At 50.6% G+C, this 139,655-nt stretch overlaps 5 protein-coding genes and 1 non-coding gene across 11 annotated transcripts; 4 read left to right on the forward strand and 2 right to left on the reverse strand.

The window, feature by feature from the left end:
- Positions 1-227: 227 nt before the first annotated feature.
- On the forward strand, positions 228-33,626 carry Dgcr8 (DGCR8 microprocessor complex subunit). The gene is made up of 14 exons (XM_057765083.1): positions 228-354; positions 5,118-6,117; positions 6,549-6,708; positions 9,184-9,326; positions 9,453-9,735; positions 11,058-11,255; positions 11,425-11,526; positions 12,348-12,446; positions 16,756-16,838; positions 27,389-27,489; positions 27,804-27,910; positions 29,207-29,334; positions 30,929-31,042; positions 32,087-33,626. Exons 2-14 carry the CDS (start codon positions 5,398-5,400, stop codon positions 32,168-32,170), a joined length of 2,322 nt encoding a protein of 773 aa, XP_057621066.1. The 5' UTR covers positions 228-354; positions 5,118-5,397; the 3' UTR covers positions 32,171-33,626.
- Positions 33,627-33,880: 254 nt separating this feature from the next.
- Positions 33,881-38,511, reverse strand: Trmt2a (tRNA methyltransferase 2 homolog A). 2 transcript variants are annotated; one of them, XM_057764979.1, is made up of 12 exons: positions 38,210-38,232; positions 37,459-38,006; positions 36,975-37,083; positions 36,457-36,638; positions 36,199-36,313; positions 36,003-36,118; positions 35,815-35,926; positions 35,192-35,314; positions 34,976-35,051; positions 34,622-34,738; positions 34,433-34,529; positions 33,881-34,339 (listed from the first exon to the last, which is right to left on the reverse strand). In XM_057764979.1, the coding sequence occupies exons 2-12, from the start codon at positions 37,992-37,994 to the stop codon at positions 34,111-34,113; spliced, it is 1,812 nt and encodes a 603-aa protein (XP_057620962.1). In that variant the 5' UTR covers positions 37,995-38,006; positions 38,210-38,232; the 3' UTR covers positions 33,881-34,110. The 2 variants fall into 2 exon arrangements, with proteins under 2 accessions (XP_057620962.1, XP_057620961.1); XM_057764978.1 differs by lacking the exon at positions 38,210-38,232 and adding an exon at positions 38,247-38,511 and having other exon boundaries at positions 33,882-34,339.
- A 310-nt stretch (positions 38,512-38,821) lies between these two features.
- On the forward strand, positions 38,822-47,857 carry Ranbp1 (RAN binding protein 1). The gene is made up of 6 exons (XM_057764980.1): positions 38,822-38,986; positions 40,168-40,304; positions 42,906-43,063; positions 45,740-45,868; positions 46,830-46,895; positions 47,452-47,857. Exons 1-6 carry the CDS (start codon positions 38,972-38,974, stop codon positions 47,556-47,558), a joined length of 612 nt encoding a protein of 203 aa, XP_057620963.1. The 5' UTR covers positions 38,822-38,971; the 3' UTR covers positions 47,559-47,857.
- LOC130872319 (small nucleolar RNA SNORA77) lies at positions 46,943-47,068 on the forward strand. Its single transcript, XR_009056926.1, has one exon. It is a non-coding gene; the product is annotated as a small nucleolar RNA SNORA77 (small nucleolar RNA).
- Positions 47,858-55,610: 7,753 nt separating the features above from the next.
- Zdhhc8 (zinc finger DHHC-type palmitoyltransferase 8) lies at positions 55,611-70,298 on the forward strand. 5 transcript variants are annotated; one of them, XR_009056837.1, is made up of 12 exons: positions 55,611-55,842; positions 62,405-62,526; positions 62,692-62,849; positions 62,932-63,104; positions 63,284-63,386; positions 63,698-63,789; positions 63,956-64,091; positions 64,388-64,508; positions 64,589-64,698; positions 65,862-66,859; positions 67,766-68,798; positions 69,372-69,417. XR_009056837.1 is itself a non-coding variant. In XM_057764562.1 (11 exons), the coding sequence occupies exons 1-11, from the start codon at positions 55,739-55,741 to the stop codon at positions 69,577-69,579; spliced, it is 2,325 nt and encodes a 774-aa protein (XP_057620545.1). In that variant the 5' UTR covers positions 55,611-55,738; the 3' UTR covers positions 69,580-70,297. The 5 variants fall into 5 exon arrangements, 4 of the variants coding, with proteins under 4 accessions (XP_057620545.1, XP_057620546.1, XP_057620547.1 ...); XM_057764562.1 differs by lacking the exon at positions 67,766-68,798 and having other exon boundaries at positions 69,372-70,297; XM_057764563.1 differs by lacking the exon at positions 69,372-69,417 and having other exon boundaries at positions 67,766-69,364.
- Positions 70,299-70,476: 178 nt separating this feature from the next.
- On the reverse strand, positions 70,477-73,098 carry Ccdc188 (coiled-coil domain containing 188). Its single transcript, XM_057764566.1, has 9 exons — positions 72,568-73,098; positions 72,337-72,444; positions 72,142-72,249; positions 72,008-72,064; positions 71,868-71,927; positions 71,701-71,765; positions 71,515-71,572; positions 71,192-71,241; positions 70,477-71,108 (listed from the first exon to the last, which is right to left on the reverse strand). The coding sequence occupies exons 1-9, from the start codon at positions 73,096-73,098 to the stop codon at positions 70,922-70,924; spliced, it is 1,224 nt and encodes a 407-aa protein (XP_057620549.1). The 3' UTR covers positions 70,477-70,921.
- Positions 73,099-139,655: the final 66,557 nt, after the last annotated feature.

A 139,655-nucleotide genomic window follows, 5' to 3' on the forward strand; every position in this document is an offset into this window, starting at 1 on the left:
ACCTCTCTCCCGGCACTCCCCGCGGCCCAGCCCTCCGCGCGCCCAGCTTCTCAAGGCAGGCGCCTGGTCCCGCCCACGCGTCCGCCATCGCGCCTCGCAATTGGGCTGCGCGCGTCTCGCGCCGCCGATTGGCGGCCTCCTCAGCCCGCTCCCGGCTCCCCCAATGCGCGGCGGCCGTGCGCTGGGATTGGTCGCGCGCCGATAAGGCCCGCCCTCCGCTCGTCCGCGCGGCAGCTGGTCTCAAGAGCCGAGAGCTTGCGAGGGCCTTGGCGGGTTGCGGCGGCGCCGGGGCGGTGAGGGTCGGCCGTCTGTGGTCGGGCTGCGGGCGGCTCGGGCAGGTCGCGGGCGCCACAGGTAGGTGCGGGGCGCAAGGGGCGCCCCGCGAGTAGCGGGCGCTGCGGCCTGGAGAGGCTGCGCCCTTCCCTTCCTCCTCCCCTCCCGGGCGAGGCCGCAGGCCGGGGCTCGGGGCGGGGCGCAGCGCGCTAGGCGGGCTGGGCCATGCGGAGTCGCGGCCTTTGTGCAGCGGCGGCCGGGCCCGGAGCCCAGGCGTCGTGGACGTAGGGTGCTGTCGTCCTGGTAACGAAGCCCCTCGGCTGGTGGGCCCGAAGCCATCGCCTCGCCTTGCCTTCTGGCGGGAGACGTGTGGGCAGGGACACCTCTCGTCCTGAACTCTTGCCTGTTTTGGCTGCTTGGAAAAGCCGACAAACCGCCCAAGTCTCTTCCAAATTGACAGTGGATGAAGTGGTCGTGTAGTTTTTCAGGATGTGGTTTTTACAGTAACAATGAGCGTGGTAGAATAAATGGGAAGTGGCAACCTGTTGACAGCGTTACCTGTCAAGTAATATCATGCAATGGACTTGGGTTGCTACGTGATAGGAATTTGGTTTGCCATCTTGCATGCTTGCATGTACCCCGTTGCCGGATGCAGAGATGTCCTATGTAGGGTTGTTGACTTGTGGCAGCCAATCACTAGGAGGGGCCCACTGTCCTGGCTTAAACAGGACTCCCAGTCTTGAAAGTGGCTCAGTCCCCAATGTAAGCCACCACTAACCAAAAGGAGTAAGCAAATGGCTGTTCTAATAAGTGTGGCCTGTAATTTCAAATAAGAGGATTTGCAGGGTGACAAAGGAATTGATGAGGTCATACTGCCTTTGGATTGGTCAGGAGGCTGCAGCTGTAGCATTGGTCACCACCGCTATATCCATGCCAGTCCAGCAAGTAGGAGTTGTCCAGGTGTGTTGGGTAAGCTGCTTGCTCCCAGTCCAGTTGACAAAGCAAGAACTGCATCCACAGGTTCAATCAGCTGAAGAACAGTGAGGCTGGAGGGCAGGAAGGGCAACCCTTCGAACTCTGCATGGCCAGGGGAGCAGGCACTTGACAGTGGTTGTTGCGATTTTACCTTGTAGGAAGGATGATTTTGACAGGTTTGTCCAGCTTTGGCCTTCTGTTGTCATCATTTCGCTCCCATGTGATCTCTTCTAGTTTTCACATCAACTTTCCTTGACGTCTTCCAAATCTCCATCTCCAACGCAGATCTCCTTTCTGATCACTAACCTCCTGCCGCTAGTTGTTCTTTTCACTTTGTCATGGATTGCTTTGACACCAAGTAGTTTGATCCAAGCCAAGCTCTAGTCACAGGCCATGCCAGAACAATCCTTCTGGGCTGTCTAAAGTCACCTTGGTGCTTCTCTTAGGCCTTCATGCATTTCTCAGCAAGCCTTGCCACCTGTTTCCAACAGCAGACTGTTGTTTCTCAGAAACTGCAACTTAAAGTCCTGGTTCACGCTACCTGGTGAGCCTTTTAATTCTTTCCCCTTTTCTAATTTGATTCCCATTATCACCCTCTTAGTACTTTTTCTGGACACAGAGGAACCCCCCCTCCCCCGCCAGGGTTTCTCTCTGTAGCCCTGACTGTCCAGGAACTCCAGACCAGGCTGAGGCTGTCCTTGAACTTACGGAGATCTGTTCCCCCCCCACACCCGTGAAGAATTCTTTGAATTGCAAGATGTTGTAGACTCAGGCGTGCTTGTTTGGGTGGCAAAGCAGCTCTACCATTTCTAGCTCTGTGACCTTGAGCACTTGTTTAACCTTTCTGTCACAGTGCTGGATGTGTTGCATGAAGTCCTTAGAACAGGGCCTGTGTGAGGGTTGGCTGCCATTTCTACCCATGGATCAGTGATAACCACTGTTTTGTGATACCCTTCTGTGCAGTATCCTGTTTCTCAAGATAAAAAAGATAAAAATTGAAGACGTGCTGGCCTGGCTTGCTCACTTCCCCTCACATACTATCCTAGCTTGGTCATACCATGTCTTTGTCCCTGGGTCTTTGCTTTTCCCCTAGGTGTCTTCTACAATGGCCTCCTTTCGCCCTTGGTACCACCTGGCTCTATCTGTTTCATCTTTAAGTGGATACTGGCTGTAGAGCCTGTGTAGTCTTTTAGAAACTGCTTCCTGCTCCCCAGCTTTCCCCCCTTGCTTTGTTTTAGCTAGAATGTTTGTCAGCAGGTGACATCGTAGATACTTTTCTTGTTATTATCTATCTCCCCCACTGATATGTAAGCTTTGTGAGACAAGTGTTTTGTCTGCCTTGTGCTTAACACATAAATGATGTGTGCCTTATGGAAGGCATTCAGCAAATAGTTGATTAATGAATTGAGTAAGCTTACAGAAGGAAAAGTCAGAAATTTATCTAGGATTGTCCACTGCTGAGCCCAAGAGCTAAACAATTTTCTTGCTCCTGCAAGATGTGTACTTAGCCTTTCCAGGGCCTCAGGGTCCCACCTGTGCTGTGTATCTCTTTAAAACTCCCATCCCCCTTAACACTTACTAATGTTTTCATTTATTGTTTTTATTTTGTAGTTTTACACTGACTCCTTTAGCTTTTAACATGTAGCATACTTGCCCATCTTGTACCGCTCTTTGTCTCCAACCCCTGCCTACTTGAGTCTTCTTCCATTAGCATATTCTATCTGAGAAAGCACAGATTTGATTTCTTGTGGTCTCTGCACACCTACCAGGCTCTGTCCTGGTCTTATTCAAGGTCAAGTGTGCTGACCTGTCTGTCCTCTGCAGTGGTCCTTGGTTGCCAGGAAACTGACTTTGCCCCTTTGGTTTCCCTTCTGGCTCCTTAGTGGTTCCTAAGCTCCTTTGATGGTAACACCTTTAAGAGAGGTAGTTTGTTCAGTTCCCATTGAATTAAAAACTGTTAGGCTGCCGGGCGTGGTGGTGCACGCCTTTAATCCCAGCACTCGGGAGGCAGAGGCAGCCGGATCTCTGTGAGTTCAAGACCAGCCTGGTCTGTAAGAGCTAGTTTCAGGACAGGCTCCAAAACCACAGTGAAACCTTGTCTCGAAAAGCCAAAAAAAAAGTTAGGCTATCAGAGGTTGTAAGAAATAAAGTGATAGTAGTTGACCTACCAGCTATGTCCAGTCCATAGGGTCCTTGTGTCTTCTAGTGTTAACACCTCTCGAGTAGACCGGAAGTGACTATTTAATTTTTTTTTTTTTTTTTTTAATACCTCCATCAGATTGGAAGGAAGTGACTATTTAAATGGATTAATTTAACCTAAATAAGCCTCTGGTTATACCTTTACCTTTAGTAAGGCATAACCACCCCACTTAATCCCTTCACTGTAAGCTGCTTATATAGATGTTGTCTTCTGACTCTGTCTTCTCTAGGATTTTAAGAATATGAGTTATGTAGATGCAACCAAGCTATCACCCATGGGCGTGGTCGTGTGTGTATAGCTGTACCTGCACCAGTGTGCATGGCATGTGCATGTTTCTGTGCATGATGTAGGAGTGTGCATGTGTGTGTGCGCGCGCACGTACTTGTGCGCTCTTGAGTGTTTGTGTGTGTGTGTGCATGTGTTTTTGCCCATAGCCTTTCTGTGGACCTGGGTTTTGTGGCTAGCCTCCGACCTGCCTTTTCTGTTGTGTCGTCCCTCTTTTTACACATTCTCTGTAGCAGAGCTTCCTAGGATTATGTCCTTCCCTCTGCTAGTTCCCTCTTGTGGTTTTGGTGCTTTACTCCCAGTTTGTGTGGTTGTCTCCACCAGACCTCTTCAGGGCTCCAGAGTTGTGTGGCCTGAGTACTGAGACAGGACTGCCTGCAGCATCCTCTATTCTTCTCTCTAAGCTTCTTCCTAGGTACCAGTGTGTGTCTGCAGAGGCTTAAGCCTTTTTCTTCACCTCCTTTTTTCTCCTTTCCACCCTATAGGGTCTGCAAGCATAGACAATTCCTGTGATACTTTCTTATTGTTTCCAGAGCTGCTTCTACATCTTTGTTTTGGAGAACTGTCCCAACACCTGGTGCAGACACCTATACCTGGTATAGCTGTGAGTCTTCTCTATAAGGAGAGTTGCTTCCCTCTTGGTAGCTCACTATCCTCAGCTTGCAGCTAGACTCCCGGTGGCACTCAGGACCCTTTCTGCATTGACTCTAGCTTTCTCCTGTGTTATCCTGCCTATTCCCAATATTAGTAGGCTCCCTTCCCAACAGACTCCCTTCCTCTACTGGGAATGAATCTATGCTGCCACTCCTGGTGACCTCAGCACGCTGCATCACTGTCCTGTCCACGTGCCTCGTTGTGGGCCCAGGAGAGGGGGTCCCTGGGTAGCAGAGTGCCTGGCTATATCTCTGAGGTCCCTAGTGCCACAGAGTTGAGCTGAGGGTCTCGCTCACCCTCTGACTGACCCAGCCCTTGAAGGTGAGTGGATTAATAGCGTGATGGAGGCCATGCACTCTGTGTGTGTTCCTGAAATGGTGACCTCCTGCTGCATGCTTGCTTATCCACTAGACTGAGTTATAGGAGTGCTGTAGGAAAGTTTAGCTTTTTATTTTAGTCTTCATCCTTTTTGAGATATGAGACTATATTTTTGTGTCTCTGAAATAGGGATTAAAGTGACTAATTGGTAAAATACTTAATTTAGGGCTTAAAATTTAGGTTCTAAAGAAAACTAGTAAGTTTTTTTTTTCCCTGATGTCTAAAAGGCTTTCTTAAAGGCAATTATCTTGGCCCTTTACTTCATCATAGATAACATTTGACTTTTAACTTGGTACCAGAGAAGTGGAAGGGTTCTGTCATTTTGTGACGATATTTTTAAATTTCTTTGCAGGTGGAAGAAGAAAGGTGCCACTTTGGCATGAAGATAGACTCACTTAGACGTCAATCTTTTAAGCTGAGTGCATTGTGATTTCCAATAATTGAGGCAGTGGTTCTAAAAGCTGTCTACATTAATGAAAAGAGCAATGTGGCCAGCTTGACTAAGCCGCCAGTGTGTGCAGCGCGGGCAGGACGCCACCGGGTCTCGACGGACTTGTGCATGTTAGCAGTATAGATTTATGTAAGGTGGTTTAAAACTCTGGTGTTTTAAAATAGTCTTAACTGCTCATAATATGGAGACATATGAGAGTCCCTCTCCTCTCCCGCGTGAGCCCGCAGGAGAAGCGATGATGGAGAACCGAGCTTGCCCCTTCCAAGTGCTGCCCCATGAACAGTCTCCACCACCTCCCCTGCAAACGTCCAGTGATGCAGAGGTAATGGACGTTGGCTCTGGTGGTGATGGACAGTCCGAACCTCCTGCCGAGGACCCTTTCAACTTCTACGGAGCTTCTCTTCTCTCCAAAGGATCCTTCTCTAAGGGCCGCCTCCTCATAGACCCGAACTGTAGTGGCCACAGCCCGCGCACTGCCCGGCACGCACCCGCAGTCCGGAAGTTCTCCCCTGACCTTAAGTTGCTTAAGGATGTAAAGATTAGTGTGAGCTTTACTGAGAGCTGTAGGAGTAAGGACAGGAAGGTGCTGTACACAGGAGTAGAACGCAGCACTCGGGCTGAATGTAGCCTGCTCCTTAGTCCTGTCAGTGGGGACGTGCATGCTTGTCCCTTTGGCGGGAGTGTTGGTAATGGGGTAGGCCTAGGGGGTGAGAGTGCAGATAAGAAGGATGAGGAAAATGAGCTGGATCAGGAAAAGAGAGTGGAGTACGCAGTGCTCGATGAGTTAGAAGATTTTACTGACAATTTGGAGCTAGATGAAGAAGGAACAGGCGGGTTCACGGCTAAAGCAATCGTTCAAAGAGACAGAGTGGATGAAGAGGCCTTGAATTTCTCCTATGAGGTATGTTGGTGACCCGTTCTCTGGAGGGCTCTGAGCAAAACCCAAAGAGGTTTGGAAGTGGCTTTATCTTTTGAAAGCAGGGAACTCAAAACTCCATGCGAGCATTAATGTGGAAAAGAAAAGGATGTAAGGAGTTAATATATCTAAAGTTTCTTAGTGTAAAGTTTGCCTAACATTGGGCCATGTCTTTTTCCAAACTGAGCCAGCAGGTGCTGCTGAAAAGCCTCTTTGGCTGGGTGTGCTCTTGGACCAGGCGTCTTGGTTTCACTTTGTCATTTCATCCTGTTTGTTTTTCAGATGATCAAATGCCATCAGGGCATACCCAGTCCCCGTTGAGGGTCTCTCTGAGTATTACCTTACTCATGCGAACAAAACTTGTCCTTGGTACAGAAGCATGGAGGCCTGTAGTATCTGAAAACATTGTTTTGCAGGATGAATTTGACAATGATGTGGATGCTTTGCTAGAAGAAGGTCTTTGTGCTCCCAAAAAGAGGCGGATGGAGGAAAAATATGGCGGAGACAGTGATCATCCATCTGATGGAGAGACAAGTGTGCAGCCAATGATGACCAAGATTAAAACAGTGCTCAAGAGTGAGTGAGCTAATCACAAATCCTGATGCTTCAAGGCCCCAGAAAGGTTTTCTTCCCAAGAATATTTTGGGAGTTCTCCTGTGCCAGGCATCAGTCTGGGTAGAGACACAGATTTAAGTATAGAATAGTCATGGGAAGTGAAAAGAAAACAAATTGGACACAAATATTCATTCAGACCCACAACCCAGACTCAGATCTTGATAAATTTCATGGAAGCCACAGAGAGGATCCTTGAATGGGGTGCATTAATGTATGCTAGGATAAAAGACTGGTAGTCTACAAATATGGAGACCAAGGTCAGAGGTAGGTTTTTGGTGAGTTGGGAGGTTATAGTTGCCATCCAAGTTTTGGTTCTGTTGCTGAAGAGTCAGGAAAGCACCAGAATCAGGCGTTGGCATTGGTTCTGTGCTGCAGCATGGCGCAGGGCAAGAGCTCTGTGAATAGAAGTAAAAGTGTTTGGGAGATGTACAGAGTGACACTTATCCCTGCATCTGGTGACAGTGGGAGAACAGTGGCTGAATGCCCACGGTTGTGCATCAGGCTCTGTCTGTTGCCAGTACAGGGAGCGTGTAGGACAAGTTATATGAGCTTCTGTGTGGACTTGGCTTGGTGGCACTTATTCTGTTAAGGATGTCAGGATCAGTTGGGGGCATTAAAAGGCTCATGGGACTCAGGCACAATAATTGAAACCCCTGGAGAGGTTTCCCTTGAGCTGCTGAGGAGATGAGAGGGTCTGCAAAGTTAGGTACCAAATATTGCTGTACATGATGGTAGTAGCTGAACAGTGGATGACAGGCAGTTTCTGACCAGCTTTGGCTGTAGCTCTGGGAAGGGTGGGTCAGGTGATCCTCACCTTGGTGTTTGTTGCTAGAAGGTTGGCCTGTGCTCTTCCCATGGTTTCAGGACTCTCACTTTAAACTTCCCACAAGGGAGCAGTAACCCTGGCTTGTTTATCTGCCTAGGAAAGGTTGAGTCAGGAGCATAATACAAAGCTCTTCAGACAGTTGGTGGGCTATGACAGCCTGCTGTCACAGATATATGGATGGGATGAACCTGCCTTATATTTTGCTTGGGTCCATGTTCTGTTTGCTTCTTCTCCTGAATTAGCCCAAGGTTTGTGTGCAGTAGCTCCTTTGAAGAAGTACCCATGGGTGCACTTCTGACCTGCAAGTTTCCCTCCGGGTCCATACTCTGATGATGACTGGTGTCGAGCTTTGGGGTCGGAGCGTAGCCCAGTGGTGCTCCTGCCCTTCTCAAGAGCCAGTGGCACCTTTTAAAAATCACATCTGTTATTCAGGCTTCATTTATATGTATTTTCTTTTTTTTTTTTTTTTTTTTTTTGGTTTTTCGAGACAGGGTTTCTCTGTGGTTTTGGAGCCTGTCCTGGAACTAGCTCTTGTAGACCAGGCTGGTCTCGAACTCACAGAGATCCACCAGCCTCTGCCTCCCAAGTGCTGGGATTAAAGGCGTGCGCCACCACCGCCCGGCCTATATGTATTTTCTTTAGTTTCTAGATATCAAATTGCTCCCGATACCTTAAGAACACTTGTTTTAGTTAAGTCCTTATTATATTTGTATTATTTTGTTTTAGTTTTGTTGTTGAAGAGAGCTAAGTTGAAAACAAGTCTAGTACTTCTCTTAAAACTGTCAGTAGAGCAAAGAAGGGGTTGGAAGCAGTGCCTTAAAAGCAACGTAGAAATGGTTTTGTGGGGGGCTCTCTCTCTCTACAATCTCTATTGTAATCATAGCTGTCTTGGAACTAAGTAGGCTGGTTTCAAGGCTGGTCTCTAACATTCAGGGATCTACCTGCCTTTGCCTCCCAAATACTGGGTTTAGAGGCATATACTACCATATCCAGTTGTTTTTTTTTTATGTTAATGACTTATTTAATCTTGTGTATTTGCCTGCCTGTATATATGTGGCACCATGGAAGCAAGAATAGGGCATCAAATCCCTTGGAACTGTGAGTTGCAGATGGTGTAAGCCACCATGTGAGTGCTGGGCACCAAACTTGGATCCTTTGCAAAAGCAGCAAGCTTGTATTTTTTTTAAGATAGTGCTGTGGAATCAAACCCAGGGCTTAGCATATGGTAGTAAGGCAGTGTTATTTAATAACATATGCCTGGTCACCAGGAAGAGTGACTGACTGACACATTTACAGATTATTATTAAAGATTACTCCATTCCTCAGGTACCTGTTTACCATGGCTCAGCAAGTAGGAGAAATCTAGTATCCAGTGTTCTCGAGGTGTGGAGGCAAAAGCTAGGCTGGGGACTATTTAGAGCTTCTTGTTCATTGCTTATCCATGTAGAACTTCTCACCTTGCTCCACATACTATCCTAGGGGTGAAATTGGGCCCATCAAGCAGATAGAAACTTGGCAAGACCCATACAAAAACATGTTTAAGAGGCATTGTGTAACAGTTTTGTGTTTATAAAGGGATTGTAGGATTTTTTTGTGTGTGTGTTGTGCAGGTCGTGGCCGTCCACCTACAGAACCATTGCCTGATGGATGGATCATGACTTTTCATAACTCTGGAGTTCCTGTATACCTGCATAGAGAGTCTCGAGTGGTCACCTGGTCCAGACCCTACTTCTTGGGAACGGGAAGCATACGGGTAGGGAAATCCCCTGTCATGTATTTAGGCTTGTCAGTTCTCAGTGCTTAGCTGCATGTGTTGTAGTATAGTCAAACAGACTCAAAGTTGTCCTGATAAGCCCTGTTTCAATTTCACTATCGGCAGAAACATGATCCTCCTCTAAGCAGTATCCCCTGTCTGCATTACAAGAAAATGAAGGATAATGAGGAACGGGAGCAAAACTGTGATCTCACACCCAGTGGGGAGGTGTCACCTGCCAAGCCCCTGGGTCGATCTGCAGAGTTGGATTTCCCTTTGGAAGAGCCTGACTCCATGGGTGGAGACTTGGGGTCCTTGGATGAGAAGGACCCACTGGGGGCTGAGGCAGCCCCTGGAGCCTTGGGACAAGTGAAAGCTAAAGTTGAGGTTTGCAAAGATGAATCAGTTGGTAAGTGTTCTGAAGATCTTTCTTGCTCGCTGCTACCTGTATTTTCACTCTTACTGTGTGTTGTGCTAATTCTAGTCCCTGGTTATATCTGAGAAGGGACCTCTGCATGTAGTACTTACATGTCAGACAGGCCCTCGCCCTTGCTTTCAAGAGCAGGCCTGAGCTCTGCAGGGCCTGACTGCCAAAAGCTTCAATAGAGACGATTATGGCAATGCCAACTAGTCTTTCAATATGACCTCCTGAAGAAGTCTTGCTCTTTTAGTACAGTGTGCTCCTGTGACGTTGTTTAAGTTTGTCTGATGGATATAGAATGAGCCCACAGTCATAAATTCAGCACCATGGAACTACCATTCTTCTATGGCTAGTTCCCTCACTTTTTTGTTTGTTTTGTTTTTAATGAAGGGTTCTGCTTTTTGCGTTTCAAGAACTGGGCGGTGCTCTAGAGTTTTACATTTGTCTTTGGTTATATGCTTGTATTTCTTAATCTGTCTTGTGTCTATAGCTTAGTTCTGTCTCTTAGATCCCTGGTGGTGTCAGAGCTCTTTCAGTCCACCCACTAAGAGTCACTTCCAAAGAGGACTTGGCAGCTTTCAGGGTTAGCTATGTGTGTATGCTGCACAGCTGGGTGTGAGGTACTGGGAGAGGAACCTGCTGTTGGGTAGTGGTAACATGGTCAGGAAAGAGGTGCATCTCTATAGAAGCCCTGGGGAGGTAGATAGCCACCTGGATACAGTTTGTTACTGAGTTGATAGACCCTTGCTATTGGCAAGTACTTGCTGGTTTTTTGTATGTGTACATGTAGTGTCTCCCAGACCAATACTCATTTTGGCTTAAGGAGAAAAGCCTGAAGACCTAGAGCGAGCTTGCTTGCTTGCTTGCTTGCTTGCTTGCTTGCTTGCTTGCTTGCTTGCTTGCTTGATTGTGTTTGTTTGCTTGCCATCCTAGTTTCTTTCTCACTCTTTTTGGAGACAGGGTTTCTTTGTGTAGCCCTGGCTGTCGTGGACCTAGATTCACAGAGATTGGCCTGCCTCTTCCTCCCAAGTGCTGGTATTAAAGGCGTGTGCCACCACCGCCCAGCCCCAGTATTATTTTTGTATTGTTTTTCTTAAGTCTAGATAAAGTAATGGTATGCCCAGGATTCTGTCCATAAGGGATTTCCCAGAATGATTTGAAGTAGGTGTGAAAGGACTTAAGTTTTCTTTTTTTCTTTTCTTGCTGTTGAAAGCGATGGGGAAAGGGAAATGGGTATCCTGTGTCCTGAACTTGTTTATTTAGGGGTTGTCATTATGATAATGTAGTTCACTGGTATGTATCTTGGACAGATCTAGAAGAATTTCGTACCTACCTGGAGAAGCGTTTTGACTTTGAGCAAGTAACTGTGAAAAAATTTAGGACTTGGGCTGAGCGCCGCCAGTTCAACCGTGAGATGAAGCGGAAGCAGGCAGAGTCAGAGAGGCCCATTCTGCCAGCCAACCAGAAGCTCATCACTTTATCTGTGCAAGATGCACCTACAAAGAAAGGTGAGCTGTGCTTGGACTATCAGCATCAGCAGATGGGACATGTTATTGCCATTTTAACATGATTTATCTTTATTATGAGTTGCACTTATCCCAAAGCTGTCTGCTTTCTGTAATGCAGAGGCTGCCATGTTCATAGTGGTAAACCCCTAAGGAGTTCTTTTTGTCACAGAGTTTGTCATCAATCCTAATGGGAAATCCGAGGTCTGCATCCTGCACGAATACATGCAGCGTGTCCTCAAGGTCCGCCCTGTTTATAATTTCTTTGAATGTGGTAAGTTCAAACCCATTTTAGTCCTAAAGAGTCGTATATATCATTTTGCTTGTGACTGTAGGTGGGAATGAGCACATTGGCCCTGCTGGGTTGGATAGGTGTACAAGGCAAGGACAAAGAGAAGTGTGATGCAGATAGGTATCTTATTTTCATAGCAGTGACCGTTGTCTGAGAGAGGGGATGGCTCAGCTTTTCCTTTTGCGTTTGTTCTATTTTTCCCCTTTCTCTATTTTTCTTGTTCTGCCTTAGTAGTTCCTGACTTGTCAAGAATAGTCTGTAATAAAGGCCTTTCTGTTGTGCATTGAATTCTTTACTGCTTTCTGTTCTGTGTCCATCACTCCCACCCCCTAATAATGAAAGAGCCTTGATCTCACCACACTTCCTGACAGCTCTGTTATCTATGGTTTCCTCTGTGTAGTTTTGTGAATGTCAGTGTGATTGCCCTTTGGTTTTGAGACCTGGGATCACTTGTATTTGGGGTGGGGGGTACTGTTTCTCAGATGTCCTTTATCCTGTGCTTTGCCATTCTTGTCAGTTCTATTTGTCTTTCAGAGACCTCATCCCTACCTTGTCCATGCACTAGGCAGCTCTGTTTCCCTTTGGATCATTTCCCATAGTCCCCCATACTCTTCAGTCTTTCCATCTGTGCCCTTTGCTGCCTGTCTCCACATCTCCCAGCCTTGTCTACACATCTCAAACAAACACAGATATGCTTTATTCAGGGGTGTCTTGTTAGGGCTGACAGGCTGTGTGCACATGTTTTTTTTTTTTTTTTTATGTCTTGACAAGTGTGTTTTAAAACCAGTAATTTTAATTTTAAGAGAATCCAAGTGAGCCTTTTGGTGCCTCCGTGACCATTGATGGTGTGACTTACGGATCTGGAACTGCAAGCAGCAAAAAACTTGCGAAGAATAAAGCTGGTAATGTGGTTTGCTTGGTATATCAGTTACTTTTCCTGTTGCTGTGATGAGACACCCTTACAAAAGCAACTTAAGAAAGGAAGGGTGTGTTTTGGTTCCTGAAGGGGTACAGTTTATCATTGTGGGAAAGGCATTGTGCAGGAATTTGAGGGTATTGCCGACGTGGCATCTATGGTCAGGAGCTGATAGTGATGAGTGCCAGTGCTTAGCTTCCTTCCCCCTTTTGGTACAACTCAGAACCTCAGCTTGCTAATCAGAGTGAGGCAAACCCAGCAGGCAGCATGTCGCTGGGATACTGAGTGTGATATTAATACTAATTACCAACTTCTGGACATGCCTGTGATCATTATCTAAATTAAGTTAGCCTCTAGGGCATACTTGTGGACGAATATCTAGACAAGGTTAAATGTGGTGGGAAAGCCCACCTTAATGGTAAGTGGTACCATGCTTCACTCTAATTAGCAAGGAGCTGAGTAATGAGTAGATTTTTAGGGATATGGGTAAGATATTTATTCATATAATCTATTTTTTAATGTGCTTTTTAAAAAGATTCATTTTTGGCGCCTGTGTGTGTGCGTGTCTGTGTGTTTGCCTGCCTGCATGTGAACTTGTGTGCTGGTGCCCTCAGAGGCCAGAAGAGGGCATTGGACCTCTGGAACTGGAATTAAAGGAGTTGTGAATCACCCACCTAATACCAGTGCTGAGAACCAAACCCAGAGTAGCAAGTAACCTTAACCCTTACTGAGCTATTTATGCCACCCTCTACTTTGATTTTTAAAATATAATAGTGGTACATGACTGTAATTCTAGTACTTGAGAAGCTGCAACAGGATCTTTGTGAGTTTCAGGTTAGCCTTGGCTGTAGAGCAAGACTGTCTAAAAACTAAGGGCTAGAGATGTAACTCAGCTTTAGAGTGGGTCTAATCCCTTGCACCACCAAAGATAAAATATAACAATTATGTGCTCATTGTAAATGATTTAAACTAAGAAAGTAAAAAAGTTAGAAAGGTGGCTCAGTAGTTTAGAGTATGAACTGTTCTTTTAGTGACACTAAGTTTGGTTCCTGTCTTAGTTACTTTTCTGCTGCTGACAAAGCACCATGATCAAGGCAAATTTAGAATAAAGCATTTAATTGAAGGTTGTGGTTTCAGAAGGTGACTGAGTTCTTGACCATTGTGGTTTGGAACATGGAGGTAGGCAGCCATAGTCCTGGATCAGTAGCTTGGACTTTATATCTGGTTTGCAAATATGAGGCAGAGAGAACTAACTAGGAATAGTGTAGGTTTTTGAAGCCTCAAACCCTACTCACTGCCCCGATCCTTTAACAAGGCCATGCCTCCTAATCCTTTCCAAATAGGTCTACCATCTAGGGACTAAGCACTCAAAATCAGGAGACAGTTGCCTCAATTCAGATCACCACAATTACCAGAACCCACATGGGGCAGCTTACAAATACCTGTAACTCCAAGGGACTCTAATGCCTTTGGTTTCTGCACGCGCGCGCACACACACACACACACATATACACATACACACGCATGTAATTAAGATTCTAGCTAATACCTTTCATCCTAGCATTCGGGATACAGAGGCAGGCAGATCTCTTTGAGTTTGAGATTTGTGGCTATCTTGGTTTACAGAGTAAGTTCCAGAATAGCCAAACTATTTCTTTTTTCTTTCTTTCTTTCTTTCTTTCTTTCTTTCTTTCTTTCTTTCTTTCTTTCTTTCTTTCTTTCTTTCTTTTGTATGATGTTCAAGACAGGGTTTCTCTGTGTAGTCCTGGCTGTCCTGGAACTTTCTGTGTAGACTAGCCTGGCCTTGACCTCACAGAGATCCGACTACCTCTATAATCCAAGCATTGGGATTAAAGGTGTGAGCCACCCTGCAGTCCCCCACCCCGGCTCAGATTCTTTTTTTAATTTTTTTTTTTTAAGATTTATTATGCATACAATATTCTACCGGCATGTATGCCTACATACCAGAAGAGGGCACCAGATCTCATGGTTCAGAACCATGTGGTTGCTGGGAATTAAACTCAGGACCTCTGGAAGAGCAGCCAGTACTCTCAACCTTTGAGCCATCTCTCCAGCCCCCAGATTTTTGTTGGTGGTGGTGGTGGTGGCTTTTCAAGACAGGATTTCTCTGTGTAACAGCCTTAGCTGTCCTGGAACTAGCTCTGTAGACCAGGCTCGAACTCAAAAAGATCAGCCTGTATCTGCCTCCTAAATGCTGGGATTAAAGGCATGTGCCACCACCTTTCGACTCAGCCCCCAGATTTTATTTTTTTATTTATTTATTTTTTTAAATATTTATTTATACAATATTCTGTCTGTGTTATGCCTGCAGGCCAGAAGAGGGCACCAGACCCCATTACAGATGGTTGTGAGCCACCATGTGGTTGCTGGGAATTGAACTCAGGACCTTTGGAAGAGCAGGCAATGCTCTTAACCTCTGAGCCATCTCTCCAGCCCCCCAGATTTTATTTTTTAAAGTGAGACTTTACAGTAGTAGAAAACCAACTTTCTGCCAAGTGACAGCAGGGTCAATGTTTTTTGTTCATGTTCCAGCCATATACAGATTTGGCTATGCTTAGGGCCATGTGGGGTGTGTGAAAGTTTGTTTTGTTTTTTGTTTTTGTGTTTTTTTTTGAGACCGGGTTTCTCTGTGTGATAGTCCTGGCTGTCCTGAAACTCTGTAGACCAGAATGGCCTTGAACTCACTGAGATTCACCAGCCTTTGCCTCCTAAATGCTGGGATTAAAGGCATGCACCACCATCGCCTGGTTTGTTTTGTTATTTTTTATTTTTGGTTTTTCGAGACTGGGTTTCTCTTGAGTGTAAGGATTAAAACATGCACCCCACACTTGGCATGCAAGTTTGTTTTTAAACAACACAATGTGGACATGTTAAGAAGAAAAAAAGGCAGATTGTCATGTTATCGCCATCTCAAGGAGTTTTGATATTTTATATAATTTCTTGAGTCCTTCAGATTTCAAATTGGGGATTAGACAGTTGTTCCACAGCTTGTTCATCTCAAGGAAATTGGTGTTTTCCTTTAAAAGATCCACTGTACCATTTCTTTGCTTCTGCCTCATTCAGGAATAGACAGCATTTTTGAACCAAGCCATTTTTCCCAGCATTGGAGCTTTTGGGCTTTTCTGAGTAGTGGATACATTGCAGATTAGTGTTAGGTATACTTCTGGCCCTGGCACATACAGGGCCATTCTTGAACTTTATCCTATCGACATGTTGTCTTCCCCAACTGGTATCTATAAGGACAGGAGGCATACCAGTTTTCTCAGTCTTACTGTGTCTTGGGGGCAGTGGGAGGATTTTCTACTTCTAAGAATCAGAGAGTGTTCCTCTGTGGTACTTTGTTTTGTGACCAATACTGAGGACAATAAGTCTTTCTGTATCACGTATTACCTGTCCTCTGTTCAGCTACCCTTAGCTTGCATATTCTGCCTCCATCTCCAGGAATGCCTGATTCTATTTTGTTAACTTATTATGCAGAGATAGGGACTGAGCCAGGTCTTGACATGCTAGGCAAAATGCTCTACTACTGAGCTAGGCCCTAGCTCTTGCTATCCCTTTTAGAAAAATTCAGCCTAGAAATACTTTTCAAATTTAAAATTGTTGAGACTTTGAGCAGATAACTTTTGAGATAGGGCCTGGCAAAGGAGTGGAAACATCCTCAGACTTGTCCTAAGTTATTCTTTATTAGGTCACCTGTCTGTTCCTCCACCTATTCCAGCTGCTCTCTCTAGAAATCTGCACTGCTTGCTCTTTATTATGTACTTATTTTTCTGGAATGTCTTACCAGTAGTGCTGTGTTGGACCAGACTGAGTCATTGTAGCACATTGTGGCCTGTTCATGTGGGTGCCAGCCTCTTATTTTGCCTTATACATGCTTCTTCCAGAGTTCCTCAGATATGCCCATCTATCTGTTCATAGTAGCTGCTATTCATGTGTTGTGGTCTGGATGTCTGTAGCTGTCTGCTGTCAGGCCTCCCTGGATTCAGGTTTTGCCAAGCCTATTTTTTTTTTTTTAAATATAAATGCTACAATTTGATTAAAACATAGATGTGAGTTCTTCCCTTGGTAAAATTGGTATCCAAAATTCTACCATCTCACTGTTCCTTCTTCAGGATGTGCTGTTCTTTAGTCCCTCCCAAGTCTACCTTTTAAAGTGCTGTTGCTGCTTCTCGTTACGAGTTTGGGAGCCAACATGTAGCTCACTGCTGTCTGGGGCAGCATGCCTGATTTTCCTTTGGGCTCAAGCCCTCACCTCAGACTTTTTCTTTTTGTAGCCCGAGCCACACTGGAAATTCTCATCCCAGACTTTGTTAAACAGACCTCTGAGGAGAAGCCCAAAGACAGTGAGGAACTGGAGGTGAGTGTGGTGATTTTGTTCTGTTGAGAGCGCAACTGCCATACAGTCACTGACCCCATTGCCTCCACCGGGACTGTGCTCCATGTCAAGGGTGTAGTCTGTAAGAGGATCTTGCTTGTCTTTGTGAAGGCAGAGGGAAAAGTCTTTTAAGAATTTTATCCTTTAGCTGAGTGTGTATTATACATGTAGATCTTTGATGGAAGCAAACCTAGCAAAGCATATAATATTGAGATTGTTGTTTATGTTAGAACTGTCTGAAATCCTGTGCTGTGCAAACCCGTTAGGGTAAATAAGGTTCTATGACTAGTCACAGCAAAGGAGTTTCATCTTGGTTTTAAATTGATTACTTACTTGTCTGTTTTAATTTTCTTGAGATCACTGGTCATTTTTAAAACCAGACATTCAGGAATTGTGTTGCCTTGATTTTTCAGAGTTTTTGTGTTTCTACATTGTGTCTTGCATATCTGTCATGCATGATAGGTATCTCTTTTCGGGCTTTTAAACTTTTATTTAAATGGGAGGCAGAGGCAGGTAAACTCTGTGAGCTTGAGGCCAGCCTATTGTACAAAATTAGTTCCAGGCTAGACAGTGACTGCATAGTGAGACCCTGTATCAAAAAACAACAAAACAAAACAAAATGAAATGGATTTTAAAATTTTATGGGTGTCATTAGTGGCTCTTATTAGGTTTCTTGGAGTCACATTCCTGTTTGCACTAAGAAAGAAAGCAGACAACAATAATTAAAAATGATTGCATTTTTGTATTACGCTTATTTTTTTATTATTTATTTTGTGTGGTTGTGTATGTGTGGGAGTACATGCAAGCTCTAGTGCAAATGTGGAGGTAGAAGAAATACTCTAGGAAGTGGATTCTTTCTACCATATTCATTCTAAGACTGAAACTCAGGCCCTTAAGTTTGTGTGGCAAATGCTTTTCCATTGAGCAATCTTGTAGCCCTTAACTATATTTAACTATGCGGAATGTAAGAAAAAGAGAAAAGATGTGGGATTAAGGTATAAGAAAAGGTCAGGCTGGGCAGTGGTGGCTCACAACTTTAACCCCAGCACTCGGAAGGCAGAGGCAGGTGAGTTTGAGGACAGCCTGGTCTTTAGAGTGAGTGCCAGGACAGGCTCCAAAGCTAGAAAAAGCCATGGCTTGGTTGTAGTAGTGCATGCCTGTAGTCCTCACACTTGGGAAGTAGAGGCTGGAAGATCAGAAAAAGGACAACCTCAGATATGTAGGTATTCAAAGTCAACTTAAGCTTCATGAGACTCTGTTACCCCACCCCAAAATAAATAGAAAAAGAAGTGATCACAAAGGAGCACATAGAAAAGTAAGACAATATAGTCAGAAGGAAAGAAAAGGAAGGTAGCTAACAAAACAGGACAAGAGAGGATGGATCATTTTTCTCCAGGCTTGTTTTTTGTAAGTGAATGAAGTCTAAAGCAAATCAGAGAAGAAGGCCTTTTCTCAGGCTGCATTGTTGGGTTGAAGTCCTGTATGAAGGCCTGTTAATAGCTGGAAGTGCAAGACGCTCTCTCAGACTGCTTCTGTTAGCCTAGCTAAAGGACATTTTCTCCCTCTGCACCAAAGGCCTTTTGCCTGGTGGGTTTGTGGCAGACAGTTCTTTTGTGTATTTGTGTGCACGTGCTGGGAGGGGGTGTGTGTGCGTGTATGTACTGTGTATGTGTACATGCATGCAGAGAATAACCTTAGATGTTGTGCCTCAGGTACCACATTTTTTTAAATGTGTTTTGCTGTATTTTTTGAAAGTGTTTTGCTGGATTGGAATACTCAGTAGATTAGGCTGCCTGGTAGGCTTTAGGGATATGACTGTCTTTTCCTGCTGAGTTCACCACCAAGCTTGGAATTTTTTTAACGTTGGTTCTCGGGATTGAACCCAGGTCTTCATACTTACGTAGAAAGCACTTTGCCAACTACTGTCTTCCCAGCCCCTAAACTGGGAAATTCTGCCCAGCAGCAGTTGATTTTTCTCTACCCTCAGAGTGTATAATATAATCAGGCCAGACAGTTTACTCTGACTGGCTAATGGGTTCTTCTTTTCTGTTGTGACCTCAGTTCTGTCCGGCACCCCACTTGTGTTCACACACAGCTAGCTCTCTGTTTCAACAAAACAAAACACCAAAGACTGGGTATAGCTTGATATACTTATTGGTAATTTTAATTTGCCCTAGAGGTTTCTGAAACTCTGTCTTACTTATTTTTGTTCTCCACACTAGATGATCATGATAACCTATCTTTATTTTTTTACTGGTATTTCTTCTGCCTGTTTGAATATACTAGGAAATGCCTCTAGTGAGCAATTCATAATCCACACTCTCCCCTTCCTCTTGTGTTAGGAGTGGGATGATCTAGGGCCTTAGACATCTCATCCCTGACAAGAACTCTGTCTCTGAGCCATATGTCCAGCCCCCCCCCCCAACTCCTGTATGTTTTTCTGTTTGTTTGTTTATTTTGAGACTTAATGTATAAACCTGGTTGACCTGGAACTCTTCATGTATAGGTCAGGCTGACCTCAGACTTCCAGAGATCCACCTTCCTCTGCCTTTCAGTGCTGGGATTAAAGGCCTATGCCATCAGCAGTTAAGAACACATACTGGTTTTGCAAAGGGCCCAAGTTTGGTTCCTAGCACTCATGTTGAGTGGGTCTTAAACACTAGTAATTCCAGTTCCAGGAGATTCAATACTTCTGACCTTATTGGGTACATTGACTCTCGAGCACATATATATGCAGACATAATTTAAAATGGTAAAAGTAAATAATAAAATTTTATTAAAAATAAAAATAGAGCTGGAGAGATGTTTGAACACTTGCTGCCCTAGCAGAGAACCTAAATTCAGTTCTGTCGTTGTGTGTGTCCCCCCCTTCTGCCCCCAGTTTCAGATGTGATGCTCTTTTCTAGCCTCCATGGTCATTGTACATATGTGGTACATATATATACATACAGTCAAAACATCCATACATGTAAATAAAAAGTGTTTGAAAAAGTATTTAAAATCAACTCAGAAGGGAATTCAAGGAACTTAATTGACATTACAGAGAGAAGAACGGGGCAGACAAGCAAGAGATCTCATCAGCTTCCAGTAGGAGGGAAATGGATAAAGAACAGAGAGAATGAGAACAAGTGAAGACAAGGCGTACCAGGACAAAGGGATTAGGTGCCATGGCCTTTGTTCTGTGTAGAGTTTTGTGTTTGTATGCGTGTGTGCGCGCACACACACATGCACACATTCTCCTGTTTATAGGCCAGAAGGTGATGTCTAGCATCTCCTCAACTGCCTCTCTACCCTTTTTTGGAGAAAAGCTCTCACTATGTAGCTGTTTTGGTTGTTCACTACGTATCAATTCAATATGTATCAAAGACAGGATAGTGAGTTACTAATTGTATCTGTTACTGTCCAGTTTACTTTGTGGTTCTTTTATTGTTTTTTTTTTGTGTGCATCTTTGTGTATACAGGAGTATGTGGGCTTATGCTAATGTGTGTGGATGCACATAGGGAAGCTAGGGAACAATTTCATGGAGGTGGTTCTCTCCTAACTTTACTTCGGTTCCAGGGATCAAACCCAGATCACTAGGTTTATATGATAAGCACTTTTACTACTGAGCCATCTTGCTGGTCCTTCCTTTTGGCCAGTTTAAAATCCTGTTATTAGAGTTGGAGTTGTTATGAACAGTAGACGGAAGCTTCTGTCCCACCAGGTCCTGCAGTCATTCAGTCTCAAACATACAGAGGCTTATAAACTGTTTCACCTTATTGTTCAGGCTTATTGCTAACTAGCTCTTACAATTTAAATTAACCCATAATTCTTATCTTTGTTTAGTCTTTTGGCTTGGTATCTTTTCTTGGTGAGCCATTCTCATCTGGCTTCCTCTGGCTGGCTGGTGACTGACTTCCCTTCCGGAATTCTCTTAGTCCAGTTGACCCACCTATATACTTCCTGCCTGGCTACTGGCCAATCAGCATTTGATTAAACTAATATGAGTGACAAATCTTTCAGTGTACAGGAGCATTATCCCCTTTTTTTTTTTCCTTTCAAAACAAGAACTCTGTATCTTAACTCTTTTGTTTAGCTTTTTTCCATAACAAACTGTAACTAACATGCTAAACAAAGACAAACATCCATAATCCGTTTTTTGGGAATGTGGTTGTAGTTTTCTAGGCCACTTCTACTGATCGGGGGGGGGGGGGGGGGGCACCGATAACCTTATGGGGACACAAAGAAAATTTAGGATTATGGTCAAATCCTGACTGGAGTATTCTGTGAGGCTGGATCGATTGATCATCCAGTCAGCAGTCTTGGGACTGTTCTGAATATAGAACTCAGAGGAAACGGCAACAGAGGTGCTCTGAAGTATTGGGTCATCTGGGCCATCTTTTCCAATTGGAAATTTTTCAGGGGGGGGTCTTCCTTGATCACACTTTATTTTTCTTAATCCAGAATAAATCTACAACTTTTTATTTTCTGTGGAAACAAAAGCAAAACCTCTTCTCCAAAGTAACATATCTTTTGTAGTCAAGGCATTTTTAAAATATAAAGGTTGGATTAATCCAATAACATTTATAATCAAATGTCTTTTAGCAGCTGTTGCTTCTTCAGTAGTCAAAGAATTCAAAGACAGCACAATTACATACACTATCCGGATTCTCTGTGTATTTTCCATCATGTGCCTTTAAAAAAAAACTACTTTTACTTTTTTTGAGACAGGGTTTCTCTGTGTATCTCTGACTGTCTGGGAGCTCACTCTAGATCAAGATGACCTTGAACTCACAGAGGTCTGCCAGTCTGCCACCCAAGTGCTGGAATTACAGGCATGTGCCACCACACCCAACCATTTTTTTTTAAAGGACTTTATTTTTCTTTTCTCTCCCAAGCCTACGTATATTTTTAAATGAATTTATCTTTATATCTTTATCTTTTTCTGGCACGTGAGTCTTTAATCTGCTAAGTGATATAGCTGGGGTTAAAGCTGTGGCTTTGGCAGCTGTCTCTACCCCATTCCTTAGCTTTTTAAAAGTCTAGCTTCATGTTGGAGGTACTGGCGGGAGCTATGTTTACTGCCACAACACTGGAGTTTCAAGGTCATGCTACCACCAAGAAGCCTGATGCCAGCTGCTTATAACCACCATTTAAGTTTTTGTTGGCAGAGCCTCTTAAAAGAATTGCGAGGCTCTTGCTGCTAACGTTGAGTCAGGAAGATTCTCTTAAAGGAGCCCCGTCTCTGCTTGCCACCAGCAAACAGAGTCTACTGGAAAAAAGACAAGTTACCAAGAAGCTATGCTTGACTCTGTTCTTGTCTTTCTAGAACGCCCCCCCCCCCATTTTTATTTTTTAGAGCTTTCCCAGGATTTATGTGGAAATTCTTGCCAAATATTTGGGTGCCCACAGCCATTTAGTCCCAAAGAAACACACAGAGGTTTATGTTAATTACAAACTGTTTGGCGTATTATTCAGGCTTATTACTAACTAAATCTTACAACTTAAATCAACATTTAATTCTTCTCTTTGTTTAGCCATGTGGCTTGGTACCTTTTCTCAGTGAGGCGTTCTTTGTCACTGAAACACCTGTGCTGGCTAATTTATAATAATATAATTTATAACAACAGAGGGTCAGATCTTAGAAATGAAAAATGATTTATAGGCAGCTCAGAGATTTTTTTCACCAGCATCATAATCCTTAAAACTGATCTCATTTCAAATAAAAAACAACACATTGTTTACAATCTTTTATTTAAGTTACTTTAAGTTGTATTTTTGCTTTTTGTTTTGTGTTTTCAAGACAGGGTTTCTCTGTATAACAGCTCTGGCTGTCCTGTACCTCACTCTGTAGACCAGGGTGGCCTCGAACTCATAGAGATTCGCCTGCCTCTGCCTCCTGAGTGCTGGGATTAAAGGCATGCATTATCACTACCTTGCATTTTTTTTTTAAGATGGGTTTTATTTGTATGCATGTTTGCCATGTGAGTGCAGGTGCCCAGGGAGGCCAGAGGAGAGCATCAAATCCCCTGGAGCTGAACTCACACAGCTCTCAGCTGCCTAACATGAATGCTGGGAAATAAATTCGGGTCCTCTGGAAGAGCTGTAAGCACTTTTAATTGTTGAATCATCTCTGCAGCCCCTTATTTATTTGTTTGTTTGTTCATTCATTTATTATGTGGGTTTGTGTGTGCAACTGCACACGTGTAGAGTTCTAAGGACCACCATATGGATCCCAAGGAATGAACTCAGGCTGCTAGACTTCCAGTAAGTACTGTTACCCACTGAGGTTTTTTAAACCATCCCCTTTATTATTATTATTTTTATTTATTTTTTTTTTTTGGTTTTTTTGAGACAGGGTTTCTTTGTAGGAGCCTGTCCTGGAACTAGCTCTTGTAGACCAGGCTGGCCTCGAACTCCCAGAGATCCGCCTGCCTCTGCCTCCCGAGTGCTGGGATTAAAGGCATGCGCCACCACCGCCCAGCTCCATCCCCTTTATTATTGACCATTGATCATTGCCATATTTGCCTCAAAGGAAGCTGATATGGTAGGAAGGAGATGGTTGCAGAATGACTTTTCATTCCCTTTTTTTCTATTTAGTAATCCATGTTATAGTTATCTCATTGACTGATTGATTAGGTTTATTTTGTGATGCTAGGGATTGAACACATGGCTGCATATGCTAGGGATATACTTTGCTACTGCCCTCTTAATTGCTAAGCACTCTCCTTTCATTCCCTATTTTCATTATATTATGCATATGTGTTTGAGTGTCTACTCTGTGTGTATGTGCGTGTGCCTGTGACCACAGAGGCCAGAAGAGGGTGTTAGAGCTCCTTGGAGCTTTAGTTACAGGCAGTTATGAGCTGCCCGACATGGTTTCTGGGAGCTGCATTTGGGTCCCCTACATAAGAACAGTTAGTGCTCTTAATTGCTAAGCTATTTCTCCAGCCTCTAGGCATGATTTCTTTAATTTTGTACTGTGTGTTTTTGTATGTCTGTATGTGTAGATCATAGGTCATCCTTGAATGTCATTCCTCAGGTACTAATCATCTTGTTATTTGAGGTAGGCTCTCTCGCCTGGTCTAGAATTTACCAATTAGACTAGGATAGTCAGTCAGTAAACCCTAGAGACTTGCTTGTCTTCTCCCTGGTGCTTAGATTGCAGGCATATGCCAGAGTGCCTAGTTTTTTGTTTGTTTGTTTGTTTTTAATAAGAATTGTGAGGTTCAAATTTAGGTCTTCATGCTTGCATGGCTAGTATTTTACCCACTGAGCTATCTCCAACAGACCAAGTTTGTGTTTTTGAGTAATTTGAAGTGTTTGGTAAGTCCACCTCCTTCAGGAACAGTTGTTTTCTGCTTTCCCCCATATAGGACTATCTATACTTAATTTGTATGTCTTACTTTTTGTTGAGAAGTAGACAATTAAAACTTTTGGCAATTATGGAACTGTACCACACACATACCATACCATATACATAGAGCACCACAAACAAGGTTAATCATTGCTGTTACTATTTGTTTACTGATGTTATTATAACAGAAATCAAAGGCTGGCAGATTAAACCACAGAAATTTAGTTGCCTTAGTTCTGTAGATCAGAAGTCCAAAATAGTGTCAAGCCTGTTAGTTTCTTATAAACACTGAGCAGAGGCCTTCTGGGTTCTCGAATGGCTATCTTCATGTTTATGTTTTTCCTTGAAAGTATGTTTCTTTCTGAAATTCTTCTGTTTATAAGGAATTAGTCCTGGGGATAGTACTATGTCCTAATGTAGGGCCCATTTTACCCATGTAGTTACATTCTGAGGTGATAAGGGTTAGGACTTCAACTTGTAGATTTTGGAGCAGAAGACACAGTTTATAGTTTAACTTATAGTAATATCTTTCCCAGATAGTAATTGCAAAGAATTATCTGTATTCTTGAGTATTATCTATCTGTGTTTTTTGTAACGTGTCTACTAAGTTCATTTAGATTAGCTGATCACTGAACAGAGATTTTTCTTTACCAGTAGTACTTCTCTTAGCCTTTGCCTTCGTTAGTAATTGCAAGTTTTTATCATACAGATTCTGCTCACATTTTATGATTCTTAGATTGTCCTACGTAGTGGGTAAACGTTTAATTTTAGATGATTGCTGGCATGTAAATACAACTTACTGTTTGTGTATTGACTATATCTTGCCACTTTGGTGACAGGGTCTTGGTACATAGCCCAGTCTGGCAAGGAACTAAGGATTCTCCTGTCTTATCTTAATAAGTGTTGGGCATGTAGACATATACCACCGTGAATACTAGCTGATATTCTCCGAATTTTCCATCTGTGTTTTTGACAGTTGCTATTGTGTAGGTTTCATCTCATTTGGTTTCTTTCTTCTGATGTTTTAATATGGTACTGGTAGCATCATAAACTACGCTGTGAAGTATCATCCTTGAGTTTGTGTAGATAGAGCTGGTATTATTTCTTAAATGTGGAGTGGTCATCATTGCCAGTGAAGTCATTTAGACCTGAAGTTTTCTAAGTGGGATGGTTTATAATCACACATTTGATTGTCTTGAGTGGATGTTGCTGAAGGCTGCTGTATAAGTCCGATTATCAAGATGCTGTTTCTTAGAATCTAGAGTGTAGATTTTCATGGGCTGGAGTAGCTTGTGCTTCTTTGTCATCTATGGGCACTGAGCAGTTGAGTCTCCCAGAAATAGCAGTGATTATCTGTAGGTAACTTTGCCATTTCATTACACTGCAGAAACACTCCACAGAGATGCTTGCTGTGGGCTTTATGTTCAGAGTCTTGCACCAAACACAGACATCTTTGTGTTTCTGAGTGTGTGTTCTTCAATGGGTATGCTAGTCAGGATTTTTCAGGGACGAGATTGGGGTTGGAGATAATTCGCTGTCTCCCTGTTGAGGCCTGATGTCCAGGTGTCAGCTGCTGGTTAGAGCAGGCTCAGATAGGCTGATGTTGGTAATCAGGTCCTTGTGGTTAGTTCCAGGGCCTAACTCCTAGTAAGGGTGAATGGCTTATATGTTTGAGGGCAGAGACATCTTATGATGCCTGTTTGAAGACAATAGCCAAGCCACGACAGTTGGAATTCATGCTTACCAGTCTTGGCTGGGCTCTTCATCTACTAATTTCCTCCACATTGTTGTTACCTGAGCAGTGCAGACACAGGAGAGCCGTTCATGTGTTATTCTAGAGAGGATTTGATGTAGCTTTTTCATGTCATCCAAGGTCTGGGCTCTGGGGCTACCTAGCAGGCTAGTGAGAGACCTTCTGCTCCCAGCAGAGATCCTCTGGCTGGTGGAGTCTATTGTTTAATGTTTGTTTTAAGCTCTTTGTTCCTATTTGCTTGTCAACTGAAAAGTTAAGCTTTGTTCTGAGTCCCTGGGGATTCTGGTCTGGGTTGTATTATGTTTCTGAAAAGGAAGGGCTAATCTCTGGTACCTCAGAATGGGGCCTTACTTTGGAGACTACGATGCTACAGGTATAATTTAATTGCTTTGTGGTGGAAAAATTGTGACTGGTTTTCCAGAAGTGAGAAAAAAAGAGACCTAGTAAAGATTGTCTTGGCGCTGCCGTAAGCCATAGGACCTGAAAAGGATTTTCTCATGTAGTCTCTGCAGAGGGAGCACAGCTTTGCTGGTTACCCTGAATTTTACTTCTCACCTTTAGAATTGTGAGAGAACCCACTATTATTGCTTAAAGTCACCCAGTTTGCGGTACAGATATGTGTTACTTAGATGATTTACTTATGTAAACTCTATAAAGGGTACCTATACGAACTAGGGTGACTCTAATGTTGCTAGGTGATAAAATCCTATGGGACTATTCTTGTGTATATGATTCATCATCAGCAGGTAGATTTATCCGTGCATGACTGTATTCTGTTTCTGCAGTCTGTCCCACAGGTATACAGTGATGGTCTGTGCTATGGAGTGAGCTGAGCTATCTGGCATCTCCTGTTCACTGAGTATAGGGTCAGTCTGAGATCAAGTCAGGGGAGGTTCTGTTAGCTACTAATTTCTGAGCCTCTATCCTTTGTCCCATGCATTTTATAGCTGCTTCTCCCACCCCTAGCCTACCTGAGTCTTGCTGTGCAAAATTTCTCTCCTTACATGTTTTAGTTACTTTTCTATTACTCTGACAAAACGCTATGACCGAGGCAACTTATAGAAGGGTTTATTGGGGTTTACAGTTTCAGAGGGTTTGTTTATGACCATCTTGGTGAGAGGCTTGGTGGCTGGCATGCAGGCAGGCATAGTGCTCAAGCAGTAGTTGAGAGCTCACATCTCATCCACAAGGAGGCGGGATTGGGTGGTAAATCTAACTAGGAATGGTATGGGCTTTTGAAACCTTAAAGCCCACCCATAGTGACACACCTTGTCCTAATCTCTCCCAAACAGTTCTACCAACTAAAAGGGATATCAGGTATGACATGATCTAGTGAGGTGACAGGAAAAGATATTCTGCATGTGAGGGAAGCACACAGTGTGGCACGACTCTTAAGAAGTCTGGGTTTGCTCAGGATTCACAAGCATGTGCTTTTGTTTTAGTATTTTAACCACATCAGTATTGAGGATTCACGAGTCTACGAACTGACCAGCAAGGCCGGACTGTTGTCTCCGTATCAGATCCTCCATGAGTGCCTTAAAAGGTAGGGTAGACAGCGCCTTCCTCAAAAATGTCAAGTCATGACATCTCCTCTGGGCATCTCAAATTTTTACTTGGATTTTGTCCCAAGGCATTATCTGTTTGCCTGGATATACAGGAGCCCCTTGGCTCTGACTGATAGGCCAGTCCTGGGTAACTGAAATGAGTGGGGAATCTTCCTTAGTCATCTAGGGAGATGTTTGGTTTTCTCTGAAGAGTTGCTAATGGACTTTGTCATTTGGTGGCCCTCCTCAGAAGTCACCATGTACAAGTACCAGCCACTGATGTTTCCTTGTCATCTTTGTTTTCTCCTGAAAGAAACCATGGAATGGGTGACACATCCATCAAGTTTGAAGTGGTTCCTGGGAAAAACCAGAAGAGCGAATATGTCATGGCGTGTGGCAAACACACAGTGCGCGGGTGGTGTAAGGACCTGTCTCCTTCTCTGCTTCCCTCATAGCCTGGCATGTTTTCAGAGGACTGCTGGGGTATAGCCAGCAGTTTCTGACATGAGGGTGTGTGGCCTACCTAATCTACTACTGCTTTGGCAGTCATCCCAAGTAAGCCCCAACTTTGTATGGGCCACCTTCATCTGAAGCTAGAGTTGTGGTGACCCTGCCTGCATTCTTCCTTCTGTTCCACTGTTGCTTCTCTTACCTCTAACCAGCCAGTCTCTGGTAGGATGAGGGATTGGCTTTCTGAGGAGCAGGCTGAGGTGCCTTCTGGTGGCTATCTATCCATCTGTACGCCTGTATTCTGGTTTCTAGGCACCACCTTACTCTGCTTTCACATCGACAATAGGTACTTAGTAAAGGCCAACATAAAGCCAGTAGTTCCAGCTTAGGAGGAGGCTGGGCAGGAGAATCAATCATGAGGATATGAGTTCAGAATTAGCTTGAACAACATAGTAAGACCTTGTTCTTTAAAAAAAAAAAAAAAAAAGGCCAGGCATGGTGGCACATGTCTTTATTCCTAGCACTCAAGAGGCAGAAGCAGGCAGATCTTAGTGAGTTCAAGGCCAGCCTGGTCTACAAAGCAAGTTCTAGGACCAGCCAGAGCTGTTACACAGAGAAGCCCTATTTTGAAAAACCAAAAAAAAAAAAAAAGTGTGTTTACCATAAAGTAAAACACTAAGTAATCACTATAAGGAAAACTTAGTTTTATATATATTAGGGGATGATCCCTAGAGGACCCTGGGAAATTACAGACCCACATCTAGACCTGGATGTTCCCAGTTACCTATGCTGCACACTACATACTCTAGTCCCCACAGGGGTAGGCTGCTGAGAACGTTGAGAGAGTGAGCAGTCCAACGATCTTTTAGCCTGAAGAGCTCTCCTGGCTCAGGGCATCCTTCATATGGAGGCTCCACCAAGGCACCTACCCTCAGGAGCCATAGACGTTATAGGAATCCTTGCTGCTGCTGGTCTGTGTGTTGCAGGAAAGTGGGGTGGAGTGGGACACTGGAGAGAAGGAACCTTCATTGTCTTGGCTAATTAATAGCTTTTCCACTTGTCCTCGTCTGGATCTCCTGAAAGCTGCTCGGCAGAGTGGTACCTGGGTCCAGGTCTCAGGACTGTGAGTCATGGTGTCTAGCACAGTGGGAAAGCACTGTCTACCCTCCTGTGAAATACCCTGCATGGCTCCCTAGATACCAAGGAAAAGTTCTTCTGTTTGGATATTTGTGACTCCTCTCCACCTTTGCTTTTTTCCTCTCACAGGTAAGAATAAACGAGTTGGGAAACAATTAGCCTCTCAGAAAATCCTTCAGCTGCTGCACCCACATGTCAAGAATTGGGGGTCCTTACTGCGCATGTATGGCCGTGAGAGCAGCAAAATGGTGAAGCAGGTAACCAGACTGTCAGGACATCGGCAGCTGCTCTGCTTCCCTGTTTCTTGCTTTGGAGCTCATTTCTAAGTTTGCTGTCAAGGTCAGGCCTAGCACTGCTTTTATCTCTCCTTTGTTATGCCAGTGATTGTACAGGCTGAGGGTAGGGACACCCAAGCTACATCTTACTCTTGAACCTGCCAAGCATTTAAGTACAAGCCATGCCTAGAGCACCAGGCCCACGACATACCATTAGTAGGTACAGGAAGTGAACACTACCTGGTGCTGAGTTGTGTGAAGGATTGGGAGCTGTCCTTTAGCAGTTCCCAAGACAGTATATCCTTGTTTAGTTGAAAATCTCAGTGGCTTACAGAATATAAATACTGCCTGTTTTGTTTCTGTGGCTTTTATCTAGTTCTCAGAATTTAAACCAGTCTTGAAACCTAATGGGTTCAGGGAAGTACTGGGAAGTGGGTGTTGGCAATTTCTTTTTTTGGGTGGTTTTTTGGGTTTTTGTTTTGTTTTTGTTTTTTGAGACAAGGTAGCTTTGGAGCCTGTCCTGGAACTAGCTCTCATAGACTAGGCTGGCCTCAAACGTACTGAGATCCGCCTACTTCTGCCTCCCAAGTGCTGGAATTAAAGGCATGCGCCACCACCACACGATTGGCTATTTCCTTTTTGGGGTGCTAGGGATGGAACCCAGAGCCTTGTACATGTTAAACAAATGCTCCAGTACTGAGCTAGATCACTAGCATTTTGTAACATTTTCCCTTAATATATGTAGAAACTACCTGGATCATCAGGATCCCATCATTTAGACGAGTATAGGTGGTGACCCTGAAGACTGCTGTGAACCCTTGAGCCAGTTGTCTGGAGCTGTGCAGCATCCCTCAGGTTCTCTAAAACTGAGGCCTGCTCCTGTCCTTGCTCTGGACTGGCAAAGCAGGGGTCCAGGAGCTACATGGAGAATATAAACAATAAAGGCTCCTTCTCTTTTTACTGATTCCTTGCCCTCCCTGCTGTTGGCTCATACTGGGGCTTTGGGCAAGCTAAGTGAGGACTGCTTTCACTGAGCTGCATCCCTAGCCTGAATAGAAGCATTTCCTATGAGTTGAAATGTAGGTGCAATGTTTGCCATATATAGTCCTGGGCTGAAACAGATAGAGAACATTACTGCAACCATAGGCAGGGGCTTTCTTCACCTGGAGGGTGAATGGCCCCTGTCTGGCACAGGACCTCTGGCATGCCAAGACACTGAGCATCCTTGGCTATGGACTCTAAGGCAAGAAGGGACCAGAGAAAATGGCTGGGCAGACTGGCTGTGTTATGTCTCAGTTGGCTTCAGCTACTCTCTGAGGGTTTCTAGCATAGTGAGTGCTTGACTTTCGTACTTAGCCAGTAAACAGAGGTGTGATCATGGAGAAAGGGACAGAGTTTCTGGGAGAGGCCCTGGAGCTCAGGGCTGTGCTTATAACCTGTATCTGTCAGCAGCCAAGGCCTTATCACAGGTGGGCCAATGGTGTGCACTTCCCCACCAGGCTCTTACGCTCCTGTTTTGGGTGGTCATGAGCACACTGCTGCTTGGCAATTCTGAGAGCAAGCTTTGGGTCCCTAGGAGACCTCTGACAAGAGTGTGATAGAGCTACAGCAGTATGCCAAGAAGAACAGGCCCAACCTTCACATCCTGAGCAAGCTGCAAGAGGAAATGAAGAGGCTGGCTGCAGAGCGGGTGATTATCTCCTTTTCTCTCCTCTCCCCCAGGCCACCTGCCACCTACCCCCTAAACTCACCATCTACCCCCGCAGTCCCCTGTACTGTTTCTGCCCATACCATAGTTATCAGGATTGCTGGGTCAGCTCCTTCCTTGTACCTAGATCTTAGGAGCCCATTTTTGATCCCTGACTCTGGAAATGCTTACTACTCGTCCTTCCAGATGAGGTTGATCTTTAAGTTCTAGCATGCATGGATGGTGCTTTCCTTAAAAACATCAAGTTAGAGAGTAGACAGTCCAGTCTTTTAGTGCCCAAGGATCCAATTGGAGTCAAGTATTTGAGGGCAAGGATTGTGCACTGGCCTTGTACTTGATAACTCAAAGATCATAGAACAGTTAAGCCTAGGTAGAACCTGGTGGTCTTGGTAAAGCTTCCTAAAACTGCCATAGGTGTTCTGTCCCAAGTGGGCTCCCTGATTGTTTCCTGGCCTTGGAAAGTATTTTATAGTTACTCATACCCCTAGGCCTTCTGAGTTAAGAGCCATTCCAGCTCTGGTGACATTGACCCAGGTATGAACACAAACTCTTAGTACTCAGTGTCTATTGCCAGTTGCCTTTCTACTGCTCTTGGGTAGGGGTAGGCCTTGTCTGCTAGAGTAAGCAGTACTTGCTAGCTTGACTCTTTTGGGGAGATTAGTTGTGGGGATCAAGACAACAGGCTAAAGACACACAGTCCGTATTTGTAGGGAAAATTGACTGGGCTTCCAGGCAAGCAAGGCTAGGATGACACTCATCTTGGAGGGGTGGATCCCAGCTTGTTGCAAATTCTTCCGTTCTGGGTGTCTCTAGATTGCCAGGGAAACTGCAGCACATGGGAGTCTACCCTGGCATTCTGAGGAGACCCTCCTGGCCTGGTCCAACCCAGCCCGCTCCCCGTATCTTCCCTCCTAGCCAGGTATCACAAGCATTTGTGCTCTCGGAATTCAGGGGCTTCCACCCTTTCACTCTTGTGAATCTCTTTACTGGGTATGTCTCTAGTATCACTGACCTCTATTCTTCCAGGAGGAGACTCGGAAGAAGCCCAAGATGTCAATTGTAGCATCTGCCCAGCCTGGTGGTGAGCCCTTGTGCACAGTGGATGTATGAGGTAGGCGGCATGGGCCAACAGTGCTTCCCAGGAGACCATTCAGCAACACATCACTGCAGCACCAGGCCTCCAACCTAAGTTCCCTTCCTGTGGCAATGTCTGGGCTTTGCTCTGACATGCAGGGACAGCTGTGACCCTACAGCACACGTACAAAGAAGCAGTTCTTCTGGAAGCTGCTCTCAATGTGACTTGATATATTTAAGGATCAGCTATAAGTAACTGCACAAGTGGAAGCTGATAGCCAGCTGTAGATCCTGCTTGTACGTATCTGCTGCAGACTGTTTTTATGAAGGTTTCCATGAATTTTAGTACACTATATGCACTGACAAGAACTGATACTTGGTGGATAGATGAGATGACCAGGTTTTATAGCTTTGGCTGGCCTATGATGCCAGGTAGTCCTTCTGCTCATAGTTCCTTCTGGTGGAGCCACTGAGACCTGGTCAGAAGGTACAGGTATCCTGTACTGTAGTATTAACTGCTTTGTGTGTTTCCCATTTTCCTCTGAAAAAGTTGTAACAGAAATGGTGATTTTAGGCTATTTTGGCTTAAAATAAAACAAAATTTTAGCACCAGAACAGAGATTGCACAGTGAAGATACTGAACTGTCAAGAATCTGAGTGTTAATCTGATTGGCTCTTGGGTTGCAGTCTACTTTTTGTGATGATGTCTTAATGCCCTAAAAGGTGTCTTCTGGATACCCAAGCTCTCCCACCTTCGATAAACTCTAGCAAGTTTTTTACATAGATTTTTGCACAATCAAGTCCATCTCTGCTGATCAATTTTTTTAAAGCTTTTGAGAATTTAGAAAGAAACTTTTACAGTGAGAATAGAAGACTGGTTCAGAGTCATGCGTTTCAACAGATGGACTTGTGTAAAGGAAACAGGGCTGTCAGTGTAGCCCATCACTGACCAAGAGCTGGCACTGCACATAAGTAGTTTTGACTTCTCTGTATTTAGGAGTGGCTGCTCTGTGCAGCCAGGCCTGATGTCAGTTTTAGTTTTTGTCTACCCATGCTCTCTGGCTAGTCATGGAGATGGGTATTGAGTAGAGGTATATTGAGAGCCCTGTACCTGAAGATATATGGTGTGTGTTGTCACAAAGATGGGATAACAGCTATCCCAATACTATATTTCTCCCCCCATTACCTGTGTGCAGCAGTTAACTTCTGTGTTAATCTAGGCAAAAAGAATCCTCCAAATCAAGGAGCACCTGATTTCTTCTTTCTTGCCTCTGATTCATAGTTGTAATCAGCCTTTTGACTGACTGTTGCCCTTAAAACAGATTTGCTATTGAGAAAGCCTTGAGCACATGGGCATGGTGATCTCTCTATAGTCCCATTTGCCCAGGCAATGTCTAACAGGTGCTGCCATAACACTCCAGGTCTCCAGTGCCCTCCCCCTGTCTCTTATAGGCAGGTGAATTTTTAAAGTACAGCAGCCATGCTACAATGCTGGGAGCACCCTGATGGTCTGAACACATAAAACTGTCCACACAGGAATGGCTGGTTTCTTTCTTCTGATGAGTGTATTGGATGATTGTGGATATTAAACCAGCTAGGAAGTGCCATGGCGTACACAAGTTAACCACATGTAAACTCTGCATAGAGGGATGTTCAGCAGTCACTACCTGCAGGGGCCATTCTCAGTGCTCACTCATATTTGGTGTTTGGCCCTAAAACCTGCTCTGTCAGTGACTGAATTGAAGAGAGCCCTGGCATTCCTTTAAGCACACAGTGAAGCTTGTGGAAAGTAGGAATGAGTCAAGGCTCTGGCTCTCACAAAACCATCAGTAAATCAGCAGTGTTTATTCTAGATTCTGGCTGCCCCATTACAGGATACAGTGTTCATAATAGCAGCTAGGTAGGCCTCGTGCCTCTGCTTAGAGGGGAGCCATAAGGAGTTCCCAGTTTTTGTCCACTTCTGCAGTTCCCAGAACCTAGGATGAGAGGGAAGTCTCCGTTTCCTGTGAGGTGGTATCAGGAGTATTTCTTGGGGTTTCAGAGTCTTGATGCCCCAAAGCTCCTGTGCTATTAGGGTATTGGTCCATCCTCTCAAACAGTATAAGCATCTCACAGTGTGGAGTTTGTGGGAACAGGTCCACGGCCACAGCCTTGACTGGGTGGAATGGAATGCCTTTTACTCGGTTAGATGGGGCCCTGCAGAGGCTGTGGTGGGAAGGAGGTACCAATATTAGCCCCAGAGGTTTCTGCAGGTGGCAGATAGGTGTGTCCTCATCCCCCACCCCCATAAACACTTACTCCACAAAGTTGCCCATGGCTGCCCGGGGATTGCAGGAAACATAGAGGAGTCGCTTGATATTCTCAGCTCTACGAATGGCCAGAATCACCTTGGAATCTAACAAAGCATAGGGGGCTAGTGTCTCCTAATGGTGGACTACCTACCCAACATAGCTCTTTTTTCCTTCTCCCCAATTGGAAGCCACTCACGTAGTCCAGCCCGTGGTGGGTCTAGGACAGCTACAAGTCGCTGGGAAGACAGTCTGCTCACCAAGCCCGGCACAAGATCTTCAGCCCTGCCGCAGTGGAACTCAACGTTGCTCAACTCTAGGGATAGTGTCATAGTTGTCAACGATCTCTGGACCTAACAGGCTTGGAAAGCATACAGTTCCCCCTTCCCCCAAAGATTTACTGTCTCCAACCAGAAGTCTACAGATCCCTCAGTGCCCCACTTTGTAGAAGGCCCCCAAAACCCTAATCAGATTGTAGATCCAATTGAAGTGTCCAGCAGAAAGTTTTGCTGCGGTAGACCACCTGCTTGCTATGTGATACAAAAGTTCTCACCATTGGTGAGAGCGTTCACACGGGCATCCTCCACAGCCTCCTGGCACAGCTCAATCCCGATGACTCTCTTTACCTTCTGGAATAAAGAGATAGACCCACTGCCCTGGTTGCTAAGGAAAGGAAGAGACAGCACAGCTGGGCTATTTCTGGGGTTTGATAGTAGCCTTCGTACTCATGATCAACAGTAGGGAGATGTTCTAGGGCTAGAAGACTTACCGGGGCCAGAGCCAGGCCTATGGTGCCAGTGCCACAGCACACATCCAGCACGGTACTGCCCCCGTCCAGCTGAGCCCATTCCTGGATGACTGTGTAGAGCACTTCAGCTGCAGGTGTGTTTACCTGGAGGTTAGTTAGCCATAGTGTACTCCAGTGTAGGCTAGCACCCCACACTACTTGGGTCACATCAGTGATCTCATACACTCTCCAGACTTTAAAAAACTAAATCCTTAAAACAGACATCCCCATTAATGGGGAGCTTTTTTCCTGACTCTCCCCAGACCAGCTGGGAATGACTGCATATATTACGCTAGAGACTTTGGACCCCCCCCCCACACACACACCCATCTCCATAGTAGGGTATTCTACAACAGTGAAGAGTGGCTCTGCAGCTAAGGAGATTGCTACCATGGTATTCTGTTCTGGTTTGGCAGGAGATAAGGCCACATGCATCATTGGGTCAACCACAAAGAAATCAAGTAACAAATTATCCCTTTCTTATCTTAAGAGTCCCCATTACATGGATGTTCTTTAGAAATCTCTTTTCCTATTTCCCCCTTCATACCACACCTGCTATCACAGCCAGCTTCCCTGTATCTTTGTGGTCATAAAGGAGATGCTACCTGGAAGAATGCTTGAGGGGAAATGCGGAAGGTCAGCCCCAGCAGGTCTTCCTGGATGCACTGGTCACCAGCCATATGCTCCAGGGGCAGGCCTTCCTGGCTGGGAGTCTTCCTACATGAGAAGCAGGAGATCTGTCAGTGTTACTGGATATCTGGATACCCTTCCTGTCCCAACCTGGGCTCCTCACCTCTGTCCTTCCTCCACAAAGTAGAGGCAGGTCACCCCACTGGCCTTGCCTGGCCCTTCCATGAAGTAGTACACAAGTGAGGCCTTCAGCCCTGCCATTTCCTCTGAGCTCAGTTTCTGCAGTGTAGGATACAAAAAGCCCATCAGACTAAGAAAAACCCAACAAGACCTCCCCCAACAAGACCTCTGCCTGAGACCTGGGGGTGGAAGTAGGCAATGGCCATGGCCTGGCCTCTGCGGCTGGTACGAACAGTCAGCTGCTTCCAGTGGCCCGCATATGTCTCAGGGTCGTATGCCGAGTATGGGGTGGACCTGAGGAAGCCACAAGTGTCCCTGAGTACCTGGTGTGTGCCTGTCCCAGCACCCTACCCCTACAACTGCCAGGGCAAGGACCACACCCTCTGCTCCCTGGATTGGGGACTTCTCAGGAGCCCAACCCCAGGCCAGGTCCCCACCGAATGAATTCCTGGAAGGCCTTCACCACCTGCTTAGTGGCCTCTGGAATGTGCACAGTATCAAAGGGGGCTGCCACGGCACATGTTCCGCCCTTGTACTTGCCAAGCCGGCAGCCAACGGTGTTGTCTTCGCCATCTACCCCAACTCCGATCAGAAACTCACACTTATTTCGATATTCAGTCTGCAGGAGAGAAGGTGGCAAAGGCAGCCATATCTCAACCTTGCTTGCCCAGCACCAGAAGAAACACCACAGTGAACAAGACACCCTGATGGGGCGGGCAGGCAAAACAAGGTTTTACTTTACTGCTGGCTTATTGAACTCCAGGAAAAAATGAAAAGAAAGTGGCAAAGAGGATAAGGAAAGTTCTTAGAGAACAGGATGATGGGCTGGCCCAGCCTTAAAGTATATGTGTACTGTCTGAAGCCCTGGGTTTTACCCCAGCACTGCATGACAAAAACCAAGAGAGGCCAACCTCCCCCCTCCCCACACAGAATGGGATTTCATAGTCAGCCTGACCTGCTGGGGTGATGGTTTGACTCCCTCCAGTGGGCAACAAGCCTTATTGTGCTGTTGTCTCTGTGTGAGCAGCCAGGGCAGCAGGGCGCGGTTAGTACTCCCAATTTCCCTGTAGGATGAAGTATATCATTGTTGGACTTAAGAGTGTTCCCCATCTACACTGGGACCTCACTATTGCATTGGTACCATAGGGGCATTACTAACCAGCTCCCTCACCACTTAGACCAGAGGTTCTCAACCTTCCTAATGCAGCGACCATTTAATACAGTTTCTCATGTTGTGGTGACCCCTAGCCTTAAATTTATTTCGGTGCTACTTCATAACTAAGTTTCCTGTTATGAATCGTAAATATGTTTCCCCTCCCCTCCCAGGTTGAGAACCGCTAACTTATACACCCTGTATGTGTTCTGAATAGAGTACAGGGCTGGTGGAGCAGGCCAAGAGCAAAAGCTCACTCTGGTTAGGATGTCAGTGCCACACTCACTTGGCCAGTTTCTGTAGCACCCGTTCACATTCCAGCCGCTTCTGCTCCAACTGCTCAGAGTAGGGCACTCTCCAAAGAGGGGTCACCACGTCGGCAATCTGCGTTGCTGAAGGCTCACTATCACCTTCCTGCCGCCTCTTCCTAGCCATGGGGTCAGCCTTGGGTCGAGCCAGGCGCACGCTGAGTGGGCGTCCTTTCCAGAGAGCACCGTGCAGCACTCGTAAGGCCTTGTCTCGTTCAGCAGCGCTGCGAAATGTTACAAAGGCACATGGTGGTTGTCCGAAGAGTTTGATTTTGTGGGACTGTAGGCCAAAACGGCCCAAAAAGCGCCGGACGTCGCTAAAGCTGGCATGGCGAGGCACATTTTGTAGCTCCAATTTAAAGATCTCTGAGGTGAACAGGTCATCCCTTATGTAGCTGTAGAGCCCAGGCTGAGTTCCAGACTCTACAGCTGGTGCAAGCCCCTCTTTCTCTTCTTTACTTTCTGGGACTCCAGAGCTGTGTTCTGCACTGGCCTCTGGGCTGCAGTCCTCCATGTGCTCTTGAACCTGTGTGGGGACAGACGGGCCAGGCTAAAGCTGTACCTACGATGACTACGGCCTCGGGCTAACTCCTCCCTAAACCACTGCCACATCTCCATAAGCTCACACTACACCCAGCTCTGCCCAGACCCGCTCCTCTCTACTCTTGAGACCCAGTACTCCCCCATCCTATCTCTGATCCAACAGTAATGACTGCTACCCAGTCCCACCCATCCACATCAGCTGCATGGCTCCCCTTCGCTTTACTTCCGTGTCCAGCTTCTCACTCATCGCCCGGCTCGTCTGTCGCCCGGACCAGGGTGCTCACGAGGGCCACCACCTTGGTCTCTTACACACGAAGTGCTCAGAAATTAGGTGCGATGCCGTGAGGAAATGCTGCGGCTTCGTCTTACGCAGTAGAGGGACTCAAAACTCGGGTGCTCGGAGCAGGCACTGAGGACTGGGGATGCACCACTCGCTCCCCAGTAGCCAGCGAGAGCCACACTGCCTCGCCTGCCTCTCCCGTCGGCCAGTGCACACTAAGCGAGCCTGGTTTCTCTAAGTGCTCAGCTTCCGATGACGTCACCGCCACGCGCCGAGTCCTGACTGATCCTTCCACCAGCCGCTCACACTGACGTCAGGGGCACTCAGGGTTTGCAGACGGAAGTGCGCGCGTGGGTCGCCGGGATAGCGCGCTCCCCAGGCTAAGGCGAGGCCGGGCATGCGCCGCGAGCATTTTGGCGGGAAGCGCGGGGCGGGCCGGACAATGAATGTCCGCCGTCAGAGCCAATAAAGCTGCAGTGGTTTTGAATCACGGCGCGTTTCCCGCCGCTGGGGTCAGGGGTCAGGGTTCGGGTCGGGGGGCGGAGGGAAGAGCGGACGGGCGGGAGACGCCGGCGCCAGACGCGGAGGAAAAGAAGCTGCTACCAGCCGTCCGGAGGCCGCCGAGCCAGCGACGCCTGAGCCAGTCGAGCCGCCGTCGCCGCGCCCCCATGGCGGCCACCAAGGTACGGCGAGGCCCGGGTGGGGCCGGACAGGCCGGGAGGCAAGGGCCGCTATGGGCGGCCACGTGGGCGGCCCGCGCCTCGGCCGCCAACCCTCGCTGGCCTGCGGGTTCGGGGCCTGTCGAGGCGCCCGGGTCTCGGGGGCTCGAGGACTTTGGGTCCCGGGAGTGGGAGTTGCTGACGAAGACTCGGGTCTCGGGGGCTGCGGGGCGGCGCATGACCTTGTGGTGTGCGGAAGAGCAGCCATCTCCACACCGGGCTCCCGGCTTTACCTGGGAACCTGGCAGTTGCGGATTTCCTTCATCTTGGGGCCCTTGTGATGTTTCCACTAGCATCGGGAAATCCTTCTTCTAGTTGCCCACAGATCCCTTCATTCATTCGGTCATTACGCCTGGAACCGCCGCCGCCTTCGGTGGCGGAAGCTCGCGTTCCAGCGCTGGGTACAGATATAAGACGAGCGGACTCAGGGCGGGGGCGGCTTTGTTGGTGGCTCGCGTGTCGGCCGCAGCGGAGCCGCAGTGCTGTGAAACCGAAGGGCTTCTATTTCTTTATCCTGTGGAGTTAGGTAGTGTGAGTCAGGGTCCCCCCCCCCCCGTATTATCAAAGCACGTGATCTTGTCAGATTTTAAACCTGCATGCCCTTGTAATCCTTCAAGTTGGGTCAGAAGCTTCAAGCTTATTTGTCAGACTTTCCTTAGCTTCTTTCAGCTTAAATTTCCAAGCTTGTGAAAAATGGCTGGGTGAACTGTGAGTTCATAAATGCTAATCATCCCATAGCAATTTATCTTCGTAGTAAACTAACAAGTGCCTGGAGAATCCGCAGTAAAAACCGTTAAGGTTGCTCTTCCTTTGGAGTTTTTCATGTTATTTACGTGTCGGGTATAATTTCATTTTACAGAGGAGGGATTTTTTTCCCAAGCTACTCTGGTGTGTGTGGAACTGACTGATGCCTGAATGTGCTGCGCGGGCTGGGGGTGTTAAAATCCATTGTCTTGCTGCATGCTATCTTGTGATTTTTGTGATGCTGGTGTAAATGCAAACTTGTGATGTGAAAGACTGGAGACTTAATTTCCAATGTAAGGGAGGCCTGTCTTCGTTTTTCACGGCCGTTTTTGATTGGTGATGCCCACTGTGGGCCAGGTTCACCAGTGAGCAGCGTTACCTCTCCTCCCCTCTCTGCACAGGACAGTCATGAGGACCATGATACCTCCACAGAGAATGCAGATGAATCCAACCATGACCCTCAGTTCGAGCCAATAGTTTCTCTTCCTGAGCAAGAAATTAAAACACTGGAGGAAGATGAAGAGGAACTTTTCAAGATGTAAGTCCTCTGAGGTGTCCCTGTGGAAGTATCTTTAGATGGGCTGACTGAGACAGCGAGAGAAACAGCTCAGTAATAAGCAGGTCTCCGTGGGACATTCCAATAAAAAAACTTGTAAAACTCCACAACTCCAGTGGGGCCGTGCTCTTCTCTGTGCTTTCTGGAGGAGCCAGCCAGCCAGCTAGGACTGTGCTGGGGATTATTTCTCTTGTGCTTGGGTATAAGCCTCTCTGTGATTTTTGTCTGGAACTCTGCAGAAGAATTCGAGGTTGGCAGGACACATTATGATCCCTGTGAATTTCACAGCTTGGCCCCAGTCTGATAAAGGCTGTTTTAAGAAAGGGCCTGGAGTTGTATGGTGACTAGTCTTACATTGAAAATTCATTCTGCCAAACCTTTTCCTCCTTCCTTGGGGCCAGTCATGTGAAGGATGTCCCCAACATAGTTTTGTCACCTGGGTGTCTCCCCAGCTGATCTTGCACCTTCCCTCCAAGAATCAGCAATTCCAGCAGGCTGCTGTAGCACGCACCTTTAATTCCAGCACTCGGGAGATAGAAAGCAGGTAGATTTCTGTGGGTTTTAGGCCTGCCTGGTCTACAGAGTAAGTTCCAGGACAGCCGGGGCTACATTGTGAGATCCTTTCTTGGGGGTGGGAGCTTCATTCCTTTCTTGAGCAGGAATCTTAACTTCTTTCTTTCCTTTTCTTTCTTTCTGCCTTGTTTTCTGTTGCCTTAACTGGGTATCCTTAAAGAACAGGTTGGTTTAGCTCTTGTTTGGTTTTTTTTTTTTTAATTTTATATGTGTACGGGTGTTTTGCCTACATGGATGTCTCTATAAATGTGCAGCCTGGTGCCCAAGGAGGCCAGAAGAAAGCAGCGGATCCCTGGGGACTAGAGTTACAGACAGTTTTGAGTTGCCATGTGGTCCTCTGGAAGAACAGCCAGTGCTCTTAACTGCTGAGCCATCTCTCCAGCCTCCAGCTCATGGTTTTGCAGGTTAGGAAGTCTGAGATCTGAGAGCATAGTGCTAGCATTTTGGTATGGGCCTCAGTCACATCTTAATGTGGCCATGTATCATGGAACTTGCTACCTTTCGTCTTTTACATACCCTCTAGTGCCATTGTTCGGCCCCTGTCCTCAGTCCTCGTGATTTCATCTGATCATCTTTACTTCTAAAGGATGCTTCAAATATTATTAATATGAATTTGGAAATTGAGTTAATGCCTAAACTGTAAGGACACATTCAAACCACAGCAGACAAATTGAACTACAACCTATGCGTTCCTGGTATTGTGTCTTAACACAGAATGCCAGTGGAAATGTCTTAGCTATCAAAATTGCTTTTTTGAAATTACCATGTGTTTCTCTCTTAGAATCTTCAATGAGGAACTGTAGCAATACTTGAGTAAACTTTGGATTTGCTGTTGTCTTGTTTACTGGCCTGGTGATTGAACACATGCTAGGCATGTACTGTACTGAGATGGTCTCTTGCCCCCTCCCTGCTCCAATTTTATGCACCTGGTCTTGAACTTACCATTTACCTGCTTTAGCTTCCTTAATATCTAGGATTACAAGCCTGTACTCTCAGGCCACGACAGCAACTGAGCATAAGATATCTTGTATCTGGTTTCACATCACAGCAGAGACTGGCTTGTTTCCTGTGCTCAGAATTGCTGGACACTGGGGTTCTGGTACATTGTAGCAAAGGTTGTGTTACTGTCTCTGGCATTCCCCCCTTCCCCCTTCAAGTATACCTAAAATGTCAGATTAAGGTACATCTGCTCTGAAGTTATGGGGGGGGCTGCTCAAGGAGAGCCCATAATATACCTTTGTACCCAGAAGGTGGTGGGCCAGAGCTCTGTGCTATAGCCCTGGGCAAGGGTGGCATCCCTTTGAGTTAGGTAGTATTTGATTTCGTCCATGCAGTGCTGACAGGACTGCTTTCCTGGGCAGTGTCCTTGGTGTAGCTCTGGAGACCAGGCTCTTGTGCCCTACACCAGGGCTTTCTCTTAAGAAGTGGGTGAAGAGGTATCCCTTGAGACTGAGTTTGGAAGAGAGCAGAGACTTTGGCAGAGGAGAGGCAGGTGAGGGTTGCAGAGGAAGGGTGTTAGCCCTGCTTGAGGGACAAAAGAACTGGACTCATTGCTGGTGCTAGGTGCCTGGACCCTGGTGGCTACAACAGGTTCCTCCTGACAGGAAGCTGGTGCTGGGCCTGTGGAGGATGATATCCCTAAGGCTTTGTGTAGTTAAAGGGTGCTCATGTAGTGTGACTAGACCATCCAGCTCTCTGGCGCTTCTTTACCAGCCCTGGGCCATGTGTACCCTTAGATACCTCTCCTGAGGAAAATGCTTCTGCTATGAATAGCTTTCTGGCTGTAAAGTAAAAGCAATGTGGAATTTGTTGGGCCATTGTGCTCTCCTGGGCGGTGTTTTGACTAGTAATTCTTGGCACCCAAAGACCTTAGAAAAATTTGGTGAGGACCCAGTGTCCAGCAGTACCCTTATGTTTAGCACCCAGAGAACACGTTTTCTTTTGGGGCAGTTGGTCCAGGTGTGAGTTCCCTCCCTATCTTAAGTGTTTCTTTACTGGCTTTTCTTATAGGCGGGCAAAGCTATTCCGGTTTGCTTCAGAGAATGACCTCCCAGAATGGAAGGAGCGAGGCACTGGTGATGTCAAGCTCCTGAAGCATAAGGAGAAAGGGACCATCCGCCTTCTCATGAGGAGGGACAAGACTCTGAAGATATGCGCCAACCACTATAGTAGGTGGTCTTTCAGGTCTACACCTTGGAACTCTAGGAGCTGGTTACCAGGGGAGAGAGGGATATATTTGTGATGCTTAAAGTATGTTTCAAACAAGCCTCTGAACTCTGACAGTGAAGCTTACAGAATGCAGGCTGTGGGCAAGATAGGTCTAGGGCGGATGTAGAACTCCAAGATAGAGTTGGATGGTGATGCAGTGGGTATGTGTTTGTATGTTATCAGGGCAAGTTGTGGGGGTCTGGTGCCAAAGCTGTGTTTTCACTTTCTGATAATGCTTTACTCCCAGCTGTTGCCTGGGATGATACAGGAAGGGATCAGTGCTGGGAAGAAGGTGAAGGAGGAGGGCTCTTGGCCAGATGTGGCCCTGTGGATCTAGAACGAGGTCTCAACAAGCCATCCTTTCCCTGTTTGTCTCAGAGGTTCTTTAGATCATTTTGGGGTGCTTTTGATCCTGATAGATCTAGTGCAAAAATCTATATTTTCTAAACTTAAAAATATTATCCTCCAGGTGAGTTTGCATATGGAAGACAAAGAACAGCTTTGTGGAATCTACCCTTCCCTTAACGCCTTTACGTGTGTTCCGGAGTCAAGCTCGGGTCTCTGGGCTTGTCTAGCTAGTGCTTTTATCTAAGTGCATTGTTTTCTTTAATTTGTGTGCACCTGGGCCATGGCTGTGACAGTTGAAGGACAACTTGTAGGAACTGGTTCTCTCCTTTCACCTTGTGGGTTCTGGGGTGGAACTAGTCAGACTTTTGGGAAGTGCTTACTGGCACAGCTTTACAGACCCCGAATCTCTACCTTCTAGTTGATTGGGATCTTTTGTCTTGGTATATTGGCTGACTATAGGTAAGGGTGCAGTTAGGGCTTAAGGTGGGTTTTGCTGAGGCAGAGACATGAGAAAGACCTTGATCCTCCCTCTCTCTCACAGTTGCCTCAGTCTTCCCTCAGTCCCAGTTTGGGGCACTCTGTGGGGCCGGGGGGCTGTTCTCAAAGCCTAGCTAGGTTCCAGAGTGGTCTCTGTGAGCCTCTCCACCTGGGTGGAGCTCCTTATCTTGTGTACCTCACAGGCCCTTGGTTGTTGTGAGTCAAGGTTGGGCATATTACTGTTCTATTCCTGTGAAGAGACACCATGATCAAACAACTCTTCTAAAAGAAGACATTTAATTGGGACTTGCTTGCATTTTCAGAGGGTTAGTCCATTATGGCAAGAAACAGACAGGCATGTCACTGGAGCAGTAGCTGTGAGTTTTACATCCTGATCTGCTGGCGGGAGGGAGGGGCAGGGGACGACACAGAGAGAGACACACTGAGCGACTGAGTCTCATTAGCTTTTGAAACTTGAGAGCCCATCCCCAGTGACCTTCCTCTAACAGGGCCACACCTCCTAATCCTTCCAAACAGTTCTTTAACTGGGAACCAAGTTCCCAGCCATTCTCATTTCATTCAGACCACTACAGGCATCAAGTGGAGTGTGGGTGCTGTGCAGAGTTCCTGAGACCACCATGGGCTGTGGTGGCTCAGCTCCCTGAGCTCCAGCTTTGGCGGTCGTGTAGGAGTGGTCAGGTTGGTTCATGGGCCTCTAGAATCCTCGAAATGCTGCCAGGGTACAGGGATCAGTGGCTGGCAGCTATCTGTTGGTGCTATAACCTTCCCCCTCGGTTCTCCTTGGTTCAGTAGGACCTGAGGGATTCAGAATAAACATGCTTGTTATGAGCCATGGCTTGTCTTCATGACATACTAACATTGTCCTGAGATTCCAGTGTTTGTTACTTGTATTCTTACCCCTCAGACCTTCCTGGACTATAGAGGGTTGAGAAGTGGCATCGTGTGATAGTCCTGCTTTCAGGCTCCTTCACCTTTGTGTTCCCATCTTTAAGTCAGCCAGGTTCATGCTGTTGTGGGTATGTGTTGTTAGCCATATGTTGGGCAAAGCCCTTAGGAAGGTTTGAGCCTGGGTGGCTACCCTTAAAACATCAGCAGACAGAACCTGTGCTTCAGGGTCCTGAGCCTGTTCCCACATAAGGATTATCCTGGTTTTAAGCAGATGTGGTTTGCATAGGGCTTAGAGTTATGTAGACCTGTGCCTTCCCATGGGCAGACATAAGCAATGTCTGCACTTCTGCCAGGATCCCACTGACAAATGAAGGTGTGATGCCACCAGAGTTTCCTCTGGGGAAACAATGAATTTATTGGCCTTTGCTAAGGTCAGAGGTGAGGTGTTACTTACAGGGGTGTGAGTACTCCACCCCATCAGGCTATACCTGGAAAGCCTTGACTTAGCAGTGATGATGGCTTCTCTAAAGGTGGAGCCCCTCTACCCGAGTCTTTCCCAACCTAATACTCTAGCCCCTCCTGGAGGAGGGCACATGGAGTTAGGACAGAGTTGAACACAACCCGTGGTTACAAGGGTGAGGATTTTTGACTTTCTTCACCCTTAGGGAAATAAACAGTCAAATCCAGCTGGGATAATCTGTAAGTGGGCACAGTTGAACCCCCCCAGTATGGTGGTTGTTTGGCTAGGAGGGTAATCAGGTACAACAACTTGGATCTCAGATCCCAAAATTCCATGTTGGTTGAAGTAGGTCCCTCCCTCACTTGGTGAGCAGGTTGCTCTGAGTGAGGGCTGAGTGGTTTGGCCGAGGGTCCCGCTGTTCTCACAGGCTTCTGTCTTCTAGTCACACCGATGATGGAGCTGAAGCCCAATGCTGGCAGCGACCGTGCCTGGGTCTGGAATACTCACGCCGACTTTGCTGATGAGTGCCCCAAGCCTGAACTGCTCGCCATCCGCTTCCTAAATGCTGAGAGTAAGGAGAACCTGCCCAACTGTGGGTTGCCTGCTGTGTGAAATCCTAGGGGGTCTGTATAAACAGTTGTTGCATCCAGTTGATTCCCATCAGGTGTGTGGAACAGAGACACACCCTAGAGTTTCCTCCTGCTGCTGCTTCTGCTAGGTTTCTGGTTCCTCAAGACTGGGTCATTGGTGTCCCCTATGGATGCTTAGGCACCTGTTCCAGCCAAGATTGCAGAGATCTACAAGCCCTGGCTGATCTTTCTTCCATGGGGAATTTTTCTAGTCCCCCATGTGCTATGCCCTGGGATCGTGGAGAGTCAGCAGGTACCATGGCCAGTGCCCTAGTGGCTGGTGCTCCTGTGAAAGTGAGCCTTCCCTTGTTCTGGGAGGATAGTGTATCTCTGGTAGCCCTTCCAACAGGAGTAGAGCCTATAGCAGGAAGGGCCTTGGCCCTTGGTCGTCTGATTGTTGATAGATAACTGAGGACAGTCACTGACCTCAGGAGAGACTCAGTAACCAGTCACTGCAGGTGTTAGGTGGTCAGAAGCTGCCATTGGGGCTGGATTTGGTGGTGCTCACCTTTAATCCCAGCACCTGGGAGGCAGAGGCAGGCAGATCTCTGTCTTCCAGGACAGTCAGGGCTATATAGCAAGAGCCTGTCTTAAAAAAGAATGAGAGAGGGCTGGAGAGATGGCTCAGAGGTTAAGAGCACTGGTTGCTCTTCCAGAGGTCCTGAGTTCAATTCCCAGCGACCACATGGTGGCTCACAACCATCTGTGCTGAGATCTGGCGCCCTCCTCTGGCGTGCGGGCATACATCGAGGCAGAATGTTGTATACATAATAAATAAATAAATCTTTAAAAAAAAAAAAGAATGAGAGAAATTGCCACTGGGGACTATGAGTTGGCTCTTGAGAACTTCAGGATGTCGCCAGTCTACTCTGAGAACTCCTTCAGTTCCTTCTCTTTCTACAGATGCACAAAAGTTCAAGACAAAGTTTGAAGAATGCAGGAAAGAGATTGAAGAGAGAGAAAAGAAAGGTGATGTGGTGCCCTGGGGTGATGAGGGTGGGTGCTGGAACTTCTTTGCAGATTCACTCTGCACCTGGCTGCAGCTCCAGTCTGGTGCTTTTTCTGTCTGCCAAAGAAACATTCCAGGGTGCTGTGGCTGCCTCTGCCTGTTGGGGGTCATACAGCTACCTGGGGACATGGTGATTCCTTGGAGGCTTTGACTGAACGTTGGCCTCATAGTGTTCTTGCTCGCTTCAGGTACAGAGCTGAGTTACAGCTCTCGGGAACCTACCAGGGGCGAAAGGGCTTTTCAGATACTCCTTACTTTCTCTAAGAATTGTGTGTACTTTCTGGGGCAGATGAGACCTGTGTTAGTAAGTGACCATAGATCACTGAACAGCTTGGTGTACACCAGCAGCTTGTTGGGGCCTCTTGTGCCCATCTGGGGAGTGCCCATCTGGGGAGAGTGGTGGGTGATGCCTAGGGAACAGGTTGAGCCTTCACTGGTTGAGTGCCGAGAGTAGTACAATCTCACAACCAGATTTTTCTCTGTTTGGTATCTTACTGCATTTGCCTGTTTTTGCAGGACCAGGCAAAAATGATAATGCTGAAAAGGTGGCTGAGAAGCTGGAAGCCCTTTCTGTGAGGGAGGCCAGAGATGAGGCTGAAGAGAAATCTGAGGAGAAGCAATGAATCTGTCTGTCCTTTTCCTTCTTTTTTCTTTTAAAAAAATTTCCCTGCCCTTTAAGGTTTGTTTTTATTCTGTTTTGTTTTTACAAGGGACTTTATAAAGAACTGAATTCCAACCTTCAGGGGTTTTTTGTTTTCTTTTGTTTTTTTAATTCTTTTCTCCTTAAGTTTTGACACCATTGGACATGACTTCAGAAATCCATTCCCCAGTCATGAAAATGTACTGTGCTAACTTTCTTTTCCATAGTGGAAACACTTATTTATAGTCATCAAAAATAGTGAATAAAAAATACCTTGGAAAACCTGGACCAACTGGCAAGGCTATGTGTGGGAAGGGGAGCTGTGCCTGGAGCCCTCCTTGGTCACCTGTGTACCTGAGTGTGCATCGCAGGCCTGTGAAGCTGGTTTCTTAGGACAATCAAGTGGTGTGTCTGCTATTGCTCTTTAGGGAACAATGAACACTATGGCCTGGTTTGTCCAAGCTGTTCCTAGAAGCCACTAGGTGAGTGTGATGGCAGCTGAAGAGCCCAGTGGGGCTGAGGCTGGCATTCGGGGCCAAAGTGTGCTATTGTCTTGCAGCTGGAACTATATTACTTTGTGCCTTTTGTAGATTTTGTGTGTGTATGTTGGAGGGACATGAAGGAAGACCACTAGAGTACCCCGATGAAGGGAGGTAGTAGGTAGACAAACAGATGTGGCTATTAGGAAAAACTGGTTTGGGTTGGCTATGGTTAATAAGGTAGCACTGAGCTCAGTGGAGAGAAAGGCCACCCTGGAGATGGATAGCCATTCTAGTGCTGTGTCACGGTGTAGCTGTGACTAGCCCTTTAACCCTCCTGTTGGAAACCATTAGATGCTTCAACACATCTTCAAATAACACAAGTAAGGGTTTGAACCTTCTGGGCTTGTGTCTAAAACTTATCATGTGTGGGGCTGGGGAAATGGCTCTTGTAGAGGATCCGAATTCAGTTCTAAATGCCCACACCAGGCTTACAATTAAGCTCCAAGGAGTCAGACACACTCTGCCTCTCCCAGGTAGTGCATGCAAGTGTGTGTGTGTGTGTGTGTATACATATACATATATATGAATGAGAGCCCTGATATGCTGTATTATGGGCTGGCCTCAGGAGCTGCACCAGCCCTACCTATGACAGGACAGGAGCCATGGGGGGCCTGCTCCCATAAGAAGAGGAGCTGGTCTCTTGCTGGTTACCCCTAACATATACCAGAAGCGCTCGAAGAGGATGGGTCTCCACCTGTCAATTTGTGTATTGTCATTGACCCTGTTATGTCTGATCTTGTCAGACATGGTATGTTTACAAATACAGCTTTTCTTTTTTGATTTTCGAGACAGGGTTTCTCCGTAGCTTCTTGGTTCCTGTCCTGGAACTAGCTCTTGTAGATCAGGCTGGCCTCAAACTCACAGAGATCTGCCCGCTTCTGCCTCCTGAGTGCTGGGATTAAAGGCGTGCGCCACCACCGCCTGGCTCAGCTTTTCTTTTTTAAAAACTTAAAAGGTAGCATTCAAAGTTTTCCATATAGGCATATTGTACTTTATGTTCATACCCCACCTGCTGCAAAAGAACCTTTTCATCCCCCCAGATGATCTTTAAAAGCCAACTAAAGACTACTGGCTGTCTCTTGGCTTTCTCCATCCCAGGAAGAGATCTGCATACATGGTGGGGTCTTATGAACTGGAATTTGTGACACTGACCACATGTGGTCTTCAATGTACTTCATAAAAGGGCTGCGTGATCTTCCTCAAGGGAAGCCCTGGACTGGGACATTGATTTTTGACATAGTGGAAAGTAACCTTTATCTTGATTTGAAACAAGCAAATGAGCCTTTAGGTGGGAGAATGCTCACCAAGTAGAAAGTTTCTTCCCATTCCCAGAGTTTGGCATTTTTCTCATGTATCTCTGGCAGTGGAGGAGGATGGTGGCCTCCATACATAGCATAAGTCTCTAGTCAAACCCCAAAAGAGTTCCATGCTGCAGATACAGAAAAACCCCTCCAAAGTGGTTAGGGGACACTGCTGTCCTGTGCTCAAGCTATATTCTGGTGTACTTAAGGAAGTGGCTTGTTCACACTTGGAGGTGTAGCTGAAAGGAACATGCATTGGTCCAAGTCTGCCCTATTGACAATGGACTGGAAGATATCAATGAATTGTTGAAGCTACCCAGCCTGCCTGGCTGGCATTTGTGTCCTGATGCAATGGGAGGCAGAGGCAGTGGGGTCTTATCAGGAGTTAGGACTATAAGAGACACACAGGTAGCTGGGTAGTAGTGGTGTATTCCTTTAAGTCCAGCACTTGAGAAGCAGAGGCAGGTGCATCTCTGTGAGTTCGAGGCCAGCCTGGTCTACAAAGAGTTCCAGGACAGCTTGGACTGTTACACAGAGAAATCCTGTCTACAAAACAAAAAACACAAGCATACAGTAGCACCCTCATCCATAGGGGACATTCCAGGACTCCCAGTAGACACTGCAAACTTAGGGGATGCCAAGCCCTGTTTATAAGTTAGGCATAGTGGGAGATGAAGTCAGATAAACTGCAGTAAGGTTAAAATATATAGTTTAAGGGGCTGGAGAGATGGCTCAGAGGTTAAGAGCATTGCCTGCTCTACCAAAGGTCCTGAGTTCAATTCCCAGCAACCACATGGTGGCTCACAACCATCTGTAATGGGGTCTGGTGCCCTCTTCTGGCCAGCAGGCATACACACAGAATATTGTATACATAATAAATAAATATTTAAAAAATATATATATAGTTTAAATAGCTTACTATAGGTCTTAGCAACCTCAACACAAATTCTTTGTTTTTTGAGACAGGGTTTCTAGCTCTCCTGGAACTTGCTCTATAGACCAGACTGGCCTTGAACTCACAGAAATCCACCTCACCCTCCCCCCCCCCCCCAAGTGCTGGGATTAAAGGCAGGCATGCTCAGCACAGGTTCTTACCTAACTATGAAGAACACTTTGGCCTTTTGCTTTACCAGGTCTCAGGCAATCACTACTGTAGAAACACAAGAAGGCTACAATAGAAACTAGGTAAGCCTAGGGAATTCACATTCAAGACAGAGAAGTGCAGTTAAGTTGGTTGGTTGGTTGGTTGGTTCACTTGAGACTCATTCAGCCCAGGTTGGCCTGAAGGTGTGTGTAGCAGAGGATAACCTTGAATCCTGTGTCTACTTCCTAATGATGGAACTACGTACATATGTTCTGTTTATATGGTGTTGGGTTTTGTTAGGCAGGCATTCTACAAACTGAGCTACATCCTGACCCTTTTGTTGATGTGGGAGTCCCCTCTGTGTGCTGTGATTATCTTTAATGAATAAAGAAACTGCTTTGGACCTATAGCAAGGTAGAACTTAGGTAGACAGGGAAAGTTAGGCTGAATGCTGGGAAAAAGAAGGATGGAGTCAGGAAGAAGCCATGGACCTTCCTCCAGAGTCAGACATGCTGAACCTGCCAGTAAGCCACTGACACATGGCAATACACAAATTAATAGAAATGGGTTAAATTCAGATGTAAGAGTTAGCCAGTAAGAAGCTAGAGCCAGTAAGAAGCTAGAAGCCAAGCAGTGATTTAAATAATAAAGTTTCTGTGTGATTATTTCAGGTCTAAGCTAGCTGTGCAGCTGGGAAGAACAAGTGGCCTCCTCCAACAGATTGGCACACCAACATGGTAGACTAAATCCATGTAAAACCTGAGAGAGTTTGAAAAGGAATTCTAGACACAAAAATACAGAGTTTAACACAGCTTCTTGCTGTTTGGTGGCTACATGCAGCAGCTCCTTTAAGAGAGGTTTTCCTGACTCAGTGATAGCAGAAAAGCCGTGCCGTTTTGAAATGCCAGCTTTCTGGGATGTGTTGCCATCGTGACCTCTGACTCTGGAGACAGAGCATTTGGATGGGGCATGGCTTACTTAATGGCAACATGGGCCAGCTGTGTGCCTAAAAGTGGGGTGGTATGTGTGGCTCTCAGATGTTTGAGCTGCTATGCCACGCTGGACTGGGTGGGACAAACAGGAAGTACCGTATATACCATAGTAATAATGCAACTTAAGTTTTAGACTGGGCAGGCAAGCAAGAAGTGCAGTATATACCATAGTATTGGCGCAGCTTAGGTTTTAAGAAGCACTTAGCATTTTAAAAAGTGCTCCTGGACAGTAAAGAAGTACAGATATGCAATAAAGACAAATTCAGATGAGTCATAGTGTTGGATAAAGGTACATAGGCTTGAAAGAGAAAAGAAAAAGTATAGAGAGTCATAAAATAAAGTTAATGCTTCAAAAAAAGGGTATAGTTTTTAAAGAGACAGTACAGATAGTCATAGATTAAAAGGAGTAAAGAAAAATACACCACGTAAAAATGGAAAATTCAGAGTCTGTATTATCTATACTGTCTTATCTTTGAATTTTTTTGACTGAATGAGCTAAGTACAGAGAGACATTTCATTGTATGGGCTGTTAAGCAAAACCAGCATGTATATTATAAAGGTATCGTGACTTCCAAATTTGGGTCTAAGGATATGTTGCTTTGGAAAAGAGGTTCTTTTCTTGTTTCCACAGAGGATGAGAACCTGTGGATTGCTTCCAGACTGGTGTGGTTTGATGGAACAAGACCCTCCCCCAAAAGTTGCCATAAACAGCCTCTAAAACTTACTACGGCCAACAATCAGCAGGAAGCAGTATGGAGAAAACTACACCCATATTCTCAAATATTGTCTATAAATGTTTGTTTACATTTAAAGGGGGATATGATATAGATATGAATAATTTGCATTGGTATGGATCTTGGTTTATTGATACAAATTTAAGGTCAATTTTGTTATATGTATATGTATTTCTGATCTTGATTAAGGTATTGTGTTTGGGTAGCTCATTTAAAAATGTAATGTATAATTAAGAAATATAAGTTAATAGATACTCATCTATAATAGTCAAGCTTGTAGTCAGATTTTCTAGATGTATAGAGATATATTTCAGTTAGATAGGGTTCTTCAAATCTTTCAGAGACCTTCAGAATATGGCATTTAAAATGTTTTAATAACTTAGGACTTTTCATGATAATGAGACACATCTGCTCCTGGCAGCACAAGCTACTTCAAGAGGAAGATGAACATTGAAGAGGCTCCTTATGGAGTTTGCTAGCTATTTGGGCAAGAAACTTCTGCCTGGACTGTTGAACTGGATATGCAGGACCCACAAAGAAATGACTGCTGAACTTGTCTAAAGGTGAGATGATCCTTCAGGGTTTCTGCTTCATGAAAGAGTCTGCCAGACATTCTGCAGGACACAGAAAAATGTGACAAACTGCCAGTATAGGTGGAACTGTCTTTGAAATTTCCTGCTTCATGAAAAAGTCTGCTGGATACTATGGGCCTATGGGCTGAAGATGAATGCCTCAATGGTACAGAAGAACTTTTGGTGACTGTCCAGGCAGCAAGATGTCTCTGTCAATTCTAAAATTTTGGAAGCTTCTTGCAATGCACTTCCTGTTTACTTATGTAATATTATATCCTTCTGGAGTCTTTGATGGAGTTGAAGAATTTATAGTTATAGTTTTCCTTAGTTATGATAAAAGATAAAGTAGATATAAATATTGTAACTGTAATTCTTGTTTGACACCTGTTTTGTTATATATAATTTTACTATGTTAAAGTTAAAACCTTCCTTTTATTTAAACAGAAAAGGGGAGGTGATGTGGGAATCCCCTTTGTGTGCTATGATTACCATTAATGAATAAAGAACCTGCTTTGGACCTATAGCAAGGTAGAACTTAGGTAGGCAGAGAAAGCTAGGCTGAATGCTAGGAAAAAGAAGGGCGGAGTCAGCAAGAAGCCATGGACCCTCTGCCAGAGTCAGACATGCCGAAACTTTGCCAGTAAGCCACTGCCATGTGGCGATACAGAGATTAATAGAAATGGGTTAAATTCGTATATAAGTGTTAGCCAATAAGATGCTAGAGCTAATGCGCCAAGCAGTGATTTAAATAATACAGTTTCTGTGTGATTATTTCAGGTCTAAGCAAGCCGGGCAGCCAGGAACCAACAAGCTGCCCTTCTCTAATATTTTGTTTGTTGTTATATAACTTGGCTAGCCTGGAACTTACTATGTAGACTAGGCTGGCCTCAAACTTGAGATTCATCTACCTCTGTCTTCCCAGTCCTGGGATTAAAGGCGTGGACCATCACACCCAGCTTGTTTGGTTTTTGAGATGGGTTTCACCATGTAGAGCTAAGGCTGGCCAGACGTGAACTCTGAAGCAATCTTCCTGCCTCAGTCTTCCAAGGGCTGCCATTACAAGAGTCGCCACACCCAGCTAACAGTACACAAATTTGAGTTACTTCTGGAATTTTCTATTCAATAATTTTTGACTCTGGATAGCTGAAAGCATGGGAAGGCAGAGCCCCATTTGTGCTGCCTTTACCTCCATCTCAGGTCCTCCTCCTTCCACTTTTGTTTCATTTCCTTTCCCCCTGCACCAGTTGTGTGTTTTATGGCTACTCTGGTAAAGGAGATCTGCCTGGACCTCACAGTGCCCACGTTTCCTGCCAGCCCTATTCAGGAAGAAAGGTGCCATCACCACACTGGGTTCTGGCCTCAGCAGCTGGGTCTGCCACACAGGACACCTCTGTCTGGGAATGTACATTAACCAAAAGGATCTCAATAGGCAAGCAGTCTCTTCCATGAGCAGTATTTGCTGTTTTTCTACATGGCTGTGGCAGTGGTACCCTACATACAACATCTGAGTAGAACCCCAACCCAGAGGAACTCTGCAGGGGTCGGGGCTGAGTGGGGGAGTCTCCTGAGAGAGGACCATGGAGGTCCTGAGCTTTCTGTGTTATGGGTTGCAGAAGGACAAGAGCAAAGTCCAGGCTATAGGTGGGGTGAATTTAACTGACTTGTGTGCCTAGTGCAGAGGACCAGAAGAATAGTACCTGAGAGCAGAAGAGAGGGAGGGTGTGCACTCTGCTTGCCAGTGTGCCCTGAGGCTCCTTAATTGTATTTTATCAATGCTGGAGGAATTCTTGATGACTCCGGTGTCTTCTGGCATCAAATAACCAACAGAAGTTTGAGAGAAACACATCACTGTTTATGCTGATGAAATGTTTCTACATTAAGGGATCCAGTTCTGAGCTGTGGGCCTCCAGGCCAATGAGCCCCAGGGCTATGGCAGGCAGGGGTAGGCTCTGGGACTCTGGGTTCTGGCTGTACAGAAGCAAATAGCAGCGGCTAAGGGAGGGGTGGGAGACAGAGGAGTGCTTTCATACTGGAGAATCACCAGCCAGCATCCTGCCCTGGCCCTAAATAGGATTCAGAGTAGACGCTGCTCCCTTGTGTTGGAGTGACCAGAGCAGGCAGTGGAGTTTGACCAGTTCCTACACAAAACACACTAAGGCTAATCTGCCAGGGGAAGCTAATGCAGACATCTAGCCTGCCTGCCACAACTGCAGCATCCTTGGAAGGTCGGTCCACCTTAAGCAGCAGCGCCCTGGTGCTGGCAGGTGGGATTTCCCGCGGGTGGGGAGCATGCGCACCCTCTGTTGAAGACCTGGACAGCGCAGGGCGCTTCCTTTAGGGCACCAGCCTTCTAAAGACATTTCTCCGTCTCCTATTTACACATGCCCTCAGTCAAGCTTGCGGCCTGAGTTAGGACGCAGAGGAACTCGGTGGCCCAACTGTAGGGTTTGGAGGGCTGCGAGTTGGGTAAGGTTTTTGATAACCACGATGCCCATACCTTGTCACAGCAATCTTCCCCAACTCCCTAGTGACTGCCAGGGGACCTTCAGCCTGCCCCGGGACTGTGCTTGGGGAGCACATAGGCCCAAGAGGGGTCTCGGGCTAGGGTCTGCAGCTACAAGCAAAAAAGCCGGACTTCCCACAGTCCTGCAAGTACATTAGGAGGCAGCGCGTGCGTGGAGCGGCGGGCTGGTCCACTAGAGGAGTCCGCGGCCGGCGCTCCGCCCTTGGCCCGCCCCCGCCGCGGCCACGCCGCTGAGTCCACCTTAAGGGGCGCGCTGACATCAGCGCGCCGCCGCCGCCCGTGGGGTGGGATTTCCTCCGCTGCCGCTGCCGCGGATCCTGCGCCGCCGTCCAGCCCGCGCGCCCGACCCCGGCCCGACCCGGCCGGTCCCGCCCGCCCGGCCCCGGGGAGGGATGCGGCGGCGCGGCGCCCAGGATGCCCCGCAGCCCCGGGACGCGCCTCAAACCCGCCAAGTACATCCCGGTGGCCACGGCCGCTGCGCTGTTGGTTGGCTCCAGCACCCTCTTCTTCGTATTCACGTGAGTCTGCGCCGGGTCCAGAGCCTGGGGGCAGCGCGGGGTGGGGGGAGCGAGTGGGTGCACGTGCCCCTCGGGGACGGCGGCGGGCTGGGCGGATCAGCAGGGGGGCGGCGAGGCCAAGGGGCTGCGTCCCGGGAGCGCGGACAGGTGAATGCCTGGCCCCACTGTGCGTTCTAGCAGGCCCTGGGTGTGGCTGCAGTCCTTCCTTTCCCGCGGTGCTTTGGAGGGGGACGCGTGTCACCCAGTGTCACTAGCCCTCCTCGCAGGCAGAATGGGAGCTGTGAGCCCCCTTGTCGCGGCCAGCATGCAAAGCCAAGTTATTCCTGCGATTCCCGCGTAGGTGTGGCCTGCTCCACAGTCGCGGCTGGCCACTCCCGGCCTGGCGAGGGCCTTTTGCCCTTTTTGAGTACAATACTGTTAGAGGTTTCAGTCCAGGCTGCACCCAGGCTCCGATACCTACACTTCTAGGCATGAGGAACGAAAAGATCTCGGAGGCCAGGCCACCAGTTGTGGGGAGGGAGCACTCTTGTTAGCCTGGCACCCGGTGGTTCCAGCCTCAATTTCTTGACACAGGATGGTTCACCGGTCATGGGGTCTTAGTGGTATTCTTGAAGATCCCTGACCATTCGTTTCTTTCTACAATTCCAAAGCCTTGACACAGTCCAGGTGACCAGGGGAATGGCCATTGTTTCCAGGTTGGACAGCCCCGATGTGAGCCTGGAGTGGACCCGAGCCACCCTTTCCACTTGAGCAGCATTTGTGGGAGTCTGAATTCTGTGCCTGCTGGGGGAGGAGAGTCCTTACCTGGAGGCTGAGGTTGGGTGGGTGCCACCGGCTGCAAAGAGCAAGTTTAAAAAAGGCCTGTGTGGACGGGCTTATTTCTGGCTCCAGAGAGTCTGTGTGTTCTTGTCACTCAGATGTCGGGGACTGTGGGACACGAAGGGGTGGTGGTAGGTGGGCTTGGGGAACTAGGGCTAGAGAAAACACATCTTGGAAAATTCAGTCTTTCAGAGGTCAGAGTGGGGTTCTGTCTCAGTGAGGTGTCTCAGGTACACGTCATTGTCTTGTAACAGAACTTTAGAATTAAGTCATGAAATGTGGGAATGAAAGTTAAAATCCTCTGCCCCCTGCTCTCTTCTCCTGTGGCTTCCGAGGGGCAGTCTTTGGTGGCTTCTGGGAACCTGACCCACCCCCAAGCTTTATTCTCTCTCTTTGCTCCCATTCTCCTGGGTGGTGCTTCTGCTGCTGTTCTTGAAGCTGGAGTTCTGGGCCCATACTTGTTGGTGCTCTTGAGGTGTGGGATTCTTTTTAGGGGACAGCACCTCAACCTGTGGGTAGCCCACCCTGACTTAGGCTGGCCTTGCAGTTGGGAAAATGTGGTATGACTTGGGCCCCATGCAGTCTGTGTACACCCTCATCTGCCCCTTGTGTGAGTCCTTGAGGTGTGGGCATGACTGGCTCTGCTGGGGGGCTCAAGGTGGCTCTCTTCTCAGAAAGGACTCTGCTAGGCAGCTGTGCTGATGTTGGCTATGCCAGGGTCCAGGCCGGTCTGGTAGCCATACTGGGTTAGGTATCTTTTTCAGAACAGGATTGGTATCCTCTCAGGGCCTTCCTCCTGCCCTGTTTCTGCCCAAGCCCACCGACACCCCAGACACCAAGAAAAGGGAGTAGTTCCCCAACCTACCCTTGGGGCCTGTACAGGGTCCTGGGACTTTTCCTGGAGGTGATTATCCTCCATGTCTCCTCTTTGTACAACTGAGTGTGAACTGCTCCTTTCAGGGCACAGTTTACTTACATGCCAAGGAGAAGTGGGTCAGCTAAGAAGGGGAGCCTGAGGACCGAAGTATCAGGGACACCCTTCCCAAACCAGCTCACCCAGAGGGTAGACCCAGCCACCATTCAGGCTCTTTGTAGAAGCTGCTAGGGGCAGACAGGGTGTGAGACGTGGCTTGGCCCTCTGGAGGTAGGATGCGAGAGTAAGGTGAATTCTGAGCCCCTTTCCCAGAAGGCCTGCTGGGGTGTGTCTCTCTCTGTGGTATAGTGCCAAGCTGGGTTTGGTGCTGGGGTGGGTCCAAAGGCTTCCTCCAGGCCAGGTTACCCCCAGATCCACTTTACAAAAGGACATGGATAATGCATGCCCGAGGGTGGAGATGGCTGTCAGGCGGCCAATCCTAGAGCTATTAGGCCATTTGGGCACCTGGGGAGGTAGAGCTGGTTCTCAGGTGGGCCTGAGCCCTCTGCATAGTTAGAAGCCTGGTCTGGGACAGCAGGCAGTCCAGCTCTGGGCCTCCAGCAGCCTTGGGAGATCTAGGTAATGAGTGGAGCATCATGGGAAGGAGGCCTAGGTGTGAAAACTCTGTGAACTCTTCTGCCAGGCTGTCCTGCTTGTGATGGGAGCTGCTGCTTTTCTGAGCCAGTTGCTCTGTGTGTCCAAATGTCTAGGGATTGGACAGGTGGGGGCAGCTGCCTCCTTCTCCAAGTCTGGGATGTCCATGGTGAGTGGCTGCTGCCATGGTTCCTGGATGCCCCACAGGCTAATGATGCTCGCAGATAGTGTAAGGAAGAACTTGATTAAAAGAAAATGTCTTGAGTAAAAATTTTCCATTCCACATTTAGCTTTGGCAGATATTCTGTCCCTGAAGTCACCCCCTTACTGGGCGGTGTCTCTGCTGGCTTAGGCGGGGCTCTGGACCTCCACCTGGGTGGGGCACTTAGTGATAGTTTGTGTTCTTGCCTGAATTACTGTTGCTCAGAGGCCGTCTCAGACTAGAGTTCTTGGAGCCCCAGGGCTCCCACAGAGACACAGACAGATAGACAGACAGACAGACAGAAACACACAGAGATATACACAGACAAGGACGTACTCTCACACAGATATCCTACACACACACACACAGAGACGTACTCACACACAGATATCCTACACACACATACACAGACACACAGACATACTCACATACACAGACAGACAGACAGACAGGCACATACTTACACACACACAGATACACACGGACAGAGATGTACTCACACACAGATATCCTACACACACATACACAGACACACAGACGTACTCACATACAGAAACCCTACATACAGAGACAGACAGACAGACAGGCATATACTTACACACACACAGATACACACGGACAGAGACGTACTCTCACAGAGATACCCTACACACACAGAGAGATACACAGATATCTCACACAGGCACACACACAGAGACATACCCACACACAGATACCCTACACATACACACACACATACACACACACACAGAGATACACAGACGTACTCACACATAGAAACCCTACATACAGAGACAGACAGACAGGCACATACTTACACACACACACACACACACACACACACACACACACACACACACCAGTCCCTAGCAAGGCTTGAGCCAGCCAGGAAAGGGGTGTTTAGGTAGAGCTGTCCTACTCACTGGAAGCCAGATGCCCTACCTGCAGACAGGGCCTCTTAGTCTCCCTGACTTTTTCTGACCTGTAAGTTTAGTACTCAAAGTGGTGCCTGCAGGGGTATGTAGGCTGTCTCCAGCTGGGACCTCTTGGAGCCAACCAGGGTGGACTGGCCTGGTGTGTCTGTTAGGCCCAGGCTGGAATAAGGGGAATTCCACAGGCAAGCACTGTAACTTTCTTGAGTAGAAGACTAAGCAAATATGTACCCAGTGCTTCTGCCTGCCACGTCCCTTGGGAAAGCTGGCATGTCCTCTTCTGTGTCTTTGTGTGTCCTCACACATCCTGTCAGCCTTCAGTCATTCCTGGAACTAGCTCTTGTAGACCAGGCTGGTCTCGAACTCACAGAGATCCGCCTGCCTCTGCCTCCCGAGTGCTGGGATTAAAGGCGTGCGCCACCACCGCCCGGCTGCCTTCAGTCATTCTTGTGTGTGCTCATGCTTACCCTGTCCCTGCGGGAGTGGGAAAGCCTAGAGAGTCCTGGGGTTGTGGGCAGCTGACCTAGGTTAGACAAGCCTGAGGGAAGAGGAGGGGAGTACCACGTGGGTATATTCACGTGGGCATGAGCAAGTGTGCAGGTATGTCTACATGATGTGTGTGCCCACAGTAAGCATCTGCATGCAAGTCTTCCTGCATGTAGCTGTGTCTGTAGCTGTCTGCTGTGCTTACATGTGGAATGGCTGTCTGTGCTTTCATGTATTTGTGAGCTGCAAATTCGTGCTTCTGTGTGCATACATAATCTCTGTGGATGTGCCTTGGAGCATGCTGTGTTCACATGTGCTCATGTCCATGTTTCTGCATGTGCTAGTATGTGTTGTGCTCCTGCTTACAGCCCCTGTCCCTGCTCGGCGCACAGGCTTTATAAGTCTGGACCCTATCTAGACCCTGGTGGGGAGGCCACTAGTCCTTTTTTCCTTAAGAGGGCCTACTAGACCAGAAGGCCTCCAGCAGGACCTAGAGAGGACAGACACTTGGTCCTGGACCTGGGTCAAGCTTTAGGGTCTTAGAAATGATGCAAGGATGGCAACTTAGTGACTTTCCAGCTCAAAGTGCAGCAGGCCTTCTGACACCTTCCAACACCCACTGGCCCTGCTGTATGTTTGTTCAGGTGGTGCTCATGCTGACCAGAGGCTACCCAGCACCTCCCCGCCAATCCCACTCCACCAATGCAGATTGCCATGCATGGCTCAAGGGTACCCCTTTGCTCCTCGGGCATCTCACTCGGGCAACTGTCTGGTCCATATGGCCTGCTAAAGATCTTGAGGCTCAAGGGGCAACACAGAATACAGGCTACCAGGCTGGTGGGGAACACTCTTCAGCCCTGGGAGCTAGGCCTTTCTACTTCATAGGGAGTATGAGGCTACCCCAGGTGAAAGCCAGGAGTCTGCCTGGCTCCAGTGCCTGTGGTCTTCAGTTTCTTGTTTACAAAGAGGGAGGCTTCATAGCTAGGAACACCAAGGGCTTTGTTCAGGACAAGGTCTTCTAAGGACTGAACCTGCGCCTGGCTTCCCCATGTACACCCCTGCCTGCTTCTTCCACACCTGTGTCTCCCTCCCCATTACAACTGCCCTGGGACCCCTCACCACTTCTGCAGGTGGCACTAGGGTTTAATGGTCTGAATTTTTACATTGTACGCATGTGGAACCAGCCTTTCCCATCGTACACCACAGGGAGCTGGTGTGTTCTGCCCAAGTCAAGCTGGAAAGGACCCCATCCAACAGGCTTGACTGCTTCTCTTGGGCATGTCTTCCCTACCTACTGAACCTTTTGTTGCTGGGCTGGCCATACTTTAGGGTGCCACTGTTGCTTTGCTGAACAGCATGAACTGGAGGTCACAGACATGTTTTCAGTGCCGTTCCTCTGTCAGGGACGGGGAATATAGAATGTGTCGTGTGAGGGGTGAACACTCCAGGCTGACAGGTTGGGTGTCATCTCCTGCTGGACCTTCATGGCTGTGGCCTGTGTTGTCATGCTGTATGTCCGTGCTGGCCAGGGAAGAGGATGGGGTGTCATGGCTGGTGGCCCTATAGAGGGTGCTGCCGTGGGAAGCAGGAGCTTTAAATAGCCTCTTGCTTCCCACTAAAAATAGTTCTGCTGCTATGGAGGTGGTTGCTGGGGCGGCGGGCCTGGCTCCTGGCCAAGGCAGGCGTGGGCGCACAGCGTGGACTGTGCACTCCGGTGCCGGGTAACTGCAGGGCCTGCAGACGGCCACCATCACTCTGTCTTGTGGTTAGGGCAGCCATGAGGGAATCCCCACTGGCCTGGCTCCACAGAGGACCAAACATGGGCAAGAAAGTAAAGCCCTGTGTGTACCCCACCACCTGTCTCAGCAGCCAGAGACACTGAAGAAAAATCCTGGGAGCCTGAGGCCAGAGGAGCTTCTTGAACCTGGCAGGGGGACTTCAGTAGCCACTGCGGGGTCAGGACTAGGGGCTCGAGACCTGGCATGTCACTGTGGAGGGGATTCTGTAAGGCCCCATCAGGGCCAAGGCAGGTCTGCTTGAGGGAGAAGGCGTGCACTTTTCCAGTGTTTGTAGGTCTCCTGTGCTGTCCAAAAGAAGGATGTTGCACTGGCTGAAGCAGGGTTGTGGCTCTCCATACCTCGGAAAGCGCCCCCGCTGAAGAGTCCATATAGACACAACCCTGCCATGGCCTAACCTAAGCTGCTGGGTAGCTCTGAGTTCCCAGTTCCTCCGTCTAGGTCTCTTAGGAGTATGGCAGCCTGGGCAAGTTGCAGCTGGGTTGGCTTAGCTTTGTGGCCATCCCAGTACCATGGCCCAAGACTGATGGTGCCATAGCCCTAGACTGATGGGCCTCTTCAAGGTATGTCCTCAGCTGTGAATTATGTCTTAGACATGGCCCTGGGGATTGCCAGGGTCAGAGCTAGCCCAAGCAGCCTACACTGGACATGATGGAGACAACCAAGGAGTAGCAGTGGGCCTAAGATCTGCTTGTATGACGGCCAGTGGCCTGCTGGTGGCCTGGTGGGCCCAGGTGCACACATGGGGCTGTGTCTTATAACCCTGGCCTTGCCTCCCTCCTGCCCCGAGACCCAGCTCTCTGCCCGTTGTCCATTGCAGATGCCCATGGTTGACAAGAGCTGTGTCTCCAGCTATCCCTGTCTACAATGGCATCCTCTTCCTCTTTGTCTTGGCCAACTTCAGCATGGCCACCTTCATGGATCCTGGAGTCTTCCCTCGAGGTAGGGCCCTGTATAGGGCAGCTCGTCTGCTTCTTTGCACTAGAGTGTAAGTGGCTGATTTGGGATTCCCACTAGGTGGGCTGGGCAGAGATTAGAGAGGTCCTCTCCTGCTAGGAAACTCACCTTCCTGTACTCTTGCCACCCTACTGGGCTCCTGATGTTCAGCGGACGAGGACGAGGACAAGGAGGATGACTTCCGGGCTCCACTGTACAAGAATGTGGACGTGCGGGGTATCCAGGTCCGCATGAAGTGGTGTGCAACATGCCACTTCTACCGCCCACCCCGCTGCTCACACTGCAGTGTCTGTGACAACTGTGTGGAGGTGACCACCCCTGCCCCGCCCCCCACTAGGCCCTGTGCCCAGTTCCTACCCTCCATGCGTTCTGACACACTGCCCCTGCCAGGACTTTGACCACCACTGCCCCTGGGTCAACAACTGCATTGGACGTCGCAACTACCGCTACTTCTTCCTGTTCCTGCTGTCACTCAGTGCACACATGGTGGGTGTGGTGGCCTTCGGCCTGGTCTACGTGCTCAACCACTCAGAGGGGCTGGGAGCTGCCCACACCACCATCACGTATCCTTGATCCTCACATGGTCCAGCCTAAGGCAGTGTGTTCTGGGGGTCAGTGGGTACCTGACTCTTCCGACAGAAGAGTCACTGTGCTTAGGCGAGAGGGGACCACGGAACTGTGTCACTGCAGTGGGGGTGGGGTCCCTGTGTTCTTGCCTCAGCTGTTGGCCTTAACGGGCCAGCATGGCTGTCATGTGTGTGGCTGGCCTTTTCTTCATCCCTGTCATCGGCCTCACTGGCTTCCACGTGGTACTGGTCACGCGGGGGCGCACCACCAATGAGCAGGTGCAAACCCTGTGGGCTGGGCCTCAGGAACCCTCACGTGAGGTTACTTAGGCAGCTGTGGGGGGAGGTACTTGGTGTGGGGCCACGGCTACCCATCCCTTGCACACTTGCCACCCGTGGACATTGTGGCCACCAATAACTCAAGGCTTGGAAATCCTTTACCCTCCTGCAAGGGCAGGCAAAGATAACCCGGGTATAGGGCACCGCTGGGCCCACCGTGCCCACACTGCCTCCCATGAAGACCCCTACCTTTGCCTGGCTCCCTGCCTGTTCTGGGTGGCCAGGCTGGCTGAGGGGTCCCATGTCCACAGGTGACTGGGAAGTTCCGCGGGGGTGTGAATCCCTTCACCCGAGGCTGCTATGGGAACGTGGAGCACGTGTTATGCAGTCCCCTGGCGCCCCGGTGAGGCCCGGCTGGGTAGCGGGACAAGGAGGCCTGTTCTGGGTGTAGGGTGGGCAGCCTCGGACCCTCAGCCTGGTTCCTTTCTGCTCTGGCCAGGTGGGGTTGGCCCTGCCCTTGTTTGTTCTGGCCTGTTTGTGTGGCCACTGACCTCTCTGCCCTGGCACAGGTATGTGGTGGAGTCCCCCAGGATGCCGCTCTCTGTGAGTCTAAAGCCACCCTTCCTGAGGCCTGAGCTCCTGGAGCGAGCTGTGCCCCTCAAGGTCAAACTTAGCGACAATGGGCTGAAGGCTGGCCGCAGCAAGGTGGGGGTCTGGACTGGAACAAAGCGGATGAGAGTGGGGCTGTGGGGTGTATGGGATTGGGACGGGAAGAGGTGAGGAACTAGGCAGGTGCCTAGAGCCATAGGATGATACTATTAAAAAAAAAATAACTGAACTGAACTTCAAGCCAGGTGTGGTGGTGCACGCCTTTAATCCCAGCACTTGGGAGGCAGAGGCAGGCGGATCTCTGTGAGTTCGAGACCAGCCTGGTCTATACAAAGAAACCATCTTGAAAAAAACAAAACACGCTTCACCCACCACTGCTCCCTCTTTGCTAGTCCAAGGGCAGTTTAGACCAGCTGGATGAGAAGCCTCTGGACCTTGGACCTCCACTGCCCCCCAAGATAGAAGCTGGCACCTTTGGAAGAGATCTGAAGACGCCAAGACCTGGCAGTGCTGGTGAGGTGGAGGGCAGCTGAGGAAAGGGACATGGACTGGCCCTTGTGTGACTCACCCATGACTCTGCTCCCTCTTCCCAGAGAGCGCTCTGTCAGTACAGAGGACTAGCCCCCCAACACCTGCCATGTATAAGTTCCGGCCAGCTTTCTCCTCTGGTCCCAAGACACCCTTTTGTGGACCTAGTGAGCAGGTAAGTCCAGGCTCTGCCGCTCTCTGGGAGGGACCTGCGCCTGGGAAAGAGCCTGGTTTGGTGGTGGTGTCCTGTCTTCTTTGCCTTACTTGTCACACAGTTGTCGTGGGCATGCTGGTGGGACTCCAGCCTATGGGCATGCTGAGCTGGGGTTCCTTAGAGGGGAGCAGATGAGATCACCCTGGGCTGGCCTTGCCCATAGACCAGGTGGGCAGCGTCGCCTCCTAGCAGTTAGGATGTCTGGAATTCCACCATTAGTCATTCTGTAAGACCCACGGGAAGCCCTCAGAAGAATTGAAGGTTTGTTTGAGAAAGCACATTTATTTTCCTAAGTACTTCTTTGTCTACCACTGTGGAACAGTCAGCAGCATGGAACAGCCTGTGGAATGACTAGAACCCTGAGTGTTCCCAAGGCTGCTGTCCCTTCTAGAGGTTGCCTGGGAGACTAGTTCATACATCTAGACCAGTTCTGCCCTGGGGACCTTCTTCCCTATCTGGTCCATTGGGTGAGAATGTGAGCCTCTGTGGGCAAGGGGCCATTCTGGGGGCAATGTGGTAGCCCTCTTGCCTAGCAGGAGGATTGTAGGTTGGGACAATGGACTTCGGACACCCTTCCTGGGTCACTGCCTTCCTGTGACTGATATGTACCCCACAAAGGAATCCATAAGACTGGCTGAGTACACCAGGACAGTTGTACTCTTACAAACTTTGGAATTTGAGGGGCTTGTGGCTCAATCCTAGTCACAGAGACTAAAGAAGCTGTAGCCACTCTAGGTTGGAGAGACCCAAGACCACAGACCTTGTGTCTGGAGAAAGCAGCTCTGTCTGGTCTTCCACACAGAGCCCCAACCTTGGTTGCCTTAGGAAGGGTCCATGTAGCTGATCTTACTGATTGTGGGCAGAGGCAAGCCCCACACCACCTCTCCTTGGGAGACAAACTCTAGGAACGTGGTGCTGAGTCTTCCGTTCCGACTTCCATCCATAGTAGGCACTGGAGGGATGGATGTGGGGCAGGAATGGGAACCTTTTGATCTGTAGATTGTATTAGTTGCCCTTGCTTCCATGGCTGCTGTATTGAACCACACCCTCAGAGTTCTTGATGCTGTAGGGTCAGGTAAGGGGTGAGGGGTGGGCAATGGTGAGAGTCCCCTGTCCTCCTACAGGTCCCAGGTCCTGACTCCCTTACTCTGGCAGATGACAGCACCCACAGTCTAGACTTTGTGTCCGAGCCCAGCCTGGATCTTCCAGACCACGGGCCTGGTGGTCTGCACCCTACCTATCCCCCTTCCCCACCCCTCAATAACACGGATGCCTTCTCAGGTGCCTTACGCTCCCTGAGTCTCAAGGCTGCCAGCCGGCGGGGTGGGGACCACATGACCCTACAGCCTTTGCGTTCTGAAGGTGGGCCCCCCACACCCCACCGTGGTCTCTTTGCTCCTCATGCACTGCCCAACCGAAATGGCAGCCTATCCTATGACAGCCTACTTAACCCTGGCTCACCCAGTGGCCATGCATGCCCCACACACTCCTCCGTTGGCATGGCCAGCTACCATTCACCCTACCTGCACCCTGGACCATCAGATCCACCAAGGCCCCCACCTCGCAGCTTCAGCCCTGTGCTGGGTCCCCGACCTAGGGAACCCTCTCCTGTGCGCTATGACAACCTGTCTCGGACCATCATGGCCTCTATCCAGGAGCGCAAGGACAGGGAAGAGCGCGAACGGCTGCTGCGCTCCCAGACTGACTCACTCTTTGGCGATTCTGGTGTCTATGACACACCCAGCTCCTACAGCCTGCAACAGGCCAGTGTGTTAACGGAAGGTCCCCGTGGCTCTGCGCTGCGCTATGGCTCCAGGGATGACCTCGTGGCTGGGCCTGGCTTTGGTGGTGCCCGCAATCCTGCCCTGCAGACGTCATTATCCTCACTGTCGAGCTCCATGAGTAGGGCACCGCGGACATCTTCTTCCTCCCTACAGGCTGACCAGGCCAACAACAATGCCCCAGGACCCCGGCCTGGCAGTGGTTCGCACAGGTCACCTGTCCGTCAGGGCCTGCCTTCCCCACCAGGCACTCCCAGATCGCCCTCTTATGCGGGCTCCAAGGCTGTCGCCTTCATCCACACGGACCTCCCGGACCGGCCACCCTCACTGGCTATGCAAAGGTGGGTACACAGAAGTGTAGATGGGTTTCTCCATGTAGGGCCCCTTATGGCATGGTTCTCCCAGCTCATTCTGGAGACCTATGGTTGTCTGCAGGAACAGTGCACGGTGGGTAGGCCTCACCTGCCTTCAATGCCCCTTATTACCCTGTTGTGGAAGGTCTGGCTCTGGGTACATATGCATGTGGGAACACACACATTTGCATGCTGAGCTAGCACAGACTTGGTCCAGGGCCCTCGCTAGAGCCAGCCATACATGGCTCTGTGGACTCCTACTCCCCAGGTACATTGTCCCTCCCTGGTCTTGCCGTTTGCTCATCATGCTAAGACTGAGGGATATTAATGAACCACAGCTGATATGTACTTGAGCATGCAGCCCCAGAACAGGGGTCCTCCATGCTTAAAAATGGGGAAGGACAGGTGGGACCCAGGCGCCTGAGCATTGGTTTGTTTTGGTCTCTCGTGAGACCTGAGAGGAGACCCTGTTTAGACTCTGTGGCTACAAAGGACCCATGGGGCATGCCCACCTAAGCAGGAGCCAGTTTGGTTTTCTCAGGAGTGGTGAGATGGGGAGACCAGAGTGCCCTCAGGGGAACAATAGTCAGCTCTGGCCAGGTGCTGCCCCTCATCTTCCTGAGAGACAGTGGAGAAGGAGCTGGGAGTCTGCTACCAGGCTTCCCAACTTCAAGCCCAGTGTTCAGAGTAGGGCCCAGAGACTCAGGCTCGCTGCTCTTTGACTGATTGAACTGGGAGAGAGGAAGGTACCCGTGAGGATGCCAGCAGTCCTGGCAATGTATGTCTGTCCTGTGATAGCACAGTCCTCTAAGGCAAGGACTGCCCAGGATCCAATCTGCATGTGTCCTATTGCCCACTGTCCTGTGCTCACTGTGTGTGCATGTTTTGATGCAGGGATCACCCTCAGCTGAAGACCCCCCCAAGTAAGCTTAACGGGCAGTCCCCGGGCATGGTCCGTCTGGGGCCTGCTGCCAGCCCTATGGGGCCCAACGCCAGCCCTGCCCGGCACACGCTGGTTAAGAAGGTGTCCGGCGTGGGTGGGACTACGTACGAGATCTCGGTGTAAGAACTGAGCACCACTCATCTACTGGGATTCCACGGGGACCAGGACCCCCACAGTAGCTCCCACCCCCGTCAACTTCTCTGCCCCAGGGCAAGGAGGCTACCCAAGCCTGGTGTGGATACATCAACAGGAAAGAAAGCCCTGCCTCCACAAGCTTGTACTCCAGCCTCTACCTGTCCATCCACCTACCTACTCACAGGGCAGATGGATCCAAGGCTGTGGGCTGTCATGGGGACCTGGACTGCCTCCTCAATCAGCCAGTCTCAGCCCTGCCCCCTATTGCCCTCATTCCCCAAGGCCAGTCCTCAGCAGTCCCATGGGCCCACTTCCTTTCTGGATGGGTTGCTGTAGCCCCGTGCTTCCAGCTGCTCCTAATCCATGGCCTTCCACTGACCTAGCTGGTAGCTTGTTGCTTGGCAAGGCCTATGCTTTGCAAGGAGTGTAACCCTGTCTTGCTCTGGGTTGTGATGACGGATGGACAGATGGACAGATAACCCAGCTGTAGCAGGGGTCCCAGCTCTGTGTCCCTGTCTTGCCTGGCTGGTGGGTTGATGTCCCTGTGTCTGTATGCCGTGCTGCGTCTGATGTGTTAGCGCTCGGCTGCCACTGTTCTTTCATCAAAGCCTTAACTTCTGCTTTATGCTCTTGTGGGAGGTGATGGGGGATAGTAGGCCAGAGCGGGGAGGGGCCGGGCACTGCCCCCGGGAATGGTGGGGCCTGGAGCCCACTCCCTCCCTCTCAGGCCTATCCTGCCAAACTGGAGCGTCCTCACCCCAAAGCATACGGAGTTCCCAGCACTGGCTTGGCCAGTGCCGCTGGAAAGCATATCAGGGGTCAGTTCTCCCCCTGGCGCCAGGGACCTGAGTAAGCACATGGCAGCGTCCGCTTGCATTGTCTGTTTTATGTTTTTATATTTACATCTATATATCTATAATTTTATTAAAAAAAGGAAAAATCATTTTGATCCTTTCCTTGGGCAAGGCTATGGCTGTGGGTGTAGGGGAGGGTGTCAGGAAAGGGGTTGGCCAGCAGGCACAGGATGACACATTTCTGATGATGTGCCAAGTCAGGCCTAGTTGGTAAATGGGTCTTTGGCTGGGAGAGCAAAGGTCTCTAACCCCCTATCTGTGTCATACTGGACAGCAGGGTATGCGGGCACTAGCTAGGATCACAGCTGCCTCATAGGACTCTACTGTACTTTCTAGAAATCACGCTTCCGTGATAGATGCCGAGGGACAATTGGGGAGGGCCAGAAAGCCACACTTTCCTGCGCTAGGCTTCAGAATGGGCCTGGAAAGGGCTGGGCTAGGTCCCCGGTATTTTGGGGAGGGATTTTCAGGGACGCCCGGGGAGGTGTCCCAGAGCCTAGGGCCCCATAGCTGTACCCCCAGCTGACCTCCACCTTTTTGCTTCTCTCTCACGGACATCGGCCCACAGGGGGCGAATTGGCACCTGTAGTCGTGGATGGGGGTGGCGTGGTCCGCCTAGGGGGACTCCTGGCCTGCACCTGTGCCACCTTGGCCATCCCGAGGATCACCCGCTGCGGGCCCCCTGGAGCGTGGCCGCTGGGGCGCCCCCTCGTGGGACCATTTGTCGGCTACATTCCGCTGCATCCAGCCTTTTCCCCAGCCTCTCAGGTCCCTAGCAGGACACCAGCAGGTGGCTCAAGGGCCATGGACAACCTGCTGGGAATGCAGAAGACCAGGCTGCTGTAGAGCTTAGGGTGGGGCTGGATGTGGCCCGGGATCCCTGTCTTCCCTGTCAACCAGCCACATCTTGGCTCATCATTCTACCAGGGCCCATGACCCTGTGTCCAGGTGACCTCAGGAAATCCCCCCACCTGCTGCAGGGGTCCAGTGCCCCACTGGGGGTGGTCCCAGAGCTACTGGGAACGAGCATGACGTTCACCCCAGCCTCCCTATCCCTTCTGAGCACTTTAAGCCACTTCCTCTGGGGAGCCCAGGCCTCTGTGGATTGGGCTGGGGTGGGGGTCTCAGGTCATTGCAGGTTACTGCACCCCTCCACTCCACCCCGAGCACATGAACAGATGCCTTAAAGTCCTGGAGCTGCCAGCCAGCCTGATGGACCACAGACCTGGTCCATCCGCCTCTGCCTCTTGCCTGCTCTGACCCCACCTGGGCCTCCTGTATTCAGGGTAATGCTCTGGAAACACCCCAGCCTGCAGGCCTGGATGCCCCTGGAAGGGCAGAACAGAATCCCTGCCAGTTCCCCCTTTCGCACAGGGTCCTGTCCTGGGGTCCACTCTGGGCAGCAGCTCTATCTCCCGATTGGGGACTCAGAATCTACTAAAGCTCTCTTCTGTTCTACAGGATTGCCTTCCCTCAACTACCCTAATAAAATTTTTTTGTGTGCTTACCTCCATGGCACTATCCAGCAATGTGAATCCCCTTACTTTAGCCTTGGAAAGTGCCAGGAGGCTGAACTCACAGGGACCCTGGGATGAGTTGCCGATAGCCCTGGCAGGGTAGACAAGATGGGGTGAGCAGATTCAGGGCTCTGACTGCTGAGGTCCTCGGGAGGGCCTGGTCCAGGAGGTGAGCCCCACAGATTCCTTGCCTAGCTGTAGCCTTTGGGGAAGACCATCCTGCCACACCCTCAAGCTCCAGGGGCCCTTTGTGGGGGAATACTTTGTGAGGGCAGATAGGACCCAGTACTGCGATTTGAGGCAGGGGCCCCAATGCCAAACCCCAACGGCCAGACAAGCAGAGTGCCTCAGAAAGTTCCCAAACCTTCCCCCCCCCAACTCCAGTTTCCATGGAAACAAGCTTACATGCAAAGTGTGTCATGACTGTATGTCCAGCTGCAGGCCCAGCCCTCAGGACACGCCCCTCCCCCGCCCGTCTCTGCAGCTCCTGGTAGGGACTGTGTGCAGCAGTGCAGTAGGCAGGAACCAGTAAAGCCACTGGGCCCCTGGGGCAGCGCCAGCCACCTGGCCTCCTCCTGGCTGGGGCATCTGGGCCTCTGGCCTAGAAAGGCAGGAAGTCGTCCACCTCGAGGCGTAAGAAGGGGCCCAGTAGGGCCCTGAGCTTCCAGACAGCGGCTCGGCTCAGCAGGGGTGGCACCAACCCCTCGAAAGGTGCGGGGTCCACCACGTACACGTAGGCCGCTGTGCAGGCCAGCAGGGCACCCAGCAGCAGCCTCAAGGCCAACAGCCTGCAGGCGGTGGCAATTAAGGGGTAGGGAATGCCCATGGGGATGATCCTGGGGAACTGGGCTCTGCCCAGAAAGTGACCTACCAGAGCTGGCCCTTTAGGCCCTCGGAACATCCCAGCTGTGGCCTGCCTTTCTGTCGGGGAGGGGGCTGGGTCAGAGCCTGTCCTCGGTACTTTGGGGGCCTTGGGGGAAGGGCAGGTCCCTAGCCCTGAGGTGCCCACAATATATGTGAATTCCATCGTGGGTCAACCAGCTGTGCCCCTCTCCCCCTCCCTTTCCAAGAATAGCCTCTTGGAACCACTGGGTTCTAGCCCTGAGAGCTGGCCCCTGAAGTCCAAATCTCCAAATCTCCCTAGCAGTACTCTGGTGGGACTCTGGAATCAGAAGGGACGGGGTGGGGACTTACCTCCGTGCATGCCATCTGCTGCTGCTTCCTAGCCTGAGTGCGGCAATGGGCCCTCTCCCTGGGAGAATCACACCGTGAGGACCATGTGACCCTCGCCCCCAGCTGGCACCACCTCTTCTGTGGGACTGGAGATCAGAGAAGGGTCCACCCCATCCCGATCTGGTTCAGCCCGGGTCCCTGCATCACCCCAGAATCTCCAGCTGAATGTCTTCCATCTGATCTAGCACACCCCGGATGTCCTTCTTGAGGTTCTAGGAAACAGAGGAAGTGAAGCTGGTCCCCTGTCCCTCCATTGTGCCATACCCACTGTCTCTCATGGCCGTCATCCCTACCATGGCCCTTTGATGACCTACCAGGAGCCCAGTGGCCTGGTTGTTGAGAGCCATGTGTACCTCGGCCACACCGTCCCACACCTGGGGGTAGGGAATGAGGAGCCTGCATCACACTCAAGGACACAGCAGGGGCTCCCTCCCACCACCAGTCGAGCAGGTACCTCAGTGATGGCCATCTTCTTTCTCTCAAAGGACAGCCGGATCTGTTGCAGCTCACTCTGGGTGAGGAGGAGCAGTGTGGGCCCAGGAACCTGCTCCCTGCTCCCCAGGCCAAGCCCCTCTCCCCAGGGCCCACCTGGGACTGCCGCACAAAGGACTCTTCCCCCTGACAGAGCTCTTGCTGCGGCAACAGCTGCACAGGTGCCCTGTCTTCCAGGGGCCAGGTGCTGGCTGGCTCAGGGGACTGTGGGAAAGCCCCCGGGGCATGCCCAAGGCTGTGGACAGTTCGAGGTGCTGCTGCATGGGTCCGGGGCTGTGCTCTCCCGCTTACCCAGGCCAGGGCTGTACAGCTTGAGTGCTCAGCACACAGAGGCAGGAACTGCTGCCCTGGTCCCAGGAGGGCCCCCAGCTGCTCCCGAAGGTCCTGGTTCTGCCTTTTCTGGGGTCAAGGGACATAAAGAGAGGATCACCTGTCCTGGTTGCTTCTCAGGCAGGAAGCCGAAGCAGGTGAGCTTGGGCAGGAGCTCTGAGGAGTGCCCGTCAGCCCATGAGATGCACTCACCAGGCTGTCGTTCTCCCGCTCCAGCTGTAGAAAGGATTGCTCAGCAGACTCCAGCGTCCCACCCTGGAGCTGCGTGGGAGCTGTCCTAGGTGAGGCTGTGGCCCCTCCTCCGGGAGGCAGGGTTGGACATGGGCAGGGCCTGGGTCCCAAGATGGGGGATCCTGTCTGCCTAGGCAGCCCCTTTTCATGCTCTGGATGCAGGGGCCAGCCCCACTCTACCTCAGCCTCCACTTCTCGTCTGGCTGCTGCTGCCTCTTGAGCTCTCTGCCGTGACATCTCTCCTTCTTCACTTGACAGAAATATCTCAGGTGCCTCTCCTCCCACTCTGGGTCCCCCACCCCCTGTCCCCGGAGCAGGGAAAGGCCTGGAAGACTCTAGTGACTGAGTGGACTGAAGCCGGGGCAGACAGGACCACCTCACAAATCCCTGGCAGGGCTGATCTAGGCATCCTCCATGACTCTTTGAAACTGGGGCTGGGGGACACTGGGGATGAGAGTTTCCACAGGGCCCCAGGGGTTTTGGCCCCTCCATTCCTCCCTGTGACCCCTTCCTGACCCCAGGTCCAGGCTCTTGCCTGGCTGACCTGCCACTCTCTTTGAGGGCACTTTAGATGTCACCCTGGCTCACAAATCTACCCAGAATGACAGTCACAAAGGCCTGGGTACAGCCAGGGAGGTCACAATGGGCGGGCTCTAGGGCTGGGGCAGAGGTGAGGCTAGTGGGCCGGCTAGTGGGTCACTCCTGCTCCAGCCCCGTTCTCACTGTCCCTGAAGCCTCTGCAACTGTGTCTCTACTCTGTGTGTGGAGGTATGTTCATGGTGCCCATCCATTCTCGGAAGGCTGTGCCCTGGAAGAAATCAAGTGTGACAAAAATGGCAGTTGTCCCCACCCCAAGTTCAAGCCCCTCCGCTGTGTGTTCCTGTCAGGATCTAGCTGACTAAAGGTGGGTGGGTTACACCATCAAGGCCCCACCCCTTTGGTTATGCCTTCAGGTCCAGTCAGGTTGCCAATGACCTGCTCCTGAACCCAGGTTAGCCTGGCTTTACCATAACTATGCTCATGTCTGTTTAAGAGTGGGAAGAGCCAACATGACACCACAAGGGTCTAGAGGCGTCTTACCCTGCCCAAGGTTGGGTTGGAAAGCCAGTCTGAGGATGCTCTCTGCTTCTACTCTGTGAGCTTGCACACAGCCCTGAGCCTTGAGGGCCCGCTCCCACCCCAGAGGCCCTGACATCCCGTGCTGACAGATGTCTTGCTGCTCGTAGTTCTGGGTGCTTGCTTGGTAGCTAAGTTGCATGTTTTGTTTATTGACAGTGCTGGGGATACAATCGAGGGTCTTGTACACACAAGGTAAACATTCCATTCCTGAGCTTCTCTCCAGCCTAGCTGGTTTTTTGTTTTGTTTCATTTTTTGTTTTTTCTGAAACAAGGTCTCTGTGTAGCTTTGGAGCCTATCTTGGAACTTGCACTGTAGACCAGGCTGGCCTCGAACTCACAGAGATCCACTTACCTCTAGCTTCCAAGTCCTCCCGAGTGCTGGGATTAAAGGTGTGCACTTAAAAAAAAAAAGTGTGCACTATCACTGCTCAACCTTATTTTTTTATTTTACTAGTTAATGTATCTTTATATGTATTGTATGTATTTCTGTGTGTATGCCATATGCACACGTGTGCAGATGCACTTAGGGGCCAGAAGATAACAATGGAGTCCATGAAACTCGAGTCACAGGTGTTTGTGAGCCACCTGCTGTGGGTACTGTGAACTGAAGTCTGGTCTTCTGCAGGAGGAGGAACTGCTTTTAACTACCGAGCCATCTCTGCTGCCCCATGGATGTAAAAGATCTCAGTGATTTAAGTCTCTTCTGTTTTTTTCACTTCTTAGGATCTCCCAGCAGATGCTGGGTTTCTCCTGTGTGTCCTGTATTTGTATGTCAATTCCTTCAAGTCTTAATTCTCTCTTTCTTTAAAACAAATATCTATTTTTTGTGCACATGCACATGAGTGATTTATTTGTGTGTTTTGCCTGCTTGCGTGTTCACCACGTGCATGCTTTGTGTCCATGGAGCCAGAGGAGGGAGCAGAAGTGTTGTTTCTGAGTCTCTCACTGGGATTTGGAGCACACTGATTAGACCAGTCTAGCTGACAAGTCAATTCCGGCCACATCTGCCCATCTCAGCCCCACTGCACTGGGATTACAGTGTGGGCCACCACACCTGGTCTTTCCGGTCTCTTCTGGATCAGACTCGGGTCCTCAGGCTTTAGCCCGTCTCTCTCTTTACATACAGTCTTGTGTCATTTAATGATAATTTGGCATTCTGGAGTACGCATGTGTAAGCCTAGGCGGTGCCATTTCCTATGCACTGGGCTGTGTGGAACCTGGGTGTGAAGTACTCACTGCTCCTTGAGTTGGACTGAGGAAAGTGCAGAATGGGACACTCAGCCTAGATGCCAGGGACTGTCACAGCAGAACTCAGCTGTGTTTTGCTGTAAATCCTTCTAAAACAAACACAAAGAGCACACGAACGCAGCAAAATATCTCATGGTAAATGCATAAGGGAACACCATAGCCATTTATTGTGATTTCAAAGTGTTGGGCACCGCACCTTGTATGTACTGCACTTTATGCAGCTGGCAGAACCATGGGTGCGTTCTTGCCATTCCCACTACAAGCATGAGGGGTATGTTATGCCATAATGCCAACAGCATAATTAGTTGATGTGAATTTTTCAATACCACCAAAATTTTTAGCCATGATGGGGATAGGACCCAGGACTTTGTACATGATAGGCAAGCAGCTTCCATTGAGTTGCGCTCTCGGTCCTTAATATTATACATTCTTATGGGACCACATGTGGCCTGCAGTTGACCAGTATTACGTAGTGTATAATGGTCTATTAAAAATTTTGAATTTCAGTGGTCATATTTTTTAATTCCTGAGGTGTTACTGCTCATCCCTGGAGGCCTCTTCTTTTTTTCAGAGTATCCTGTTCTCTTTTCAGGGTACAGTGGTTTGGGGGATATCTTGTTCTCTTTTCAGGGTACAGTGGTGTGGGGGAGATCTTTTGCTGCCTACACTTTCCATTTTCCCCCTATGGTTCTTTGGTTCTATTTCCCTTTATGTTTGATCTTGAGACTTCTCATTAGATACTATTCTATTATTCTTTTTGTTTGTTCGATTTTTGGTTTTCAAGACAAGGTTTCTCTGTGTAACAGCCCTGGCTGTCCTGGAGCTCGCTCTGTAGACCAGACTGGCCTCAAACTCGCAGAGGTCCTTCTGCCTCTGCCTCCAAAGTGCTGGGATTAAAAGTGTACGCCACCAGGCGACACTATTCTAATAGAAACCTGGGTTTTCTTTTCTGTCTCTGTTTCTGAAGGGGCTGAGGAAGCTAATAGGTACTTTTCCTATTAACTGCAGGGTGGCCCAGGTCTGCGGGGGAAGGCCTCTGGCCACGCATCTCCCTGCTCCAGCTCTGATGTCTGGAATGGAGACTTAGAAAGTTCTGTTGGCAGTCGCCATGATCAGTACCGGAGTACAAGGCAGTGCCCAGTTCCCAGCACGTGTGTCTCTGAGTTAGCTTTGCATCCCCTCTTCAGTTTGCTGCAGTCCCTTTACAGATGGCTTCTGTCCTGCTGCCTTGCAGACCTGGACTGGGTACCCACCAGAAACCGCTGAGACCTGTGGCAGAGGGAGGACACAGTGTGTACTACAGCACCAGCTCAGGCTGGGCCCAGCTGGCCACACAAGCAGGGGCTCTGTACTTTCCCAGGGTGGGACACACCTTAGATCCATAGCAACAGGCAGAGAATGGCGGTAGTGTAATGGGAAAGTCCTGAGCTGCCTCAGTATGTCCTGAAGGGTGCTAGGTCTTCCAGGCCCGCTGTCTGTGCGCTCCTGTCTGGGGTCTCATGGTTACCAGGATATGCTGGTCTCTGAGGTGGGAGCCTATGAAGGCCTGTGGATGGCGTTGGGGTGTGATGTGGCTATGGGTAGGGGTGAAGGGCGGCAGCAGCAAAGGCCCTGAGTAGCTGGCATTCATTAATGGTGTCTTTGTACTCTTCTGTGTCTCCAGCCCTGCAAGTGCTCAGGATCCTTGGGGACCCCTGTCCTGTACGACTAGAGCAGCCTCACTCACACAGGCTGTAGGCTAGGCTCCTAAGGCTGCAACGCCAAGTGCCTAGGTTGGGTACAGCAGCTGGGCAGCCATAATGAAAAATTCAGGGTCCTTGAGCTGCTCTTCTGCGCTCCTGAGACCCTAGGGTACCCACCTTAACCTGGAAGCCCACATCCTCTGATTACCTTACCTTTGCTTGAGCTCTGCCCTATCTGGAAGGTTGGTTTCTCTCAGAGCCAGCCCCGAAGATGCCTTCCCTGTCTCCACGGTCCTTGTACAGTCTTGAGTGTCCTGGGAGGTGGGAGAGTCTGGAAGGAGAGAAGAATCCTGGGTCTGCATCATGGCTGACTGCTGCTCAGAGCATCACTGTGCTAACTTGTGTTAATCAGCCTGCAAACTGGTATGTTGGGTTGGCGTGTCTGTGTGGAGCCCAGATTCCATGCAGAAGAAGAGCTGGGTCTGCATTGGGTAGGGGTCCTGTATAGGTGTGGAGACTTCACAGCCACACAGAAAGTCTGGGAAACTAGAGTGTGTTGTTAGGAGCTAGAGTGGCCCTGGCCCCTGTTGCTAGGCAGCACACTTCCCTGGACACCAGTTGCCATGGCAGCCGCTTCCTGCCCATGTTGCCATGACACCCAGATGGCCTTGAGGATCTTGGAGTGGTGGTAAGGGGCTAGCTACTCAGACACACTCACCCCCTCCTTGACTGGTGCCTAGGGGATGCTAAAGAAAGAAGAAAGGGGAGAGATCGTGCTGCCCACAGCTTCTTGCTTACAGCTGGCCTGGCATAAAGATAGGGGCCCCATGGTCTGATTTTGCTGTACTCACCGTGGCCTTGACATTCAGTGTCCTCTGTTCATTTCAGGGCCTGAGTAACCTCAGAGTCACAGAATCAGCCACATCCCTGAGGTGCTCCCATCTCTGCCTTTTGGGGTTTTTTGTTTTTTTTTGTTTTTGTTTTTCTCTGTGTAACCTGGACTGTCCTGGAACTACCTCTATAGATTAGACTGGCCTTGAACTCACAGAGATCCACCTGCCTCTGCCTCCTGAGGTGTGCACCGCCGTACCCGGTCCATCTCTGTGCTCTTAACCCTGGCTTCTGGCCCGGTGTGTCCTCTCCACTTGCAGCCTCAGAACACCTCACACAGGGCTGGAGGGTCCTAGCAGACCCCAGACAAGTGGACCTATGGGGTTCTGGACATTCCTGGAAGGGCTCTGGAACTGCCCTCTCTCACGTGGGACTCAGGCTTCTCCTTTTATGTCTTTCCCAGGACCTAGGGTGTGACCTAGGCATGAATTCTCCTTTGGTCTATTAGAGATGCAAGGTGACACCTGGCTGTGGCCTCAGATCTCCCAGGCGTCCTTAGACTCAACCAGAGGGGCAGATGAGGGATGAAGGGGCCAGAGTGACCAAGTCATCCCAGGGCTAGAGGGTGGGGGCTGCTAGGCCTCTGCTCTGGCAAGGTAGGTGTGTGCTTCTGAGAGCTGTGTGACCTTTTCTGTGGAGGACGGGCTGCAGAACGAGCTGGGAGCTGGGGCCTGGGACAGCATGTGGGCCTTAGAATTGGGCATGTTGCTTCACACTTGTGTGCGTCAGGATTGTGGAAGGCTAATGCAGGAGGATTGCCCCATGAGTTTGGGGCAAACCTAGGATACCCAGTGAGACCCTGTCTCTATGTCTTATCCCCCCAACAGAGGGCGCTAGGTGGGCTGGGTCCTTGAGGCCCTTCTGGGGATCCCCATTTCAAAGGCTAAAGCTCTGGCTGGGAAGGTAGGTACACCCCATGTGGCTTTCGTGCTCTCAGGATGTGCGTAATGACAAGCCATTTGCTCCTTCCTCTGTGGTCACTCTTGGGACACTGCTGCTCACATTATGTTTGTTTGGTTTTTGGTTTTTCAAGACAGGGTTTCTCTGTAGCTTTGGAGCCTGTCCTGGAACTAACTTTTGTAGACCAGACTGGCCTCGAACTCACAGAGATGTGCCTGCCTCTGCCTCCCGAGTGCTGGGATTAAGCCACCACGCTTTAAAATATAAGAATCAGAAAGATAAGAGTGGTAAAGAAAGCTCCCCCCTCCCCGCCCCGTGGGTGACATAGCCTCAATAGATTACCATCTTTCCAGGATGCTGAGGCGTCATGCTGGGAGGTGACAGGCTGGCTGGCCACCCTGCTCCTGTGTTCTAGGAGCTTGCTGGCTATGAGCCAAACATGCCTGCCCTGCCCAGGCTGAGGGCCTCTCTCCTTACCTAGGAGTCCCACCCCAATAGGGTCAGATCCCTTCTCATGTCACTTCTAGAAGGACAGTGGTGTCCAGAATGTCGGCATAAGGGACTGCCTGGTGGTCAGTACCAAATTCACCTTACCAGGGCCAGATCTGGGTTCTTATCTCTTGTGATCTGTCCTACCTGGCCCTCTTCCTGGTGTGTACTGGCCTGTCACTGCAGGTAACAGTGTCTCACTAGGAACTCCCAAGACCTGTTTCTGCATCCGGACACCAGGACTCTTAGGTTAAAGCAGACTGTGGAGCAAATGCTAGGTCACCTCAAGTGGCCAAAAGCTGGCCCCTGGTCCTCTCCCATACTGGTGGCCGGCTGAGCAAGAGTAGAGTGCAGTTCTTATGTTGGCCACCAGATGGCACCTCAACCCTGCAGACCAGACACAAGTGCTTGGGGGCCTAGTGCCTCGGGCAGAAGTATGAATGAATCCACCCTGGCTGAAATTTCTACCAGGGAAGGGCAGAGCAGGGGCAAAGCTTCCACTTCCGCTTGGGTCTGTGGTTTCCACAACGGGTAGTCATGTCGTCACAACTCTCGCTGGTTGAGGGTGTTCTTTTCCCTGCTTACTTTGAAGCAAATTAACCTAGACTTTCCCAGCACTGTGCAGGGAGGGGTTCCCCCATCTCTCCCGTGGGCATCTCTGGATTGGCTTCTCACTGTTACAGGGCAGTTAGAGCTGGGATAAGGAGTCTCGAAGCTATGTGAGCAGGGGAGCTCAGGGTGGTCCCAGCCAGTAAGTCGGAATACCGTGATCTCACCTTGGCTGAGAATGGCCCAGGGGCTCCGGGCTACTCTCCTTGGGGAACAGTATGGACTTCTGGGGGGGGCGGGTGGTGACCACCTACCAGGTGATGGGCACCTAAAACTGGAACTCTGCCGTTGGTCCGGGGTGGAGAACCTGGAGCTTGGACCTGGAGTGAGCACAGTGCTCAGACTACGTCTGATGGCCTCAGGTGGACACACATTTACTTTTGTGCTTGGGACACGACTTTAGGGAGGAGAGTCAGTGTAGAGCTCAGAGCGCACCTGCCATTTTCCTGACCTTTCTCAGCCTTGGCCCTCTCAGTCCGAGTTACTAGGCTTGTCTGACGTCCTTGGGCTCTGGGCAAGGCTCTACCTCAACCCATGGGGCCTTCCTGAGACGGGGCTCCAGAGTACAAGTCAGGAGTGGAGCTGGAGAGCCCAGTTTTGTCTCCCGATAGGGTGTCCCTTTCATTCATAGACTGTAGCATGCTTGTACCCTGTGGAGGGGTGCTGTGGTAGCTCCTCGCCTCTGCATTCTGTGGCCGGAAGTAGACAGCTGCTCGGATGGTGGAGGAGGCACATTTTCTGGTGTGGCCGGAAGTAGCCGTTCAGGTGATGGAGAAGGCACATTTGTTGGTGTGGCTGGAAGTAGCCGCTCAGGTGGTGGAGGGGGCACATTTGCTGGCATGGCGTATCCAGCACCTCAGAGTGGTAACTCCCTGTTGCACTCCCCACATGTTCTACCAAAAGGCCACCTGCCCACGATATAGGAGGAAGTCCTGCCTTGCTAACCAGAGTTCCAGCTCCCGCTGACTCCTCTTTTGACTGAGTCTATCTAGATGGCCACAGTGGGACACTGCTCTCAGAGCTGCCCTTCCTCCTAGCCAGAGAGCAGACTGTCCATCCATGCTCTGGTCCTCTCCCCCTCTGGCCTCTTCAGGGCTTCTCTCTATGCCCCGCTGTGTAAAGCTGGTTCTACTGAGCACGGCTGGCAAGTGTGTAAAGTTTACCCCTGAGTCCTGGAGCCTCAGTCTCCCCTCTCAGCCAGCGAGAGTTCAGTGCCCACCCCTGTCGCAAGCTCCCTGGTCATCTGCAGACTTTTCTTCCATCCTCCACACACCCACTTCCTCTCTCTCTCACACCTGGCCACTCCAGTCTGGGAGCACCCTCATTGGGAGCACCCTCAGCGGCCCCTCACTGGGAGCACCCTCAGTGGCCCCTCACTTATTTGACTTTGAGATGTTTGTGGACCAGGTGAGCCCCTGGGCCCTTTACCAAAGAAGATGAATTCTGGTCTCATGCTGTGTGTCCCTCTCCCACCTTCTAGGTTCCCCCTTTCTGGTCCCATTCCTCACCACTCCCATTCACCCTGCTCATTATCCTCCTCTTCAGTGTACTGTGCTCCTCCCTGCTGGCCCACCTCTGCCTGGAGCCCTTGCCTCACTTCCTCCAGCTCCTTGGGTTATAGCCCCTAGGAAGCTTCTGGGCCAGAGGCTTCAACCTTGTGTTTTGGAACATGGATTAAAAGGTAGTGAGTCCTCCTGCTACCCCCTCGCAACCTCACCCAGTCACCCTACCACATACCTACTCTATGGCTGGGGGCTCCGCTACCACTCATGCTAGCCAGAAGCCACCAGGCCTCCCAGGAGGCAGCAACGTCTCCTCACTGGAGTCTGTATCAGGAATAAAGGGCAGTGTCGGCCCCTCATCCATGTGCCAGAAGCTGCTTGCCATATAAGAGAGATGTTTAATTTATCTTGGGATTATAAACATGGTAATTTCTTGGAGATTCAATTACGTGTTTTCATTGTTACCCTGGTAATCAAGAAAACAGTTTTTAATGATAGGCCAGAAGATAGCACCGATCTTGGAGGGAGGATGGGGCAGACAGGTGGTAAAGGACCAGAAGGACAATGTCTCCAGGCAAGTGGGACCATGCTACCCCGTGTACGGCAATCCCCGCAGTCATTCAGGTTCTCTTTCTCCCCACCTGCTCGTGAGCTCACTTCTGGAGAACGTCAATCATCTATCTTTGGGAGCCTCTGCAGGAAACCAGGGGCTCCTCAGGGAGGGTCTTGGACCTGTCGCCGTCCCGCCCCACGCCTAGCGATGTCTCAGCTCTAAATAACAGCGCCAGGATTAACATCGCTGGCAGCCAACAGTACCAGGTGATTGGAAAAGGGGTTTTATGGCTTCTTGGGTAAAATTGAACTTGCATCCGATGTGTGTTTCCAAGATGGGATTTTCCTCCCCGGCAAATGAAGCGCGTTCTCACTAATTACAACAGCCGCTTCAGGTCACTCATCATACACGGTACACTCACTGAGGCTGGGCCTATGCCGTCTAAGGGTCAAGGCTGGGTCATCTACAGGAGCCCGAATCTCTTGATGACCTTGCTGCTGGCTCTCAAGGAGGCGACAGTGCAGTCAGGAGAGGCGAGAGCAATGAATGCACAGGGAGAGATGAGATGAGGTGAGAGGCTAGCCTGACAGAGCACAGCAGGGAAGACACCTTTGAGGCCCAGGCTATTGGGGCTGCCTGGTCTCACTGGGAACCAAAGGCCCCTCACCAGACTGGACCCAGGGTAGAGTCCTGGACATGCTGCAGCAGGACCTGGGGTCTTATGCTGATGGTGGACTGTGTCCAGCTCCTTCTGAGTCCCCAGCTCTGACTCCAGCTCCCTCAAAGCAGTGCCAGACTGGGCCCAGCAGGAGCAGGCCCTGCCTCCATCCTGCTTTCAGGCCTTTTGACTTTGGCTGTCTCCCTATCACAGGGCATGGGGGCATGAAGCAACCTCTGGGTAAGCAGGTAGAGACCTTTGGGCTTGGGTCAGGGTCTGGGGAAGGAAGACAGGCCTGTCCTACATAGAGACACAGGGACACAGTCACTATTACTGACCTCCTGTCCCCACCAAACCAAGGCAGCTGCTGTCATCATCCACTTTACAGGCTCAGAGAGGCCTAGGGTTTATCTGGGGTCATACTGCAGATGGGCAAGAGTGAGTTGCTTTGGGAATCACTGTGGGCATGTGCCTTGCCCTTAAAAGACATAAGGGAACGTACCTGTAGGGGTGCTAGGCAAAGCCACTCCATGCTGCCTCCTGCTACCCACAAAGGTGTTTGTTTTGATACACAGTTTCTTTGTGTAACCCTGGCTGTCCTGGAACTCGATTTGAAGACCGGTATGGTCTTGAACTCAGAGATCCACCTGCTTCCATCTCCTGAAAGCTGGGATTAAAGGTATGAGCCACTACCACCTTGCTCCCTACAAAGTTTTGATTACCAGTTTCCAGTGAACCCAAAAGGAGGAGGAAGAGGAATGACTCCCAGCGTCCTGGATGGGGACTCTCCCTAGAGTAAACCTTTCATTCACTTGCCGTAAACACTAACCTGTTATTTCCTTTTCCAATAATTGCACTTATTTAATTTCAACCAAGATTAAATGTTCTCTCTAAGCTGAAGATACAATAACTTCCCTGTCAAGAGCCGTTGGAGCTCTGCACGTTCTCCCTTCAGGAGCAGCCGATCTAACCGGAAGGCTGAGCCACTCTGGTAGGCAGAGGCTATGCTTGTCTGAGATGCTGAGCCTTTGGAGAATCCATCTTTACCATCAGTGCTGTGGCCATGAACATGACTACCTGTACCACCATGTACCCCCCATCACTTCCACCATGGTCATCACCCCCGTCACCGTCACCATCACCATTCCCATCATGGTCTTTATCCTGTACCACCATGTACCACCATATAACCTCCATCACTTCCACCATGGCCATCACCCCCGTCACCGTCACCATCACCATTCCCATCATGGTCTTCACTATCAGCGTACTGTCACCATCTCTACCATCACCACCACCATTTCCTTTACCACCCCTGACTCATAGCTGGAGACTGTCGTCCTCCTTACTTTCTACCACATCTTCCATATTGACAAGTAGGCGCTGAGTTTGGGGCTGCCGTTGTTCCTGGGGAGTAACCTCCCTGATGCTGCAGGTGAAGGGTCTAACACAGCCAGCCATCTGCAGGAGCAGAGAATGTGGGGTGGACACAGGACTAGACAGAGTCGATCTTGAGAGACATTTCATGCTCCTGCTGTCTCAACAGTCTGAGTTCCACCTCCTCCCCCTCCCCCTCTTCCTCCTCCTCTCTTTTCTCTTCCTTCTCCCCTCCTCCTTAATTTCTCTTCTTGGTGCTGGATGTCCCATCAACTGCTGGCACAATGTGCCCTATGCTGGCAGGGCACACAGAGAGGAGCAGCCCTGGGAGCAATGTCTGTGCTGCTGGGGACACTGGGGACTCCAGGAAGCCCAGGCTGAGCTAGGTTCCTCTCCTGTAACAGGCATTTGCTGTCCCTCACTCTGGCCTACATTGGGCAGGAGTGTCTGAGCACAGCAAAACTCTGCGGGGGAGCGGGGAGAGGGGACTTAAGGCTCAGAGGATTGGACTGGAGCCAAAATTCAGTTACCTCAGAACCCTGCTGGGGCCAAAAATGTGCCTGTGGGGCCTCAGTCACGTGGACACAAGCAGGGCTCCCTTCAGCCAGGTGACCCTAGCCCACCTCACCTGAGCTGCACTAAATTTCTCTTGTGTTTGGGAAATATTATTAACAATTACAAATCTTAAATCTTGGTGACATTCCCAGTGGCCAGATAATTAATACGAGAGCAGATAATAATTACTTGATGATTAATAACTACATTTTATGGTTTTCTAGGTAATTATAATAAAGAGAAAGTTAAATGAAAGCCTATCTAAGTTGCTGATGGTCCGAGCACTGCGGGCACCTTGGTGCTGCAGTCTATGCTTCCTGGTCACACTTGCTTCCAGGCCGTAAACCGGGGGAAGCTGTACTTCATATCTGGAGGGCAAGGATAGCACACCTGTGTGCAGAAAGTTAGTGTTGAGCTACATGGTGAAGCCTGTCTCTTCCCTTGTCCTTCTCAGCTGAGTGTGGCCATGGGGTAGGCTCAGTGGTTCCCCATCCCTACGGGCATCTGGAGTCTCAAGGCTTGTAGACTTCTACATCTTCAGACACTCATGGGCTGCTTCCCGGTCCTCTCCCTGCCCTAGTCCTAGCTCTTGCCATGCTCTGAGATCTGTCCTACGGTCATTCTGCCCACCATCTCTCTAACGTGAATAGTTGCTCAGTTTTGCCCTAGTTCTGTGCGCTTGGAGCCTGTGGTCCATAGGAAGCCTCCATCTGCTAGGGGAGGAAGAGGGCAACTCCAGTGAGAGGGCTTGCACCCTGTACCTGGCAGAATCTACCATTTCTGTCAGCCCTGGATAGCGGCTCAGAGGCTTTTTTTTTTGTTGGGGGAGGCTGCTTGTTACTTTCCTGGCCACCCAGACTCCCAAAATAATCACACAGAAATTATATTATTTAAATCACTGCTTGGCCAATGACTTAAGTGTGTTGCCAGCTAGCTCCCATATATTTTTTAAATTGATTTTTATTGAGTTCTACATTTTTCTCTGCTCCCCTCCCTGCCTCTCCCCTTCATTCCTCTCCCAAGGTTCCCATGCTCCCAATTTACTCAGAAGATCTTGTCTTTTTCTACTTCCCATGTAGATTAGATCCATGTATGTCTCTCATAGGGTCCTCATTGTTGTCTAGGTTCTCTGGGATTGTGATTTTTGGGCTGGCTTTCTTTGCTTTATGTTTAAAAACCACCTATGAGTGAGTGCATGTGATAATTGTCTTCCTGGGTCTGGGTTACCTCACTCAAAATGATGTTTTATAGCTCTATCCATTTGCTTGCAAAATTCAAGATGTTATTTTTTTCTGCTGTGTAATACTCCCTTGTGTAAATGTACCACATTTTCCTTATCCATTCTTTGATAGAGGGGCATTTAGGTTGTTTCCAGGTTCTGGCTATGACAAACAAAGCTGCTATGAACATAGTTGAGCACATGTCCTTGTGGCACAATTGAGCATCCTTTGGATATATACCCAAAAGTGGTATTACTGGGTCTTGAGGAAGGTTGTTTCCTAATTTTCTGAGACATCCAAAGGGGCTGTATCAGCTTGCATTCCCACCAGCAATGTAGAAATGTTCCCTTTTCCCCACAGCATAAGATCTTGGCCATTCTTGCAGGTGTAAGAAGGAATCTCAGAGTTGTTTTGATTTGCATTTCTCTGATGACTAAGGATGTTGAACATTTCCTTAAGTGTCTTTTAGCCATTTTAGATTCCTCTGTTAAGAGTTCTCTGTTTAGGTCTATACTCCATTTTTTTTTATTGGATTATTTGTTATTATGATGACCAATGTCTTGAGTTCTTTGTATATTTTGGAGATCAAACCTCTGTCTGATGTGGGGTTAGTGAAGATCTTTTCCCATTCTGTAGGCTGTCGTTTTGTCTTGTTGACTGTGTCCTTTGCTTTACAGAAGCTTTTCAGTTTCAGGAGGTCTCATTTATTAATTGTTTCTCTCAGTGTCTGTGCTCCTGGGGTTATATTTAGGAAGTGGTCTCCTGTGCCAATGTGTTCAAGTGTACTTCCCACTTTCTCTTCTATAAGATTCAGTGTGGCTGGCTTTATGTTGAGGCCTTTGATCCATTTAGACTTGAGTTTTGTGCATGGTGATAGATATGGGTCTATTTTCATTCTTCTACATGTTGATATCCAGTTATGCCAGAACCATTTGTTAAATTTGCTTTCTTTTTTCCATTTGATATTTTTTGCTTCTTTGTCAAAAATCAGGTGTTTTTAAGTGTGCGGATTAATATCCGGGTCTTTGATTTGGTTCCATTGGTCCTCATGTCTGTTTTTATGCCAATACCAGGCTGTTTTCAATACTGTTAGCTCCCATATTTCTATTATTTTATATTTTACCATGAGGCTCGTGGCCTACAGGAAGGATTCTAGCTGGTGGCTCATGTCTTTCTTGTCTGGCAGCTCCATGGCCTCTCCTTTTGACTCTGTCTTCTTTCTCTCAGCATTCCTTTTAGTTTTCCCACCTAGCTCTAGTCTGCTAAACCATTGGCCAAAACCAATTATTCATTAATCATAAAAAACAACACATAGACAGAAGGACTTCCCACACCAGGCTCTTAGGAGCCCACACAGGGACAGAACCTGGGGGTATGGTGCCTCCCATGCACGACAGTTCTTCTATTCTCCCGAGTCAGATATTGCTGTGCTGTCCACCCCTTTACCTCTCCTCAGCTTCCCAGACTCTGAGTAGGACCATCTTCCATCAGTATCCTTACAAGAGGGCCCAGAGCCCCTGTCTGCCGCCATTGTGACTCCGGAATAGACTGGCTAGCTCTGGACATGGGGATTAAGGGATTGCACGTTATACTGGGTGTGGTGCTCCAGATGAGAGAAGGAGAATGAATGAAAGGCCTCTGGACTGCTGTGGGCTCAACTCCTCAGTCCTCCTGGGATCTAGCCCAAGATGGCTCCATCAATACTCTCTAAAGTGTGAGTGGGGTGTCCCAGAGGCCATGGCACTGTTCCAACACAGTAGTAATGGCAACTTGGGCAGAGTCACAGAGGGGGCAGGAATCAAGAGGTTGGCACAGAAGCTCAGTGTCCCATGTGATTTCATTTCAAAGAGGAAGAGACTGTCCCCTGGGAGGGGTGATCTCTGAGCCTCCCTGCATGGGGAAGGACACTTATGGTCCCCATTTCTGCTGCCACTCCTGTTGTAAAGATTCATCAGGAAACAGCCCCTGAGGGCAGGGGTGACCTGCCCACAGTCGCCACTTCCCTAGCTCAGAGACCATCATTGCTGTAGCAATAGAAACTATGGAGCAGTGCCCCTGGCACCTCATGGTGGGCACACCAGAGTAGAAGGAGGTGACGCTGGGATGTCCCTGCAGGGTTATTTTTTGAGGACTTAAAATTTTTCAAAAATTCTGGAGAGGTCGCGGAACCTTTCTACCCCACCAGCACTAAGGGAAGCTTTTCCCTCAGTCCTTCCGGCGGTGTCGGCCCTATTTCCCGTGCTGCACCGCGGCCTTTCTCTTTCTCTTCCGGTCACAGGCGCTGCGGGAGCCGCTGATCACCATCCAGCCATGCCAAGTCCAAGAACCACACCACACACAACCAGTCCCGGAAATGGCACAGAAACGGCATCAAGAAACCCCGGTCACAAAGATACGAATCTCTCAAGGGGGTTGACCCCCAAGTTCCCGAGGAACATGCGCTTTGCCAAGAAGCACAACAAGAAAGGCCTGAAGAAGATGCAGGCAAATAATGCAAAGGCCATGAGCGCACGTGCGGACGCCATCAAGGCCCTGGTGAAGCCCCAGGTGGTGAAGCCCAAGGTGCCAAAGGGCCCCAGCCGCAAACTCACCCGCCTGGCTTTAATTGCTCACCCCAAGCTTGGGAAGAGGATTAGAAGTTACATGGCCAGGGGTCGTAGGCTCCAAAAAAACAAAGCCCAAGGTTCAAGCCAAGGCAGAGGCCTCAGCTGCAGCTCAGGCTCCCAAAGGTGCCCAGGCCCCTGTGAAGGTCCCATAAAAAAGGTCTCAGTCTGCCAATGTGAAGACAGATGGACTGGTGTAAACACCTACACAGTATTTGCAGATGTTCAGGACCTTATGCTGTTTTTTACAAATAAACTTGAGGCAAGTTCTGTTAAAAAAAAAAATTCTGGAGAAATAAGGGGCCTGGGTGGTGACATTGTGGGAAGGGACTTCCTGTCATTCATCACAGACAGTCCCACAGGCAAGAAGGTATGGCCATAAGCCTGGCCCAGATTCACCGTTTGGTTGAGATGCTAGTTTCTTCATCTCATCTGCCACACACAAGGTTACACTTGGATGGGTAAATAGGCCTGAGGGGGTCAGAGCTACCCAAGGTTCAGAAGGCCAATCCTAGGTCTGTTGAGCACTCGGTTCCTGATCCTCCTGCCTCAACCCAGGTCCTGGCATCCTTGGCAGGTTCACCTCAACTAATATTTCCTCCTCAGCAGTGACTTAGTTCTGGGTCCCAGGGCTCAGAGGCGGCAGTGAGAGAGGTGCTGGCTCCTTGGACCCTGGTTGCTTAAGTTTCTCTGATGGCCCTGCCGCACCTGCACAGATGTCCTCCCCACAGAGTATCAGGTGCCCTTGACCCTCGCTCTGTGGGTGGCACTGTGGCTCCACTCTCCACCTTTGTGGTACTGCTACCGATGGGCCAGATGAGTCTCCATCACTTGGTGAGGACTTGGGGGTACATTTTGGGTCCTCCACTCCTACGGCCTGCTTCACTTTATCTGTCTGTAAAATGGTTTTGAAATGAGGGGAGCCACCATCATCAATACTGAGGATTTAGGGTCCTTAGAACTCAGTCAGTCAGGTGACCCCCCCCATCACAGCTGTTTGCAACCTCTGTGCCCAGGCCCACCCTGCAGCCTGGCCATCCCTCTCAAGCCTCACCCCTTCCTCCACACTATTCCCCAGGGATCTGGGCAAGGCTAAGTGATTTAGTGGCCTGCCTAGTTAGACCGTCTCATTAATAACACATTTCGGCTAACAACCTTCTCTCCTCCATGTCATTAACTGAGCCCTCCAGCTGTGGGAGACACTTGTGCATGAGGCAGGGCTGCCCCCATATGGGATAAGGGACCATTAAGGCTCCTGGGAGCATCATGAAAAGGCAGGAGTAGGTGGTCAGAGCAAGCACCTGTCAAATAGACGAGGCCAGCTGAGAACTGGAAAGGAGTCCATGGTCCCTCCTTATTCCAGGGCTGGAGAGCTGTGAGAACTGAGGTCAGAGCTGTGCTGGGGATGCAGTACTGGGGACATGGCGCTGGGGACATGGCACTAGGGGACACGACACTGGGGACACGGCACTAGGGGACATGGCACTGGGGACACGGCACTGGGAACATGACACTAGGGGACACGGCACTGGGGACACGGCACTGGGGACACGACACTAGGGGACACGGCACTGGGGACACGGCACTGGGGACACGACACTAGGGGACACGGCACTGGGGACACGGCACTGGGGACACGGCACTGGGGACACGGCACTGGGGACACGGCACTGGGAACATGACACTAGGGGACACGGCACTGGGGACACGGCACTGGGGACACGGCACTGGGGACACGGCACTGGGGACACGGCACTGGGGACATGACACTGGGGGAGCAGAGACTCTGAAAAGTCTATAGTTCAGGCTGGTGGGATGTGGAGAGCAGCTCCCTGGTGGCTCCAAGAGGGACAAAAGGGAACAAATGTGGCGATGTTCCAGATGCTTCCAAGGAACTGACAGAGCAGCTTTGTCCCGGGGCACCCCTCCCATTGGCTGTTTCTTTTAGGAGCAGCTACCCCTAGGCCCAAACCCAACCACTGTTTCCTGTAGGTTCCTGTCTCATTGGGGCTGAGGACACGAGCACTCCTGGGGATCACAGGGGAGCTCCGGATCTGGGCCCCAGAGCCCCCGGTGGGAAGAATTCAGTTCTCACCATCTCTTTGTAGTAGGCCAAGAGAACCTTCCACAGGGCAGGGCTGCAAAACTCCTAAGACTTAATTAAAATCAATCTCAAATTACTCACACAACATCGATTGGCACCTCTGCTGATGGGGAAAATAAGACCGTCTTTGTGGGAAAGGCCGATACCACAGCAGTGTTTGCCCCAGCATAAGGAGTACGGGGGACCCACTGAATCTCAAGGCTGGCCTGTGTCCCTGAGTGGCCGCTTCCTAGCTGAGCTCCAGGGCTTTGCAGAAAAGGCTGGGACACTACCCTGAAGTGCTGGGGGCTTGGTGGCATTCCTGTTTTCAAAAGGAAGTTTTCATAGCCCCGGAAGGCTTTGAACTGAACTTCTGAACCTCCTGCTTCACCTTCCTAGCGCTGGGATGGCAGGCATGTCTCCCAGACCCAGGCATGCGAGTCTGAGGGTGACCGGCATCAGGTATGCTCTGTGGAGACTCCCTGTTGCTGTATTGTTGGGCCCCTCTAGAGGCTGCAGCGCTGGCTGTGTCTCCCAGCCTATCTTACCAGGGTTCTAGGACCCCTGTGCCACAGTTCAAGTAAACTCCTGAAGGAGAGAATGGTTCAGGGTGGTGGCAGCCCTCGTTGCCTATGTGGACTTTGGGGACCCACTGGGAAGCCACTGTTAGTAAGGACTGTGTGTGAAGAAGCTTTTTGGGTCAAATTCCTCATTACACCTCAGCAGGGGGAGCAGAGATGGCTCACCTGGGAGGAAGGAATGGCAGCACTTAGAGCCTGGCCTGGGCCAACTCACCTGCTCTTAAAGTCACATTAGGCCTATTCTGTGAATGCAGCAAGTACTAGAACTAGGGTCACTAGGGTGACCTTTGTTCCTTTGCTCCTAATCATGGAGGGACAAAGGCCAAGTGTGGATAAGGAGAACTGGGAACAGTAAACAGATGGGGCCAGGGAATACTAGGCCAGCTGTGGTACCCCCTGGCTTTGGAGCTTTGTCTTGCCTCCTGTGACCTTTGCCCTTCAGCAGGCTCTCGGTGCTCCTGGACTGTTGTGGCCCCTGGGGGCAGCTTCCTCTAGGTGTGGAGGAGACTTGAGAAGGGTGAAAGGAAGAGAGTGAGGAGGGCTTTGCTCCACCTGGGTGCTGCAGAAGCATTGGTGGCCTCTGTGGTGACACCAGGGTGACACTGGTGATGCCTTGGGCCTCCCCTCTGATCCTGAGCCCAGCTTTCCTTCCAGGTAGGTCCGTGCTTTGCGGAGGCTTTTGCCACGTTAATTAATGTACTGCTTTCCGATGCCTAATTAAACTGTAGTTGCTCCATGTCCAATAGCTGAACGTCCCATTAGATACAAGTTAATGCAGTCGTTGCAGCAGCAATAGAATGAGCCTGTCACATCCTCAGGAGAGACACGAATGTGCCCTGGGGATGGCGCAGCCCAAGTGTGGCTACACAGGGACACTGCACCCACCCAGGATGCTTGGAAGAGACTGCAAGGCCCCTTGGCTTCTGGCCCTCCGCCTGGTGGCTCCTCCTGGTGCTGTCTGTTCGACTCTGTGAGGAAGCCATGCCACTTTCAGAAAAGTTTGAAATTGTAGACATTGGAGATAAGTGAGTGAGGCCCTCCAGAAGTGAGCTGTCCAGCGCCCCCTTGGGGTATGATGGGACTGGCAGAAACTCTCCACCACTTGCTGTAGAGGGTGGGAGAGGGTCCTCGGGTGGCAGTGAGCACAGGGACCCCCGAAGAACCCCTGCCCCCTCATGAGTCCGCAGCTCCAGGTTGGAGTACACACAGGAAGCTGGCTGGGCTGGGGGCATCATACCCCACTAGGTGTGGGAATGCCCAGGTTATTAGATTATCCATTCTGGTCCCTAGGAGCTCTGTCAAGAGGAAGTTCTGGTTGGCTGGTCACCCAGAGATGAGTCAGTCCCTTGGGGCAACAAGGGCTGAGCACCCTGGGAAGCCTTTCCTTAGGTGTTTGACACTTATCTTGGTTTCTTGCTGCCCATCCTCTAGGCAGAAGAGCCCTAGGCAGAGGCCATTTCAGGATGGTGCTGTGGGCACAGGCTCAGCCTGTCTGCACTAACCTCAAAGCTGGGGTGGACACAGTCCCAGGGCAGCTAGGCCTCATTGGGCCACTGAGCCCCATTTATCCCCACTTGTCCGGGTCCTTATTGTTGGAACGGGGGCCATGTCCACCTTGGCCCATTGTGCCGCAGGGTCTGGACACGAGACTCTCCAACAAGACTTCCTGGGCCAGAGAAGCCCAGAAGCCAGATGGCACAGAGGGCTGCATGTATGGGAGGGTCCCAGAGTAGACCTGTCCACATTCCCAGTCGCTGAGGGCAGGACAGGTGTCATCTGGCAAGGACCAAGACGACAGGCTCCAGATAGCCTAAGGCTCTGTCTCGCTGGGGCTGTGTTCATGAGGCCCCATGTGTCCTGTCATTGCAGCTGCCTTCCCAGGTGGCACACTGTACTCTCATTGCACTTTGTGGGTGTTCAGGGCTGAAACACCTGTAGAGGGACTTGCTGGGGGGCGGAGGGCAGTCTCCTCGCCTCCTGGGCCACAGGCTGGCTGTGTTCTTTCTCCTGGTGGGCCAGTACAGACTTTGGAGTGTGCACCCTGGGGCTTCCCTGGGAGTGCATCCAGGAACACGGCCCCAGCGCTGAGACACTGGCTTTGTGTCATCATTGCCACCATTCGCAAGCTTGGGACCACGGCGGGTGGCGGGTGGCCAAGGGAGTATGGGCCCACAGTGTGAAGGTGAGTGTGGGCTGGCTGAGTGGCCACCAGAAGGTGTCTAGGAATGGTGACAAAGTGCTGTGTCAGAGCCAACTTGCTTGCTAATTTCCAAGACACTTCTGCTTACCTCAACTAGGGCCCGCATGGTGCCACAGCCTAAGGGTCTGTCCCCTTTTTTCTCACGCCCTGTGCCCCTGGGAGGAGACAGTGAGCCCCAAGAGTTTTGTTCACCTCCTATCAACATCTTGGCAGGGTAGACAGTCTTGGGACTGTCGTTTGGGACTCTTGACTGATGCTCCTGCTTCGCAGGGGATGCTGACACCTACGGGTCTTTGCTGGTACTGAGGTGGCTGTTCGTCCTCTGCTCGCTGCAGCATTGGTACCAAGCTGGTCTTAGAGGAGCTCCACTGGGCTAGGTGAGGGGGATGTGGGGAGGGGAGCCAGCAGGCCAAGGCTGTGCACAAATGGTTCAAGCACCCTCATGGCATCCCTTGTACCCTACAGATATACCATGGATAGCAGTCCTTCCTGGGCTCAAACCCTCAGTCAGCGATGGCTTCTTCGTCAGCACGTGTTTCTCTCTTCCTGACTATGCCCTCACGGCTTATGAAGAGGCAACCCTGAGTTGAGCTGTGCATCTGTGCCAATGGCCCCTGTTGGGCAGTTCTGAGGGTACAACAGAGGCGGGGGTATGGTCTGACTCAAGACTCTATTTCTGTCCTGAGTCCAATTCCATCCAGGCTCAGTGAGTCACAGGACGGTGACTGGTGTTCCTAAGCCTGACTCCATAAAGCCCCTGAAGCCCTCCTCAGGACACCCCACAGTGCGAGTGGTCTCTTGCAGGTTGCACAAGGTCTCACCTGCCTGTCAGCCTGCAGAGACAATAAGCTGCTGAGAGCAGGTCTATAGGCCGGGCTATTCTGTCTCTGTGTCTTGCTGTGTACACACAGGCTACACAGGCGAGTGTGCGCAGGCAGGACGGGCGGGCAGGGTAAGGGAGGCTCAGTGCCCACCCTCTGCCTCCCATTGTTTCAACGGCAGCCGAGGAGAAAACAAGGACTTTATGGCTGTCGCAAATATTTCATCCCACACATTTTACAGTCCACAACTGCTGCGAACGCTGGGCTCCTGTCGGAGCTGGAAGATTCATAAAACGCATGTGAATTTTTATGTTCAATTATTCTAGATCTCCCACTCAGGGCGCAAGAGCCGCCCTGTCTGTGTCCCGGTCCCCAGTCTCTGCCTATTTAGACCCCCTCTGTGCTCAGTGGAGAAGCCCCCAACTCATCCTCCTGACAGGCCCTCAATGTCAAGCTGTTTTCTTCCCCACTCCTGGCCTCGCACGAGGGAGGGAGGTTTCCAGGCCTGCAAGGTGTTACCATGAACATCCTGTGGTCTAGCCTAGAGGACCCCAGAGAAGGGCTTCTGGGGGGCTGTGTACCCACCAGGAGCTATAATCGGCTCAGCCTTGCTCTTCCTCAGTTGTATCCTGGAAAATGGGATTGTGTTTGCAATGTTGCAAGAAGGCCCTTCTGTGATGCTGAGCTCTGACCCAGAGGACCCAGGTAGCTGGGTCAGGCCCAGGGCAGAAGGCGTGCATTGCCTTGGGTCTAGCTGTGCAGGGGAGGGCTACAGGGTGTGGTGGGCGCCAGGGGAGCTGCTCATCGGTTGCAGCCTCACGTCCCTTCATTACGGTGCTTGCAGAAGATGTTCTCTGATTAGTCTGCTGAATTATGAATTAGGTTCCGGGTCCCTGTGCAGCTGTTCCTGGCTTGTCATCCCCACCGCTTTATTTCCCCATCTGCTTATAAAACCAGGAGCGCCGTCCTGCAATAAACACTTCAAGCACTTTTTTTAGGGGCTAATTAATTGTGTTGCATTTCTCCAACACAGTGCGCAGGCTGGACCTGCCCTGAATTCCCAATGTGGTTCAGCTCCTGTCAGGGTGCCTAGGGAGAGGGTTGAGCCTCCAGGCTGGAACGGGGCACAGCCCCACCCCCAGGCATATTCTCCTCAAAGCCAGTCCTAACCCCCATGCTGGGCACCTCTCCATGCATGCAGGCTCTCCCAGGGGTTCCCCTTGACACTGTCTGGCCAGGCTACTGGACGTTCCCTCCACTTAGCTGCAGTGTCTCCCTGTTGAGTGGCCATGCTGACTGTGATTCCCGTGATTCCCACTCTGCCCTCAGTGTCTGCCCTTCCTCAGCCTCCCTCAGCACCCACCCCTGCTTATGTGGTCCCGTGTCCAGAGCACCTTCCACCCACTTCTTCCTGATGACCTGCGCTCAGGAGAGTCCCTAGAGCTATCCTAGGAGGAAGGTATTGGGGAACCCTGTGTCTGCCTTGCACCCATGGCAGTTCTCCTCCTGAGAGGACCCAGAGAATGTTTTGGAGCCAGTTTCTGGCAACTCTGTTAGTAAAAAAAGCAAAATCACAATTACAGAGTTTCACAACAGAGCTCGGTGCTGATGAAGCCAGGCAGCTGCTGTGTACTGCTCCCAACACTGGGACGAGGTGTTTGCTAAGCTGAGCCTCAGCATAGGGGCTGTGCCAGCCAGTGAGAGTCTGCAACGTGGTACCCATGGGTCTGAGTATGCTCTCCTGTGGTGTCAGGACCCTCCAGGTTGGGGTGGGGACCTGGGGGGCTCTGTTATTTGTGTGTGGCGGGGACAGCAGACACCTGTGTGTCACCATCATGACCTTGGAATCGGCCAGCAAGGCTCCTCTAGTTTTCTGTGGCTTTGTCCTCACAGCTAAGGGTCATCTGTTTAAAGATGCTGCAGAGTCACCAAGAGGGCAAGGCCATACGTCCATTGTGACGAGGGGCTCGGGTCAGCCTTGGTCACTTGGATGCAGGGTCAACAGTGCTCTGAGGGAAGAGGGTTATCAATTCACTCATAGGACCTCAAGTTCCCCTCCCCACAGCCCCGTGCACACTGAACCCAGGGACACCTTGACTATGGGGACTTCAGATTCAGAGGCACAAGCTATTGGGGTCAGACATTGCCTCCCTTCTGAGGTGCCTGCTTCCAAAGATGGAGGCCCTTTGGGGGTCTGGGAGGAGCCTTTGTTCTCCCTGGTGTCCAAGCCTGAGGATTGAGAGGTTAACAACCTTGAGGGTTGGAGCTGCCACCAGAGATGTCTGGGCAGGGGTTGAGGGCTGCTCCTCCTCTGAAAGAGCCTTGGACCTTGTAGGCCCCCATGTGGTTCCCAGGAATGAAGTATATGGGAGTCAGAGACAAGAGGGGAGCCTGCTGGCCTCCTTTAGTGTGATTTTCTCCTAAATGACCCTGAGGTGAGGATGAGTCTAGGAGCTTATTTGGGCATGGAAGCACCAGGGACAAGGCAGGGTCGGGTAGGAGGTGACGAAGGAATGACTGGGTAGAAAACTGGACTGCTAGAGCTTGGTTCTTGAGTTCCAGCTCTGCCTATGGCTGCACATGCTCACTGGTGACCTCCAGGTAACTGGGGGTGAAGGGTCTTCTCACAGCACCAGCCTACAGGCGCTGAGGGGACGGCAGGATTGAGGATCTCTATTCAGGGACTCACTGAGGCAGCATGTGGGCCCGGACAGCGCTGGATCCAGGGGTCATTCTATCCCAGGAGAGGGAGATGTGGGTCAGAGGACGTGAACAGTCCTTCCCTCCTGGCTCAGGCCCCTGTGGGAGCCCCACTATGGAGGGACAGTGGCCTGTTGGTGGTGCCCCCGGTAGAAACACTTTTATAGGCTGTTAATTGTTATGCTTCCATTTAATTCTGGGTGTCATTGCCTGTCAGCCATGCCTGACAGCCTGGGATTTATGCCTCCAAATTATGGGGCTTGGGCCGTTGAGAGGTAAAACAATTACCCATCAATCAGCCACCAATGGCCGAGTTAGGGCTGGCAGCCCTGTTAGCAGGTGTGGGTGTCTGTGGCCCTGCGAGAACCTTCAGGAGGAAGAATTGACTCTGAGAACAAGGCAGGCTGGGCAGGGTCCCACCCCAGTAAACTTGTCTATGTCATGGCTCAACTGTCTAGGAAGGTGACCCTCCCACATTCTAAATGTTGGGATCAGTAGCCTAGCTTCCCAGATGCAGGCTGTGACTCCGTAAGTGTGATCCCAGGCGGGCTGACGGTAACCAGCTCAGTGATGCCACAAAATCATGGAGAGGGCAAGGCCATGCGTCCAGTAAGCTGAGGGTCCCTGGGCAGCCTCTGTTAGTCTTCCACAAGGTCAAGATTGTCATAAGGGAGAGAGAGGTGCAAAGAGAATGCTGGGGCCACCAGCTGTGGGGACTTTACTACCAGAGCTCCAAGGCCTTTCTATGACTACAGAGGCAGACGAGGCCCTGCTAAGAGGAGAGGTAATTCATGGTAGGGCATTGCCAGGAACAGCCTTCGACAGAAGTTCTGTGTGTAGTCAGGCCTTACTGAAGGTCCCAGAGTCCCTGAAAGTCACAAGGAAAGAGGGGACTCTCTCTGAGCAAAGGACCAAGAAGCCTCGTTCTTTCTGCTGCTCTCCAATGGCACCAGGAACAGGGTTGTCTAGGACCGGCCCTGATCTACTCTGCTCCAGGTGCACCTGCCCACCTCACCTCCCCATCCCACCTGACCCAGGTGCACCTGCCCATCTGCCCCAGGTGCACCTGCCCACCTGCCCCAGGTACACCTGCCCACCTCCCCTCCCCACCCCACCTGCCCCAGGTGCACCTGCCCACCTCCCCTCCCCACCCCACCTGCCCCAGGTGTACCTGCCCACCTCCCCTCTCCACCCTGCCTGCCCCAGGTGCACCTGCCTACCACCCCTCCCCACCCCACTTGCCCCAGGTGCACCTGCTCACCTCACCTCCCTACTTACCCGTCTCAGCTGCACCTGCTGGGTTGTTTAATTTTCCTCCTGTGATTCCTGAACATTGCTTCTTCATCTGTGTGGAAGGGGAAGCATGGGGACAGGCTAGGTGTGCAAGGGTTTTTCTTGGGAGAAGGATAGGCAGGGTCTTGGGAGTTGAGGATAAATGGGGCAGTGGGGTAGGCAGGTGACAATAGTATAGGTGGCGTGGGACAGTGAGATGGGGAGGTATAGGTGGTGGGGCAGGTCCCGCTGGGTAGCCAGAGGCAAGCTGACACTTGAGGACATGAACTAGTAGAGAGGAAATCTGGGCAGAAAAGTGCCGGCGTGTAAGCTCCCCCAGTGGAAACCTGTAGGCTGGGACTGCTTCTGTCTCTGCAGCGGTGCCAGCAGGTCAGGCAGCCTCCTCCATTCTGGGCACTGCTCCTGGGCTAGGCACCATGCCTAACGGGTTCTGAGGGAGGCACCTATGCTGCCGACTGGCAGGTGTCTGGGAGCGTGTGCGAGGGCTTTCCTAACCCTAACCCAAGGGCTTTCCTCACAATCTGTCCCCTACTGCCGACCTAGCTGCTTGGAGGTTCCCATGCCCACTGCTAAGGGGTTCTCACACAGCACAGACAACTCTCACCCATGTGTTACACAAGGTCTCAGGACTGGTCCTCGCCTCCTTCCTGACCTCAGGAGAGGACACTCTCCTGCAGGACGCTTGCTTCCAGAGGGAGCCCTCGGCCTGGGGCCTGTGCTGTGAGTCTGTCACTCCGAGCGATCTATGTGGTGCTGTGGACCAGCTCTGCCCTAGGGGTCCTGGATCTTTATCTCCTCTTGGTTCCAAGATGAACTGGTGCTGCTTAGAGTTGGGGCTCTTCCTCTGAGCCCCTCAATTTTCTAGACAGCTGTAGTTGAGGGTGGCTGATGAGGATTCAGTCAGGATGATACCGCAGGGCACAATATGACTGCTAATCCCTGGGTTGGTTGGCGTGGTCGCCACCCCTCTGTCCACTTGGGCTGGAGTCCCAGGCTTGTGTCCTTCTGGGGTCGTGCTCCTGGGATCACGTGTACTGGGACCCAGTGAGTCCCGCACAGCGTCCTCACAGGCAGCCTCCATTTAGCAGCAGAGCCGCCTACATTCTGTATTGAAGTGTTTCAAACAGGAGAAAAAAGGCTTGTTTTCGTTTCCTCAGTCACATGCTAATTGGCCCGCACTGCTATGAGCAATTACCACAGTCTAGGACTGACATCAGTATATTCTAACTTCCTTGAAAGTCAAGGAGCCGTGTGGCTGTGACACCCATGAGTCATTCACACTTCATCTTCCAGTCACTGTCTTTGCTTCCCCACCTTGAATGCCAACCGCTGCTGGTGGGCGAGACCCTCCGGGAACTGTGGAACTGTGGGTGGGGCTTGGTCTCCACCCGTAGCTTTAGCTTTCGATAGACTTGCCTGGGCCTGTGAGGCTGGCTGCTGCTGTCCGATGTTCTAGTTCCGCTGGTTGTCCAGACTGGGACCAGCAAATGCGATGGGAAACGCGCTCTGAAGCCCACCCTACGATTCTCGGGGTAGCTGTGACTTTAATTCTTAGACCATGCAGACCCCTGGAGAGGCAGGCTGCATGGTCCAATGCTGTCGCTCAGGGAGAGGTGCTGGTTGCTGCAGTTCACCCAGGGCCACAGTGGATACCTGTCATGGGGGAGGGAGGAGTGGATTTGAGGGAATCTTTCAGGCTTTTGGCTGGAAAAGACTGGGGCTGGCTGGCTGGCAAAGATCATTTTATTCTCCCCAGGGCAGACCCAGGACTCCCGTCCATAGCCCTTGCACCCACGCCCAGCCCAGGCCTCATCCTGCCATGCCTGGGTAGCCACACTGGCATTTGGTATCCGGGGAGCTGCTGACGGTGCGTGTTCTGCCTGCTGAGGAAGCATTGCTAGCCTATTTGGAAATGTCAGGCTGGCGGGTGGCAGCCCTGCCACTACCCCACTCCTGACATGCTGGATGAGCTGCAGCCCCAGCAGAGGAGCTAGGCAAGAGCTGAGAGGCACTGCAGCGGGTTGAGCTTGGGTGGGCTACAGGCTGTGGGGGAGTGGCAGTGGGCGAAGCAGCATCGGACGGATGCAGCGCAGACTTGGTAGACTGGTGGATGTGGAAGATGGTACATGGGGAACCTGAGGTATCTGAGGAGGTTTAATGGCATCAGCTGATTTCCCAGGGGGTTCTTGCTGGCAGTGGCCATCGTATTCTAAAGAACCGTGTGAGGGGGAAGGTGTGATGTGTAAACTGTCTCTGGCCTGCCTGAGCCTGAGTAGAGCTGTGTGGCAGGCCCTTGGTAAAATCAGGAGAGCGGTGGGAGCTTTGGTGTTAGGAGCTGGCCTGGAAGGACAGGAGACAGCCTGTCAGGGGAGGGCACATGGCTTGGAAAGCACCAAGTGACATAAGGCAGGGTCCCAGAGGGAACCAGGTAGGGTGACAGACCTAGATCTGGGGTACTAGGACAGACTCCTGGCTTGGGACTTGGTCTGCGTTCTTGTCCCTTGTGCAAGCTCTGACCTTTGCAGCCGAGATTTGGTTCTCCTGTCCTATCTACCCACCTGGGCACAGGGCTCTGTTACCCTCCGTGACAGTCACCTTCCCTGGCTCTGGCAACCCATGACATTACCTCCCAGACACTTTGGGCCCTGCTGCCTGGGAGGACTGCCAGACTGCTGTGCCGAGGCCTCGATCCTGTGTGTGGGGACAGCCTTCCTAACTGGGGACTTGCAGGTGGCTCTCCTTACAGCTCCAGTTCAGGAATAAGGTGTCTGTTGTCCTCTACAGTCTTCCCCAACTCTGCTCAGGTCTGGTTCCCTGGAAAGCACACATAGGCCAGTCACCACATAGAAGGAATGGGCAAACATGTGGCTAGAGCCTCATTGTGACCCTAGAGGTCCCTCCCGGCCAGGGGCAGGGTGATGGCTCCATGGGACACACCGAGGCTGGAGACAGAGAGAGCCGTGTGGCGCCTGTGCATGGGACAAGGGTGGTTCAGGTTCCTGGAGATGCGGTGTTTCCTGTACTACTTTCCCAGCTGCTATGACGGAATACCTGACAAAGAACTAAGGAAGAAAGGCTTTGTTTTGGCTCACAGTTTGTAGGTGCAGTCCCCCACGGCAGAAATGTGATGACAGCAAGCAAGGGAGGAGGCAGCTGGCTCCAGGCAGGAAGCAGAGAAGAGTGAATGCTGGCATCCTCGGGCTCCCTCCCTTTCTGCTTTGTATCCTCTGCAGCCTCGGCCCATAGGACAGTGCTGCCCACCTCAGGGCGGGTCTCCCTCCCCCAGCTAGACTCCGGAACTGCACTCACAGATTCTCCCACAGCCCTGTCTCCTGCGCTATTTTATTTTTTAAATATGTTTTAAATGTCTTCTTTGAGAATTTCATATGTGTATACACTATATTTGATTATATTCACTTCCACTCCCTGTGCCAACGTCCCCCAAATCCTGCCCCATAGCTCCCCCCCACTTCATGTCCTCTTTGTTTTGTTTTTTTATAAAGATTTATTATTATTTTATGTGTATGTGTGTATGTCTGCATGGATGTGTGTACTGGTCCCCTCAGAGACCATCGGAGGGCATCAGATCCCCTGGCACAAGGTGATTGTAAGCTGCAGTGTAGGGACTGGTAATTGAACCTGGGTCCTCTGCAAAAGGTGGCCTTAACCCCAGAGCCATCTTTCCAGTCCCCTCTTGAAAAATCCACACAGCTTTTCTGAATTCAGTCAAGCTGACAATGAGTGGCTCCAGGGACAATGCGGGTGGTGAGGTCTCCCCACACATGGTGTGCTTCCGTGGATGGGAGGGGTCTGATCCTGCCCCCGCCATGTCTTCACTTCAGCCTGCTTTCTTCCCGTATGTGTTGCACCCACACTGACCTGGGTTCTGTTCTGTGAACACTGGCCCCATCTTTATCTCAGTTTACCCATATGCCACATGTGTCTGACAGCTTCTGCCTTATGAGTATGAGCTACCTGGGCCAGTCCTGTTGATCCTGGACATGTGCCCCTAAATGTGGCCTGCAAAAGCCTACCCTCTCTGGCTTCCCCAGCTATCCCCACCAGCCCAAAGATGTGAAGAGTCTCAAGCAATGTGTCATCGTCAGGCTCGTTATGACTCTGCTCAGATTCTGACTTGAGTCCCTTAGATAGTGACTCTGGAGGACTGGCAATGACCCAGAGTTCACAGCTGGGCCTGGTCCTCTGCACAGGGGCCTCTAGGGGCTCCAGGATGGTGAGGGGGCATGGGAGGTCATTTTGAAGTTCTCAATGGTAAAGCTGCCCAGCGTGCTAGGTACTCAGAATGGACAGCTCTTGGCACAACATATGCCCCACTCTGTGGGCTGCCCTGAGCTGGATGTGAGCGAGGCTTCTGGCAAACGGTTGGTGAGAGCCAGGACTGTGGATGGCAGAGACAGGCTGCTGTATTCTTCTTCCCCTGTGGCTGCTACAGGGCCCAGGATGCTGGGGATCCTCTTGCCCCGTCCAGCTTAACTTTTTCCATTGTTATAAGAAAAACAAATAACAAAATCACATTTTCACAGAAAATTGGAACCACCAGGCCTGGCTTCAGAACAATCCATGCAAAATCAATCACCCAGTTGGGTGGTAGTGCACATACCTTTAATCCCAGCACTCAGGGAGGCAGAGGCAGGTGGATCTCTGAGTTTGAGGCCAGCCTGATCTACAGAGCAAGTTTCAGGGTGTACTTGTTGGCTTGACCTTTGTCTGAGTTCCACTTGGGCACAGAGAAGCCTTCCCGCCTTTGAGTCAGATACTTTCACAGGTCTGGGGAGAGCAGGGCTTGAGCCCAGAGTTCAAATCCCATCCTCTGACACTTCCTGGGCTTCTGTGTCTGCTAGGGGTGGACAGTACAGGCTGGTGGCCTGTGGGCCTTCCCTAGTGACTATAGAGGGTTATCCTGAGGCCACAGTCGGGGAAAGGGGTCCCAGGGTCCCTAGGAGGCCTAGAGTGACGAGGGAGTCATCCTCTAGCCACTTGGTGGGTACCCTTGTACCAAGAGCAGGAACAAAGGCCAGGATTTCCAGCTGCCTGTCAACAGCTAGGTCGTCCTCAGTCCTGTGTGATCGGAGGGTCTTTGTCACAGGCACAGCTGAGACTGGATGAGGGGTGAATGGGACAAGAGTGGAGCACATGAGTATTGGTGTGTGTGTGTGTGTGTGTGTGTGTGTGTGTGAAGCATGTGCACATGTGCACATGTGGATGCCAGGGACATGTGTATCTGTGTGAGGAGGCTGAGCACATGTATGCTGACTCTGGTCCCTTGTCACCCTGGGTATTGTCAATGGGTTTGGGGATCTTTTGGCTGAGTCTCTGAGCAATGATTGGCCCCCATGACAGGACCCTATGGTCCTCCATGACCGACCCCTCATGAGTCTCACAGTCTCTCCAGCTTCCCACAGTCATCATCCCTTGGCTGTAGAGTCAGCCACCATCTTCACACTCTGGGTCCTGGGTCCCACATAAGCTAAATGTAGTGGTCTCAGCACTGATGAACTCTGAGCGGTCATCAGACGCAGGTGGATCTCTGAGAGTTCAAGGCCAGCCTGGTCTACACATTGAGTTCTAGGACAGACAGGGCTATACAGAGACTAGATCTTGACTTGAAAAGACCCCCCCCCCCCACACACACAGAGAGAGAGAGAGAGAGAGAGAGAGAGAGAGAGAGAGAGAGAGAGAGGGAGGGAGAGAGAGGACCCACATAGAATGGTGGCAATCTGCCCATCAAGTGGCAGTGTTGGCACAATCGAGCAGCATGTGGTAGTGAGGGAGGCATTGGCAACAATTAGTAACGACACACCTGTGGTCTCTCCAGAGCTTGGGGCTGGAGGAGTCGGGAGGGGAGGTGGCCCTTGACTGTTTGTTTTCTCAGAACACATTCCTAGCCTGGGATCCTAGGTATCCAACATAGCCATGGCTCTGACAGAGGACACAGACCGCATCCTTCTAGGATGGGTGCCTCTTCCGAGTAGGTGAGCTGGACAGAGCAGCCAGGGGTCTAGACTGACTCTTGTTGTACAAGGCCTTAGGACAAGGTCTAGGAGGAGGCACCTAGATTTCCCCCAGTGGCCAGGCAGCAGTGTGTGTGGCCAGCCCTCTGCCATAGCTCTAATAACCTTAGCCCGTTTGCCTCAGCTCTGACCACATTTTTCTTCAGCCTACTGGGTTCCAGTCAGCTTTTACCTTGTTGCCCCTCAGCGCAGCTGCCACTGGCTGGCCCAGTTGTGAGGTGTCCCTCTCCTTCCACTTATACTCTCCTCAGGCCTTGCCTGTAGCAGCTGCCGCACCCTGAGGGCCCAGCAACACAAATGCTGTCCTTACAAAAGGCTGCTGAGTGAGGGCTGTGGGGGCTGCAATACATGGGCCAAGTCTTACTGTGCAGATCAGGATCCTTTGGGCAGGTCAGGCTCTGGAATCAGGGCACAACGGCTTGTCAGAGCTGTCTGACGGTCCGTATGACCAAATGCTAGCAGCAGTTAGTGATTTTCCATGCCCATGGGCCCTGAGAGACAAAGCATCTCCGTGAGCAACATCTCCCAGGCCAAGGAGTCAGTATGGGAGAGGCAAGTCTGATTCTTCACTAAGAAAGGACCTTTTCTGAGTCTGAACCTCCACACGGAGCAGCGTCTTCTGGTTGCTGAGCCTGAGACAGGGGGACATCCTCGGATGCACTGATAAAGCCGCAGGGAGCACAGTGCCGGACCATTCAGGCCAGGGGACAGGCTGGGTGCCCTATGGCTTTGCTCAGAACAGCAGGGAAGCCTGCCAGTTATCATTTGGGTGGAGTCATCTTGCTGTTTAAGTAAAGCTGGGCTTTGAGGCATGCTCATTGATGTGGATGGATGAGGTCTGGCCAGGAGGTCCCCACAGGTCAGTCTGGAAGAAGAGATCACCAGGAAACCCTAGGATAAAAAAGCAGCCTCTAGATATAAGGTAAGCCTAAGAGACAGGCAGGTAGCACGGGTGTGAGCGGTGCCACACTGCCTCCTTCCTCTGTGGCGGGGACACACATGGGCTGCCTGGGACCCTGGATCCTGGGCAGACAGCGGGAGTGGGAATCGCTGTCCCTAGAACCCCGTGTACCCAGACCTCAATAGTGTGACCAGGGTCTGAGACTGAGGTGTGACTGGGCCCTGCAGCTTCCTCCTGGCCTGAGCAGATCTGGGGCTTCTGGGCATGGGCTTCATTCAGCCAGGGCCTCTCAGGATTTCATAACACATCTGAACTGTGATCAAGATTCAGTCATTTCACGTCCACAGGAAGCAGTGGTCGCTCACAGGCAGCCTTCTGTAACGCTGCCAAGCATGGAGGAATGTTCTCACCACTGTGTGGGGTGCTCTCCTTGTGAGGGAACCTTCGAGGCAGATCCTCCTCCAAAATGCAGCCACAGTAAAATCCGGGTGTGGCTCAGTGACTCCCAGAACCAACCTGTGAAAAGTGCCCCAGAGTCCAGATAGACCACAGTTGTGACAGCCATGACCCAGAAACCAGGTGATGTACTGTGATCCAAAAGCCAGGTGTCAATCAAGAATCAAGGTATAATTGGGACTCAGGTCCCAGATCTGAGCAGCATCTTGGATTAAGACTGCAACTGGACCTAGAATCAAGGTGAGAACAAGACCCAGAAACCTAACTCGAATAGGACTGACCCATAACCCAAACGTGCAAGACCCCAATGTTAAAGATATGACTCAACCCAGAATCAAGGTATGATCAGGACTCAGAATCAGGGTGTGATGGACCCAGAGTCAAGGTGTGATTGGACTCAGAAACAAGGTGTGACTAGACCCAGAATCAAGGTGTGATTAGGCCCAGAATCAAGGTGTGACTGGACCCAGAATCAAGGTGTGATTAGGACCCAGAATCAAGGTGTGATTAGGCCCAGAATTAAGGTGTGTCTGGACCCAGAATCAAGGTGTGATCAGGACTGAGAACCCCGTATGCCCAGGACTCAGGAGTGTGATGAAAGATTGAGACTGAGGTGTGACTGGGCCCTGCACTTTCCTCCTGGTCTGAGTGGATCCAGGGCTTCTGGGCACGGGCTTCAGCCTGCTGCAGCCGGGGCCTCACGGGATTTCATAACACGTTTTGTTTTCATTTTATTTGTGTGGATACCTTCTATTTGCCACCCTCGATGCTTGTTTTCCATTTCCAGTGCTGCTGTAAGATTTCCTTTCAAAATATAATCACTTAAGTGAAAAAAAATCCATTTGACGAAAACCTTCAAGTAAACAACAGGGAAGTGGGCAGGCAGAGGCAGGGTGGGGCAGGACACGATGTGGGAGGGGCGAGGAAGGAAGGGATGCAGGCCCTCTAGTGCAGCCAAGGCTGGGGCTGGCTAACCAGGACCACCAGGGCAGAGGCCTGTCTACCTGGGCTTTGAGTCCTTCCTGGTCTCATGGCCATACATGGGCTTGAACTGAGGCTCAGCCTGTGCTGGCCTTCTCACCCATGGCAGGCTCAGGACGCCCATTCACATGAACAGTGAAGAGAGGGAGGCTGGTGCCCGGTCACAGAGCCGTGGGTGGTCGCTTTGGTTCACAGGTGCTGAGAAGGCCATATTGGCAGTGTGTCTACTGTTCATTACTGTGGCCTTGTCACTGGGCATTCCACTCTGTGCTGTGTGAGCCCAGGGACTACATCTGTCCTGAACATGTAAGACAAGGACAGGTCTGGCACCCCAGGCTCAGGACGCACAACTGACTGAAGTTGATCCTGGTGGCAGGACCTCCAGAATGGACGATGGTGCCAGCCTCTCTGCCTCCCACCCCAGCACACAGGGACCTTTCCAGAAGGTCTTGGGTGCCACCAGCCAGTAAATCAGACTCCTTGCCTCTACCAGGAGCTCTGTCTGAAAGAAGTTATAATGCTTGAGTCTTCTGGAAGGCCCTAGAGGTGCTGCAGGCTGGAGTGGGGGTCAGGGTCGAAGAGTGGGCAAGGTGCCCAATAGGACACCAGAGCTGGTCTAGGCCTTGCATGGAGTTGTTGTGAAATTCACAAGAGAGAAATGTGCTACAGAAAAATGGCACTGCCCATGTCCTCTCTCACCTCCCATGTCCTCCCTCACCGCCCACATCCTCCCTCCCAGCCCATGTCCTCCCTCCCCACCCATGTCCTCCCTCACCGTCCATGTCCTCCCTCACCTCCCATGTCCTCTCTCACCTCCCATGTCCTCCCTCACTGCCCATGTCCTCCCTCCCAGCCCATGTCCTCCCTCCCCGCCCATGTCCTCCCTCACCGCCCATGTCCTCCCTCACCGCCCATGTCCTCCCTCCCCGCCTATGTCCTCCCTCCCAGCCTGTGTCCTCCCTCCCAGCCCATATCCTCCCTCACCGTCCATGTCCTCCCTCACTGCCCATGCCCCTCTGTCACTTTTTTTCCAAAACAGGGTTTCTCTGTGTAGCCCTGGTTGTCCTAGAACTCACAGAGATCCTCCTGTCTCTGCCTCCTGAGTGCTGGGATTAAAGATGTGTGCCATCACTGCCTGGCCTTTCTGACACTTCTCTACACAAAGTCACAGCTCTACGTGTCCCTATGCAAATGGGACACTTCTCCAGATGCTCCAGACTGTGCTGGGCTCTGATATTTCACTCCCCTGAGCTCTCGAATTCCCTGCTCTCTTCCCCAAGACCTCTCCTATGGTGGGACCTTGTGGTATGCCCATTTATTGAATGGCCTCCTGGGGGATGCCAGAGACCTGGCACACTTCTCAGGAAGCAAGGGTGCACTTTGAGAGGCTATATATAGTATATGACTGATTGGGGGTGGGTCTAGATTTATCTAGCAATGGGCCTTGGGAAGGATGCTGACCCTGAGATGCTCATCCCCTGGCCCTTTCCTGCTGTCCCCTGAACAGTCTTTCTCCTCCTTATCACACACAGTCAAGGCCTGTATGCACAGATGTTCCAGGCTTTTGGTATGGATGACCCAGATGGGGAACCTCAGCCATACAGAAGGGGCTTGATGGAGACAGCAGCTTGAGTCTCAGCAAAAGCCATGAGGACCCAGAGACAATAGGACAGCAGGAGGCAGAGCCTGTTCCCTTGTAAGACACAGCCCCAGCAAGGCCTTCTTGGTAGCCCTGTGTTTGTATCTGGTCTCCCCTCATTTCTCTCCCACTCCACCCCACTGCCTAGTGCGGGAGGTCCTTCTGTCTCTGTGTTGGTTTTATTGGTTAATGGATAAAGAACTGCTTTGAGCCTATGGCAGGGAAGAACAGAACTAGGTGGGGAAAACCTGTGCTGTATTCTGGGAGGAAGAAGGGCGGAGTTAGAGATATGCTATGGAGCTGCCCCACTGCCAGAGTCAGACATGTCAAAACTTTGTTGGTAAGCCACTGCCACATGGTGATACACAGATTCATGAATATGGGTTAAATTAATATGTAAGAGTTAGCCAATAAGAATCTAGAGCTAATGGGCCAAACACTGACTTAATAAATACAGTTTCTGTGTGATTATTTCAGGTCTAAGATAGTGGGGTGGCCAGGAACCAACAAGCGACCTCCCTGCAACAACTGCCCACCACAGCTCCATGATTTCCCTCAGTACTGATGATTACCATTCCTGTCCTTGTCCCACCCAGCTCCTCCACCTCTGTCATGTCTGAAGGATAGTGATCCAGCCTGGCCAATTGCTAGCCTCTGATGGGCAGGGTGAGCTCTCTCTGTATTAGCCCTCCTGTGTATGACCTGTGGGGCCAGAGGAGAAGAAAGGCTTCCAAAGGCAACTGTGCTTTCCAGCATGCTTTGAAGGAGAGGAGGGAGCAGCAGGGTATGGGCACAAAGAAGACCTTCCAATCTGTGGTCCACACCATGCAGTGACGCTTATGTGTGTCCCATTGTGAGGCATTTCTTGCCAGGGTGCTCCGGGGCTGGTGATATTGGGGCTCACCTCAGTTTCCTCACTGCTCCCCTGGAGCAGGACGTAGCTGTGGGTTTTCAGCCTGGAAAATTCTTCTCTGGTCTCCTGTGTTCTGTGACCTCTTGGCTATTCAGAGGCCTCCTCAGCTTCCTCTAAGGCTCTGAATGAGTTTCCTGTTGCTGGGGTTGCTCGTGCCATGCCCCACTGCCTCTGGGCCTATTAAAGACACCTCCTCTTTTCTGCCTAAAACGTAGGCTCTGGAATTTTAGGAGGGGCAGCAGTAACAGAGTCCTCTTCCTGGAGGCCACCATGTGCTGTAGCCCACTCTGGTGAATGAGAACTGGTTATTCAGGTTTCCATTCCCCTGAGAGTAGTGAGTCCAGTTGGAACCTTAGAATTTGCTGGAAGAGGCACCATCGCACTATGTCTTACACTTTGGTGCACATTCTAAATCAGAGAGCCCTGTCCACACCCACTTCAGCTCGTAACACCTCAGACTGGAGGATCCACCCTTCCACACTGGCTGTTCTCCATATCACCCTCACAGAGCCTCAGGGCAAAGGGCAGCCCTCTGCCAGGGCTGGAGCCCCTGGGGTGGACTCTGCAGGCTTGCTGAGGACATGTCGGGCAAGTGACTGTCTAGTGCCTGGGTGGACAGGACATTGGGAAGCCTGAGGGCCTGTGATGGCAGTTTGCATTGTCAGCATCATCTAACAACACCTTCTGGACTTGTCTAGGAGAGAAAAGACTCACTGTGAGTCTGCGTGGCAGGACTTGATCTGGGAGAGAGGACTCACTGTGAGTCTGTGTGGCAGGACTTGGAATCTGGGAGAGAGGACACACTGAACACCAGTGTTCAGTTCTCTCTGCTTCCTGACTGCCAAAGCAGCATGACCTCAACTTCCAGCCACCATGCCTAACATGGTAGATTTTACTCTCAAACTGTGAGCCAAATGAATGCTCTTTCACTAAGTTGGTCAGGTAATTTTGTCAGAGAGAGGAGAAAAGCAAGTAACACAGGGGTCTACGTGACACAGGGGCTTACCTGACACACAATCCTCTTCACATCTTCTCCCCACCCCCCAGGTGACTTTCATTGAGAACAGAATCCGGAAAGAGGAGAGAGGAGGCACCCAGAGAAAATAACCCAGAAGACCTTGGGTCTTCAGAGACTTGCCTCTGTGCATCACTAAGCAGGTCCACAGACCCTCTAAAGAAGGACACAAGGATGTCCAAGGCCACAGAGTGAGAGGACCCAGCCCCAAGATTATCCCTTACCCTGTACCACCTTGGCTGTGTCTGTATGTGGCAGGTTGTCACTGGGAAGTTTGTCCCGGGTAGGTCGGAGGCTCTGGCCCCAGAGTGTAACCAGGAAGTTGGTGGATGAATCCTGTAAAACAGGGCAGTTTCTTTGGCCTCATTCATCGGCCTGTAGGCCTTCCTCAGGCCCCAGGCCTTGAAGTCGCAATAAATATTGATTCATTCAGGCAAATCGATGTGTTTCCTAGGATCTGGGTCGATAGCAAAGTTAGAAGGTTCAGGGCAAAGTCATACACGTGCCCACTCTGGTGTCAAGGAAGAGCCAGGCAAAGGCTAAAATGGGATCTGCCACTGTCTAGGATGCCAGTGGGTTAGTAGGGAAGGGGCCTGGCAGATGCTACCCCAGGGCTTATGGGCATTATCTGGGCATGTGGTTTTGTGCCTGCTTGGGCTTGCCATGGGCTTGGCCCTCAGCCACATTTTTGCCTCTTTCTGCTGCCTAGGCATGGGGACGAGGTTTTCTTCTGGTGGCCTTGGGTACAGGCCAGTGCAGATCAATCTAATGAGACAACTCCCCTTGGGGTCCTGTTTCGGCTCCTGCTCCTCCAAGATCACAACTCCCCCACCTCTGCCCCAGCGGCTCTTCACTCTGGCACCGGGTCCACAGAAGGTCAGAACCCCAAAGCACACACCAAAAGGCAGCTGCATCTCCTTGCTCACGATCCCTCGGTCACATGGTCTGGCCTAGCTGGAGGCTATAGGGGCCTCACACCCTCACCACCCCTCTGCCGTGGCACTTCTGTGCACACTCCTATCTTCACCACTCAGTCCATATCCACCTGTGTCCTTCACTGCTCTCACCCTTCTCCTGAGCACCCCTTCCACCTGTAACCGTTCTCCCCAGAAGGCAAGGCTGGGGACTGGGACCCTGAGAGAATGCCACCCACACACTTCCTCAGGGGTGGATAAGTATCATATGCTCCGGGCATGCCATGTACCAGTACATGAAAGGTGGGTGTACTGCTTCAGAACCCTGCCCCCCATTCTCCCTTCACCCCCATTGGCCCTGGTTCTTCTCTAATCATTTCTCACGGCTCTGCCGCACTCTGCCATGCTTCCTCCCCTCTAATGTCAAGACTGGGTCTTGTGTGCTCTGCTCCAGTAGGGCACTTTATTTATGAGAATTTGGCAAATGCAGATGTACTGTTTCTAGCTAATAGCCCCAAATCACTTGCGCTGCCCCATTAGCGAGGGAAACCAGTCTGTGTACATTACACGCCACCTAAGTGTGAGCCCAGGCAGCAGTTTTATGACCCTATAAAACTTTGGGAGTTTATTGCTATTGAACAAACATGTAATCCGATGCTTCAAGTTCAATATATGTGACCAGCAGCATTCAGAGCCAGTAGTGGCCGTGGCTCCCATGGCCAGATTGAGCTACGGACGTTCAGGGGCTTTGGAGCCGATTGGAGATTGATCAGCTGTAGGACAAGGGCAGGATTTACGGTGGCTGTGTGGGGTTGGTTCTCTAGCATATTGAATAAGCCAAGCATAGCGGAGGGGAGGGGAGCTGTCTGGGACTCTGGGTAAGAAGCTGGGCAAAGGATGCTGAGCAGAGCCTGCAGAAAAAAAATGGAGAGAAATGGGCAAGCATAGCTCCCAGAGAGAAGAGCAAAGGTACAGGCTAGGGGAGGGGGCAGTGGCGAATCCTTACTTACCCAAGGCTTTCACCTATCTCCCAATCCATCCCCTTGTTCATCCAACTATTTATCCACCTGTCCTTCACCTGCCAACGTATCCACCCTTGCACACATGCATCCATTCACATGCAGGCATGTATCCATCTGCCCATGCATGCATGCATCCATATACCCATGCAGGCATACATCCATACACCCATGCATGCATGCATCCACCTATGCAGGCAGGCAGTCATCCTGTCATCCATCTGTCCATCTGATTAACTGTCACTTTGTGCCCCATCTGTTCTCCTTATGTCTACCTATCCATTTACCCATCATTCACCTATTCTCTATCATCTTCCTGTGGACTTGGGTGTCTGTCTCCCCCATTCATTCATCTCTATCCACACTCACTTGATCACCCATCCTTCCAGTTTAGAGCTTCACACCCCCATCCAAGAACAGGGCTGCCCCACCCTGAGGAAGATCCTGACATCACTGATTTTGAACAGGGCACTCCCCAGAATCTTGTTCCCGTGTCTACATTCCACGTATGTATTTATAGAATGGAAATGTCACTGCTAATGGTGGTTTCTTTATCTCCTTGTTCTGTGCACACCTTTCCATGTTCATGTCTCTTCCAGAATGGTCTTCTTTTGCGTTTGTCTCTTGTGAGATTTTATCAAGAATGTTTTTCAGGTGCTGTTTCCTGCTATGGCTCCACAACACTGAGGCAAGGCACTGCAGCTCACGAGCCCTGATCTGACTTTCTGTGCATGGTTGGCTGGCACAGAGTCCAATACAGGCTCTGGGCTGAAGCGTGAGACGGAGACCTCCATTGGTTTACGTGCTGACTAGAGCCTTAGGGCAGGAAAGGCTGATGCGACACAGGCAAAGGGGTTAGAATGTTACTGTGTGCTCACTGTGTGTGCATGTGTGTGCGTGCGTGGGTGTACATGTGTAAGTGTGAATGCATGTGTGTGTGCATGCACATGTGTCTGCGTTGCGCATGTATGTGTGCGTGTGTATGTGTGTGCATGTGAGTACGTGTGTGTACATGTGTGAGTGTGCATGCGTATGTGTGTGCATGTGAGTGCATGCGTGTGTGTGTGTGTGCATGTACAGGCCACATGCGTTGCTTCATCTGCAGTGTACTCATATCTTCCTCAGCACTTTTGCTTCAGAGCAACTCCTACCATGTTAATGGTATTAATTTTTGTCACATTAGTGTCAAACATTTACCTGACACATTGCTCATCTTTTACCATGATGTTTTCTTTGGTGCCACCTGAGAATTTAGCTTTTACACAAAGTGCACTCATCTTGGCTTTTTTTTTCTTCTTAGACTTAGAAAGTTCCTTCCCACTGTGATTTGGTAGAATTTTCCTCTTTTTGGCTTCCTGTTCCTTTCAATGGTAAAGTAATGTTCTGTCATATCCGTCTTACCTCTAGCCCACATGGTGAGCCCCAGCTTCTGGCCTAAAGGACCCTGGGTTCTTACCCCTCTGCTACCCACACCCATCACCTGACCACGTGTGTTCATGCTCCATGGGCTTCAGCACATTCACTTGGACTCATCTCTCAAAGAGTGGCCTCTAGCCCTCCCGTTGACAATAGAGGTCTTAGGTTATTTCCAGGAGGATTGGGAGCAAGCCCTGTGGCCACTCTGTGGCTGAGGGAGATCTATGATTCTCCAGCCAGCTGTATTGCTTCCCTCCCTGGACACAGTGTACTTCCTCCAGAACACCCTCTCCTGTGCCCACAGTCATCACACAGTCAGCACTCTGAGAATATTCTGGAATTACCAGCTTATCTCACCACGTCCCTCCTCACACCTCATCTCCCTGTCTTCAGCTCTGTCTCATCATCAGAAAATGCATCATGCTAGCTCAGTGGGCAGTGTCTGCCTAGCACACACAAAGCTCTGGGTTCAGTCCTCAGCACCATAAACCAGGCGTGAAAGCACACATCCCTAAGCCCTGCCCCTTTGGGTTGGAAGCAGCAGGATCAGAAATTCAAGGCCATTCTTGACTCCACAGCAAGTTCAAGGCCAGCCTAGAACACATGAGATCCTGTTGGGAAAAAAAAGAAAAGAAAAGAAAAAGGAAGGAAGTAGGAGAGGATTGAATGTCCACTCTGTGTCGGTAGTTCAGGCGCGTATCGGCAAAATCGCCTGGCCAGGTCTCTCGGCAGCTGCATTTCAGGTGGTGGAGAAAGCGGGTCGGGGGAGGGATGTTAGTAGGGGAGGAAGGCAGTGTGAGTCAGGATTCCCCCGAGAAATTCTGTGTGGGAAGGGAGGGAAGCCCGGGCTAGATGTCACTCCCCAGCAAATAGAGACAGCACTTGTGTCTCCTGGCTTCTCTGTCACCTCTGAACGTGGTGATGCAGCTATGGGTAAGGTGGGGACACAGTTAATGTTTCTGTCTCCCCACTTTTGGTCAAAATTTTACGTAAATTAATCTTTCCATTTCTCTTTAGATGTTATACATAATTTGGATGAGTATTTGGGCCAGGGCTCCAGTGACAGAGTGTGTTACAACACAACAAAATAATAACTAGTGCTATCTTCATCCTATCCCCAGAGTTTTACTTGTGGCTCACTGTCCCTGAATGACTCCACCCTAGGACACTCCAGTCTGCTGACTCGACTTATTCAAAGGTGGCCTTGACTGTGTGTGTGTGTGTGTGTGTGTGTGTGTGTTGCTAGTGAGTCCAGGGCCTTAGGCATGTGAGGCAAGTGCTTTGCTGCTGACCTATGACCTCAGCCCAAGGCCCTGCCTTTTTATGCAACCACTGGCATCTCTGAACTTCAGCCTGCGTAGCCCTTGAAGAGATGCCAGGCCTGCCACCTTTGGGAGATACTGAGTGTACCCAACTGGGGTGATCAGTAAGATGGGAAGATCATCACTGAAATAAGTGTGGCATGTCCAAAGCAGAACTTGGTGTATCAGCAGTCCCCCGGAGTGTTCCAGAATCGTCTTCTTCCAAAGACTTTCTGGGCCTTTCTGTCATAGGCTCTGAATTCCATCTGTGGCATCTCAGCGAGCTTCATAGCCCTTCTCGGGGGTATGTGGGGCTGTCCAAGTGGGTCTCTATGCTTAAGATCTCCCGTGATTCTGTGCTGAGGCTGCCCTTCCCCTCCTCTACTCCCAAACTTGGAAGTCTTTGGGGATTGAAAAGAACGAAGTTGATGGAAGGGGCACTTGCTCTCCCCGGAACCGGCCCTGCAAGGCCAGTGTTCTCACAGGTCTTTCTTGTTCCCCTTTATGTCCCTTGTTCCCAGTGTCTCCTGTCACAGCCAACCTGATGGGGGCTAGGGAAGGAGGCATGTGGAGGCAGGGTGGAGATGTTTGGGAAATGACCCCTCCAGTACACTCACTAGCTCCCCGGGAGAGTCAGGTGGCCTCCCATTCTGGGGCAGGCAAACTAGTATTCTTGGGGAGATGTGGGGCCTTTTCCAAGCCAGGGGACCAAGTCAAGCTGCCGTATAGGTGGCACAACACGGAACTTGATAATGACAGACTAGCCTTGTCCTTGGTCACACAGCCAATGATTCCAACTTGACCTGTCATTGGGAAGACTGAAACGTAGAGCTGGGATAGAGTCCTGTGTCTCCCTTATGTTCTTAGACACTGCTCAGATACCAGCACTGTGGTTGGTGGTCCACATGAACAAAGGCTTGAGGCCTGGAACAAGGGAAGACAGGGAGTCTGGACAGGGAGTCTGCACAGGGGGAGGTCTGAGGGTAGCAGGTGAGTTTGTTTGTCACTGGGACAGCCAGAGTCCGAGAGAGGGTGTTGGAACGTATAGGCTCCCAGCAGGGCCTGGGAAAGCTGGATGCACTGCCAGGTAGAACAGGGCAGTCTTAGGTCCCTGAAGCAGAAGCCGGTCCTAGGAGGGCTGGCTGCATCCAGACTAGTTGACAAATGGAGGAGGGATCAGCCTCAGTTAACACTAGCCTTGGACCCAGGCTGGTGTCCATCAACTTATTAATGTTCATTGCTGGACTGCTGGCCTCTCCCTATGAAGGTTTGCAGAGAGGGAGGCAGGAGGGGTCTGGGGTGGGAAATCGGGTCAGCTGAGCCACTGCCTTCTGGCCTGGGTCTCGCCTTGTATCCACCAGGGCTGAAACAGGAGACATTGCGGGTGGGAGTAGGCTGCGGCTTCCGTCTTTTTCCAGGCTCCCTGATTTTGATGCCTAGTAACTGTACCCCCTTTCCGCTTTATCCCACTTCTTGTCAGAGCATGCCAGAGTCTGTAAAGGTTGGAGGGAGGTTGTGAGGTCACCTATTCAACAAACCCTTCCTTGATTATGTGGGTCTGTGAATGGGTGTGGGGAGTGAATCTTGTTCAAGTCGTCAGTTTTTATAGGGACAGGTGTCTTGCTGGAGACTTGTAAATATTCCACCATAGTGGTCTAGCAAGCCTGTGATCTCTCTTGGCTGCATATAGGATCTTATATGTAGCATCAGTGTTTTTGAAAGATGTGCTTAGAGCCACCTCTTTCTTTTCTTTTCTTTTCTTTTCTTTTCTCTTCCTTCCTTCCTTCCTTTCTTTTTTCTTTTCTTTTTCTTTTTTTGGTTTTTCGAGACAGGGTTTCTCTGTAGCTTTGGAGCCTGTCCTGGAACTAGCTCTTGTAGACCAAGTTGGCCTCGAACTCACAGTGATCTCTTGGCTTCTGCCTCCTGAGTGCTGGGATTAAAGGCGTGTGCCACCACCCCCCAGGCTGAAGCTACCTTTTCAACGGGTGACCAGGTCTTATTCCACAGTTATCTGATATAATTGAAGGCATACAGACTGCTCTCCTCTGTATGCCTCCCTGTGGCCCCTGTCCCTTCGGAAGTCAGCCTGTGCCACAGCACCGTGTCTGCTAGAACAGCTTCTCTTGCAGTTGTAATGGTTGGTAGACCTCTTGCTGTCGGGGAGGGTGGGAACCCGTGCAGTTTGCTCCAGAGTGTTTTCTCTGAATTATTGGTTTAATAGCTGAGGAGCGGCAGGGTGCCAGCAATGCTCGCGCTGGCTCTGGGATTTGGGAGGGGGATCTGGGACAGGGCCTGTCATTGCCCCAGGGGTATCCTGCTCCCAGTCAGGTGCCAGGAATGCAGGCAGAGAGATTTATCTTCCCAGCTATACAAGGCACTAACACAAGAAGGCCAAGAGGCAGAAGCTGAATAATTGATTGTCCTGGCTGGCTGGGGAATGAGCTGGATTGAGGAGATGGAGGCCCCACTGGTGTTGAAAGCAGACCGAGAAGATGTCGTAGCCTGACTGGTGGGTACAGGGTCATAAGAGCCTTGGGTTGGAGGTAGTGGTCTCTGGGGACCATGCTGTTGGTTCCCTCCCAATCCCTTTCTGTACTTGTAAATCCACCTGTCCAGGGGTGTGGCTTAGCAACCTCACAACGCCATCGTCCAGGACCACCCTGCCCACCACCCTCCCCACACACAGCGAGCTTTCCATGGTCTCCAGAGCTCTGTGCTTGGCAGGTTGAGGAAAGGTAGAGAGCAATAAGGGCACTCAGCCACCTGTCCTGACTGCCTCGGCCCGCTCCCAGGAGCACTCTGACATCTACAGGGGCATCTCACTTTGTGCTCTTTCTTCTGTCTCTCCCTGCCTCCCTCCCTCTTCAGGAGACTCTCAGTCCTGGACACAGATTTCCTAAGGGAAGGTGGGCTCCCAGCCTGGAGCAAGGGAGATGCCCTTCAGGACAAAGCTGCTGGGAGCCCTTGCTACTGAGGGCTCAATCCCTTCCTGAGTCCATTTCATTTGTATGAGGGACTCTTGGTGACTATAGGCCTGCCCTGTCCCCATGGGCCTGTACTCCTATGCCCTGAGGAGCGCTTGCTCACAAGCTTGTGCCCCCTGGTCAAGCCAGTGGGTTTCTCTCCAGTACAGCACACAATTTGCTTGCATTTCTATGAACAAAAATTTTGTTATTCTCCTCCTAGCTTCTGACTTTGGGAGCATCACCAGGTAGTTTTACAACGAGAACCTAGTTTCAGGGCAGGACTGGCAAGAACAGACACAGCGTTCTCCCTGGCAACCACTGATGGCAGCAGTGCCATCCACACAGCCCATCGTGCCTAAGACATCCAGCCGATTCCAACTCAGCTTACCTCAGTGTCTCTTCTAGGACCTCCCTGCTCAGTGTTCAGTGCTGTTGGGTTCGACCCGCACACCACTGGGCTCTGAGGTGTTGCTGAACAGATGGGACAATAAAATGCTCAGGTACAAAACCTCCTACTCCCCATGTCCTGAGATTATGCGGGAGTCACTGGGCAGAATCAGAGTCATGGGGTACAGAATAGGTGTTCTGTTGGGCCCATATTTCCATGGGTGATCATGAACCACACTTCCGGGCCTCACACAGTGGCCTCACATGGTGACTTGCTGCATGACCCCGATTCTTTTCTGCACTGTCCCTAGGAAGAGAGACATTTGCTTGCCCAGGGTAGCCAGGCAGATCGTATAGAGTTTGTTTTCAATTAACACTTGTTTAGAGAAGTTTCTCCTCCCCAAATCTCCCTGCAAGCAGGCAGGGCCCCTCTTGGCCCGCGTGATCTGCTGAGCCCTTGCTCAAATACAAGCAGATTTGCTGCTTTCTAAACACCACTAATCCAATTTGGGCTCAAGGGCGGGGAGGGAGGCAGCCTCGGGCAGTGGATGAGCTAGGTTGTCTCTGGTTCTGGTGGCTAAGGGCTGGAGCACCGGGGTGGTTAGCATGAACTTAGTGGATCTCACTAAGTATCCCCCTCCCTATTTCCTCAGAACCTCCTGTGGGGGGCGGGCAGCAGCTAGAAGCCTTCAGAGAAGAATTCTGGCCACAGTCATGAAATAATCGTGCCCCTTGGATCCAGCCTGGTCTGCTCTATTGTGTCCCTGACCCCCCCCCCCCCCATATCACACCCCTGGGTGACAACCAAGACATTATGTAGCTTGATCCTGGGTGTCCAGACACAAACAGAGTCTCTTTGGTCCCCAACCCTGTTTTCTACAGGACTAGCCAGGTTCCAGGAATAGGGGTGGGGTCTTAATGTCCACCTCAGAGACCCAGCCAATCCATAGCCCTGTCCCCAGCCTAGCCTGCTTTGTTTGCAAAGTACAGAGCCAGTGAGCACCGCACCCCAGAGTTGTTCCATGTGACCTGAGAGAGGCTTGTGTGCGGAGTTCTGCCCGCCTGAGGCAGGAGCCGCAAAACTACCCTGAACCCACACAGTTCCCAGTTGACAGATTCAATTCAGCTCCACAAATATTGACCCTGAGTCTAATCCACCCGTCCTCCAACATCAGCTCACTCCTCCGTGGGCCCAGTGTGGCCGCCACACTCTGTTTAATCCCGCCTGATGCTCCTGATTGCCAGTGAGGAAGCTAGGCTCACCCTGGCCATGGAGGAAGGGGCAGTGCTGGGGTCTGACCTTTGTGTCTAGATTGGCCATGACCTCCAGGGAAGGCAATGAGGGTGTGAGTAAGGGGCTAGCCAGGGTGACTGTTCCTGCCCATAAGCCATGCCTGGTGAGCTGAGAGGGACCCAATCCCATCTATGGCCGAACTGGGAGGTCAGCAGACTTGGGCAGCTGGTGAACCAGCATGGCTAGGGTGCGGGCTTCTGTGGGCCTCAGTATAGTAACAGTTACGGCATGGGGCTGGTGTTAAGCTGTTTAACAGGACAGATGCAGGGGAACTCAGGGCATACAGCGGGTGTCTAGCATATACTGCATGCCCCTTCTGTCCCCTCTGCTCAGGGGGCTCCCCTTGCCTTCATCTGACCCCCAGCTCTACCTTTCAAGGTGTGGCTTAGGAGTCTGTGGATCCACAGCTGGAAACTTTGTTCTCAGGCCAAGGCTTGACTGACATGTGCTGACGGACACGCTGGGGCTTGGGGCTGACCCTGGAGTGGGCCAGGACACCGAGTGGGGAGGAGTGTGAGACTATCCACCCTGAGCTGAGCACCTGGGGTAATCCCTGACCAGCGGGCAGCGGTCTGCTTTCCTGACATAGCTGTTAGCAACTTCTGGACATCGCTGCCACATAGTGGCCCCATAGGAGGAGCCAGGACATTTATCAGAAACGGAACTGATGGATTAAAGTGGAATCAGGTGAATTGATAGCTCTTCCCCCCTCTGCCCGCCCCCACCCCCCGAGCACTTAAATACTGCTCTTTGTCAGATCTCAGGGTGGCAGAGACAGGGAGAGGGACTCCATAGTGAGGGAGGAGGGGACAGGTAGGGTGTGAATGATAGCTATGTGTCAATGGTGAGGGACAAGAAGGTGACCATGGTAGGGAAAGAAGAAAGCTGTGGGAACAGGTAGGGTGAGCTGGGTGGTGTTGGGGACAGGTGCGAGCTTCTGAGCCTTTGGTAGAGGGGCCATGACCACACAAACCCTGTCCCCTTGAGACTGGAACCAAGGGCTAACCCTTCCCCCCACTAGCGGTGGGACAACAAGGAAAACCTAGTGGCGTGCTCATTCATTCCTTCGTGTGTGCGTGTGACACACTGCAACCGAGGGAGGCGATAAGTGGTCAGGCAGGGATGGTGACAATCCAGACTCACATGCAGGGCTATAGTCTCTTCCTACAGGAGGTTTGGTGTTAGCAGGTGTAGGGTACCTGCCCTTGGTCAGTCATTGCCACTCTGTAGAGTCTTACCTGCTGGGCCCATCCTGCTGTGTCCTGGTATTTTCTTGAGGTCCTTCAACTACTGAGGTGGACCTAGCTCCAAACCTGGTGTAGGCCACACGGAGCAGAGTGATTACTCTCCCACCTCAGCCCACGAATGTGGCCAGAGGCTGCACACACATTACAGCTCCCTGGCTGGAAGTCAAGTCGATGTGTGAGTTGTGCATAGCGGCTCCTAGGTAGCCAGGGTGTGGTCCCACCGTGCCCACCCTCTAGCCTTGTTTCTGTGGCAGTTTGCTTTGGCGGGAGATTTACGAGGAAGAACAGGCAAAGCAGTACCAAGTTTAGTCTGTGTCAGAGGTGTGCTTAGCTTGACCCAGTGCTGGTCACTACCCTAGCAGGGTTGCTCGTGTTCATGGTGGTCCCTGGTCCTTCCGACATGGAAGTGCTGAGCGGAAGAAGCAAAGGGCACCAGAGGGATGGGGTCTGAAGCAGCTGCTAGGAGATGTAGCTTTGGGTCCTGGAGAAGAGAACTCATGGCTATTCAAACCAGGAGCCAGGCTGTTGGGAGGGTGGAACTGAGGCTGTTCAGGTACACCCCATCTTTGCATGAGCCCCGCTCACCATCCCTGGGCTCTGAGCTCTGATGTCTGTAAATGGGCAGAATGTGTGCGTGTGTGAGAGAGAGAGACAGAGACAGAGACAGAGACAGAGGCAGAGAGAGACAAAGAGAGACAGAGAGAGAGCGAGCTCCATTCCCACACCGAGTCTGCCCATTCATTATCTCTTACTTCTTCATCCACCAAAACAACATGGCTTAGACATCAGGGCAGGTGGGCTCTTCTTCCTTCTGCTCCCTTGTTGTTGTTGTTGTGTGTGACAATATATCATGTGTCCCAGGTTGGCCTTGAACTACATATATTGGAGGATGCCTTTACCTCTTGCGTGCCAGGCATCTAGCCATGTACTACCACGCCTGGTTTATGTGACGCGGGGGACGGATCTCAGGGCTTTGTGTACACTAGGCAACCCCTTTACCACCTGAGTTACATCCCTGTCATCCTTGTGGCTTTGTGAGTGAGGGTTGTGTCCAGGTGCTTTTCTGGGACCCTAAACCCTCCTTTTGGGAAAGCTGAGGCTCCTTTTAAAAGATGCTCTTGTCTCAGTTTTGTTTCAGTCTCGATGGAGGGTGGCCCCCAGCACTGGCCACTTACCGACAGCCTCTGGACTTAGATGGCCACAGCCATGCCTGGTGTGCTCAGTGCAGGGAAATGGGCTGAGCTTGCAGATGGGCTGGGCTGGGAGGCCCAGAGGCTGAGCAAACAAAGCACAAACTGTAAATATGCCTGTTCGCTCTGCTAATCGCTTAGCCTCTCCCACCTAGGACCTGCAGGCCTGGAGACAGCAGGGGCTGGGCCTGGGCTTGGAGTCAGCCAACCCAGAGAGGGGAGTATCCAGTAGAGAAAGCATGGGGAGCCCCTGTACTGCAGCTGGATTGTCCAGGAGCTTTTCTCCTGGGTCCAGTTGAATCCCACAGCGGCTGCTCTGATGGTTCTAGGGTGATCTGGGGCCTGGGGACTCCTTGACTTTCCTCTGCTCTCTTCCCCTGCCTGTCTTCCTGCCCCTGCCCACTGAAAGTTCTGCTTCTCAGATGTCTCTGGTCTTGCACAAGGAGAGGCTGAGCTGACCTGGCTCAGGAGGAGACCCCTAAGGCTGAGCCTCTGCCAACTTGGATCCAGCAGGCTCATGCCTCCTGTGAGAAAGCCTGGGTCCAGTGACCTTCTAGGGTCACATGAACTGACAGCCATCTAGCGGGCTGTGGCTGAAGCTCTGAGACATGTGTGAGAGAGCACTGCCTATAGCTCAACCGACTCCCTTCTCTGTCTGCAGGCACCACACCCTCCTAAGTTGCCTGTAAGGCTCCTGGGGATTGGCCATGGGCAGGCTTCACCTGCCTGGGCTGTGTTCCCTGCACACTTGGGCAGCTCGCGGAGTCTGTGAAGGTCTGCAGGTCCCTCCCTTGGATGATCAGAGAAGCTTACCCAACAAGCTCCTTGGTCTGGTTTCTGGTGTTCGGGGTCTTAGGGATCAATCTTAGTTTTGGGTACTCAGTTTTCCCAGCTAGAGGCCAGAGATTGGGAGAGGTATCTCCAGAGATGAGTTTTTGGAGGGCCCACCTCCCATCCCCCATCTGTATCAGTTCTCTGACCGTCTGGATGCTTGGCCTGGATATCTCCACGAAGTCACTCCTAATGAGGTTGCCTCTGTACGTTTCCAAGCGTGTGGAAATCTCAGGGATGTTTCCTGTGGGAGACACTGCCAGCCTCTGCTGATTAATATCTGTCTTCCCATTTGCTCCCAGCCCAAGCTTCTGTACCCTGACCCTGGAACCCCACTTGTAATCTTTCTAGCTTGTCATCCTCCTGCACCAGCACTGAGCTTTGCCCTCCCTGACTCCCATCCCAAGTCCACCTGGAACCCCAGTAAGGGAGCTGCTGAGGGCCCGAGTCCGTGGGGCCCAGTCACTGCAGTGCTGAGTGGGGAGGCAGCAGAGCAGACACACTATTCTTGGAGGCGGCTCAAGGGTCCTCCAGGTGATACGGTATCATGGGGTGTAGAGAGACCCATAGCGGTTACAGTCAGAGCTGTAACCTGACCTGCAGGAGGAGGCATTTGGCAGTAGCTGCAGACAGGATGTGGCCTCTAGATGTCAGTGCAAATGAGAAACAGAACGCGCGAGAGTGCATGAGAGTGAGAATTGTAGGTGTGCATATGTGAACAAGTATGTGTGAATATTAGTACTGGCACACATGTGAGTGTGTGAGAAGGTGGGGTGGTCGCGTGAAAGCACGCCGATGAATGTGAGTAGCCATGAGTGAGCAGTGTGTGGACATTCACGTGTGTTGTGAGTGGATCTGGGTGCATTCACAGGGATGCCTACGAGAGTGTTAGGAGATATATGTTTATGAAGCACACATAAGGGTATGTGATCGCACAACTGCCCGGGCATATGTCGAATGCTTGTGTACATGTCTGAGTGTACATGTACATGTGCAGATATATTAATGCACAGGTGTGTGTGAAGGTGTGTGAGTGCACGTGTGTGTGAAGGTATGTGAATGTGCATGTGTGTAAAGGTATGTGAATGTACATGTGTGTGAAGGTGTGTGAACGTGCATGTGTGTGAAGGTGTGTGAATGCACATGTGTGTGAATGTGCATGTGTGAAGGTGTGTGAATGTGCATGTGTGTGAAGGTGTGTGAACGTGCATGTGTGTAAAGGTATGTGAATGTACATGTGTGTGAAGGTGTGTGAATACACATGTGTGTGAATGTGCATGTGTATGCAGGTGTGTGAATGTGCATGTGTGTGGTGTGTGAATGTGCATGTGTGTGAAGGTGTGTGAATACACATGTGTGTGAATGTGCATGTGTATGCAGGTGTGTGAATGTGCATGTGTGTGGTGTGTGAATGTGCATGTGTGTGAAGGTGTGTGAATGTGCATGTGTGTGAAGGTGTGTGAATGTGCATGTGTATGCAGGTGTATGAATGTGCATGTGTGTGAAGGTATGTGAATGTGCATGTGTGTGAAGGCATGTGAATGTGTGTGAAGGTATGTGGACTCAGTTCAGAAGCTCTGACATCAGCTCAGTGGCAGCCAGGGTGGAAATGCTTGCTGAAGCCAGAACAGTTTTTTTTTTAATTTTTGAAATTATGATATAATTGCATAATTTTCCCTTTCCCTCTCTCCCTTCAACTTCTCCCATGTACCCCACCTTCTCAAGTCCACAGCCTCTTTTTCTTTGCTGTGACATATATATCCTCTATCCAAGGCAGTCTTAAGGCAGGAGCCCCAGCCTGCTCCCACAGCCTGGAAAGCCACCAAGGTCGCTGGACTGGAATCTTGGACATCTGAAAAGGTCATGATAAGCTCAGGAACTAGACTGGAGCTCTGAGGGTAGAGGAGAAGCTCAGCCCTTTCACCAGCCGTACGGTAGACTACAGCCTCACTGAGGCAACGACCAGAGGGGAAATTTCGTGTCTCTTATGGAATTGGAATGCAGCCCACAGAACTTGCCACCATAAGTCTCCTGCCTCTGCAGCCCCTGACCTCTGCTGGCCAATGTCCACTGTTAGCCACCGTATGTGGGCGCTGTGCTGTGTCCTTGCAAACCTGAGGTGAGAACAGCTCAGAGGGTGCAGGCGTTTCACATGCACAGCACATGTTCTGTAGAGCTGTTTGCAGTTCCATGAAGATTTTAGAGCTGATGCACTGAGCTGCGGCTGAGCAGTGCCTAGGGAGCGCTGAGCAGGAGGGTCCCAGCCAGGAAAACAGGGCAACTTTGTTTTCAGCTGGGGTGGGCAGTCCTGGACCAGCTTAATTGCTGGGAGGGGGGTGGACAACATATCAAGGTCCCGTGTGCATGTGGTTTGGATGCTCGTTCATGAAGCATCTCCCATGGCAGCCTGGAAGAACACAGTGTGTGGGGGGGAATGGTAGGGGGCAGGGGAGGGTTGCTGCTTGCCCTAGAGATACATCTTATCCTGCCTGGCCTCAGAAGTCTAGACCCATCTTGCCATGCCCCTGGAGCCTCTCCATTGAGGAGAGCTGTTGTCTCTCCGATTTAGTTAGCCCCCAGCACTGCACCCCAGTCCCACCCCCCTCACAGCTATTCCAGCATCTCTGGGTGGGAGTGGGAAGCCGGATGCAGCCGGCTCTGTTGCTGTTTTAAGAAAAGAGGGGATCAAGGCAGGGAGGGCCTAGCCCGTGTTCCAGTGGGGTTGTCTGGCTGAGGGACTGCACCTCGCCCCTGCACACCCCCCTACCGAGGTTCTTGGCTCCCTGCCTCGTTCATGAGGTCCTCTTTTCCTGGCAGGCCCGGCACCCCAGCCACCTCCCGCCCTGCTGTGGGTGTGATTTCACAGTGGCGTTCTCCTCGCCAGCTTGTGTCTCACATAGGGGATGTTTCCATTTTTACAGCAGAAAGAAGACGGTTCCAGGCGCCTTAGCTGCAGCCAGAGCACAGTGCTACCCCCCACCCGGAGCCGTGCAATGTCAGGTGCTTTGGGGGGTGGGCAGGTTCTGTGTTGCCAGCCATGGCCCTAATTGCTGTCACTCAGAGAGCTGCCTCTAGCCTGGGATGGGCAAGAGTAGGGTCTCAAGGGAAGATATCAGCCCCCAGGGGAACTGGAACCCCTGTCAGCCTCCTGACAGCCTCCTCCCAGATCCAAGCAGTACCTTTGAGCCCTGGGTGGGTCAATGACTACGGGACAGGGGCTTTGCTGGGGGACACTGAAAACATGTGCACTGGAGTATCCGGGCCAGGCGTTAACCAAGGTAAGTCTTCCTTCTGTGTGCCTCGGCTACGATGCCTACCTGTGGTAGCCTGTCCCTAGGGCTGGAATGAAGACACATAATGTCTCCACTCTGGCACGGGGCATGTGCATGATGATTCTGCTGCCAGGCCCCTCACTCTATTCTGTTGCCAAATGTACTCAAATGGCATCCCAAGGGTGTGGGGGAGATGACAGTGTTCATTGTCACCTAATTTTGCTCTCAGGACTGGCCTGCAGAATGTGTAAGTCAGGCTTCCTTGAAAAATAATATATGCTCTACAGGGTGCAGTGAAGGCCCATGAGTTTGACATCCAAAGTGTTCATAAACCAGCATGCACTCAGCTCTACTCCTGAATCTCGGGCGAAGGAACAGGAAGGACGGTAAGCAGCACACGCGACAATCTATAAAGAAAGCAATAGCAATGCTCAGGGAAACAAGACAGAGATTCAGTTTCACTCGTCATCAGACTTGTACATCCTGGAGAAACAGGATGCTGTCGACACTGGGGGCACACTGCTCTTGGGAGTAGCGGTACAGCAGCCACAGCCTTCTGGGCAGGGCAGGGCAGTTCAAGGGTAAACCTGAAAGGGGTCCTAATGCCTGAAGCAAATTCTGGATTGTATCTTGTCCTATGGGTTAACCACACAATTTTTTTCATAGGCTCTAAGAGGTAGAGAGAGTAAACTGAGGCACGTAGGGCCTAGGGTACACACGGACTATGAGCTCAGCCTGATCCCAGGCAGGCTCCGTGATCCATCCCTGGGGCCCAGACTCTGGGTGGATGGCCAAGCTCTTTTTTGGCTAGAACAGTACAGAGGTGGCCACAGCAGGAGCTGTGGACTCTGACACATGGTAACTCACAGAGGAGCCTGAAGCTTGGGTGGGCTCTGCCATCCTCCCACAGACCAGGCTGGTGGGAACTGGGCACAGGTTCCATCTTCTCAGAGCAGCTATGCACCTGGTGCATGTGTCCTTTCCATTTCCCCCTTGCCCCAGCTGTGCTAGGGGAACCACACTCCTCACTCCTGCAGCCTCCATGACTGCTGAGGCTTCTGCTTTGGCGGACCCCGCCTTACTCACATGACCTGTCTCTACTAGAAGGATATTTTTCCTCCCTGGTGAGCCCCAACAGTACGAGCCGAACAAAAGACAAGGCAGGAGTCAAGGGACTGGCAGCTTTTCCCTTCCCATGTGGGCCTAGGTGACAAGGACCTGTCTCTTCATCACACGAGGCATGTAAAGAGGCAGGGACGGAGATGGAGACAGGCTTCACAGGACCTCCCACACAGACTGACTCTGACCGAAGCTCACATGTCGGAGCAATGATGAGCAGTGTATCCTTGGGGACCCTGCCAGAGCCACATCGCACACCATACTTGGATTTCTTCTCATAAAACCCCTTCAGCCACGCCCCTCCACGCCCCGTCCTTTTCATGGGGGAACAAGCACCAAGCTCAAAGCACTGCTGTTGGCCACACTCCACTCCAGCGCTCACTGGAGAGTCAGCCTGTTCTCGCCGAGGCCACACAGTGTATCCTCCAGAGCCAAGCTGAAATTCTTGAAGTCCTGGTCACAGCCTATGTTTCTCCTTGTTAAATGGTGTATAGCCTCCAGCTGGGGCAAGAGACGCCACCTCTTTTGCAACCCCAGGCTTTTTTTTTTTCTCTTTGGTTTTTCAAGACAGTGTTTCTCTGTGTAGTCCTGGCTGTCCTGGAACTCACTCTGTAGACCAGGTTGGTCTCGAACTCACAAAGATCCTTCTGCCTCTGCCTCCTGAGTGTTGGGATTTAAGGTGTGCCTACTATCTTAATCCTCAGCAGGTATGGGCTTCTCTGGCTAAGCTTCCATGGTGGGCTGCAGCTCCAAGCTCAGATCCTATCCTGGGGGTTCTTGGTTCTCACTGTTACTCATAAAAGAATGGCTACTTCCTATGCCTGTGCACTAGACTTGGGCACTGCCTGGCGCAGGCCTTCCTTGGGGAAACCACCCCTGAAGGCAGAATGTGTTTCACACACACACACACACACACACACACACACACACACACACACACATCAAACATAAAGGCGTTCAGTGCATATACCCACATGGCACATGACAGCGGCACCGAGGGTGGGAAGGACAGTGAAAAACTTTAGCCAGCTAGGTCCGAGGCCCTCCAGCACCCACAAATACTTTCTGGAGGCATGGGACCTAGAATCAGAATTGGGGGTCTGAATGCCATCTGGTACCACTACCTGGGCTTCAGGGATCATGGAGAAGGTGTACCAATCTATTGAAACCAGCTTGGAGCCCTGGTCTGGGCTACTGGCTGTACAACTGCAGGGGACTGGCCTAGAGCGCATGTGTGTTATTAGGTAAGCTTGTTCTGTGATGAGGACATCCGTGGCATCTGATGCCCATAATCAGAGCCCCCAAGGTGTGTCTGAACACAGTGAAGATGTAAGAGTTCAGGCCTCAGACTTTAGGCTTCTCTAGGGATTGGTCCTGCTTTGAGAGTCCAGGCTAGGATCACTTCCCATCTGTGTCTCCGAGGCTACCCTGATTGCCTGAGGATCCCTGCCTCCACCTTCCTGGCTGGGCCCCTCCCACACTGTGGGGCCAGTTCAAATGCACTATCTTCTGGAAATGGTCGGTCTCTTCACCAGGGACTGAACACCCAAATCCTCCGAGAATCCAAAGGCAGGGAGCACCACTGCCCAGCTCGCCCACTCCCAAACTTCAACGGCTCCATCTGCCCAATCCCCACCTTGTCCTTAGTCTAAGTCCCCTTTGGATTTGGAACCACTGGTACAGCACACACTTACCTTGCCCATACCTTGCCCTGTCCTGACCCAGTCCTGTGCATCTCATCTCCCTGGACCACCGTTTCCTGCTCACTGCAGCCCATCCTCCTGGCTCTCTGCACATCCAGGCTAAAGGCTGCCCCTCACACCCGCAGGCTTATAGCCAGTCTACGGCTTTCTCCGAGGCGACTTTCACATTGGTACCTGCTGACTGTTGCTACCTTTCTGTCTTTTGTCAACTCAGAGACAGATTCTCCCATCTGTTGAGCCCATGTTGGGGTGATCCCTGGAGAAATCGAGGCTGTATCTATTGATCACTCTTTTCAGCCTTTTGACATGCTTGAGCCTCAGACACAGCACGGTCACCTGGACTGATGTGCCCAGGAAGGGGTATTAGTGGCCCACAGAACTTCTGGGGTTGTAGTTGCAGCAGCCCTGGGCCCAGTGTCACAGCACAGCCGAGGAGGCCCCAGGAGGCCCCAGCAGCCTGAAGCAGAAACCTGAGCCCTGACTGTGCGGCTGGTCTGAGGCCATTCTCTCCATGACCACACCAATAGATGATGAAGGAACTGGGGACCAGGGCGCGAAAGATGGGGGCTTCCATACCCCTGCCCAGCCCTTGGAGTTGCCTCCTGCCATGTCACCCCATTTGCTGCTCCGTGGTGTCATCTGGTCACTTCTTGGAGCTGGTGATGAGGCTGCTTGTTTTAAAATAGATTTTATTGTTACTCAGGTGGTAGGGGCGGGCACAGATCAGAAGACAACTGCCCTTGAAAAAAATCATTTATTCCTCACAGTCACCAAGAGGAACACACGTATCACAGGCACACGGACAATGCAAAAGCCAGTCCGGAGGCAGCGGGGACAAGAGGAGCACCTGCGCAAGAGCCTTTAACGTGGCATGTGCTGCAGCAATGAGGAAGACAGGGGCTTGAATAACTGCATCAGGCTTGGGGCCCAGTTGCTAAGTGCCTGGTCCTGGTTGGATCAAGCAGAGGCTGGTAGTCTGGGGTGTGAGAACATGGTAAAGAAAGAGGGTTGAATGTGGGTACAGGGTGAGGTGATTCGCAAATGCAGGAAGAACTGCCAGGTGAGCCTTTCACTGTCAAGCCCAAGTGCTTGGCATGGCCTCCAGATGGCAGAGCATCAGAAATAGACAAGGAAAGGCCTGCTCTTTTGCTGCTCCTTGGAGAAGGGGATTGGGCCACCAGACCCAGCAGTCCCAACTGCCCATGGAATGGGGCACCAGTCCCAGCAGTCCCAACTGCCCATGGAATGGGGCACCAGTCCCAGCAGTCCCAACTGCCCATGGGAAGGAGCACCAGACCCAGCAGTCCCGACTGCCCATGGGAAGGAGCACCAGGCCCAGCAGTCCCGACTGCCCACAGGATGGGGCACCACACCCAGCAGTCCTGACTGTCCAGCCTCCAGACGGCAGGGCAGCTCTATGGACTGCCCTCGGAGGCCCACTACCAGTTGAAATCCCTGAGGTACTGAGAATTACCTGAGAGAGGGATGGGTAGATCCCCAGCAGAGCTCCTGCCCCTACTCTAGACCTGGTCCCTCATGGCTGCTGTCTTCATGTGGCTTCTGGTTCTTGTGTCTTTTCTTTACCATGCTTGTCTGGAGAACTTCACAGGAAGAGGCATCCATAGCTCTACCACCACAGATATACGGGCTAGCAATGCCTGATCCCTGAGCCCCAGGACCCCTATCTGCTGTGACCCCTAGCTGAACATGACTGTGTGCAGCACCCAGCTCTTCAGTGGACCAGGGGCAGACTGTCCCAGGGAAGATGGAATTCCCTTCAGGATGGGCTTCTTGAACACCAGCCTTTTCTTCGTGCCTCTTGCTTTTTGCTGCATGGCTATGGCCTTTGGAGAACATCCAGTCCTTCCCAGTAGCTCCAGAACCAGCCCAGCCTATAGAACCTCCTCAGTACTGTAAAGAAATACCCATGCCACTGCCTGCCTCCCTGTGGGCCTCACTTGGTACTGAGGGAAGCCTCTTGGAGGGCATGCCACTGCTTTGGCTGGTCCGTGGCATCTATCTCCTAGAGAAGGACTGGAAACCTTTTATCACAACGGGACTGAATCCAAGTCCTGCTTTGGTCTTTTGGTTTTGTGTGTCCCATTTTATGCTCATTTCCTTCTTTTTGTGTGTTTCCCCCCTTTTAACTAAAATGATCCATTTATTGCGCTAAAGGCTGTGTATTCAGGACACTCACCCGGCAGGTGAGCCTGCATCATAAGCAATAACGTGAAACAAAGACACCCGTTCCTTTATATTCTAGACTATTTAATGGCATACAGACCGTGATGAACTTTGGGGTTATTCGCTCTTTAGTCGTGGTAACGTGGCCTTAATGCAAACTCATCATTTTAACCATTCTACAGTTCGCCGTGCAGTGGCGTTGTGTGTCTTTGCATTATTGTGCACCCATCTCTGTCATCCATCTGTGGAACTTTTCATCTTCTCTGACCGAAACTCTGCACGCTTTAAACATCTGCTTCAGCCTCTGGCAACTGCCACTCTGCTTTCTGTTCCCATGAATGCGACGGCTGTGGAGGGTGAGATCACACAGCCTTTTGTCCTTTTGTGACTGGCCTACTTCACCCCTCTGTTTCCACCTTTCTGCTGCACGACGTTTGGGCTCTCTGTGTTCCGGAGCTGTGGGAAGTACAGTAGATGTCCTGCTTTTGGTTCTCAGGGCTCACTTCTCAGTTTTCAAAAACACGCTTTAATCTCTGGTTCCCCACTTATCAAGCGTTTGGTAGGAAATCACACTGGTGGTCCCCAATATTGTAGACCCCGTCAGAGTTTAGTCAAATCTGTGGCCTTGAATTCTTTCCATACTCCTGTTACTCAGAACAGTAATACTAGGGCTGGAAAGATGGCTCAGTGCATAAGAACACTTGCTGCCTGGCAGAGGACCTGGTTCAGCTCCCAGAACCCACATGGTAGCTCACAATCACCTATAACTCCAGCCATGACCGCCTCTTCTGATCTCCAAGGCTCTGCACATACACGGTGCATGGGCAAAACACCCATACAATTGAATTTTTTAAAAAAGGCTATGCTGAGCTATTAGTATGTTTGTCTTAATTTCATCCCATGAGTTTCCCTGCCCCTGAGAGCACCTATACCCTGCACTAAATGTTCAGATTTGGATGGAGACGTGTTCCAGAGCTGAGTGATTTTTCAAGACAGGATTTCTCTGTTTTAGCAGCTCTGGCTGTCCTGGAACTCGCTTTGTAGACCAGGCTGCCCTCAGAGATCTGCTGGCCTTGGCTTCCCAGTGCTAGGATTACAGGCATGCACCACCACCGCCCAACTGAAGATCACAGGTTTCTTTTTTTTTTATTATTAATTAATTAATTAATTAAATTATTAAAGATTTCTGCCTCTTCCCCGCCACCACCTCCCATTCCCTCCCCCTCCCCCAATCAAGTCTTCCTTCCTCCTCAGCCCAAAGAGCAAGCAGGTTTCTCTGCCCTGAGCAGAAGGAGAGTGAGCACGAGCAAGGAACTCAGGACTGCGAGGGGTGCACCCACACACTGAGGCAATGGGGATGTTCTATCGGGAACTCACCAAGGCCAGCTGGCCGGGGACTGAAAAAGCATGGGACAAAACCGGTCTCGCTGAACATAATGGACAATGAGGACTACTGAGAACTGAAGAACAATGGCAATGGGTTCTTGATCCTATTGCATGTAATGGCTTTGTGGGAGCCCAGGTAGTTTGGATGCTCACCTTAATAGACCTGGATGGAGGTGGGTGGTCCTTGGACCTCCCACAGGGCAGATCACAGGTTTCTGTATGCTCTGCCAGGGTTGTGAGCGGGGCTGTGCCTCCAGGACCCCTCCTGCCTTGTTTTAACAACTTCAAAAGAAGCATTTTCATTGGTTTACTTTGGATCATGTGACTCCTCCCGTCTAATCAATGTGGGCAGGAATTAAGGCGTTGTGACTGGTTAAGTGTAGCCTATAAGGCTGACCCTGGCTGTCTACTGCAGGGCCGGGCTCCTGAGTTTAGCCATCTTATAGCGTTGCCATCCTGCAGAGCTGGCAGGCCTACTTTGTGGAGGAAACTGGTGTCTCCGTGAAGTGGCCTAGGAGACACCTTCATGGGGACTCTCGCTTACTTTTATGTAGCTGTGACCTAAATCCCTGAGGGAGCAAAGGTTCTTGTTGGCTTACTTCCAGAGGCTTCAACTCGGTTCATGGCCCCATGGGCTTGGGCAGAGCACTACAGGAGTGGGAGGGCAGGACATTTCATGAGCAGTTAGGAAGAAGAGAAAGGGCGGAGACCAGGCCAGGACATGGCCTCAAGGACACACCTCCCCAACTACTTTCTCTGAGTAGACATCTACCCTTCCACTAACACCGTCATCGAACCCCTCAAGGCTTCTACCCATTCCTTAAACAGGGCTGTGGTGACTGAATGGTTCCAAATGCTGTCACAGAGATATCCAGAGCTGGGCTTCACACCCCTAGGTGGTCCTTAGCCCAGTCAAAACCAATTATTACACATGGTGATTCCAGAGTAGGTGCAGATTCACTGGATCCTACTGTGAGTCGTTGGCATGAATGGGCACTAACGTGGCGGTACTGGCTCACTTAGTGTCAACTCTTTCAGGAAGCCTTCCTGGCTTTGCCAAACCAGGCCCAGGTTTGGTAGTGACTTCTCCACATCATATGGGAGAGTGAGATGATGTCCTTGTCTCTGGCCTCAGTCAGGCACTTGGTAAATAGATACTGGATTCAGCTGGTAGGCCATGCCGCCGGGACCAGACTGGCCCGCCCCTTCATGTGGACGCTTCCGGCCAAGTCTTTGCCTTATGTTCTAGTCTTCTAGACCTTTCGCCCACAGAACAAGGCTGGGACCACCCTGCTTGCCTAAGGAAGGGCTGGGTGGGTGCTGCCTCATCAGAGTCAACACAGCTTCAGTGTAAATCACCAAGTCTAGTTGTTTATGGAGCCCTGGAGTGACTGTGGTGTGCGTGGCTGTGAATCAGGGCCGTGTGAGGAAAAGACAGGCTTATGTGTGAGAACTCACCGAAATGCCCGTTACAGAGATTTATGCCCATCCTTAAATATTGGAGATTAATTTTTTGAAAACATCTATAAAATAAGAGATTTATACCTAAAACAATACCATACATGGTGACAGGAAGGGATTAGAGTCAATTTATTCATGTATTAGTCAAAAACTCAATTTCATATATTGTGTAGAAAAATTAAAATCCTTTCTGCATTTTATTACAAATTATGTATTCTCCATATATGGAGATAAATAATTGATAGCATTACAAATACTTAATCTAGAAAATATTTATTAGGAACAGACAGCTCATTTTTTAATGTGTTTTGTTGAGGACGATATTGCACACTTTAAAAAATTAATGACAATTTCTTTTTGCAAGAAAAATAAAAGACACCCTAATTCTTTTGTTTAGCCTCTTGTCCGGGCCCAGGCAATAATTCGGGTAGAAGGGCATGCACACTGTTGGCCTCAGATGAGCTGAAGGGCTCTGGGACCTGGCTCTCTGCCAGCCCCTTGGCTGCAGCCTGGGAGAGGCCTTGGAGAGCACCAACATATTGTCTTCTCCAAACTCTCTGTGGCTTGCAATTTTCGAATAAGTGTTTCCGACTTAATCTTTGAGAAAGCACCAAGCAATCTGATTTGTGACTGTGCTAGAAGGGCCAAGAAATCAGCGTCCGACAACTCCCAGACCGGTGTGTCGCAGCTACGGATGGTCGGGCTGGGCTCAGTCTGGGCCTTCTGAGGCAGGTAGCCCTGCTACTACTTTGCCTTTCGTGGCCTTGGGAAGGAGCTCTCAGCCTCCTCCGAAAACTTGTCCATGTCCCAGACTCACCCACGCCTCCCACCCCAGGCCTGGCATGAAGGAGGGAGGCTCTCTGCACCTGTCCCTTTACCATGCCAGGCTCTGGAGTGGGCCTTTCCCTGCTCCATGCACTCTGTGCATGCTGCATGTCTTGATACCGGGGCCAGCAGTTAGCAGGGCCCAATGGCAGTGCCTCATTGCCCCATACCAGCCCATCCAGGGGCACACCTGGGATTGAAGAAATAATTGTCGTGTTTATTAAAATATAAATTTTGTGCCTAACGGAAGTGTTTCTTCTATACATAGAAAAAATGTTTAAAACAAAAACCAAAACAGTTTTCAAAGGCACCATAGCATTAATTATTCATCTTTCCCTAATGAAAACAAGCCTTTGCAGGCGACAGGCTCTCCCATCTCCACATGGGGGCCTCCAGGCTCCTAGGAAGGCTGGCTCAGGGAAGGGTCGATATGGAGCTTGGGTGAGGGGGTCTCTGTATAGCAGGATCCAGGACATAGGTGACTTTGAGTTCCAGTGTCCCTTGAATGAGGTGGGAGCAGCCACATTCCCTCCTTGTGTCTACTCAAGGAGTGTGGGTGTTGGGCCTATGGCATGTGCATCTGTCAGGGGCTGTTCCAGACCCTGGATCCAGAGGGGTGAAGGAGATAGCCTGACCTGCAAGAGTACCAATGGACACTGGTCACCAGATAGGCCAGGGAGGAAGGGTTATGAAAGGATGGGTCAGGGAAGGGACAAAGACTTTTTTTCTGACCAGACCTTTCAGTACAGGGGCCAGCTCAACAGTCCATGTCCAGGATGGCCATTCCCTCACAAGCCTATGGCCCGCATTTCTTCCCTGTCCGGAGGGTTTGCTGACCTGTACCAAGTGGTTACTTCTCAGGTTCAGATTTATGAGGTTCCAGTCTGCAGACACTGGTTGCCCCGGCTCAGACAGGTTTTCTGCCTGAGCATCCCCTGGGCAGCTCAGATCCTTCCTTTGGCTCCATTTGTGTGTCCAGTGACATCGCTTGTGTTAGTCGGGTTGAGACACCCCCAAATCAGGGCTTTCAAGGAGCAGAGAAAGATCCAAGACTAACTCAGGCTTGTCTGTTCTAGGTCACTGGATCCCTAGACATCCTAGAATCTACTAGGTTCTGAGTGGAAGGAGCAGGACTTGAAAGTTCGTTCGTGGCATGAACCACACCTGCCCAACCCTATGACCCAAACCACACACAGAGGATGCTGGCCTTAGGGGCTGGCAGGGCCAGTCTTAAAGTGCTTGGGGGAGCAGCAGCAGGTGCTTCTGTGACCCTCTGTGTCTCCTCCCCTCAGACCCTACAGCGCCCCTGACCCACCATAAGCAGATGCAGTGCGGTCTTTGGCATCTGGCCACAGACATCCCAACCTGATGCTCTATCATTTTATCTATGAAGCCAGGGTTAGGGCTGCATAGCTCCTATCCACAAGATGCTAGACCTCGGCCTCCCATGCTTGGGGCAGTTCCAGGTTGTGAGCAGGCTTGAGGTATTTGTTCTCATTCATTCATTCATTCCCTCACTCACTCATTCCTACAGCCATTCATTCACAAACACTTCCCAACACCTCAGACATGCTCTGGCAAGCAGGTCTTCTGGGGGGGAAAGATGCTGAGCCCATCAGTCATCCTCAGCTCAGGAACCTGGGGAGCCAGAGGGAGCCTCTCTGATCTGCACTGACAGCCAAGGGTGGGGGTGCAGGTGGTATCCAGGGCAACGGATCCCCTGGGAAGAAGATGAGCTGTGCCCTCAGGCAGCAGCAACAAGAAGGGCCCTAGTGAGGGTCTTTGAAGCCCTGTCTGCCTGTAGGGTGAGAGGCAGAGAAGGACCACTTTGGGTAGGGGCCAAAGGGGGAGGCTCTCCTGGGTTAGCAAAGTGTCCCCTGTCATGGCCTCCTGGGCTAGTGCCTGCCAGGATGTGGATAGAGCCTGAATCTCTACCAGCTCCTGTCAGGGCCTGAACTCATGGCCCTGTGCCAGGTGTATCCTGGGAGTGAAAGGAGCCAGGAGGGGCCTGGTCATGTGATGGCCCAGTGTAGCTCATTCAGAAGACACGTGGGATGAGGCTCGACAAGACACCGCTGTTCCAGCTCCCCTTGTCTCCCCCGCCCACCGGCCAGTAGGTCTGACCTCGCTGGAAGCATCCCTCAACATGCTATGGATTTCCTGTCTTGCTGAGGCTGCTCCGCCAGCCAGGCGAAGAAGCTGAAGTACTGGCGAGGCTGGGGTGAGAGTGGAGGCTGCATGGACCCACCCTCATGACTCTTGTTGGTGGTGTGTTGTATGTGGCCTGCTCTACTGCATGGGCATCTGTCTAGCCCAGACCCCACCCTTCACCACAGGCTAGGGTCCTCTACTCATCTGCAGGACAGGAGATCCAAGGGCCAGCATCACCTCAGAGCCTTTTTCAAGGCTAGAATGACAAGAATGGAATCTCTGAGCTGAACTGGTGTGTTAGGCCTGAGTGTCCTCTTTTGGCAGACAGTAGGACATTGAATGCTGGTCATACAGCCAAGTGAGAGGTACACACATTGCTGCTATGTCTTCCCCCAATATTAAATCGGATGAAGACAGCTGTGTGACTCTCTGGGTGGGAAAGGGGAAGATGCTGGACAGAGAGGGAACGTCGGGACCAGATACCAATATGGAGACGAAGGTGCTTATGTGAGCTTAGAAGGGTGGACACACGTAATGGCAGGCAGTTATGTACACACGTGCTCACATGCACACACACTTACACATTTGCATACAAGGGCAGCATGCTCATGGACACATAAGCAACAAAGCAGTATACATAGTTACGTGTGTGCATACACATACATAAAAGCACTTGTTCACAGATACACTGTATATATGTAAAATCAAAGCACATTCAGGCATGCTATAGTCAGTACACTCACAGACACATACATGCTTAGAACATGCTGTGGCGAAGGACGGCAGAGCTTTTGGGTGGGTAGCGCTGGCTGTGGAATACTAACGAACTGGTTCCTGGTAGATGGCCTGACTCATCTTGTCTAGAGCCAAAGGGCGGCTGCTATTTCCTGGCTCTGGGAAGGGGTCTGTGAGGAGCCATACCCACGGTGTAGTGGCGGGACCTGTAAGACACAGTGAGACTCTGTAGCCTGGACCTCAAGGCAGAGCTTGGCTGGGTGAACCCAGATTCTGAAAGCACTCCCACATCCTACAGTGATGAGACATGGGGCCAGATCCTTGAACCACAAATAGAAGATGGGCTTAAGCGCCCCAGGCCTGGCTGGGGTTCCAGAAAGGTATTGGGTGGGACCTGTCATGTCCTGGAGGAAATGTGACTCTCTATTTTAATACTATTACTTCTATAGTCTGGGATCTCTGCGGCTGTCCAGGCTGGCGTAGCTTAGGGCCTTCCAGCATGGTGTGGGATCTCCTGGGGTGCGGCCTCTAGCTATACTGAGAAGGAAACTGCTCTGCTGTTAAAACAATTTATTTTACTCTTCACGAAGCTACTAGCTGTTTACAGTCAGCATGGGGGAGCCGCCTCTTGGGTGATGGATGCATCAAGCACTTGGTTGCCAGTGAGGAAGGGTTGGGCAGGAAGAGCAGGCTACTGAGGCAGGGCCACAACCCTCCTAGCCCCCGCTGTGTCCCATCAGCCTCTATCGCTCGCACTCTGTCTTTAGCAGCATTTGCAATAGGTGAGGTTGTGGCAGAGTGAGCAGGGTGGCAGGGTCAGGCCCACTCAGGAAGAACTGGGTGTGGAGGAGGAGGTGGAGGAGGCCTTGTGGGGATGGATTCAGGGAGCAGATAGAAAGGTCAGGGAGGAACTAGCTATACAGAGACCCAGAGGGGTGCTGGGGATGCCAAGAGAGGCAGTATTTGGATGCCCTGACCCACCCCGGCTCAGCTCTGTCCTGAGAAGGCAGTACAAAGTCTCCCTCAACTGAATGCATATGCTGTAAGGGTTAAACACTTGCTCCATTTGAAAAAATGGCACTGGGGCCCACAAGATGGATCTTTTGCTAACAGCACTGTTGCAAAGCCTGGCGACCTGGGTTTGATCCCCAGGGCGCACAGGGTGGCAAAAGAGAACCAATTTCTGCAAGTTGTCCCCTGACCACATACACAATGTGGCACTTGAGAGACCTGTGAGATTCTCTGTGAGCTCCCACCATTGAGAACTCTCCAGCCACTAGAACAGCGGTTCTCAACCAGGGATTGGACGATCGCTTTACAGGGGTTGCCTAAAACCATCAGAAAACATAGACACTTATACTACAATCCGTAACAGTAGCAAAACTACAGTTATGAAGTAGCAATAAACATGATTTCATGGTCAGGGGTCACTACAACATGAGGAACTGTGTTAAAGGGTCACAGCATTAGAAAGGTTGAAAACCACTGCCCTAGAGGTTCTGGCCAGGTGATCAGGATGTCTTATAAAGGTCCCAGGGCCTGAACCTGGAGGTTGGAATGACCGAATCAGGGCCTTCAGCTACTCATTGCCTCAGGACCCAACTTTCTGGTAAAAAGAATTCAGGTCCCTGCTTTGATTGGAGAAGTCAAGACTGTGCCAGGCAGGCTGCTGCGGCTCCCTGGCTTGACACCCTCCCCTGTGAACGTGTGTCTTATCCCCAGGATGCCCACGGGGTAAGACAGAGGATGGCTGGACTTCTTGCAAGGCCATGCTGTCCCATCTACAAGCACCAGATACCTTGTTGATGCTTCTGATGACCACAGCTGGCCCCTTCTGGCCACATCACAAGGTGCCTGTTACCAGGATGACTGTTTCTGGATTATCTGTGCCCTAATCCTAGCAGGTGTCTTAGCTCTGGGACAGGAGCCCTGCATCTAAACTTTCTCACTGTGTTGTGGGGCCGGCATGGAGTCACTGCCCACTTCCAGAATCTGACTTGATATGGATACTTCTCCAGGCCAGGCCTGCACTCCTCTAAAGTCCACAGCTTGAGGAAGGTCCTGTTCTGTGAGCTGGGATTTGCTGGTTTCAGCAGCAGCTTCTAATTCTAATGTTAGCAGTGACAATCATCATGCATTAGGAAAGCTCTCTGAGGCTGGGGGTGCAGAGATTCCCCTACCAGAGCCTGGTAACAGGGACTCCAAGGCCAGGTTGCATTCTGCCAGAGAAGAAGGCCGAAGCTGCTGAACGCTGTCATGCCTTAGGATGGCTTCCTCATCAGAGCACAGGCTGTCAGGATGAAACTGACCCATGTCCCTGTAGAAGGGAGGCTGGGAAGTGGGCTCCATCATTTCCATCCTTATGACTCAGAGGTGAAGGCCAGCAGTATCTAGAAAGGACAAAAATTCTGGCACAAGGTTGCTTTCTGGAACTGGCATGTCAGAGGAGGGCCTTCTCAAGCATCTAGGTACCTGTGCTGGAAGCTGGGGTCCTAGGGATTGGGACCCATCATAGGGACCCCAGCCAGGGATTTGTCTGAGTGAGGGTCCAGGGTTGATTGAGTCTAAGCTGGGTTTAGGACAGGCTGCTTAGTAACAGAAGGAACTCGTATATTAAGAGGTCTAGG

This window comes from Chionomys nivalis, chromosome 3, assembly GCF_950005125.1.
Source record: "Chionomys nivalis chromosome 3, mChiNiv1.1, whole genome shotgun sequence".
Taxonomy (NCBI): domain Eukaryota; kingdom Metazoa; phylum Chordata; class Mammalia; order Rodentia; family Cricetidae; genus Chionomys; species Chionomys nivalis.

Coding starts and splice junctions, on each gene's coding strand:
- Dgcr8 (XM_057765083.1), top strand. CDS start 5,398: ATGGAGACATATGAGAGTCCCTCTCCTCTCCCGCGTGAGCCCGCAGGA. Junction 12,447..16,755: donor ACTTGCGAAGAATAAAGCTG/GTAATGTGGTTT, acceptor TTCTTTTTGTAG/CCCGAGCCACACTGGAAATT. Junction 27,911..29,206: donor ACACACAGTGCGCGGGTGGT/GTAAGGACCTGT, acceptor TTCCTCTCACAG/GTAAGAATAAACGAGTTGGG.
- Ccdc188 (XM_057764566.1), bottom strand. CDS start 73,098: ATGGAGGGGCCAAAACCCCTGGGGCCCTGTGGAAACTCTCATCCCCAG. Junction 72,445..72,567: donor AGCGGGAGAACGACAGCCTG/GTGAGTGCATCT, acceptor CCTTGACCCCAG/AAAAGGCAGAACCAGGACCT. Junction 71,573..71,700: donor ATTCAGCTGGAGATTCTGGG/GTGATGCAGGGA, acceptor TGATTCTCCCAG/GGAGAGGGCCCATTGCCGCA.
- Trmt2a (XM_057764978.1), bottom strand. CDS start 38,270: ATGAGTGAGAAGCTGGACACGGAA. Junction 36,119..36,198: donor TTGCCTACTTCCACCCCCAG/GTCTCAGGCAGA, acceptor CCTACACTGCAG/AAACTGAGCTCAGAGGAAAT. Junction 34,340..34,432: donor GCCATGGGCAACTTTGTGGA/GTAAGTGTTTAT, acceptor TTCCCACCACAG/CCTCTGCAGGGCCCCATCTA.
- Ranbp1 (XM_057764980.1), top strand. Junction 43,064..45,739: donor GATATGCGCCAACCACTATA/GTAGGTGGTCTT, acceptor TCTGTCTTCTAG/TCACACCGATGATGGAGCTG. Junction 46,896..47,451: donor TGAAGAGAGAGAAAAGAAAG/GTGATGTGGTGC, acceptor CTGTTTTTGCAG/GACCAGGCAAAAATGATAAT.
- Zdhhc8 (XM_057764562.1), top strand. CDS start 55,739: ATGCCCCGCAGCCCCGGGACGCGCCTCAAACCCGCCAAGTACATCCCG. Junction 62,527..62,691: donor TCCTGGAGTCTTCCCTCGAG/GTAGGGCCCTGT, acceptor CCTGATGTTCAG/CGGACGAGGACGAGGACAAG. Junction 62,850..62,931: donor TCTGTGACAACTGTGTGGAG/GTGACCACCCCT, acceptor TGCCCCTGCCAG/GACTTTGACCACCACTGCCC.